General features: G+C 46.9%; 3 protein-coding genes across 7 annotated transcripts; 2 read left to right on the top strand and 1 right to left on the bottom strand.

Annotated features, from left to right (window-relative positions):
* Positions 1-5,503: 5,503 nt before the first annotated feature.
* Positions 5,504-57,788, top strand: LARP1 (La ribonucleoprotein 1, translational regulator). 3 transcript variants are annotated; one of them, XM_045902118.3, is made up of 19 exons: positions 5,505-6,376; positions 35,421-35,482; positions 35,730-35,795; positions 36,767-36,941; positions 37,887-38,015; positions 38,092-38,298; positions 38,398-38,560; positions 39,445-39,589; positions 42,682-42,856; positions 42,979-43,148; positions 44,981-45,373; positions 46,320-46,443; positions 46,569-46,774; positions 47,223-47,329; positions 48,175-48,326; positions 50,706-50,850; positions 52,130-52,239; positions 52,438-52,565; positions 54,136-57,788. In XM_045902118.3, the coding sequence occupies exons 1-19, from the start codon at positions 5,935-5,937 to the stop codon at positions 54,343-54,345; spliced, it is 3,309 nt and encodes a 1,102-aa protein (XP_045758074.1). In that variant the 5' UTR covers positions 5,505-5,934; the 3' UTR covers positions 54,346-57,788. The 3 variants fall into 3 exon arrangements, with proteins under 3 accessions (XP_045758081.1, XP_045758074.1, XP_045758085.1); XM_045902129.2 differs by lacking the exon at positions 5,505-6,376 and adding an exon at positions 7,524-7,544; XM_045902125.3 differs by lacking the exon at positions 38,092-38,298 and having other exon boundaries at positions 5,504-6,376.
* A 2,418-nt stretch (positions 57,789-60,206) lies between these two features.
* Positions 60,207-86,575, bottom strand: FAXDC2 (fatty acid hydroxylase domain containing 2). The gene is given in 11 exon segments (XM_054513894.1): positions 60,207-60,552; positions 61,332-61,498; positions 61,851-61,908; positions 61,910-61,954; positions 62,457-62,662; positions 66,654-66,775; positions 69,927-70,030; positions 70,162-70,217; positions 70,220-70,270; positions 72,668-72,715; positions 86,315-86,575. Coding segments are annotated over 11 exon segments (1,272 nt in total). The 3' UTR covers positions 60,207-60,398.
* Positions 86,447-112,582, top strand: CNOT8 (CCR4-NOT transcription complex subunit 8). 3 transcript variants are annotated; one of them, XM_045902147.3, is made up of 7 exons: positions 86,447-86,584; positions 101,297-101,478; positions 103,059-103,252; positions 107,366-107,527; positions 108,070-108,214; positions 109,142-109,252; positions 111,052-112,582. In XM_045902147.3, the coding sequence occupies exons 2-7, from the start codon at positions 101,362-101,364 to the stop codon at positions 111,199-111,201; spliced, it is 879 nt and encodes a 292-aa protein (XP_045758103.1). In that variant the 5' UTR covers positions 86,447-86,584; positions 101,297-101,361; the 3' UTR covers positions 111,202-112,582. The 3 variants fall into 3 exon arrangements, with proteins under 3 accessions (XP_045758103.1, XP_064452690.1, XP_045758098.1); XM_045902142.3 differs by lacking the exon at positions 86,447-86,584 and adding an exon at positions 93,464-93,622; XM_064596620.1 differs by lacking the exons at positions 86,447-86,584; positions 101,297-101,478 and adding an exon at positions 93,428-93,622.
* The last annotated feature ends 1,878 nt before the right edge of the window (positions 112,583-114,460 follow it).

The raw sequence follows: 114,460 nt of genomic DNA, 5'->3' as shown, positions 1-114,460 counted from the left end.
CTGTTTGTTAAAGTTAGCACATTGTATTTTCATATTTTATCATTTAAAAGTACATATATATTTATGTATAATTAATATATTTATTACATACAATATATATTAAGTATATATAAAATTTAGCACTTGGCCCTTGACAGTGTCACTCTAGGTACCAAACATTGATGTGATCAGGAGTGATCCTGTAGTCATTCATTCATTCATTCATTTCTTTTCCCAGAAAATACATTGAGGGCCTGCTGTGCATTAGGCACCACTGATGAGTGCAATAAGGGACACTAAGAAGAATGGGTTGCAATCCCTACCCTCAAGAAACCTTACAATCTCGACGGAGAATAAGGCATACTCATAAGTAACCATAATTAAGGGCAGAAAGAAAGTAAAAAATACCATATGCTTTAGGGAAATTGCCACTAGGAGTTAAGAGTGGGGAGAAATCTATTCTAGCTGTGGAAATTAAGTAAGATTTTGTGAAGAAGTTGGCATTTTGTGCTGAGCCTTGAAGGACAAGTAGAATTCTGGACAAGTGGAAATGGAATGACATTACTGGCAATAATACATGTAATGAAAGGTAATATTTACTTACCACATACTATGTGCAGCCACTGTGCTATTAAATTACACACATTAACTCCTTTAAAGATCACTGAAGCTCTACGAGATAAGTAGTTTATTATCATCTCCAATTTACAAATGGGTAAACTGAGGCTTAGAGAGAAGTTAAATATTTGCTCAAAGGCACCAGATGGTCCAGCTGGGATTCGTACTCAGGACCTCGCTCTGAACAGGAACCTCACAGTGAGAGGAATTCCATGAATTGAGGCATGAAAGCATGGGGCCCACAGGGTGAGACCCGGAGCTTCCCGAAGGCAGGAAACCTGTGTATCTTGCTCACTTGTCTAAGTCCAGGGCCTGGGCAGTACCTGGCACATCGTGGATGCTTAATATTTGTTGAAGGAAAGAAACAGCGAGTGATCCCCTGCTGCTGGAATATAGGGTGTGGTAGAAGTGGCAGGACAGGGTGGGGTGTGAGTAGGGAGATTTTAAGCAGAGGCAGGGCTCATCAAAGTCCAGGAAAGAGTCAGAGAACTGGCTCAGGCAGTGTGGTAGGCTGCACTGCAGCGGGGAGAAGTTAGTGGGCAAGCTCATCCTGTGAGACCATTTGAGAAGTGCAGGCATGCCAGGGAGGGGAGCAGGGCTGGGGGAAGAGGATAGTACCGAAGAGAAAGAGGCTGGGATGAGGCCCGTCTCTAACTCAAAATGGTGAATGTGTTAGAAGTTAAATTCTCTGTCTGACCACCTTCATTACAAACCCATTCTCCTCTTTTCCTAACCCCCTGGAGAGGCTGGGCTGCCTCTGAGCCTACTTCCTCATCTGTAAAATGGGGATAATCATACTTACACAAAAGTGTTGCTCTGGGGGTTAACCAGATCTTACGGGAACAATTAGTACTCCACCATCCTCACCCCACTGAACTATTACTGTTTGCACTGACTTCACAAGAAGAGGTCTAGGCTGAGCCTCCTCTCACGAACTGAAATAAATTGCTTGGCATGTGCCAAAGAACCCAAGAGTTTTCAGAGTTTGGAATAACACTCCCCGGCTGGCACAGTTCGTATTGGCCAAGGCCCCTCCCTTGCTGACCCCACCCACTCCCCCATGTCTGCCTAGAGGCCTCCTGCCCAGGAGCCCCTGATAACAGAAGATAAGTTATACAGCCCAAGTTCTTCCAGAAACACAAGTTCCTTTGGAAAATCAAACTGAAAGAGGAGTAAAACTGGACCCTTTACCTGTGCTCCCCACAAAAGAATGAAGTTTCATGGAAACTGTAGCTTTCACATCCATAAACCACATTGGCAGGTACTATGCTTCGCATTTTGTGGATAGACAAACGGAAGCCTGGGAAGGCAGAGAGGCTGCCCAAAGTCATTCGGCAAAGCCGGTGATGGGCTGCAGTTTATCAATCAGGTCTCCCTGCTCTCCGGGGTCCCTTGGTCCCTGGGGTGACTTTCTCTGTCTCTCTTCAGGAAGTTGTCAGCACTGGGGGCAAACAAAGCACGTAATTAAATACAAATTGGTATGTGGACCCACTTGACAATTTTTAAGTTTGATTTTCTCACTCTGTGTCTCTGTTTTTAAACACATGTGTGTTGAAGCCCTGGGCACCACGCAAGTTAGTTTGATCCCTGTCACTTTCTGCCCAAAGTAAATCTTGTCTTACCTCTTTTTTAGCCTGGGGTCACATACTGCTTAATTACTTTCCCTTCTCCCTGCTGTTGGAGTTTGCTTTTTAGGGAGACAAGATTCAACATTTTTAGCATCTTTCCCAGGCCCGTGTATTTGATGGTTTTTGTGTAATTACTTGTGGATTTAGCAATGGGAGGAAGAGAGGCAGGCCTTACAGTGTGGTGTGGGTAAGAACAAGGCCTAGGAAGTTACACTGCCCTTAAACAGGTCACTCTGATATTTAGCTGCTGCCTGTGACCCCAGGCACCCACCTTTCTTTTTTAAAGATTTATTTATTTATTTTAAAGAGAGAGCACGAGCGGGAGGGGGAGAAGGAGGAGAAGAGAGAATCTCAAGCAGACTCCGCGCTGGGTGGGAGCCTGACACAGGGCTCAATCTCACAACCCTGAGATCATGACCCTGAGATCACTACCTGAGCCAAAAGCAAGAGTCGGACGCTTAACCCACTGAGCCACCCAGGCACCCCAACCCACCTTACTTTCTTTTCTGAATTTCAGTGACCTTTTGTGATTGAAGAGTACAGCCACAGGGCCTCGCCATGCCAGGCACACAGTAGGGACTCAGTAGATATTTGTGGCAAGAATTAATACCTATCTCTTTGGGTTATTGTGCGAATTAAATGAGATAATGTCAAATATTTCTCATAGAACCTAGCATATAGTAGCTACTCAATAAAAGCAGCTACTCTTAACTGGTTTTGATCATTATTAATATTTAGAACTGAATATAGAATGCCACAGTGGGTCAGGAATTTTAAAGACCTGAACTCAAATCCCGATTCCATCATTTTATGTAGAAAAATCTACTGGATTTAGGATCAAGAAATTCAGGGGTGAGACCTGGCTCTGCCCTGAACTAGCTGTGTGACCTTGGTTAAGTAACTTCACTTCTCTGAACCTCACTGTCCTCATCTGCAAAACAAGGAAATTGAGTAATTGTTAAGATTCCTTTTTCTAGCTCTAACAGCCTCAGTTTAAGATGTAGTCTTTTCTTTTACTGTCTCTGGCCCCAATTTGCCCATCTGTAAAATGGCACACTGGTGGTTAGGAGCCCCTTTCTGGGACAGAGCAGGCCCCGGGGAGATCCCAGTGTCCCTCCAGCCTCCAAACAGCAAGCTCAGAGGTGCTTGTTCAGCTCAGGCTGACTGCTGGGTAGTGTGAACAGGTTACTCATCCACAGAGTCCTGGTCCCCTCACAAGTTGCATGGGGGCACCTCTACCTTCTACCTCCAGTTACAGGAATATGGAACAGAATGACCAACAATGACCCTAATGGCCCTTATTAACAAAGTTTGGAGAGGGCTTAGTGTGAATTACCTCTTCAGGAAATACTCATCAGTAAGTACGATAAAAAATAGTGCATTTGAATGGCAAGGTGCAATGATTTACCTTCTGATTAAGGGCATATATAATGCAATTATGAAGAATCCTGCTTAAATTCATTGAGATTCCTGTAATCATTACCTTTCTTGGTACCTCTTTTGAGGCACTGGCCTCCATCTCTCTAATTTACACAGCACTTTGACTAACACTGTCTCACTTGACTCCTTACAAAAGCTGAGAGGGTAGAAGCAAGTCAGGCATAATTTACTCCCATTTCACCACCAGGAAAGGGTACCCAGGGAAGAGGGGAATGCTGACCAAGGTGCAGAGGCTGAGTTGCAAGTTAGGGAAGAGCTGGGACTAGACATCAGATAGCCCGGATGTCCCCAACAGTGCCTCTCCCCAGTAGTCATGGTTACAACCACTCTACAACCAACCTTGTCCCCTGGGGCAGTTCCAAGAGGCTATTCAATAAGCCTCCTCCCATATCCAGCCCATCGAGTGTTCTAATTCTTGCCTTGGAGATGGCCAACATCCCAGGCTCTTCGGTCTGGAGCAGGTGGGATCACAGCCCGTCAGAGAGGCCAGGAATTCTCCAAATGAAGTGTAGGACCGGCTAATCGGTTAAGCCCAAGGGGGCTTCTTAGACAGGCAGGTTTCTACGTCCCATCCCAGACATACTTAATTAATTCTAAAACATTTGGAATCTGCATTCAAAGTTTCCCTCATCATCCAAACTAAAGTAGCCGATCGAGTCTAACCTACCACTGTAGTAGTTATTGTCTTCATAGATACTAGACAAGCACTTGTTTACCACTTTGTCTTTCTCCACCTTAGAGTGTAAATTCCATGACGATAGAGACCTTGTTAGCCTGATTGATTGCCAAACCCCGTTTTCTAGACCCTGCAGGCCCCCACAGTACGAGGTTAATAAGAATTTATTGAATGTGCACCCAAGTTTGAAATCACTGTCCGACACAACAACTGGTTCATTTTACAATAGAGAAACTGAGGCCCACGGAGGAGACGACTGCTGCAGTTGGTAAGGAGCAGGGCCAGCGCCAGGATAAAATCTCAGATCGCCGAGTCCCAATCCTGCATCGGTTTCACTCCGCCCAAAGCAATTCTTTAGAAAAAACGAAATGCACTTGAAAGAAAAAACATTTCCTGCCTATGAACACTCGGTTTCGGGGGCTTGGCCGGGCGGAGGGCTGTTGGTAATTCGCCTCCCACTTTGAAGGCACCCTTGTCCCCAAGAGTTAACGGCCTGCCTTCGGGCGGGCCGGGGGTTCGAACCCAACTCCCGGCAGTGTCGCGGCCGAGGCCCGCGGGGAGGAGCCAAGCATGGCCCGCGGAGGTGAGGGCGGCTCGCCCAAGGTCACCAAGGCGGCGCTCAGAGGGGCCAGGCCCAGGGGGCGCCAGGGAGCCGGCAGCATCGGTACGTCCTCGAGGTGGATGGGCACCCCTATCCTTCACTCTGTAAATCAGGGGTGACATTAATGGCTCCTTCTCCCGAATTTGGCGTACCCAACCTAAAGAGCGCGAGCAGGCCCGGTCGGCCGCGTGGCCCGCTCCCATGTGCTCCACCTGCGGACGCTCTGACGCGCTGGCCCTTTAAGACACCTCCCCCTCTTCACCCACCCATCTCTCCTGCCCCCCTCATTGCCCTCCCTCCCGAATTGCATCAGGCACGTGCTCGCCCCCGTCCGGTCAGAGCACCCCTCACCCCCCAACCCGGGAGGTGCTCCGAGGAATCGGAGGCGAGGGGCGGGGCGGGGCGAGGCGAGGGGCGGGGCCGCGAGTCTGTGCGCGCGCGCTCCCGCCGCCTTCGCCCGCCCGCGCGTCGCCAAGGGCCGGCCTCGGCGGGCGCGTCCCCGCTGCGCCGTCCCCTCCCCTCGCTCGCCGCGTCGCGAGGCGCGCGCCCGCCCGCCGCCTGCCGCGGATCGCGTGGTCGCCTCGGCTCGCCGCGCCTCTCCCCCGTCCGTCCATATTGCTGCAGCCCCCGAGCCGGGAAGCCCGGGCCGCCCCGGCGGCGGGGGGGAGGGAGGGACGGGACGAGAAGCCTGCCAGGCTCGGGGTGGGGGCGCCTTGCGAGGAACGGGCGGGGGGGGACGCGCGCCGAGGAGGCCTGGACCGCAGAGTGGGGGGCCTTCCTACCCCCCCCCGCCCCGCCAGCGGGCCTCGGATCTACGGCGGCTGCATCCCACCGCGAGCGGGGCCGCGCCTAGCGTGAACCTCGACCCTTCTCCGCAGGGACTGGGGCCCAGCGCCCCGGAGGAAGGCGTCGCGGGTGCCCTGAAAGCCAAGTTCGAGGCGGGGGAGGCAGCCTCGGGCGCGCCCGGCTTCTCCGGGGGGGCGGGCGCGCAGATGGCCACTCAGGTGGAGCCGCTGCTGCCGGGGGGCGCCCCCCTCTTGCAGGCCGAAGAGCACGGGGGTCTAGTGAGGAAGAAGCCGCCGCCGCCGCCGCCCGAGGGCAAGGGCGAGCCCGGGGCGAACGACGTCGGAGGGGGGGAGCCGGACGGCGGCGCCCGGAGACCTCGGCCGCCCTGCGCCAAGCCACACAAGGAGGGCACCGGGCAGCTGGAGCGCGAGAGCCCGCGGCCGCCGCAGCCGCCGGGCGCCGAGGGCCTGGCGGTCAGCGACGGGGAGGAGGGCGGCGGCGGTGAGCCGGGCGCTGGCGGAGGATCGGCGGGAGCTGCGGGCGCCGGGCGCCGAGACTTCGTGGAGGCCCCTCCGCCCAAGGTGAACCCGTGGACTAAGAACGCGCTGCCGCCGGTCCTGGCCACGGTGAACGGACAGTCCCCTCCAGGTGGGTGTCCCTGCTTGCTCTCCTGGGTCCGGGGACCTCTTCCGGGGACTTGGGCGTCCCCTCCCCCAGCGGCCTTCAGGGCCCGGGGGTCCGCCACTGGTCGTGGTGACTCGGGATTTTTTTTTTTTTTTTTTTTTTACCTCCTGGCTAATTTGGGTCGCCGTTCCCTCTCTCTCACACTCGGGAAGCCGCCCCTGCCCGAGGGCCCAGCCCCCGGAGCCCATGGCCACCGCCTGGGCCTCAGCGGTTAGTGGGCAACGGCGTGGTCCGGGCCTACCTCGCCAAGAGAGGGTGGGCGCTGGTTTTGGTGAAAAGAGCCCACCCCCCCTCCCGCGTGTTGGTGTCGAAGACGGTTTCTAGCCTAACCCTTTCTCGGGAAGCCCCTCTTCCCACTCCGCCCCACGTTCCCCGTTTTGGTAGCGTTGCGATCGTCCCCATGTTGTAAATGTTTAATGAGCATATGTCATGGGCAGCGAAGCGCCGGGTGATGAGTTCATACCGACCACACGGATTCGGGCTTTAAAAGTTAACAAGTTTTGTTCTCTGGTAGATGATATTAGGTGGTAGAATCGCCATTGGCGACGGGTTGAGGGGTCGGTTACGGGGAGAATGATAAGAGGAAACCCAACGTGTAATTGAATTCGGTGGTTTCCCTTCCCGATCCCGGGGACCTTCCGCCTCGAGAGGGAGCCGGATGGCGAGTGTGCGGGGATCCAGTTAGGGGTTGGCGGAAAATGTGAGGCGAGGAAGGGGGCATGCGGCGACGCGAGGGGCGTGTGGCGGCGGGGGAGGGAGTGGCCGGGCTGGGCGGGCGTGTGACAGTTGGGCGCCATGCGCCGCGCCGCCGGCCCGCGGGCTGCTCGCGGCCGCTGGGCCTCTGCGTTCGGCGCCCGCCGCCGCGCTCGGGGTGGAAGGCGGGTGCGGGCCGGCGGCGCGGCGCGGCGCGGCGCGGCCCGGAGTGTGCGTGTGCGCGAATGTGAGTGCGCGGCCCCCCTTCCCGGCATTCCTCCGCAGCCGGGACAACGTGGTGCCTCCCCGCGCGGGGAGCGGCATGTGACCGCCGGCCGGCGCTCCTCGCGCCCTCCCTCTCCCTGCTCGGATTTTCGGTCCTGTGGACCCGGTCCCTTGGGAGATGCCAGCGGAGCCGTGTCAGCGTGGGGGAAAGGCGGTGAGGAATATGGAGGCTCGTCTCGGCCGCCCTTTGCCGAGACTAGATCGTCGGTTGGGTGGGGGGCGCGCCCTGCCGCCTTTCTTGGCCGGCGCGTAGAGGCACAGCGGCTCTGTTCTCGGTCTTTTCTAAGTGGACCAGTATCAAAACCCGCTTGTAGCTAGAATGTTGGGCCTGTGGCCGTAGCCCTAGTGCTTTAGCAAAACTCCCCTTCTGCAGTCGCTGGTTGAGGCTGACTGGTTTAAACCACCAAAATGGGGAAAGTTGAAGAGGGAGCTTAATGTCTTCCCATTCGAGGGATTAGGATCACTCGTAGTCCAAGGGAAACCAGAGCAGCCAATTCTGGAAATAGCATGTTGCAATTTTTATTTCTTTTAAGGTTGCTTCATTTGGAGGAGGGGACTTTTGGGGTTTACTAATAATACCTCAGACCGTGTTCTCTTCCTTCTGCCCTCTCCCCTTCCCCCCTTTCCCTTCCAGAACCCTCTTATGCAAAGGGCAGTGCGGAAACCTCCATTTTCTTGCATATCCCTCCTGATCCACCCACAGAGGGAGGGAAAGCAACTTTAAGACAAGACACTCTTTGGTCCTTCCCCCCTCTTTAAACTCAAAGGGGTATAATCATCCCCAAGAGAGAGCACTTCTCAGAAGTTTAAATGGGGCTACTCCTGCTGCTGCTTAGCTAATGGTGAACCTGCCTTGTGGGTTTTAAATCAGCCATGACATCAGGTGGTATTGGGTGCCTGAGCTGGCGTTTTGTGCAAGTGCAGGGGCCCTTGATAGGGTGCGTCACTGGGGTTATTGATCGTGGGAAGAAGACAGCTTGGCTGGCATCTCACCTTCCCTGGAATGGAGAAGCCAACTTGCTTTAAGTGCCCAAAGCAAAATTCCGAGTCTGGTAGTTTTGCTCTGTTCTTGTTTTTCTGGAATCTTAAGGCAAGAAAGTGTCTTGTCTACTCATTGGTTTTTGAACCTTTGGACTAGTTTTTGACAGACTAACTCTGAATTAATCCAGTAGTTTCTCTGTTTAAGTCTGTTGTTAGGGCTTGGATGCTTTTCGAGGGAGAATTCTGTGACTTGTCTGTCTGGTAAGGTTGAGATAGTGGCCCTTTTTTGGAGAGTCTACATGGACTGCTAAGGCCGTTTTTCAGCCCTGATTTTATTTGCAGCTTGGACAAGTTTAAATGTGACATCAATGGAGTGACAGTGTGGTCTTGGGAATTTTTGTGTTCTGTGATGCATATGTTTTTGGGAGTCTACAGAAATGAGTGCCTCATAAGCAAGCTAAAAGCTTTCCAGAGTTTGCTGCAAATGCCTATTTTTAGCCTTCCTTTTGGCTCTGATGCTAGTGGCTTAGTGCTTTAAGGGACACATGCAGTAACTAGTAATAAAAGGTATTTTTCTATATCCCCCCCATTTTTGTGGGGTTCTCTATTCTGGTTTAAGCTTCCACATCTTAACATTGGTAGTTTTTATTTTAAGTCAGGATTTGCATTTGGCTTTTTGTATATCTCTCCCCTAGAATATTTTGAAGACTTTTACATTTTTTTCCTTATTCTAGCCACAATTCTTGTGAGTATGAGAGAAGCAGGATGGGAAACGTTCTGGGGTTAAAACTGCATTGACTCAAATGCCAGCCCTACCACTTGCTAGTTGTGCCTCCTTGGGCAAGTTACTTACCCATTCTTTGTCTCAGCTTCTCCGTTTGTATAATAGGGATTAAATTATGATTTATCTGCTTATGGGGTTGTTGTGAGCATTCATTGTGGTGATAGCCCAGTGCCTGGCATGTGGTAGCTGTTCTCCCAGTCTGGGAGACTGTGGGACTTTCCAGGACTTTTTCTGGGTCTTCTTTTTCTCCACCTGTATGATGAGGGGGGTAGAGAATGCAGTACTTTCCTTTTCTGGTATTGTGTCAGTACTCCATGAAATATATGGGATCCATCTCCTTAAAAATGGAGTTTTGCTTATCCACAGACTGGAAGGGCATATTGTGTATAATCTTAAAGGTTGCTGACCCAAGGAATTGGCTATTTTTGCTTTGGAATGTGGTGTGATGAATGTTTTAAAAATAAATTTTAATTTGTTTATTTGCGTTTTATAAAAACTGCCTTTGGTAGAGTGCACATGTGCTCTCAGGGCTGTGGGGAAAGACCATAACTGAACTAAGTTTGCTGTGGCTAGTGCACGTGCAGTGGGTTGAGATCTGAGAATGTATCATCACCACAAGCTTCTGCCCACCCCAGCAGGGGGAATCAGTGGGTTGGTTGTGTGGGACTTCTAACTTCACGTAAGAAGAAAATAAAGCAATGGTGTAGTCTCCTTGACTTTATTTTTTTTAAAAGACTTTTTAAATTTATTTTTCGGGGGGAGGCACAAGCAGGGGGAACAGCAGGCAGAGGGAGGAGCAGGGAGCCTGACGTGGGGCTCCATCCCAGGATCCTGGGATCATGAACTGAGCCGAAGGCAGACGCTTAACCCACTGAGCCACCCAGGCGTCCTAGTGTTCTTGACTTTAAAGGGAAATCTGGCCAGGATCTCAGACTTGAGCATTTGTGTTCTGGGCATCACTTTTTTGTGTGTTCTTTTGAAGTGCAGCTAACTGATGGCACAAAATAAAGAAGAGGTAAAAATCTCAGCTAACCCAGGGCAATCCCAGGGATCCTCCACCCCACTGAACTGGCCCCAAATAAATCTCTACTCTCTTTCTCTATTTTCCTTCCTAGGTTTAGGCCCTTTCCCAGGCTCCTCCCAGTTGCACTAGGGTGGGACATCTGTATGGATCTGGGGTATCAGTTTTCAGTCTAGCATCAGAGCTACATCCGACTGTTGCCTTTTCCTTCCCCACCATAAGTGGACTGTGGAAGCAACAGCCTTGGAATCCTACAGTCTGCAGTTTTGAGTCCCAGCTTTACTGCTTTTGCTGCTACTGCTGCTTTTTTTTTTTTTTAATTGAGGTAAAATTGACTATTAGTTTGAGATCTGCAACGTGATGTTTCAATATTTGTATATATTGAGCTTTGCTTCTAACTTGCTGTTCAGTCTTGGGTGAATTACTCAGCCTCTCTGATCCACCATTTTTTCATCCTCAAAATGAGAATAATGATAGTTACTATTTTTTTTATTTTTATTTTATTTTTTTAAAAAGATTTTATTTATTTATTTGACAGAGACGCGAGAGAGGGAACACAAGCAGGGGGAGTGGGAGAGGGAGAAGCAGGCCTCCCGCAGAGCAGGGAGCCCGATGTGGGGCTCCATCTCAGGACCCTGGGATCATGACCTGAGCCGAAGGCAGACGCTTAACGACTGAGCCATCCAGGCGCCCTGATAGTTACTATTTCTAAAGGTTGTGAGAATTAAAGAAGATAACATTTATAAAGCCCTTAGCATAGTGCCAGGCACAGACCATCTAATAGGTGCTACCTATCCAGTATTTGCTATTTTAAAAATTTTGTAATAAATGATCACCATTATTAAGCATGTTCATTCCACTTCTGATTCTGTTGGTGAGCAGCTTTGTGAATACCAGCAACCCCCATTCTTCCTCTGCCTCTGTTTCTTCATCTGAAAATGAGGAATCCGATTAGGTCTAAATGTCTTCAAAGTGTTTTTAGTATCCAAAAAAAAAGTTTTTCAATAACCCCCCCCCACACACACACACAAAAGAAAGAAACCAAAATAGAGCTTTTTATATGTGTTTGTTTCTGTTTGCCATAGCGGTTAAGAACTCAGTTTTGTTTTGTTTTTTAAGATTTTAGTTTATTTATTTGTCAGAGAGAGAGAGAGTGAGCACAAGTGGGGGAAGCAGCAGAGGGAGAGGGAGAAGCAGGCTCCCCACTGAGCAGGGAGCCCGATGTGGGACTCGATCCCAGGACCCTGGGATCATGACCTGAGCCGAAGGCAGACGCTTAACGACTGAGCCGCCCAGGCGTCCCAAGAACTCAGTTTTGAATCCAAGTTCTGTAAGGGCTAGAGAGACTTCTGGCTTTAGGAACCTAGGCAGATTGCTTGGGGTGCATATCAGATACTGTGGAGCAAGCAGACATTATGTACCTTGCAGTGCTGAGATAGAAAGTACACAGCACTGCCTGTGAAAATCTCCCCCCGCCAAAGAATTGAACCCAAACCTAATAGAGCCCTAGATCTGTGGACATGGAGGAACAAGTTTTTGGACCTTGAGGTAGCAGTCCTCTAGTTTCTGAATGTGAGAAACTCTGCAGGACAAATTATCAATAAATGACATTTTTTAAAAAAGAATTGAGACATCAGTCAAATGCATTGTGTGGATCTTGATTCGAACCAATTTCAAGAAGACATTTTGGTGACAACTGAGGAAATCTGATTCCTTTAGATTTATTAAGGAATTACTTGTCAAGAGTGATGAGCTCCATACTGTTGATATAGTGCACCCTCAGCTAAGAACTGCTAGGTTAGCCTCCATAAATGAGGCTTTAAAGCTGTTTTCCTGCAGTTTAAATTACTTTTTTCCCCTTCTAAAGAAAGCACACAATTAGGACCCTCTGAAAGGGTGGTGGGGGGAGGCTGACTGCCCCCTCAACTTAAGTGTGGGGTGTCTGGGTTTTATACTTCCTGGGGAAGAGAGTGCCTGCTAGGAAGGGAGAGGTATGCCCATTCAGGCTGGGGGTAGGGGGTGGTCTCTGCAGTCTGAAACCCTGAACCTCCTGAGGGGTGGAGTCTCTTGGCTGACCCACCCCCTGTCTGCAGTGGGCCTAGGCTAGAGTACGCATTTTAAAGCTGTTACTCAGCACTCAGTTCCCTCCCAGAGGGAGGCGGGTAGAGAGAGGAGGAGGAGCGGGCCTGAAACCACAAAAACCTCTTTAAAATGGAGAGCTTGGCAGATGGGAGTGCCCCTGTTTGCACAATCCAAGACAAGCTCACAAAGGGGGTAATGAGGGTGCTGGGGCCTTGAGAGGGCTCACAGGTGCCTCAGTCTGGGCTCACAAACATCCCTGGCTGGTCCAGAGTTACCTGGTGGAGTGGTCAGGAGAGAGGATGGCCTTACCTTGCTGGAGGTTCATGAGAGGAAGTAAGTTTTGATACCTGGCTAATGAAAGCATAGGAGACAGCGGGATGAGGGAGCAGAGGGATACGTGGTGATAGGATTTAAATCAGAACATGGGTAGAGTACCTCTCTCTGCTCTCACTTGGTGACTTAGCTTGCCTAACCTCTGTTTTTCTTAGGCACAGAATGGGACTAATCCCTGTGCTGAGGTTGTTTTGAGGATCAAATTAATTTGAGTATGGGGTAGCCCCGTTCATTAGTTAAAAATGTCCCACACAGGTGTAAGTGGTTTATGTTCCAGAAGATGCATTCCAAAGCCAGATTATTCATGACTTTCCTAAGTGAGGATGGATAATCAGGAGTTAGCTTAATTTTCACGTAGCACTATTTGCAGAAGTTACCAGGGCCATTTGGCCAACTTACGTGGCAGATAGCCTAGGATGTCTCCCTGAGGGATTTTCTGAGAATCACAGGGACAGTCTTGACTTGGCATCTTTCTTTTGGCTGCACCTTTGGACTAGCAAAGCCATAGGTGTGGGATGTGAGGAGTGTAGGCCTTTATTGAAGAATTTTGTAAAGCCAGTCATATAAAGCCATACATACAGTCATGTGTAGTGAGGGGCTTCACCATCTCAGTATGAGGTACTATTAGTAAACCCAGCTGACCCCCCTCCATCAGAGGCCTTGTTTAGAGGGCACTTAGTTTTTTGGTTTGTTGTTTTAAGATTTTATTTATTTGAGAGAGAGCAAGAGTGAGAGTGAGAGAGTACAAGCGGTGGTGGGTGGGGGGGAACAGCGGAGGGAGAGGGAGAAACAAACAGGCTCCTCCTTGAGCAGGGAGCCCTATGCAGGGCCCCTCACCCTGGGATCATCACCTGAGCCAAAGGCAGACACCTGTAATAATAATCTTCCATACTTGTGATAACCACCTTACCCTCCAGACATGCATTCCAGTAACTCGAGGTAGCCTTTTCTCTGCTTTAAAATGAAGTTGCAAGCTTCTCAGAGGAGCTGAAGTCCCACTGTGGCCAGGAGCCATCTGGATAAATGGTCCACCTGGGCTCTGTATGACTTTCGCTCTCCTTTTCACATATACCAGCTTATTTAAGTTCCTGGTGATCCCAAGATATGTAATAGTGATACCATAGTTACCACTTATTGGATATTTGGTGTGTTCTAGCCCATGTAATCTGCTAAGCAGGTGGTCTTTTTACCCTGCTTCACAGATGGGAAAAGTGAGACTCAGAAATTAGTAAGCAACTATCCTAATTGCTTGGACAAGAGTCTTGGGTCATCCTTGTCACTTTACATATAATTTACTAGTACATAGTTTTGGCTCCTAAAAAGTCTGTCCGAAGTTAATCCACACACCTCCTCTTTTGTCAGCCTAATCCACACACCATTGCTTCTCACCTGGATTGCTGAAGCAACCTTCTACCTGGTTTCCTGTCACTCTTTCCTCAAGATCCTCTCATGGCTTCTCATTGTGGAATAAAATCCCAAATCCTTAGAGTATTCTCTAATCTACCCTTGATATGGCTCCCCACATCACCCATTCCCCCCAAGCTCTAACCTTCTCTATCACCACTTTTCCCATCCAACAGCATTGGTCTTTGCTTTTCCTAGAGTATGTTGTGTACTCTCTGTTTCAGGGGTTCGGTTTTTCCCCAGATGCTTTTTCCCCAGATAGCCACATGGCTCACACTGTCATTTTGTTCAGGTTCCTGTTCAGATAATTAGTAAATGAATGGATAAATCTCATACTTTGACAGCATCACACAGCACATTTTGAGTTCGGCATAGAAAATACCACAGTGAATAACAAAAATCTTTGTTGGGAAGGAGTACATGCACTCACAATCCAGTAGGGAAGGTGCTGTGTAAGAAATGGATGGGATTCTCTGGGAGTGTAGCAGGGGTACCCAACTCAAATCTAGGTCAGAGAATTCTTTCTGGAGAAAGCAACGGCTAACTCCCTTGAAATGGGAAGGATGGGTAGGAGTTATTTGAGAAAAAGCCTGGAAAGAGAGCTCATGCTTGGTGGAGCGAAGGCCCTAGGGTTCAGGGAATTGAGTAAATTCCCTGTGGCTGTTGTGTAGATGACTTAGATAAATTGTGATTTTAACTGGAAGGCATAGAGAAGCCATTAAAGATTTTAAATGAGAGAATGGCATGGTAAGATTTTTTTCTTTTTAAAGATTATTCTGGCCGCATGAGAACCTCTTAAGGGTAGATGGTTTGGGGTTTCCTGTCTGATCCTTTGGGGCAAGGTTCCCAGATTACAAAAGGGAGCAGATTTCCAAGTCATTCCTGAAGTGTTGGGCAATTATCAGCTGTCATCCTTTAGGCATAGGGAGCGGCTCCAGTTTATGAGATTTCTCTGACCTTTCAGAAGGCCACATTAGCTGGAATGTATCTCAGTTGCCGGAAGAAGCCAGTTTCTGATGGACTGGCCTGAGCTGAGCTCATGCTTGAGCTTAGAGCCACCAGCCTGCTTCACCCTAATGTGGCAGCACAGGCCTGAAAGAGGAAGCCCTGGAAGTAGCAGGGAACGGGGCTGGCGTGGCAACTCCCACCTCCACCAGGGGAGGCACCCCTGTGGCAGGACTTCATGGGCTCACGTAGGCTGCCTGCCATCAGCCCCTCCGCAGCTTGGCTTTGTTGGCTTTTCCGCAGATGGCCGCATGCACAAGGTTTCCTTCCATCAGAGCCACCTCCCCTCAGCTTAATTCAGCTCATTTTACACTTGTGCTGGGAGTAGTGGGGCTGCATTTGCCCATGGATAGAAAGCTATAGTAAGTCCCTGAGAATGTGGGGCTATAATCAGGCTCACCCAGCCCAGTGCCCAGTTGTCAACTCTGTCCCCACTGCTGTGCTCTCTTCCCTTCTTTTATTTATTTATTTTTAAAGATTTTATTTATTCACTTGACAGAGACAGAGAGAGGGAACACAAGCAGGGGGAGAGGGAGAGGGAGAAGCAGGCTTCCCGCCGAGCAGGGAGCCCGATGCGGGGCTTGATCCCAGGACCCTGGGATCATGACCTGAGCCGAAGGCAGACGCCCAACGACTGAGCCACCCAGGTGCCCCTCCTCCCTTTTTTTAAAGATTTATTTATTTATTTTAGAGAGAGGGCAGGGGAGGGGCGGAGAGAGAGTCTTAAGCACACTCCCCGATGAGTGCAGAGCTGCCATGGGGTTTGATCCCATGACCCCGAGATCAGGACCTGAGCTGAAACCAGAAGTGGACGCTCAACCAACTGCGCCACTGAGGCACGCCTCTCCCTTTTTGAGAGGATGGAGTATTTAGAGCTGGAAGGGACCCCAGAGGTCACTGAATCTAAACTCCTGTTAACAGTTTAGGTACTTCAGGCCTAGAAAGGGAATAGGGAGTTGCTCAGGATCACAGTTCAAAGAAAGGCTGAGACTTGAACCCAGTCCTCTTGGTTTCCACTCCAGTTCTATTTTCACTCCACCGCTGGAGGCAGAAGTAGAATGGGGTGGTTGAACAGGGACTTTGGAGTCAGTCGAGCATAGTTTGACTTAGCACTAGCCACTTAGCAACTGAGTGCCTTTGGACAGGTTGGTAACCTCTAGGCTCCAGTAAATGGAGTTTTATCTAGAGTACTCACGCATTGGAGTCCCTGTTGAAAATGAGGTAGATGAACATGAGAGCTCGGCCAGAGCCTGGCAAACAATAAGTGACAGTTCTGAGAGTGTTAAGGACTTAGTTTTGACCTGTGTCTTCATTTGCTAACAGAGGTCAGGTGCCAAAGCCAGCCTTTCTCTGTCTTCCTGGATCCTCTGCCCCTTGATCCCTTCTGTTTGGTTCTGAGCATAGATAGTAAGGCAGCCCATGGTGCTTCCTAGAGCTAGCTCTTCAGACCCTGTCTTGGGTGTCAGGCAACTGTAGAGTAGTGGGGGACTTAAGGAGTCATGGGGGCTGTAATCCTGCAACGAGAAGCCCACATTGTGGTGCTTAGGAGTGCACTAGTAGTAGAATATCAGTGAGAAATGGACTCAGGTGCTTTGAAGTGAAACCCTCTTACTCCATCTTTGATGTCTTTCTCTAGCTTTGGGTTTATTTGGGGGAGCGGAGGTCTCTGTTTTTCCTATTTTGTGTATATGTATTAACAGCAGCATGAGAAAGATGCCAATTATGTGCATAGAATAGCCTGGCTTAGGTTTTCCTCCAGGTGGAGCTGAATGTAGGAGTAGAGTTTGGACTGGTGAGAGCAAGGTTCTTGGGTGTGGGAAGCTGGATGCTGCCGCTAGGGAATGTGGGAGGGAGACAGGAAATCAGGAACATAGAGGAGGCAGCTTACTGGGTTGCTTGCACCTTGCTATGAGCAGGGAATGGTTGAAGGAACTAGGATTATTTTGCCCAAAGAATCAAAGCTTGGGGTGGGTGGAAGTGCTGGCTCTTCTGAAATACAGTGTTTGAATAGACCTGCTTCCTGTGTGCCTGTGGGTAAAGCTCTGATGGCAAATGGGAGGTAGAAGGTCAAGAAGTAACTTTTAACAGTGTCCCCAGATGGATTTAGCTGTTCACGAGGTGTACTGAGTTTCTTAATGTGGTGGTAATACTTAAACGGGTTGGGTGGTGATTTGCTCCAGAGGCCTGCAGCTACAGATTTGCAAAAGTACTTGCCCAGATTTGTTCATTCAGAAATTTTTGAGTACTTGTAGGTGCCAGTCCCTGAAAGCTGAATTTAGGTAGACGATTTTAGGGGCTGTCATGATGGGGTGTACATTCTGAAAGGCAGAAGTCACAAATTGGCATCCCTCATCTTACATCCTCAGGCCCATTCCAGCCAATTCGCAGGTTTTTTTTAAAAAAAAAAAATATTTTTTTTTATTTTTAAGATTTTATTTATTTATCTGTTTCAGAGAGAGCACACGTGAGAGTGGGGGGAAGAGCAGAGGGACCAGGGACAAGCTGACTCCACACTGAGCGCGAAGCCGGACATGGGGCCCAATCCCACTACCCCAACATCATGACCTGAGCTGAAATCAAGAGTCAGACGCCCAACCAACTGAGCCACCCAAGTGCGCCCCCCCCCCTTTAAAGATTTAACCTTTTGACAGGTTTTGATTGGCTCTGAATTTAAAAACAATTTAAAGTAATCACCTATGTTTTAAAAATCAAGAAAATTTATCTGGAAACCTAGAAATGTGCAGCTTTAAGAGAGCAGACTGAATATGCAAAAACAAGAACAAAAACAAAACCCGTTGAATTTTATACTTTGAATTGATGAATAACTTGGTATGTGAATGATAACAGTAAAGCTGTTACAGAAAAGAATGAGAAGAGCTGGCCACACTGGACCTCTGTTGCTTTATGAGTGCTGTCCAGTGGCAGTACCTAGCCCACTTTAGACTAGGACACCGGCATGCCAACTCAGTTGGGCCCCTGGGCCCAGACTTCGTATGTTTGATCATACAAAGCAGAGAGGATAGCGGTCTGTCCAGCTTGCAAGCTGAGGAGCATTCATATGGAAGGAGTTTGAGAGAGGAGGGGAGGGAAGACTTTAAGGCCTATGGCAGGAATAGGGAGTCCCTAGAGGGGACTCCTTAAGCCATGGGAGGAGACCATATACCACTGGGCATTGTGGCCTGAGGCCCCAGAACCGTGATAGAAAGCTGTCTGAGAGCTAAGGGATTGGAAAACGGGCTTATGTTAGGTCCCATTGAGCCTTTCCCCTCCCCTATCTGTGAAATGGGTATGGCATCTTTGATCTCAGTCTCTAAGGCCCCTTCCAGCTCAAACACTGTTGGTGTGAGAGTGGCTAAGGCAGGTGTTACTAGTTCTTTGATGAAAACGGAAAAGATCCTGACTAGGTCTTGTGTCATTGGAGCATTGAATTCTCTCTGGGAGAAGAGACACTGGAGAGAAGCTTCCCCAAGGCAGGCCTGCTCCTCACACCATTGTTGGTGTGAACCCTGTAGTAGGGGTAGGATGGGGAACTCTGGGCAGGAAACTGGAGACCAGCCTTCTAGTCCCAGCTGTTTGGCTCACTTGCTAAGACACTTTGGGCAACTTACTGAGCCTGTTTGGATTTCCTTTTCCTCTTCTGTAAATGAAAGTGGTTAAGCCAGATCTTTCAAGGTCTTTTCCTCCTAGGGTTAAATTTGATATATCAAATTGGAGATGAAGACTACACTGTTAAAGCTTTCGTCTAACGGAGATTGCTTTCCCCTACCTGATTGGACCAGCTTTAGTGTTATACCCAAGAGCTTGACCAAGGCTTTGGGATTTTTCTACCTAGGCGTGAGACATTCTGCCTTAGGCTTCTGGAAAATGCTGGGCTAAGATGAGCTGCTGCAGAAGGTTATGAGTACCCATTGCAGTGTATAAACAGTGGTGGCCCGTCTCTTGACAGAAATGTCATTGAGAAGATTCTGCCATCCTGTACCTGGTTACACTGGATTGTTGCTGAGACCACCCCCCTGCTTCTGGCTCTGAGATTTAGAACCTCTGTCTTGTGGAGGCCAGGGTCAAAGTATCCCTCAGTGGAAGGGAAGCTGGCCCACCCATCTGAAGAGACTTGAGTATTCAGATAAGTCCTCAGGCTAATCAAGAGAAGCACCAGGGCTTGAACCTAACCTTTGTGTGAAAGGAACTAACTTGGCTACCAGCAAAGTGAAAATCATTCATTTAACACATTTGAGTAACCTACTGAGTATTAGACCATGGAATAGTGATGGGAACAAGACAGAGGGGGGCTGCCCTCATAGTTTACATTCTGGTGGGGAGACATAGTAAACCAACAAGGTAGTTCTTGCTATTGCTGCCTAACCAATCACCCCAAACTTAGTAACATAAAAAAACAACCATTTGTTCACTGATTTGTATGTGGGTCAGGATTAGGACAGGGCTCAGCCAGGTGAGTCTTTTCTGTATGGCAGTGATAGAGGTATCTGATGTCCTGGTCTGGAGGACCCACCACACTTCACTCGCATTTTTGGTACCTTGGCAGGGATGGCTGGAAGGCTGAGGTCAGCTGGAACTCGAGTGCCCTCAGGTACCCTCTCCAGCCTGGGGGTTTCAGAGTAGTAGGACTTACTGTGCAGTGACTTAGTGCTCCCAGACTGAGCTTTTCAAGAGACAGGAAGTAGATGCTGTCAATATTACAAGGTCTGGGCCAGAGCACTAGCACATCACTTTTACCATAGTGTGATAGAGGTCACAGATCCTGCTGAGAATGAAGGGGAGGGGTCATGGGTCCTGCCTTTCAATGGGAGGAGTGTCCGTTTGCAGCCATCTTTAATACTACACGGCAGCTGCTGGTAGTGCTAAGCGCTGTGAGAGAAACAAAGCAAGGCAGTGTGCTAGAGAACTGGGGATGTGTGGCTGGGGACAGCTTCAAACACCTGTCAGGGAAGGCCTCTAAGGATGAGCCCAGATGAGATTGATAAGGAGCATGGTGGTGAGCATTCTTGCCTGGAGGAACAGCAAATGCTAGGTGGTGATGAGTTCAGAGATCTGCAAGGAACGGACCAAGAGGCCTTTGAATGAGAGGCGAGGGGCCCAAAAACTCAGAAGCAAGAGGCCTTGGGAGGCCAGTTTAGGGAGTTTGGATTCTGTTCTGAAAGCATTGAGAGAGGAGGTAGCGTGATAGGATTTCTGCTTGAGGGTTACTTTATCTTATGCAGAATGGACTGGTGTGGGGGGAGCAGGGAGACCCCTTGGAGACTTCTACAATAGTCTGGGGAAGAGATGGGAAGGAGTGGATGATGGCATGGTGACTGGGCCAGATTTTTTTGACCTTATGTTTTCTTTTGAGACTAGGCCACTTAAGAGGAAGTTTTCTGATTGCTGTTTCTTACTTCCTCCTGTTTGTCCAGAAGCCGAATTATTGTCATGTGATGCCCATTAATAAGAAGAGGATGGCCTGAGGCAGGCAGATGTTTTACCTGGGTTCTGGGTCTCTTGGCTCCAGGGCCAGGAGAGTATTGGTGTTTCCCTGCTAGGCAGCTTCCCTTGGCCTATCTCCCGCTCCCTGCCCCAGGGTGGAGGCAGAGTGAGAGTGTGGGTAAATAGCTTGGGGGCACTAGCAGGAGCTGGGGTTGGGATGGTGGGGCTGCGGGGATGGGGAATGAGCCCCATGTGGGCGCCTAGTGTCACAGTGTTCTGTTCTGACTTCTTGTCAGAAACTGCAGTGGCTTTTTAATTTCAAATCTTCAGGGTCGGGTCAGAGCAAACTGAAATCTGTGGATCCAAGTTCTGTTTTCAGCCCTGCTCTCTTGATTCTCCTGGCTGCACCTTCATTTCTCACAACCTGTAAGAAGGGATTGGGTATGAATGCATTGCTCATCTATCACTGAAGTGCCTTTATCATGTCCCTGGGCTTAGCCAGGTGTCCTAGAATCTGCCTCATGGGTAGCTTGTCTTAAGGACCGATGTCCCAGACCCTCCACTTCTGACATGATTATCAAAATTCTGAGCCACCATACCATCTCATTCATTATCTAGGTTCATTTTCACAAAAACCCTGTGGGATCTGGCTTCAGTTCTAATCCTCATTTTATGGATGAGAAAACAGAAGAGTTCAGAGAGGTTCAGTAATTTTGCTTAAGTGTATGCAGCATTTAGTAAGTAGCTGGGATTGCATCTCCTGGCACACTGACTCCAGAGACCCTGCAGTACTTACCATCTAGCTTTGCATTCTTCCAGACCACAGAAGTATACATACCCTACCTGGAAAACTTTCTGGGAGAGAGAGGATCCATATAGATCTTCAGGCAGCAGGAATCTGTACAGGACCCTGGTGCCCCAGCCTGGACTTCCCGGTTCTGCCTCTTGGCCACCTTTAGTGGGCGTGAGCCAGGCCCTGGAACTTCTGATCTTGCAGAGGAGCCCCGGCCCCTCTTCCCCCAGAAATGATCCTCCTCAGCTCTGTCAGGCAACGTGCTGCCCGCTGGTAAGAGCCGCGCTGACCATGTGGTTTCTCAGGCATGGCCTCCAGGCCAGGTGTGGCAGGATGGTGGCTCTCTGCAGGCTTTGGGAGGCTCTCTGGCTCTTCCTAGAGGGATAGGAAATACTGTTATGTGTTGGGCCTTTTAACTTCTTTCAAAGGGGGAAATCTTTTCAACTTACTTAAGCAACCAATTCATTGTAGAAAAATGTCCACCAACCACCATAAACACTACTAAGCAACCACATCCTTTTAGACTAGTGTTACCTAATAGAAATACAACACAAGCTGTGTGGATAATTTTGAATTTTTTAGTAGCCATAGTTTTAAAAAAGTAAAGATTGGTGAAATCAGTTTAAATGGTACAACCCAAGATAAGAGATTATCATTTCAACATATAATCAACATAAAAGTTATTAGTGAAATATCTTCTATTCTTTGTATTAAATGTTTGAAATTTGGTTTGTCTTTTACACTTAAAACATTTCTCGATTTGGACTGCCCACATTACAAGTGCTCAGCATCCACATGTGGCTAGTGACTATTGTATTGGACAGCACATTTCTATACTTTTTTTTTTGACTGTGAGTGTATACACATGCTTTTTAAAAAAAAAAATGGGATGATAATACGACCTGTATCCCCCTCCCCTCCCCCACACTTAGAAACCTAAGCTTTCAAGGGCACTTACCTGTTTGTAATCCTCAAAGCAGTCCTTGGTAACGAAGGTAGCATTTTCCTGACGAGAAGGTTAAGGAGCTGGCCAGTGTTCCAGCACCGCAGACACACGCACACACTTGCACCCTCCCCCCCCAGCTCTGCTGCCTCTGAAGCTGCCGCTCCTTCACTGCCCCCTGCAGGCACCTGGAGTTGCCCCAGCCCACTGAGCCCAGTCCAGAATTCACGTGCACCATGTGCACATGCCTGCACGTACCGGGCACTTTGCTGAGGAAAGCAGGCCCCCATAGGGGAGGCTACTGACCAAGGCTGCCCTACAGGGATGCAGGTTTTGAAACACAGGCATGCTGATGCCCAGGTTAGTGCTCTTTCCACCACACTTACCTGCCCTCCAAGAGCTTACTGCTTGGGTTTGCAACTCGCCAGAGTACAAAAAATCAGCGTGGGGGGTGGTGGCAGCAGAGGCTTTCACTTGGGTTTGTTCTGGGGTTCCCCCAAGCCCATGGTACATGCCCTGTGAAGAAGAGACGAGCTAGGTCAGAGTGGGTGCAGAAAGGGACATGGTTTGACCTGGAGGACGTTCAGACTTAGAAATCTCTAAAGAACTTTCTGTCAGGCAACCCTGCCCCCACTAGTGCTATTGCAGGGATGTGTGGGCTTCACACCAGGCCACCTCTATGGCAAGCACCTCATTCCGTAGCAGCTGTGAGATTTGTAGGAGCCTGGTTTCAGTCCTCCACTCCCCCGCTGCCCCCCCCCATACACTTGTGCTTCAGTTTTTCAGACTGTAGGATGGAGCTCCTTTCTAAGTGTATCCTGTGCTGCTGGCCAGCCCCTACCCTTTGGTAGGACAGCTGGGGATGAGCAGCAGGCCTTGGATTAGCCCTTCAGGTAAAAGGGACTGGAGTACTGATGATTGAGGTTTTGAAGACTGGGTAGATCCAGGGAAACTGGCCTTCTCCCCCATTATTATGGCACCGAGGAGCAGTGAGCCAAGTCTCCACAGGCTGGGAGTGGCCTGCTCCAGGCGATGAGGAGGTGACTTGGCTTGCACTCTTTTGGGAGTTCTATTGCCCTGAGATAGGATACTGTCCAGGGTGGCATCTGCCAAAGCTGAGGATTCTAAGCCATCATCCATTGGTTTATCTAGGGTCTGGTCTTATTCATCAAGTCTGTGGATTGTAAGGGTTGGTACTGCCTTTGGGATAGCCCTTAAGTTTTTTTGTTTTTGTTTTTTGTTTGACAGAGGGAGACACAGCGAGAGAGGGAACACAAGCAGGGGGAGTGCGAGAGGGAGAAGCAGGCTTCCCGTCGAGTAGGGAGCCTGATGTGGGGCTCCATCCCAGGACCCGGGGATCATGACCTGAGCCGAAGGCAGATGCTTAATGACTGAGCCACACAGGCGCCCCTTTCCCTTAAGATTTTAGAAGACTTCACAAAACATTTCTTTATTCATATCTCACAAGTGCCCTTGAGGTGGGTGGTAGTTGGCCCCCTCTTAAGGAGAAATTCCTTCTCCATAGGCTTATGGTGATTAAGGGACCTACCCAGGGTCAGAGTTAAAAACTGGTAAAGCCAGTCTATTCTTTTTCCCTTTAAATCACAACTAATAAAGAAAATATAAGCATCAGTCTTCCTATTAAGTAAGATACTGCAAGGGAGGCACTTAGCAAAGTGATGGTTCATACTAAGGGCTCAGTAGTAGCTCCAGAAACATTTTTTTAAAAGATACTTGACTCCATCCATCTTTCCAGGAGCCGTGAGCACAGCAGTTTGTCCTCTGAGCTGGAGGCCCTCTTTCTAGGTGTGGGGAAGGAGCACGAGGGCAGCAGCGGCCTAGAAATGCAGGACCTCTGGCTAGGAGTGGACAGGCTGCTCAAGCTCCCCATTAGCTGCTGCTGGGCTTGGAGTTGCTCTGGAATGTTCTCTCATTCTAGGCCTTCTCTGTCCCACCCCCTGATTTGCATCATCACTGCCACTGCCCCTCTGAAGTGGCAGCTCTTTGGAGATCCTCGAGGAAGGCCATGATCCAAAGGGGCTTTGGAAGCCATCTGGTTACTTCTCATTTTATAGAAAACTGAGGCCGTCTCTTGGCCAGTCTCCCACATGGCACTAAGGGAATCATGATACCTGTGCTGGGTCTCTCTTCATTCTGCTTTGTTCTTTCAAGGAAAGAAAAACGGGAGCCTCTTTGCATGGTCAGTGCTGCAGGAGTGTAGATTAGAGGACTAGGTCTGGCAGCACCAGCCCCCAAGGCTGATCTCATATGTGCTGTCATTCCTGGTCCTCCAGACAACAAGCCTTCAGCTCTCTTCTCTCCCCCACATGGGCCAGCTGTTGACACACCCTGAGCCCTCAGAAGGCCAGGAAAGCCTGCCCAAATGGAGCAGGTGTTGCCCAGAAATGCTCTACATTTCCTGAGAACAGGTCCACCCTTCTACTCTGCCTTGCTGATGAGCTCTTTAAGATAGAGCATAAAGCATGGTTCTGGGAAGACTGGGGGCACCGAACAAGCATCCAGGACTAAGTACCTAATAGGAGGCTCACCTCAGAAACTGAGCTTAGGGAGGGGTGGAAAAATTTGTCAGTGGCCTTTTTAAAGAAAATCAATTCTGCAGTGACTTTTATTGAATTCATAGGGGCATTCCTTTATGAAAAATAAAAAAAAACTATAGAGTTGTACAGGCATGCTTTGTAATTAGACAAACCAGTGATGAAGCCTGCTCAGATACAGAGTACCTCTAAAGTTCCAAAATAATAGCTAACAACTATTGAGTGCTAACTATGTGCTAGGCATTTTTCTAAGCACTTTACAAATAGCAACTCAGTCCTTATAGTCCCATTAGGTTAGAAACTATTCCCATTTACAGAAACCCGGAGTCACCAAAGTAGAAGAGCTGTTGGAGCCCAGGCTCTTAACCATTGTACCACCCTGATGCTGGGGGTGAGGTGGGCAGTTTTCCTGACTCCCTGCCTGGTGCTCTTTCCACAGAAGCACTGGTCCCATAATTCTCACTTGTGTTTCTGCATTTTGTTCTTCCTGGGACTTGCATTGATTCCTCCAGAAGAGCCCAGGCCTAAGGGTTTGCAGATCTTTTCTGAGGTAAGGACATAGCAGCTTTTGGAGGGAAAGAGCATTGACCCCACCACACCCGTGTCTGCTCTCAGCATCAGCTACTAGTTTTGTGGGCTGGACCCTTCCTTGGCAGTCTTACCTAATTTCTATATCCACAGTACACGGTGTGTGTTACATTGTTGTTGAGAAGAGTATTTTTCAGTCCTTGCAAAGGGGATTCCCACAGCAGATGTTGCTAATTGATCCTAGGCTTTTCTTGAGCCCATTTACTGCCTGAGGATCCTCAGTTTAACATCCCAGGCAGTTGAAATGAAGCAATCACATGTGGAGGAAGATTAAAGCCCTTGTATAAAGTGAGCCCTCAGAGGATAGGGACTGTTTTATTCACCACTGCTTCCCCAGTGCCTGGCACACGGACCCCTCAATAGCCCAGGTACCAATGGTCAAGTGTCACCGTAGCATGGTAGGAACTCAGGGCAGGATCTCGAAAAACAAGCTGAATACTTGTAACAAGTCAGGAAGCTCGCTGTGTCTCAGTTCTTGTTCTGTGATATGGGGAGAACCACGTCTGCCCTTCCTACCTCGGACTGTTTGAGACTTTGACACAGTGATGGGTGAGGAAGTATCTTACAAACTCGTTAGCCCTGGTCAGCAAGGGTAGGGAAAGATAGTTTACCTGGGTGGGTGGTGTATGCTTTGTTCAGCTTTCCTCTGTGCTCCAGAGCAGGGCCTGTACAAAGTCCCTGCTTTTTCCCACCTCCCTTTCCTTTGTCCTATAAAGTGTTCGCAGTTTACTCCATCCTTTTCTTTCTGATCTGCTGGAGGAGGCAAAATCATCCTGGGCTGGGTGCTGGCTAGCGCTCAGGCCTTTGGGTTGCAGGTGGCCCTTTCAATAAACAGTACTTTGATTCCTGACTGTGCTTTTGCCCTTCTTCCCTTATGCTGCGTGATGGCATCCCCACCTGGCAGGTAAGCAGGCTAATAGGCTCAGAGAAGTGGATTCTGGTGCTGGTGGCCTCAGTCACCTGTTGGGGCTACACGCTTGGTCTGGAGCCCTTTGGGAACCTGAAGAACCTACTGTTTGTCTCCTGCAGTGCCAGAAGAGGCCTAGGGTAGCCTGGGATTTCATATCCTTAGGGTCAGATACCTTCTCACTGAGACCTTTGGCTAGCCACTTAGTCTCTGAAACTGGGATAGAGTTCCACCACTGTGAGGATCAGAAGACATAATGCGAAAGCCTGTAGCAGGGAGCTTGAGGTGAATGCTTTGTAAGTGGTGGCCATTATCGTGTAGTGGACCCAGACCTCAGGGCCATTGGGTGAGCAAGGAACAGGCTTAGCCTAAGAGAGTGGAGACTGTTTGGCTGTAAAGGAGGAGGAAGGCAAACCTCCCTTCAAGAGACTTCATCTCCATAGTTTGGAGCTCGTTGTGAAACTGAACCCCAAGCCCAGCCCAGACTGATCTTTTGTGACCTCACATGTGTCAGGACTCTCAGCCCATGGCTTCTTGGCCTGATGAGTCTTGGTTCCTGATGCTAGAGATTGAACTGGTGGGTAAATGGAGGGGTTGTGCTCCTTGTGCACCCCTCTTGTGGCTGCTTTTTGTGTGTGCAATGAAGTCAGGCCTACCTCCTGCTCTGGTGAGCCAGTTAATTCCTGTCTGCAGACATGAGACCCTGGACCCAGGGTCGGAGACCAGGGTTCCTTCCCAGCACTTTCATTCTCTGGCAGCTCAGTTCTCAAACATTAACTGGCATCAGCATTGCATAGGAAACTTGTTAAAACTGCAGATGCCCAAGCTCTGTCTTCCTCACCAAACTGATTCCTGGAGCTCGAGGGAATCCAGGAATGTGCATTTAAACCAAGCCTTCCCTCCCTGCTGAGTGGTATTGCAAGCCTGCTAGCTCACTGGTCCCAGTTTCCACAGCTGTGAGGTGAGGGTTTTTCATACAGGCTTCTTCTCAGGAACTCCAGCTGAGCGGAAGGTAAAGGGGGAGGGGGCTTGGGTTACCCGTCCCATGAGAACAGCTCTGCTCGGGGCGCCTGGGTGGCTCAGTCGTTAAGCATCTGCTCAGGTCCTGATCCCAGGGTCCTGGGATCGAGCCCCACATTGGGCTCGCAGGAAGCCTGCTTCTCCCTCTCCCACTCCCCCTGCTTGTGTTCCCCTCTCGCTGTGTATCTCTCTATCAAATAAATAAAATATTAAAAAAAAAAAAGAACAGCTCTGCTGTCAGTAGAGCATGTGATTCTTGATCTCAGGGTTGTGAGTTCGAGCCCCACATTGAGTGTAGAAAGATTACTTAAAAGTATTTTTAGAAAAATTAAATATACTATGTAAAACTGAAAGTTTTCAATGTTTTAATTTTAATAATCTAATTATGTTAAATTTAATTATAAATATATAGATCTAATATTAATTTTAATCCATATAAAATAGGGACACCTGGGTGGCTCAGTTGGTTAAGCGTCTGCATTTGGCCTAGATCATGATCCCAGAGTTGTGGGATCGAGCCCCGCTTAGGGCTTTCTGCTCAGCAGGGAGTCTGCTTCTCCCTCTCCCTCTACCCCTACCCCTGCTTGTGCTCTCCCTCCCGCTCTCTCCAATAAATCTTTTAAAATAATAATAATATAAAATATTAAAACGAGACCCATGTACCCACTACCAGTTTAAGAAGTGCAGCCCTGATTTTAAAATGTTAAATGTGGTGGTGTAGTTCTGGGTAGCCTCTATGAAAATTAACAATTGAAATTCTTTGGGTTCAATAAAATAACTACTAAGTATGTCCAGAGAAAACCTGCCTTAGAATTACCTAGCAGAATAAATAAACAAAATCTTTAAAAAGGGAGGGGGCATCTGGGTGGCTCAGTTTGTTAAGCGTCTGCCTTGGGCTCAGGTCATGATCCCAGGGTCCTGGGATCGAGTCCTGCATTGGGCTCCCTGCTCAGCGGGGAGTTTGCTTCTCCCTCTGCCCCTCCCCCTACCCCCTGTTCGTGCCTCCCCAAAAATAAGTAAATAAAATCTTAAAAAAATAATAATAATAATAATTACCTAGCAGATTTCTTTGGCCCTACCATTACTGAGCAAAAAAATCTCCAGAGCATGGGACCCAGAAATCTACATTTTGATAAGCTTCTCAGAGGGTAGGTGATTCTTCTGCATATAAAAATCTTAGAGGACGCCTGGATGGCTCAGTCGGTTGAGTGTCTGCCTTTGGCTTGGATCATTCATGATCCTTGGGGTCCTGGGATCAAGCCCCACTCCAGGCTCCCTGCTCAACTGGGGACCTGCTTCTCCCTCCCCCTCTGCCTGCCACTCCCCCTGCTTGTGCTGTCTGTCTCTCTCAAATAAATAAATAAAATCTTTAAAAAAAATAAAATCTGAGAGCTGATGTCCTTTGTAGCAGTGGTTTTGATGGTAGCCTGTTTCCCTGGGAAGCTGGCTTCATCTAAAGTTGTAGTTAGGATGATCAGTGAATGTGGGGATAAAAATCAAAGGATGTTAGGCTTGGAAGGACTGCATATGACAGGATTCCCTCCACCCCAACCATAGGCCTCTGAATGGAGGGACTAAAGACACCCAGATTGGAATTCATGCCAAGTTCGCACAGCAAGGGCTCTAGCACCTGCACCAGTCTTCTGACATCCCGTCTACTGGCATCCCGTCTTCTGATTCCTATCCCAGGGCTTTGTTCTCCACCCCACTGTCCTGGGACATAGGGCAGTGGTCCTTCTTTCCCATGGTGGCCAGATTTAGCAAGTAAAAATATGGGACACCCAATTAAATTTGAATTTCAGATAAATGGTGCATAGTTTTTTAGTATAAGGTGTCCCAAATATTGCATAGGACATACTTATGCTGAAAAATTACTTGCTGATGATCTGAAATTCAAATTTAATTAGATATGTCCTGAGATTTTTTTTTTTTAATCTGGCAGCCATAATCCATCTCAGTCTTTTTTTTTTTAGGCCCCAGACAGATTGAAGAATTGCCTCAAAGAGATAAAAAAAAATAACTGTCTTGCATTCTGTGTTTAATGATGACCTCATTTAAGCTGTTACATCTGTGAGCTAGCACCTATCATGAACCTCAGAATGAGAGATTCAGTCTGACTCTGGGATCTCCCTTTTTGCCTCCATCATGAACCCGCTTGTTTGGCCTGTGTGGCCCAGTTAATAATGCCTGTCAAGTTACAGGCTGCATGAAAGGTTGGTCCGATTTGACCAGGTTTTCCTGCAGTGGGCCTTGGTTTTCCCCAGTGTATCGAATGATACCCCTGCATCCCTCCCAGAGTGCCTGCCCTGTTGGCCACAATGAGGAGGTAACTTGAACTCTCCTCCTAGTGGTTAAGAGCACAGGTTTTAGAGCCAGACTGCTTGGCTTCAAATTCTGTTTTACTTCTTGCTGGTTGTGATCTTTGGCAAATAATCTTTCCACCCTGTGCCTTGGTTTCCTCATTTATAAAATGAGACCAATTAGAGAAACTAGCTCAGTGTTACAACAATGCAGGGCATCTAGTAAGGGCTTACTCCATATCATATGCACTTGTTAATATTACGACCACAGCTTGTGGCTAGCATCTCTTTTGCTTAGATGAGCAATCTCTGTGGTTGAGGTCTTGCCTTCTCGCTTGTCATACCTCTAAACCTCATGTTACTACCTTTTGTTCAGTTGAGGAAAGTGAGGTTCAGGGAGGATGGGAGGTAGTGCCCCCCAAGGTTATACAAGTGCTAGGACCCAGCCCTGATTTCGGATAATTGGGTGCCTCAGAGTCAAGGCAGGGCTGGGCGTGGGGTTCCTCTGGAAGCCAGCAGTGCCTAGGTTACTTCTTTCTCTGCCTGGGGAGAGCTCTGACTAAAGGTGAGAGGGTTGAGGCTATAGCCTTGGGAATTAGCACTTGGAAAGCAAAGTCTCTTTTCTTTGGTGTGAAATCGTGGAAGGAGATGGGTTTGTGAACTCGCTGTTCATTCAGCAAATATCAGCTGTGTTGCCAGTCCCTGAGTTAGACACCGGGATTACTGCTATCAAAACAGCCTGGTTCCTGCCCTCAAGGAGCCACATAATCAGGGGGTGAGGTTACAGAGTTGAGAGAGCATGGAGCGGGGGCACTTGACTTGCAGTCTGAGAGGGCTCCCCAAGGAGATTGATCTAATGGCCAGATAAAGGTCCACAGGTGGGTGAGTGTGAACTCAAGTAATGCAGCCCCTATGTAGCCTAATAAATTCCCTTGTTCCCCAAAGTAGAAGTTCTTTCCAGTCAGGGTAAACTTAACCTTTCCAGATGCCAATCTCCAGGAAATGGTGCCAGCCCCCAAATAAACATCAGGCCTTCCCCATTCTGCTGGCACTGAGGCTGAAATCTCCGGCCACCCACTCAGTCCTACAGGCTTTCTCCCATCTGGCCCAGCCTGGTCTCACCCTTTACCCACGTTTGTCCCCCAATTTCATTTCCAGCTTCTCCCTCCTACCAGTTCTTTTTACCATGATCTGATGAGTGACTACATGTGCCTTCTCCCCCCTAAAACCCCCTAGTTTCTCACTGGTTGACCAAGTCTTTGCTCTTTAGATCTCCTAGATGAGGCCCCTCTAGGTTGCTTTTATTGCAAAGGATCAGTAGCATTAGGATCTTTCTAGAACAAGACAATATAGAAAATGTGTGTGTTTGTTTTATCTGGCTTTATACCAGGTGTTTATGGGTTTGGTCCCTTTGTAGACTGAGAGATACTCCTCGAGGCCAGGCTCTCTTCCTTCCACGCTGAGTAAAAAATTGAGGATGGCGGGGAGGGGACCCAGAAAGGGATGTGTAATTGAAGTCAGAACTCCAAGCCTTCCCTATGCTCTTCCTTCCTCTAGCATGGCAGGGGCTTATACCAAAGCCTCCCCAGGGACTTTTGGTGAATTTCCCCCTCTTTCTTTCCTCTTTCCTGGGGAAACCTGCCCTGGAGCCCAGCCTGTCTATAGAGGGTGGTGTCCGGAAGAAAGGCAGGCTGGAGTCCGGGGGGAGGGAGGTGGCATTTCAAATCTGAATCAGTGAATTGAGCCAATTGATGCCCAGGAGTTTTTCTCCACACATTCTGATTCTTTTCATGTTGAGAGATCATTTGATGGGTTGGTTTTTTTTCTTTTTTAATGATGAGGATGAGGATTACTTGGAAAAATAGTGAACTTTTTGTGTGAATCTGAATTGACATACTTCGCATTTGTTGTGTGCTGGGCACTCTTATGCTCTGTTCATGTGACTGGCACGGCGGTGCTATGAGAATATTAGGACTTCAGTCGTAGAGACTGAATTAGGAAATTAGGAAACCAGTTCAGAGGGGTTCTCCGGGGGCAGAGTATGTGCAGTAGATACCAAAGTCCATGTCGTTACGATGGGCTGTCTGCATTCCTAGACCATCTTTGAATGCAGGGGTGACAGTTGAGGCGGAGAGAGTGAATCTGAGAGGGTTAGACAGTGTGGTGTGGGCAGCCACTCCACTTTGCACGGGAGCTGCGCTCTGCCCTGCCCACCCTCAGCACCCACCTTTGGCCTTCCTCGTTTCCTGGTATCCTGCATTAGCCGTGGTGGGTTAGCTCCCCTGGTCCGCAGCACTCAATCTGAAGTGAAAATAGTGAGTTGGCCATGCAGATAGTCTCCTGATGTTCTACCTCTACGACCACAACCACACATAGAGAGGTTCTGGTGGGCTTCATTTAATACCCAAATGCACGTGTATATTTAGGAAGCCCCTTGACTCCCTGGAACTAGAATCACTACTGACTCCTGGCTGAAGATGGTCCTGTGGGACAGAAAGTGGCTTTTCTTCTTTTCCAGATACCGGTTAGCCCTGGACTTGCCTTAATCAAGGAGGCAGGTCTTCCTGGGGCCTCTCTCTGCCATCCTGCTCCCTTAGAATGGTGGGCCTCAAGTAGGGCCTGCCTCACCACACTTCTACCTCCCTCAGTACCTGAGAACCTCTCCCAGCCTTCCATAACTCTGTTTACCGGGATACACTGGGGAAGGGCCCTAAGATGGCACCAGGAAGGAGTATTGTCCCTACCAGTGGACACGTGGGATTTGTGGCAAGCCGAAAGAGTACTTGAACCAAGAGAGTTGGGACTTCCAGCGCTCACCCTGGCTCTTCCCTAGGGAGGCCCCTCTAGGGCCTCGGTTCCCTATCTGCAAGCAGAGGGGATTAGAACCATGGTCCTTTTTGCTGCTCTAACCTACTCTGTTTCCTTGGGCAGGTGCAGGGTGGTGAGTTTAGTGTTTGCTGAGCTGGGTGTGGGTCAGCTGGCACACGTGTCAGAATGGAGAGGCGGAGGAGGGGGCTTGTTCCCTGTTTTGGCTGGGATGATGCTGGATGTGGGGACTGGCACCTGCACAAAGGATTGGTTTTCATTGGGAGCCATTTCAGATGCCAAGCCCTGTATCTATTGTGGAGCTGGAGAGAGAGTGTGTGTTAGTTGGTTGCCTGGTGAAGGAGGATGGCGGGGGCGGAGGGACCCAGAAAGGGATGTGTAATTGAAGTCAGAAAGCCTAGTCTTTTTTCTAGTCTCCCGCAGGGCCTGACAGCAATGCACTTGAGCCTTCCCGGCTTCTCCTAGGCCCCACAGGATTTTAACAGTTCTAGGAATTCTACAGAAAGGCAGAAGTAGTTCTGTCTCCCTAGTGGACTCTTCTGTCTTTCTAGGAGACTTTGTTCTTCTTGGCGTAGGGGCAGCCTGAGGCTCTAGCTGCGAGCAGAGCAAGAGCAGGGCACTATGGGTCCTGGGGGCAGAGGGAGGCTAGCTAGACATGGGGCCTTTTCAACAAACTGCACACAGGACTACTTGAAGAATATTCCTGTGTATGCCCAGACTAGCCGTATTCTCTCGGTCATCTTGGGGTTGGTGAGGGAATAGGGAATCAGTATGGTCTTTTAGTGGCAGGATGGCTCTCACATTAATTGGAGACCCAACTTTCAGTACATTACATGTCCCTTTGTGATCTTGGTGAAATGAAATGTCAGGCAGGGTGATCACAGGATATGACTCTTCCCAATTTTAAGAGTTTTTATTATTTTTATTTTTATTAGAAGAAACAGACAATGACCTGAAAAATTTAGCCTCATCTTTTCAAGAAAAGTCTTCAGGAACACCTCACCTCTGAGCCTGATTCTCCTTTCCCACTTCTTGTTAATGAACTTGAAGTTGCAGGCCCTTGGCCTGCTCTTGTCCTGATAGCATGTGGGGAGTGTTGTTGGGGGCTGGAGCATGGGTCCGTGGAGAAGTGATTATTGCCATAACTCCGGTGTAGTCATCTGCAGCAGCTGCTTCCTCCAGGTCCTGGTTCTAAGCAGCAGCCTCGTCTGGGACCTGGGTGGTGGTAGACTTATCTGGGGCACCCAGGATTGGCAAGGAAGTAGGTCCATAGTAGTTTCCCGGTCCTATGAGCTTCATCCTCTTGGGACTGAGAGATTTTCTGGGTTTCCCCTGTCTGGCACTGAGGATGGAAGATCAAAGCTGGGTTCCACAGCTCCAGCTTTTAGAAGGCATGTGGGATATCTTGAGGGGGCAGTGGCTCTGGTAGGGTTTGAAAACCCAAGAATGCTGTGGCCTCACAGGAGTCAGGGACTCTCTCTGCTCATTAAGAGAACATGGGTCTGTTCAAGGAATAGGAAATTCCTTTTGAGGCCAGCTAGGCAGATATCTCTATTCAGGGACTGAGGGCAGCTCTTGTCTTGGCATCGTTGGCCAACAGTGGAGGCAAAGTGAGAGAGAAGTGGGTGAGCAGAGCCTCAGGATGTACCTTTTCCCCTGGGTCTCTGAGGGTGGCAGGGTTCAGAAACCCTTGTTCTTCAGAAGTGTGTTTGGAAAATAAGTGTAGGTGTGGAAGGGACCAGACCTATTAGAGTTATTCCTTAAAAAAAAAAAAAAAATTTTTTTTTTTTTTTTTTTTTTTTAAAGCCCATGTCTTTGTTGAAATGACTGGAAAATTCCAAGCAGAATTAAATCACTGTTAACATACTACTTTACTCCTGATAATACTTGGTTATATGGCCTTCCAGATATTCCTATTTGTGTATATGTGCATATACATGGGGCTTTTAAAAAATATTTATTTGAGAGAGCAGGGGGAGGGGCAGGGGGGAGAGGGATAGAGAATCTCAAGAAGGAGACTCCCCCCTTAGCATGTGAGGCTCACAACTCTGAGATCATGACCTGAGTTGAAACCAAGAATCAGATGTTCAACCTACTGAGCCACCCAGGCGCCCCTAAATATACATGTTTTTTATTTGCTTTATAAAAATAGGATTACGAGTCTTCTCATTTATTGTGTTTATCTTTTCATATCTTTTATCTCTGGTAGAGAGCATTATCTTTTTAATGACTAAAAATTGTTAAACTTTAATTTCTTTAGCCAGGTTTCTGCTGTTGGACATGAAGGTTTTCAATATTTTGAAGTTAGAAATAGCACTTCTGTTACGGACGACATCTTTTTACATAATTCTAAGCACTCATCTAATTTGTGTGATTAGGATAAATTCCTAAAGGTAGGACCATTGAGTCAAGTGGGTCTCACTTTTGCTTTGGGAACTTGGAGAGCAGAGAGTCTTTCCTGAGTGGCTAGCCCTTCTGTTGACTGCAGGTCGTTGAGGACAGAGCTGGCCCCACTGGGGAGATGGGAGGCTTAGAAGAGAGCCCTGGACTTGATTGCCAGCTCAGGGTTTTTATCTTGCCTTTCCCATGATCACTAGCCCAGGTCTGCTTATCCACAGACTTCCACAGTGTTAGAGCTAGAGAAGGCCTTTTAGATCCTTCCTTTATGGAATCTGCTGGGATTAGGGAGCCTTCATTAAAGAGCCAGCTCTGGCATGGCCCCAGTCTGCCACGGACTTACCCTCTCCAGGGCTCAGGGCCGTCTTTATAGGAGGGTACAGAGCTAGGAGGGTACAGAGCTGGGAGGGCCCTTCTGCCTCAGGGTCGAGTTCCTGGGGTGTTGGCTGCTGATTGTTTCCATGATCTCACTTTCCATGATTTCTCCCGAGAGAGGCTGGTACGGTTGTTACTGGTGGTTGAGCATGTGTCCTTCCCCTTTTCACCATGTCTTCCTCCTTTGGAAACCTGCAGGTTGCTTGATGGAGTAGGGGTGGTAATGAGGGCGAGGAGCTAGTGGTGGCCCCTCCATGGGTTTTGCATAACCGTTTCTCCCTTCTTGTTCCCACAGAACATTCTGCTCCAGCCAAGGTGGTGAGGGCAGCAGTTCCTAAACAGCGCAAAGGCAGCAAGGTAAGGAGTGGAGCGGGCAACCTAAGGGGACTTCTTGAAGAAGGAGGTGGTGTGGCCTCTTCTGAACTTCGAGGTAGTTCTGTATACTCTCAATAGCAGGGGAGCCCCGTCTGGGCCTCCAGTGTGGATGATCCTAGTGGACAGACTGATTGTGGCTTCTTATCTCTTGGGGGAATGGTATGTTGAATGAGGGGCTGAATTGCAGAGACAAGGCCACCCCAGGGCCCTCATAGAATGTGTCTTGCAGGTTGGTGACTTTGGAGATGCAATCAACTGGCCCACACCTGGAGAGATAGCCCACAAGAGCGTACAGGTGCGTCTCTGGGGAAGAATGGGCAGGTTTGAATGCTGTGGACGTATACACATTTGGCTTCTTTTAAGTTCTCAGAGCCTTGGATCTTACCTTTCCTGGTTTTTTCTGTTTTTTAAGAGGAGTGGTTGGTATAATATGGCAGCACTGAAATCGCTAAGAATCATCATCATTTGAGCCCTTGCTGTGTGCCAGGAACTGCCAAGTGCTACTTACTGTTTCACCTGTCCCTCACAGTGACTTAGAGATAGGTCCTTCAGTAATTCCCGTTTACAGATGAGGCCACTGAAGGTAATAACTCTGAGCCCTTGGGAGAGGCTCATAACCAGCCCTTGATGGTCAAGTGGGGATCGGAAGTCAAGTGTGTTACATTATTCCGGAGCTTGTGTTCTCCATCACTTGTACTTGGGTTGCCAGTGAGTGAAGCGGGAGAGTGGCCATTAGGCCAGGTACCCACCTCTAGACCATGTGTCTCAGGGAGGCTTGTGCAGCACTCGTCAGTGCCAGCACGGGGAGCTCCGGATCAGTCCTCGCTTTCGGGTGCTTTTGTTCTGGGCTCATGGCCTAGATCCCTCACTAGCTGTGGCTGCTGGCCTTCAGTTCACAGACGGGGTTGCTGTGGGCAAGCCAAGGGCTAGCATCTCTTCCATCCCACAGACTACTGGGACGGTATGGTCTTGTGGGGGGTAAATATATCTGGCCCCCGTGGGCCTCACCCCTGTGTCCTGAGGGTTCTTTCTGTTCCTTAGACTCAAGGAAGATGGAGCGTCCCACCTGCTGCGTGTTTGACCACACTTCCCAGTGGAAGCATCTTAGGCGTAAAAACGGGACCTTAGACTCCGTCTAGTCCCAACTCCTTGTTGCATGCTCCAGCGCCTCTGCCCTGTCCTTCTAGTGGCGGGGGTTCCCTCCTGTCCATCCCAGGAGGCTCTCAGATTCACCCCACCTCCCTGTTCCTCTGCTTCCCCCTGCAGCCACAGTCCCACAAGTCCCAGCCTGCCCGTAAGCTGCCACCCAAAAAGGACATGAAGGAACAGGAGAAAGGAGAGGGGAGCGATAGTAAAGAGAGCCCGAAAACCAAGTCGGATGAATCTGGGGAGGAGAAGAATGGGGATGAGGACTGCCAGCGAGGGGGTCAGAAGAAGAAAGGTGAGTGGCTTGCAGCAGGGCTCTGGGAGAAGCAGCAGGCAGAACTGTGAAGTGTCTGAACTCGGGGTTGCTGGACGAGTTTCCATAGCCCTGAGAAGTCCTTGGGAGGCTGACTGATGTAGGCCACTGGGCTAGCAGCCTTCTCTTCTGCCTTCCGTCTGTCCGTTCCTTCTGTTACTTACCAAGCATCCGGTAGGCCCTGTTCTCAGCAGTTGGGCTCTAGCAGTGCACAGAACGGAAGAGGTCCCTGACTCAGAATAATCAGTGTGTCTTGCTGTATTGCTGTCCCATGTAAGATTCTGTTTGAAGACAAGAGTTCATTGCCTTGGCTAAGGTGTTTAGGGTTACAGGTTGGCTGCTCTAACAGACATTCAAAGTAACAGTGTTTTAAACAATATAGAAGTTATTTCTCTCACCTGACAGCTGGGTCTAAGTAGGCCAGCCCTAGAATGGCAACCATTTCATTTCATTTTCCTTTCATCTTGTGGTGGTATGTTGGCTTTTCTCATCCAAGGTGGCTCACTCTTTCCTTCTCATTCCAGCTAGCAGGAATGGAAAAGGGGGAGAGTAGCTCCCTTTGAAGGACTCAACCTGGAATTGACTCCTGTCACGTAGCTCTCGTAGACAGAATTTTGGCACGTGTCTAAAGGGAGCCTGGAAGTGCAGTCTCGATTTTGGGCAGCCACGTGTCCGGCTCCAGAAAGGGGTTCTGTGACCATGGAGAAACTGATATTAGGAGTCAGCCAGGAGTGTCTGTCACCCTGAGGTCCATGGCTTCCTTATTTTAGAGGTAAAAATGAGGTCCAGTGTGGGAGAAGGAATTTGCCCAAGGTCATCAGATTGTGCATCAGACCTGTTGCTCCAGACAGAGGAGTAACAGGGGTAGGGATGGCTAGGAGGGACCTCTCCTTCAAGCCTTCCTCATGTCCCCATGCTGTCTTCCAGGGAACAAACACAAGTGGGTTCCATTGCAAATAGACATGAAGCCTGAAGTGCCCAGAGAAAAACTGGTTTCGCGCCCTGCTCGCCCACCAGAGCCACGACACACACCTGCCAACCGAGGGGAGATCAAAGGTATGCACCGCCCACTATGGAGTGCCTGGGCATGGGGGTCACCCTCAAGCGTGACCCAGTGCCCCTCTCCCCATAGGGTCTGAGCCTGCCACCTACGTGCCCGTGCCCATGGCCCCCCCCACCCCAGCCTGGCAACCAGAGACCAAACCGGAGCCTGCCTGGCACGACCAGGATGAGACATCGAGTGTGAAGAGTGATGGGGCTGGTGGGGCGCGGGCTTCCTTCCGTGGCCGTGGACGGGGGCGTGGTCGCGGCCGGGGACGTGGCCGGGGTGGCACTCGAAGTACGTGAGGCCCCTTTGGGCTCCGGGATGCCCGAGGGAGTGTGGCGGGGGCGGTGGGCAGGGATCTCCCCTCCCTTATGGCACCCATTTCCCCCGTAGCCCATTTTGACTACCAGTTTGGCTACCGAAAGTTTGATGGTGCAGAGGGGCCTCGCACCCCCAAGTACATGAACAACATCACCTACTACTTTGACAATGTCAGCAGCACTGAGCTTTACAGCGTGGACCAGGAGCTGCTCAAAGACTACATCAAGCGGCAGATGTGAGTGGACAGGAGCCTCCTTGGAGAGAGGCGTAGGGGGTGGGGACCTGTCAGAGGATGGCTGCTGGGCAGAGTAGGGATGGGCCGGTCCTTCTGGTGCTGTGCTAGCGGCAGCAGCTGCCCCTGGCTGGAGCTAAGATAACTGCTGCTCATCCTTTAAGAGCTGATTTTTCATAAAGGTAATAGTTATTGCAAAAGTAACACTATATTTGCCTTAAGAAAATTAGAAATGGCCACCAACAAAAAGGAGAGGGAATGTTCAGAGTCCACCTCCTTTGGCACTTCTCTTTGTAATGGCAGCATGGTAAGAATGCTGGCAAACACCTATGGAGTTCACCCTGTTGGCGAGGCTCAGTCTTAAGTGCTTACAGGCATTGTCTTATTTCGTCCTGTACTTATTCCTATGAGCTGGGTCTTACTTATCTCCATTTCGGAGATGAGCAGACAGACCCAGGAACTTGCCCGGAGTCTCACAGCTAGTAAACAACAAGGCACAGATTTGAGTCCATTTCTGTCTAATGGCAAAACCCTAGCTCCTAATCACTTTGATATATTGTCTCAGTCCACTGGGGGAGCCATACAAGGAAGTAGATTGTTTCAGGAGAGTGTCACAGTATTTTAGGAGAAGAGAAAGTGACGGTAACAGTGGAACTGCGTTTTAAAGGTGGATGAGGGGTTTGCCAGGCATAGAGAGAGGCTGAAGGGTGGGGGGAATGGGTCTGACCCGAGGTTAGGGAGCCCTGACAGGATAACATCTCTTTTCAGCCTTTAATACTGTACGTGTGATAGGGTCAGAGGCTATGTAAGGTGGCGGGGGTGTACAGGACGAGAAAGGCCAACTCCTAAGTGACGCAGCAATCCTCCGTCTTCTCCCCTCCACCTAGCGAGTACTACTTCAGCGTGGACAATTTAGAGCGAGACTTCTTCCTGCGACGGAAAATGGATGCTGACGGTTTCCTTCCCATCACCCTTATTGCTTCCTTCCACCGAGTGCAGGCCCTTACCACTGACATTTCACTCATCTTTGCGGTAGGTTTCCCTCCCTGGGGCTGGGGTGCAGGGGAAGGAAAGGTCCTTACTTACGGAGCTGGAGTGTGGGCCCTGGCAGAAAACCCTGGAGGAGTCCTCATCTGATGACTTCTGCTAAAGCTTCAAGGCTTGGCCAGCCTCTTTGCCTCCCTCCTTCTCTCCTCTCTCTCCCTCTTACTGTGGAAAATTGCAGACATTTACAGAAGTAGACAGAATGGTATGATGAACCCATCGCCCAGTCTCAGCAGTTACCAACTCATGGCCTGTCTTACTCCATCTATCCCCCATCTGTTTCCTCTTCCAAATTACTTTGCAGAAAACCTCAGGTAACCTGACATTTCATCCATGTTTCACTACTTACCTCTAAAAGATAAATAGCTGGTAAAAAACATAGTCACCATATCATTATCACATGTAAAAGATACTAACAATTCCTTAATATATCCAAACCATCCGTTGCAATTCACCCCACTTGTGAAAAAAAAATGTGCTTTATGAGATTCGGGATCCAAAAAAGACCCATGTGTTGTCTTGCTAAGTGTCCTCTTCCCCTCTCTTTGTCCTTGCAATTCATTATTTGAATAAACTGGGTTGTATATTTTACCTAATTTCTCATGGGAGAGAGACAGTGGTGTCATCTAATGTGTTCTTCTGTATTCCAAATTTTTTGTAAATTGGTGATCCAGAGGCCTGATCAGATTCAGGTTTGGGGGGTTTTCCTCCCTTCTTTGTCAAGGCTGCTTTATAGATAATGATATGTTCTCTCAGGTGGCACATAGCATTTCATTTGTTCTCTCTTGTGATGCAAGCTGCTGTTGATGATCACTGCCTGTTATTTCATTAGGGATTGTGAAATGGTGAAAATCTAATTCTGTGGATCTGTCTTCATTTGTTAGCTGGAATACCTCTTTAAGGAGGAACTTTGCCTCATCAGCTATTCAGTTACCAAGAGGTATGGTTTGTACAGAAAGGGTGGATAAATGCTTGATCTTTCCCTTTGTTAACCAGTTGTCAAAATTATGAGTTGATCCCCAATAGCTTTCAAGGGTTTGGGTTTGTTTGGTTGTTTTTTGTTTTGTTTTGTTTTTTGCTTTAATGTCTTTTAGTATATCACCAACCTGTGGATTCAGACATACTGCAGTTGTTTGAACCCGTTGCAGTTCATATGCTGAATCCAGTTGTCCCATCCGTGGTTAGTGGAACCCTGGTTGATCTGGTACATTTCCTGCCTCAGATCTGGAATAAGCCATTTTTTCAAGGAGTTCTAGGTCCTCTCTTCTGGGGAAATGGTATTGATGTACCACACAGTTTGAGTTATAGGGATGTTTGTTGCTGCTTTGATTGGTCATTGTTTTTAGAGCCTTTTTTTTTTTTTTTAAATGCATCAGGAGATTATACTGATATTTTCTATTAAAGTTTAGGACTACAGGGTCTTTACTTAACGCCAGTGATCTTTTATCTCTAATACTCCTTTTTCCTATACCCAAGTCCTAATTGCTGTTGACCTCAACATAATTATTCATTTCTTTTATTCAAGAGTTTATATATCTTAGTCTCGTAATAATACCTCTACTACTACTAAAAACATGTTTTTTTCTACTTATACACTCAAATGACTGTATTTTCAAGTACTTGGAATAATCTTTGTGTAGTTATGTCCCTAGTTTGATGTATATTAGTTTTGTTAGTTTCATTTTGCTCTCAAGTTTTAGGGATTGCTTTTTCCCCTCTAATTTCTAATTTGTTTTGCATTTAGGTAAAACATTTACATGGTTCTAAAGTCAACACGGTATATTCCTAGAAGTCCAACTTAAAATTCTCTCACGCCTTTCTCCTTTTATTCCCCTATAGGCAACTTGTTTTGAATCCTTCCATTAAAAAAAATAAGCAAATGCCTCTCAGTGTATTTGTGTCCTTCCCCTGTATTAGTTAGATGGCAACATGTAATGCATGCATTTCTTCACCTGTTCTTTTGTTTTCACTTAATACATCTGGGAGCTGACTGCATAATAGTACTTGTTCCTACTTAGAGTTGCATATATATCTTTCTGTATTTTTGCCAGTGTATCTTTGGTATAGATTTCTAGAAGTGAGAAGACTGCACTATGGGGCAAGTTGCAGACTGCTGGGTTCCCTTTCGTCAATGACTTCTGGCAGCAGTATAGCGGAGTGCCTCTTGCCCCGGCCTCACCGACAGAGCGTGTTGTCATGTGTTGTGCTGTTGAAGTGTTTCCCCTTTCCACTAAAAAGATTTTAAAGACAGCTCTCTTCCCTTCTCCACTCTTCATCCTTTTTCCTAGAGATAAACACCCGTAGCAGTTTACCTGTGAATCCTAGAAAAATATGTATGTAGTTTGTATGTTTTTATTTAAAAATTTGAACACTAGGGGCGCCTGGGTGGCTCAGTCGTTAAGCATCTGCCTTTAGCTCAGGTTATGTTCCCAGAGTCCTGGGATTGAGCCCCACGTCGGGCTCCCTGCTCAGCGGAGAGCCTGCTTCTCCCTCTCCCTCCCCTGCTTGTCTTCCTTCCCTCGCTATGTCTCTCTCTGTCAAATAAATAAATAAAATCTTAAAAAAAAAAAAATTCGAACACCAGTGGCGTCTTAGACACATTGACCTAGACCTGCTTTTTTTATGGCTCTTTCCACCTCAGCACATGTGAGGCTATTTTTTAATGTCTGAGTCATATACCACTGAATGGATGTGCCATCATTTATTTTAAATTGTCTATGTGGTGGCAAGTTGAGTAGTTTCCAATTTTCTCCATATTACAGTGTTTCTGTGAATGGCTTTTTGTTCAAATCTTACACATAATGTCATCTGTCTATGGCCCTATTTCTCTGGGGGCAAATTAGTGGTTGTAGAGTGGCAAGGTCATAGGGCAGGTGTGTTTTCCATGTTGGTCCCCTCCTACAAGTTTGAACATCTCGTTTGTCTGCCAGTTGTGGAAGATGGTGCCAGTTTTCTTATACCCCTGCCAGCACCAGACTCTTACCTGAGCTCAAGGGGCCCAGTCATCCATCTGCCAGCCTCCAAGACCTCATTCTGTCCAAGTCTTTTCTCTGCATCGTCTCCTTCCTTCTCCCCTGCAGGCCCTAAAGGACAGCAAGGTGGTGGAGATCGTTGATGAGAAAGTCCGCAGGAGAGAGGAGCCGGAGAAATGGCCTCTTCCTGGTCCCCCAATAGTGGATTATTCCCAGACCGATTTCTCCCAGCTTCTCAACTGCCCTGAGTTTGTGCCCCGTCAGCATTACCAGAAGGAGACAGGTAGGTCTTGCTAGCCTGAAGGTGCCTTCCTGTTGTCCTTGTCCTCCAGCCAGCAGGCCTCCTTAGAGCTGGCATCAGGAGGAGGACTGGAAGGTTGAGGACCTCACCTTTCCACCCTTCAGAGTCAGCACCTGGTTCTCCCCGTGCAGTCACCCCAGTGCCAACCAAAACAGAGGAGGTCAGCAACCTAAAGACGCTGCCCAAGGGCCTCTCTGCCAGCCTGCCTGACTTGGATTCTGAGAACTGGATTGAAGTGAAGAAGAGGCCGCGGCCGTCCCCAGCACGGCCCAAGGTAGGTGGGGCCCGGGACTCAGAGGGGCTCAGCCCACAGGCCGGCTGGCTCTGGGGTTGTGATGTGAGCCGAAGTCAGCAGGGACTGCGGGAAAGCTGGTGGGCGCATGTCCTTTTCCAGTGAGGATCACCTCTCAGGACAGCTCCTGCTGTGTGAATTCCTGAGTGGCAGTCTTCACAGGAGGAAATCCTGTGGCCCCTGGCAGCAGTGTCCCAGGTTTCTTGGTGTTTGGCTCTTTGTCTTGCCCCATCGAAATCGCTGGGGCTGCCGTGGTGCCTGAGTATGCCCTCGTTGTCCCCTATATAAGCCACTCAGGCCCTGTGGAGAGCGAAGGGAAAGGGAGCAGACACACGGCCTGGATGTAGAGTTAGTCTAGACGAGAACACAGGTCTCCTATCACTGATGGCTGTTGACCTTGGGAAGCTTGTTTAATATCTCAGGTCTTCAATGTTCCTATCTTCAGATGAAAGAAAGAAGGGCTTAGACTGTTCTAGAAATTGTAAAGCCATATGCCAGTAGTACACGTCGAGTCCACTCCTCAAGAAGTGTTTTCATTTCAGACTAAAACCGGTGCCCCTCTTCCAGGAGCAGATGTGTACTCCCATCTGCCCCATTCCCCATCTCCTCTTGGGAGATCTCTTTGGTCTGGGGCTTGTGAGGAGGCCTCACAGATGACCTTGGACTTTAGGTCTCTGAAAATCTCTGTCCCCTTTTCCATTGTGCCACTGTGACTGCCTCCCTCTTGTTCACACCCCAATTTCCCTATTTCTTCTGGCTGTGGTCCTTCATAAAGTGTCAGGGATCAGGCCAGAGTCATGACGAAAACAGTGGACAGGGACCTTATGAGGTCCAGGCCTACAGACTGTGAAGGTTTGGAAAGCAGACAGGCTTAGCCCCTATTCCAGAATTCGAGCCCTGCTCCCACCTGGGCTATCTTGAGCCTTAAAAGAGAGTAAGTTTGGAGTTTATATGAGAAGCTTTTTGCAAAGCAGGGAATTGACTTTTTGGATATAAATTGTGAGGTGGACAAATGCTTCTGCCCCAGAGTCTCAGATAAATTCATCCTAGCAACACTCTAAAATATTTTCTTTTTGCCAAAAGCACCCTGTTTTCTCTTGCCTCTGGAACATGCTGTTCTTTCTGCCTCGTACACTCTTTGTCCCTGCCTTCATCTGGCTTACTTATGCTCATCCTTCTTCAGTAATTACGTCTCCCAGGAAGCCTTCCCAGGCTGTTCCCACTCCCACCTCTACTCGGTAAAGTGCCTCTCCCTGTGTAGTCCACAAATTTTATTTATAATCTTTACCAACACCACATTGTATTTGGCTGGCTGGTTGTTTGACTTTTCTCCCACCAAACTGTGAGCTGCTTTAAGTTCAAGAATTGTGTCTTCTGTAGGGCATTGTATTAGTGGGTTCTTGCTCACTCATCAAACAGTCGAGCATCTGCTATTGCTAGGTCCCAGTCTAAGTACTAAGGATACGATGGGAAGCAAGGCAGCCGTGGCTCCTGCCTGATGAAGCTTCCATTTTCTTGGAGAGATTTTGGGTAGATGGAATGGATGGATTAACCTGTAGAACTTACGCTGTGTGCCCACCCCCAGGCTAGGTAAATGAGAGCACAGGTGGCTGTGGGGCCTTGTCACCTCATTGTGAATGACTGTGATGTGAGCTGGGAGAGAGGAAACCGAGAGTCCTGGGGGACTGGCTGTAGGGCTGGCAGCTCTGGCTCGCTGGCATGGCCAGGGCCTCCCTCTGGGCCGACAGCTACAGAGGCTAGTCCAAGGACCCCCTGGTGATCTCACCCCCCATCCTTGATCTTGCCCATTTTAGAAGTCAGAGGAGCCCAGGTTCCTCCACACGACCTCTCTGCCTCAGCAGCTGCCTTCTCAGCAGTTGATGTCCAAGGAGCAGGATGAGCAAGAGGAGCTAGATTTCCTGTTTGACGAGGAGATGGAGCAGATGGATGGGCGGAAGAACACCTTCACCGCCTGGTCTGATGAGGACTCTGACTATGAGATTGATGACCGGGATGTGAACAAGATCCTCATTGTCACCCAGACGCCACCTTATATGCGTCGGCACCCTGGGGGGGACCGCACAGGCAACCACACCTCGCGTGCCAAGATGAGTGCTGAGCTGGCCAAGGTCATTAACGATGGGCTCTTCTACTACGAGCAGGACCTGTGGACTGAGAAGTTTGAACCTGAGTATTCCCAGATCAAGGTGAGGCTCGGACACAGCAGTGTGGGGGTGGAGTGTGGAGGGTCTGTAACATATGGGAAAGAGGAAGGCTGATTCGCTATGTGCCCTTGGGCAGAGTCTCAGTATCCTCTTGTGTGAAAAGGGGGTAGTAATTGACACCCTGCTGGGGCATGAAGTGAGGAGAGATGTAGAGACACTTTGTAAGCTGTGTCACCATGAGAGGCGATCATTGTGCCGCCTGAACGTCCACGTTTAATGTCCTGACAGCCACACTAGTGGGGAAGAGAAGAGAGATTGGATTGTTACTTCTCTTCTTAAAAATTTAGGCCTGGGCCGCCTGGGTGGCTCAGTCGTTAAGTGTCTGCCTTCGGCTCAGGTCATGATCCCAGAGTCCTGGGATTGAGCCCCGCATCGGGCTCCCTGCTCCACAGGAAGCCTGCTTCTCCCTCTCCCACTTCCCCTGCTTGTGTTCGCTCTCTGTCAAAAAATAAATAAAATCTTTAAAAAAAATTTTTTTTTCAGGCCTATATATAAAAGTTTTCAGGAGCTTGTTTTGAGTATGGAAGATAGAGAAAAGACAGGTTTAAAAAAAAATCACCGCTGTCTGGAAACAGTCAAAACTTGTAGGGTTTTAGAGAGTAGCTCTGTGAGGTGAGCCTGTGTAGTAGTAAGCAGCAGGGCGTTTGGTGGAGGTGAGAGACAGAGTCAGGGGTCTGTAGGGAGCTCCTCATCTGTCTTGCTGCAAAGAGGGCTGGGCAGGCGCTCAGTCCTTCTGGGTTGGCACACTCGTGCCCAGGTAACTGGGGCTGGGGAATGGTGTGGGGGAGCTGAGAGCCTGGGGACCAGAATTCCACGTATGTGGAAGTGGGAGCTGCCCCCTGCAACTTCCTGCATGTCTTGATTCCTGAACAGGCTGGGGCAGTTTCTTACTAACATTGTCTCCCCACCCATCTTTTATCCTCTGCAGCAAGAAGTCGAGAACTTCAAGAAAGTCAATATGATCAGCCGGGAACAGTTTGACACACTAACCCCAGAGCCCCCGGTGGATCCCAACCAGGAGGTCCCTCCTGGGCCACCCCGCTTCCAACAAGGTGAGAGAGGGGTGACACCTGGGACCGCAGCCTGGGTGGGCAAATACAGCCCTCTGACGGGGGGCCTCCCAGGTACAGACAGTCACAGGCCTACCCCTGCTCACTGGCCTGCTCTCTCTCTGCAGTCCCCACTGATGCCCTGGCCAACAAATTGTTTGGTGCTCCTGAGCCCTCCACCATCGCCCGTTCTCTACCAACCACTGTCCCAGAGTCGCCAAACTACCGCAATACCAGGACCCCCCGCACTCCCCGGACACCGCAGCTCAAAGACTCAAGTCAGACATCACGGTTTTACCCAGTAGTGAAAGAAGGACGGACGCTAGATGCCAAGGTGAGGCGCTCCTGCTGGGGGGCTAAGACTCTTGGGCTCACTTTACCGCGTTCCAGTGCTTTGCTGCTTTCCCTTGCCTAAACCAAGAGACTGCCAAATCCCAGACCTGCTCTGTGTTCTTAGGCTGGTGGGCCCACCCGGGATCGAGTGGCCACATCTGGGAGAGGGACTGGGTGTGGAGGTGGTTGGCCCCATCTCATCATGATAAGGCCCTAGGAGGATTGACCAGGTGTGGATCCTTGGGCTCCCAAGCCTCGATTTCCTCACCTGTGAGATCAGCATACCATTTCCTGGCTCAGAGCTGTGAGCCTCGTGTGAGAGACTAGATATGAAAATGCTTTGTAAATTGTGAATAACTCACACACATGAGGGGATCTTAGTCCTACAAATGCTTGGTGTTCCTCAGAGTTCTGTGAGTTAATAGCAAATTCTGGACTGACCTTTGCAGATGCCTCGGAAAAGGAAGACAAGACACAGCTCAAACCCGCCCCTGGAGAGTCATGTGGGCTGGGTGATGGATTCCCGAGAGCACAGGCCCCGGACAGCTTCCATCAGGTGCCGGCGCGGTGTAGAGGAGAGATGAGGCTGACAGCAGGGTGGGCGGGAAAGCCAGGCAGTTGATGGGACCAAGAAGAAGGAAGCTCTTTGGTCTGTAAATTAAAGAAAGGGACCCTTAACCTAAATCCAAAAATCTGGAGAAGTCTAAGTCTAGAGAAGGTAATCCAGGGCCTGGGAAGGTTTTCCCAAAGAAGTGGTGTCACAGCCGCCTGGGACCAGATTCTCTCAGAGAATATCTGTGAATTGATTTCAGGGATGATATCTGCTGCCTGCCTCAGGATAGCCAGGTCATTAAATAAAAATACAGATTCCTGGGCCCCACCCTAGATCCACTGACTCAGCTTCTTGGGGGTAGGGTTCAGGCCCCCCCCCCCAAACTGCCCTGGTGTTCCCCTGTTCAAGAGCAACGTTTGGGAGCCCCTGTCCTGTGCACTCTCCTCCCTGCAGAGATGGCGCGGACGGAGAATAGCATGGTTAAAGGAAAACACAGATGGACTACCCCATAATAGCTCATCAAAGAAAGTTAAATGTGAACTTGGGATAAATAAATGCTTCTAAGCTCGGGTTTGGGCATTGTGCCGATCTGGGATGTAAAACAGTCCATGACCCAGGCCAAGTCTCCCGGTCTCTGAGCCTCAGTGGGTGCTTTGTAAAACCCACCAAAGGTCAACTTGAAGAGTGATTCGGGCTGAAGGATGTAAGTTGGCCTTCCACAGTACTTAGGGCTCTTTGTTGCCTTTTGAGAGGCTAGAGCTTGGCTGATGGACCAGAGGGGCCCCTCCTCACCTGATGGCCAGCCGCTCCAGGGAAGCTGGTGACACCATTTCTCTCCTGGCCTCTAGCTCCAGCCCCTCAGAAGGAACACCTGCAGTTGGCAGCTATGGCTGTACCCCTCAGTCCCTGCCCAAGTTCCAGCATCCTTCCCATGAGCTGCTCAAGGAAAATGGCTTCACACAACACGTCTACCACAAGTACCGTAGGCGCTGCCTTAATGGTAAGCACAGAGGCAGAGGGGCCTAGCCTCTGGGGCCACTGCTTAAGTCCAGAGTTTAAGGGCTGGTGGAGCAGGTGATTCTGCTCTCTCTGACCTTAGAGCAAGAAGGATTGGAGTTGTTAGACTCGGGCCGGGTAGTTTTGGGATACAGGAGGCTAAAAGAATCTGATACTGAGAACATTTCTGTTCTTTGATCTTCCTCTATTGATAATAAAAAATTTCAAAAGTTTATCTATTTCTGGCATGACTGCTAAGTCAGCTGTTGTCCACTGTGATCCACTGTTGATCATAAAAGGGTGTGCATGGGGCGGCATAGATTCTCTAGAGCAGGGGTGGCTTAACCATGGCCTGTGGACCAAATCCAGCTAGCTGCCTATTTTTGTACAGTCCCTGAGCTAAGAACAGTTTTTACATTTTTAAGGGGTTATGAAGGAAAAAGAGAGGAACTTATGATCGAGACCATATGAAGCCTATAAAGCCTAAAATATTTACTCTGGTCTTTGACAGAAAAAAGTTTGCTGACCCCTGCTCTTAGAAGACGGTGTAAGGAAAGAATCTCTGGATATTCCCATGTGTTTCCTTTTATCACAAAATGAGATGTCTCTTAACTGTAGGATTCTGTCAGGTTGGCTGTAAAGATGCTCAGAAGCGGTCTTAGTGCTCCCCTGTGTAGTTCTCGCTAACTGCCGCACCCCTTTTCAGTTAGCAGCACAGGGCTGCTAAATGCTTGCTCATCTGCCTTACTCCCCCGTGTGCTTGTGTATGGTGACCACATTATGGAGATAGAACTCACATACTGCACAGTCGGCCCATTTAAAGTGTATGGTGCAGTGGCTTTCGGGATATTCCAGAGTTGTAGGTCTGTCCCCGGAATCGATGTTAGAACATTTTCATCACCACCGGAAGAAACCTGTGCCCCTTACAGGTCACTTCCCATCTCCATCCCTGCAGCTCCTCCCAGGCCTGCACAACCTCCAGTCTGGGTGGACTTGCCCGTTCTGGACTTTTCCTGGTAATACAGTCATCTGATTAGCAGTCCTTTGTGACTGGCTTCTTCCCTGAGCATGCTGTTCTCACACTTCATCTCTGTTGTAGCGTGGCGCCAGTGCTTCTTTCTTTTCCTCGGCCCTGGTGGCACTCCAGCAGAGGGATACGTCACGTCATGTCTGTCTCTCCGTCACTGATGGACCTTTGCATTTCCACTTTCTGTTTATGATGAATAATGCCGCTATGAACATGTCCATTTTTGTGTGGACGTAGGTTTTCATTTGCAGGGTCATGTGATAACTCTTGTGTTTAACCTTTGGAGGAATTGTGAGACTGACAGAAAGTATGAGGTTTCTGATGGCTCTGCATCCTCCCAACACTTGCTGTCTATCTTTCTGATGATAGCTATCCTAATAGGTGTGAGGTGATAGGGATACCTCCTCGTGGTTTCCATTTGCATTTCCCCAATAGCTGTTCATGTTGAACTTTTTTTTTTCATATGCTTATTGGCCATTTGTGTATCTTTGGAGAAATGTCCATTCAGATCCTTTGCCTACTTTTTAACTAGATTATTTGTCTTTATTATTAAATTATAAGAGTTCTTTATATATTCTAGGTACAAGTCCCTTATCAGATTCATGATTTGAAAATACTTCTTCCCACTCTGGGTTGTTTTCTCACTTTGTTGATAGTGTCCTTTGAAGCACAGAGGTTTTCAGTTTTTTATTTTATTATTATTTTTTAAGATCTTACTTATTTGACAGAGATAGAGAACACAGTAGGCAGAGCGGCAGGCAGAGGGAGAAGCCGACTCCCTGATGAGCAGGGAGCCCGATGTGGGACTCGATCCCAGGACCCTGAGATCATGACCTGAACTGAAGGCAGACGCTTAACGACTGAGCCACCCAGGCGCCCCTAGGTTTTTTAATGATACTAAATATATCTCTTCTTTTGTTGTTTGTGCTTTGGTGTTGTGTATTTTTAATGTTACCATTTTGTAATTGTTAATATTCTAGGACTCTGAAAATAATGATTGGTAATGAGTGTAAGTTGTTGGATTGCCAAATTATTTGTTCATGCTTTTCCTTGTTCTAACTACGCTTGCGAGCAGGAGTATTTGAGGTGAACAGCTAGACCCCGGTGACCTGGTTTAGAAGCTGATGCCACCTGCTTGTGTTGAGGTCAGGTCCAGTGCCCAGCAGCAGGGCCTGACATAGGATAGTGCTCAGTAACTGTCTCTTCAAAGACCAAAAGGACAGGGGATGAGCAAAGGAATTGGGAGGGGAGGGAGTATAGGAGAAAGGGCCAAAGTCCTTGAGCCCAAGAACATTTGTCCCCTGAATCACAGGCAGTGTGACCCTGATCCGTCTTTCCTCCTACCTCCCCCATCAGAGCGGAAACGCTTGGGCATTGGCCAGTCTCAGGAGATGAACACTCTCTTCCGCTTCTGGTCCTTCTTCCTCCGAGATCACTTCAACAAGAAGATGTATGAGGAGTTTAAGCAGCTGGCTCTGGAGGATGCCAAAGAAGGCTACAGGTGAGTGGCATGTGGGGGTGCAGGCTGGGGGGTTGGGGTCTGGCTGGTGCTTGCAGGGGGTGAGGGGTCCCTGGTGGGTCTGCTTCCAGAAGTGTAACCAGAAATCTCTTGTGTGTATCCCAAATATACTTTATAAAAAGATGATGATTTTTGAATGAGTAATAATGTTCACATGGTTCAAAATGCAAAGAGGTCAAAGGTTATATCATGAGAAGTCTCCTCATCCCTGTCCACCTGCCTCCAGTTCCTTTCCCCACAGATAGTGAGCATGGTCAGAAACCTGAGGCCTTTCCTAAAAATACTTCACTTGTGTAAGCAAGGATATCCCTGTAGTCTCCCACCTGGCGCCTATTGTTTACACAGAGGATAGCCTCTATTAGATACTATTTTGCACCTTTTTTAATACTGTATTTTTTTTTTTTTAAGATTTTATTTATTTATTTATTTATCAATCAGAGAGAGAGCACAAGCAGGGGGGGAGCAGCAGGCAGAGGGAGAGAGAGAAGCAGGCTCCCCGCTGAGCAGGGAGCCCGGTGCGGGGCTCGATCCCAGGACCCTGGGATCATGACCTGAGCTGAAGGCAGATGCTTAACCGACTGAGCCACCCAGGTGCCCCAGAAATAAAATTTCTGAAGTCAGATAAGCAGACATACTAATTGACGCAGTCACATGACTTTGTAGAGAGCTCATCCCAAGGATTGGCAGACTTTCTGTGAAGGGACAGATGAGAAGTATTTTAGGCTTTGCAGGACATGGGGTGGGGGGTCTCTGTCACAACTACTCAGCTCTGCTCTTCTAGCACAAAGCAGCCAGTGACACTTCATGAGTGTGGGCAGGGAGCCCTTGTTCATTTGGCTGGAGTTTACTGACCCCTGGCAAATCATAAACTGCTGGACTACACTTAGACTAGCATTAAATGTTAGCCTTCTTAAAGATTAGTTACCATTTTCTTGATAATCCATGTGCTTAAACGGTTTCCTAGTTCATATATGATGCAGGTGCATTTCCTTGTTTTACAAATAAAGAAACTCAGGGCGCCTGGGTGGCTCAGTTGGTTAAGCGACTGCCTTCGGCTCAGGTCATGATCCTGGAGTCCCGGGATCGAGTCCCGCATCAGGCTCCCTGCTCTGCGGGGAGTCTGCTTCTCCCTCTGACCCTCCCCCCTCTCATGCTCTATCTCATTCTCTCTCTCAAATAAATAAATAAAATCTTTAAAAAAAAAAAAAAAAAAAACAAATAAAGAAACTGTGTCCCAATATCACTGGCTTGTGTTCTACAGATATGGTTTGGAGTGCCTTTTTCGATACTACAGTTACGGCCTGGAAAAGAAGTTCCGGCTGGACATCTTCAAGGATTTTCAGGAGGAAACAGTGAAGGACTATGAAGCTGGTGAGAGCCAGAGTTGGAGCTCTGCAAGGCCTGGTCATCCAGGTCTTCTTTCCCTTCTCCCTGCCCGGGTCAACCCGGGTCTGCCTGTGTATCAGTCACATCCCACCTCCTGCTCTCCTGAGCCTCTTTATTCTCAACTCCTCACCAGTCCGGCTTCTCTCTGACCTTCACTCTACCTTTGCCTCTTCTTTCCTGTAGGCCAGCTCTATGGACTGGAGAAGTTCTGGGCCTTCTTGAAATATTCCAAAGCCAAAAATTTGGACATTGACCCCAAACTTCAAGAATACCTCGGCAAATTCCGACGTCTCGAAGACTTCCGAGTGGATGTGAGTGAAAGTCTCTCATCTTTCTCACCCCTCTCCTGGACAGAAAACTGGACCAGAGATCAGGATACCTGGTTCTGGTCCCAGCTGTGCCACTAGCCTAGGGACCCTTTCCCCCTATCGGTCCTTAGTGTCTTCACCTGTACAATAGAGGATGAGAAGTGGACACTGACAGCTAATTGGAGGGGGTTGTATGGTTGCTCCTCCCTCCTTCCCATGGTCCTATAGCTAGCTGAATATCATAATGGTCTCTCCCTTTTGTCTCCTACCCCTCCTTGCTGGTGAGCCCTGGTCAGCCATTACTAGTTGACTGGGATGAGTACCCAGGGAAATTGGGTTTTTTCTCTCTTTCCTTGCTTTTTCTGGAAGAGACCAGTTCCAACCGTAGAAGTTTGTGAGTTATGTTTAACACCCCACCATCAGCGCCGCCAGCCCTATCTTCTTGGAGCAGTGACTCAATGGTGCCATCCAGTGGTGGGTCAGGATTATTGCTACTGGGCATATCCAGGGAAGCAGTAGAGTGATGGATGTCTGTTTTGAGTGCTTCAGGGACTCCAGAGATGAGTGAGACTTTTCTTTCTTTCAGAGCGTTTGTAACGTAGTAGAGCTGTGCTGGTCATCTTATTCCCTTGAAACCTTTTAGCAAAAAGACAAATATAAGTAGATAGCAGTAAGAGTCCTTATTATGTGTGTTAAGAAATTGCCATTGAGTGATTCCTGTATGCCAGGCACTGTGCTAGGCACTTTATATTGAGCTCCTTTAAGCTTTGTAATGTGGTGAGGAGGCAGGGTTTATTGTTGCTCTTGCTGTACCCGTGGGTAAATGGAAGCCCGCAGCCACCCAGTGAGATGGCGGCAGTGCCGCTCAGCCCTCCCAGGATAAAGATGAATCTGTTTTCTTCCATCCCTAAGTACCTCCTCGCTTGGGGGTCGGATGGGGGGCACATATGCAGAGAAGCCTTGTAGTAGGAAGACCTGTGGAGGGTGGGACAAGAAGGGCTGAGCTTTCTCCCCCAGAAATGGAAGGAAATGTCCTCGAGGTCACTGGACCTTTGGTAGCCGTGAGGCCAGACTGGATCATGGTCTGACTCTTAGGTCAGTGTCCTCTTTAGGGCTCAGAAGGAGATGAGGCAGTCTCCAGGAGCATCTGGGCCCTCCGAGTGGAGACGTCTCAGCATATTGCATGCCACATGCCACGCATCGTCCCTTCTCAGAAAGGGAGCAGAGACTTGTGTGGGTGAGGGCCTGGGCTTCAGAGGTAGATGGGTCGAGTCCACATTTTGTCGGCACCGGTTATAAGCTATGGGACCCTGGGCAAATTATTTCTTTGTGCTTTACTTTTGGGATGATCGTGTCTCCATCAAAGGGTGGTGCAGAGCCTCATGATTGAATGTGCAGAAAATAGCATGAGGCTGGGCATCTTGGCACGGAGATGTGCTTCATAAAACTGGTAATTAGTTTTTAAGGTTATACCTATTATCTGCATTTGGAGGTAGGAAGTCTCCAGAGAGCCCTGGCAAGGAAGGAGGTGTGGGTAGTGGCCCCTAATCACCTGTGACTCCCTCTGTTACAGCCCCCCATGGGTGAGGAGGGCAACCACAAGCGACACCCAGTGGCGGCAGGAGGTGGCGGCGGCGAGGGCAGGAAGCGGTGCCCCTCCCAGTCTTCCAGCAGGCCCACCACCATGATCAGCCAACCCCCCACACCACCCACTGGCCAGCCCGTCCGGGAAGATGCCAAATGGACAAGCCAGCACTCGGACACACAGACTTTGGGAAAGTGAAAAGCCTGTTAGCCCTGGGGTTTTGGTGGGGGGTAGTGAGGGGGTGGGCGAAAGTCCATGGGGGTGCCCAGTCCCAGGAGAGGGGACAGAGAAGGGACAGGCCTAGAGTCATTAGAATGGGCCTTCGTGCTGAGTAGCAACATGTACACCATTTGGGCTATCAGAGGTACCCCTGGGCAGGAGCCTCCACACACCCCCTTCCCCCTCCTCTCTCCATGACTCTTCTTCACATCCTAGCTTCTAAGGGGGGGAGGGAAAGGGGGGAGATTTTTTTTATATATATATATATATATATATATCAAGTTTTAAATTATTGATAGTTCGTCTGGATTACCAAAATCACTCTGTAGCCCTGCCCGCGGCTGGTAGGCCGCCACCCTGGTTCCCACCCACAGCCTCCTCCTGCTCCCCCTCAAGCCAACTATGCAGCCCACAAGAAGGCCCTGTGGGCCCCATTGCCCAGCACTGTCCCATGGAAGGCTCTGGCAGCGTCCCTGGGCCCCACGAGCACCAGCCCCCTGATCATCTGGGGCTTGCCATCACCATGTTCTCCCCCTGCTGTCCCCACCATGCCCTTCTGCCATCTTCTGGGAGAAGGAAACCAAAGGATCTAGAAGTGGGGGCGGGGGAAGGTTTCATCCTCTCCCCACCCCCCTCTCCCCATACCCCTTACTCCCCAGCCCAGAGAGACGCTGCTCATACCAGAAAAGACTATTGAAAGATGATTTATTTTATTTTTCTCTGACCTTTCCATCCTTGGGGGGAAAAAAAAAAAAAAGACAAAATCGACCATAAAAGACCAAAAAAATAAATCCAAAAACCCCCACCTAATCCACAGAAAGTGATGTCTTTCCCCTACCCTTGGATTTTGTTTTTTGTTTTGTTTTGTTCTTGGAAATAATATTTTTTTAAAAGTTGCCTTATTGTGGAGCGGGAATCTGAAATACCCAAATGCCTGTTTTCCTCGGCGGAGTCGCCTCGAAGAGCTCACACCTTCTCTGGACGTGCCTGGGCTGGCTTGGCTAGAATCTTTCTCTGGACTGAGTTGCATGTACAGTGCCTCCTGCCTGTAGGCAAGAGCGTTGGGGGCGGCTCCAGTGAGAGCCGTGCCCGGAATACCCCTGCTGTTGCATCGTTGGAAGCTGACGTCCTGTGTCTGTACTCTGCTGCCACTGTCGTGTCCTCGCTCTGCTTGCTGTTGCTTCGTGACAGGCCCCGTCCTGCCATGACACCCTTCATCCTACCCTTGGGACCCCAAGGCCAGGTTGGCTTCAGACTGTTGAAGAAGAGCATTGGCCTGGACCTGGGACACACTTGGCCTCAGCATGACCGTCTCCCCCCTCCAAGGGGAAGGGCGAACACCTGGCAGCTGAGGCTTGGAAATGTGTTGCCCTGAGAGATCTGAGACCTCAAGGAGGCTTTGTCTCCGAACAGGTGGAGAAGGATGCCCTTCTCCTCCCTCGGGTCTGGTGGGGTCTCCCCATCTTGCATCCCCCCTCTGCAAGCCACCTCTGCCCACCCTCCAATTGACCCTGCCTGGGAACGAGGGATGAGGAGGGTTTGGGGGCTGGGGGAATCCTGCCAGTTGGAGAAGCCCCGCGACAGGAAGGTATATGTGGACATAGAGTATACCTGACTCCTCTTCTCCAGCCACTGACTGCTTGGGTTGGGCTGTGAGTGATAATGGAATGGCTGGAGTTCTCCTGGCACCCGACGCCGGGGAGGGTGACGAAGGACTGACCCCACAGGTTGAGCTGTGTGCCGGCTATGGCCATGGCGGCGCGTTCACCACCGGCGGGGCCCGGGCGGCACAGAGAAGCTGATGGTGGGTTGCTGCACCGCTGACACGTGTCGGCCCAAAGACTGGGAGCAGGGGACAGTATCCCAGGCTGGCATGGTCTTGCCCTCTGCTTTTAGCCTGTGCCCTTCCCTACCTCTGCCCTCCCAGTGGTTCGGATGTGACCCGCTGGTCTCGAGAGTCAAGGATGAGTGTCTGGTCTCTGCTCTGAAAGTGGGATCTGGGCCTTTCCCTGCTGTCTGGTGCCTGCCCCACGTTGTACCAGACACCGGACTCCTGCACCCCCTCTTTCTTCCCTTTTTACCCCCTTTCTTTCCTTCGGATCGCTCAGCCCTGTACTGTATCCAGCACCATAGAACCTCAGTGTTTGTCCTCTGCTGGGTTTGGGGGCACAAGGAAGCCTTGGGGGTGTGCAGAAAGGCTTTTCTCACCTAGAGTTTTCTCCCAGGCCAGGGGGCTGCCATCCCCTCTCTGATCCTCCCACAGACACCCAAGAGAGAGGAAGCCCCTTCCGGGTGGGAGGTGAGGACTTCATCTCAACGCAGGCTGAGGATGGGGGGAGGGTTTTTTTTTTTTTCCCCTTTGTTTTTTTGTAACATGTTAGGAGTTAATGTTGCAAAGAGTAGTTTACATCTTCACTTTCTGAAGACACTTGAATTTAGGACCGACGTATCTGTGACAGGCATGCCAGGAGCGGCTAGAGCCATCGGGGCTTGCCGCTTCTCACCCACCACCCTCCCGTGGGGGTCCAAGACCTGAGACACAAAGCAGCAGCCTGCCCAAACCCTTCTGCTCATCCTGTACCCTTCCGTGACTGGTCCACGCCAATACGACCTCTGGGCATCAAACATCACAAGGTCTGTGTGCCTCAGCCCTGCTCGGGCAGGTTTCTCTCGCCCTCTTCTGACCCTGGGAGCAAACGCACTACCAGTAGAGAGTGGCTGCCTGGCCCTGCCCCAGCCTGGATCCCCGGGGCTCAGGTCCAGGTGCTGAGCCCCCATGTCAAAGGTGTTAATGTTTTTGTTTTGTTCCATTGTAGCTCTTCTTTTTTTTCCCCCCTTTCCTGATTGATTTTACAAAAGTAAGCTGCTCAGAAGGCCCTGGAAGTGGGGAGGAGGGGCAAGGAAGACGGCTAGAGGAGGGGCGAGGGCGGATGAGGGTGGGTTTTGGTTTTGGTTTTGGTTTTTGCCAAAAAGCCTGGGTACAGCGATCTGGATCATCTGGTGCCCTCGTGAGTGGGACCCGAAGTATGTCCTGTGTGGAAGGGTCCCTGGATTTGCCCCAGCCCCCACGCTCTCCTTCAGCCATGTTGATGGCAGAGGCAGAGAAGATCAGAACTTATAGCCCATTTCTCACTGGAGAGGAAAACTTGTCATCTGGCTTTGCGGAGAAGGTTCCACCTTATGCTCATAGTACATTATCTTTACCATGTGCTAGGATATCACATTTAAAAGGACAAAAAAAATGTAAAATACTTGAATGAGCTTGTATTATAACATTAATATTATTGAGAGTATCTGCTTTCCAGGCTGAAGTGATTCATTCATTATTCTAGTCCTGCTTTAGTCCTTTGTAATTTGTGGTAATTATGCTTTTCTTTTTAATACAAAAAAATGTATAAAAATAAAAACTTGAAAAGGCAAAATACTGGCTGGTCTCCCATTTGAGGTACAGCTCTTGAGGGATGGAGCCTGGTTAGGGTTCCCTCAGATCCAGGGGAACCTTGCCCTCGGAATGTGTACATGAAAGCTTTGCAGGGCTCTGCCATTGGGCTTGTGAGGAATCTGCCTAGGGAACAGACTCCCGAGGCAGCTAATGAATGCATCCAGGTGAATTCCTCAGTGCTTTTGAGAGCTTCTGCCAGCCTTGAATTCACATCCACCTTGTGTCCTAGGTGAGACACGGCGGCGATAGCCGGAGCCACAGAACGGAGAGCTGCCGGTCCAGCAGCTCTGGAGAGGTTCTGCCCACTTGCCTGGCTCCCGGAATTTCCATCCTCTGGCTGTGGCCTGGCATCTTGTAAGGAGACAGCCAGGAAGGTTGCCGTGATGCCTCATGAACGGCCAGCACAGCCGCTCACTGAACAGACTTCCCCGCTGGGGTGTAGAGGACTAACGGTTCAGCACTCTGTGGCCTTAGAGGAATCCAGGTCAGCCAGCGAGCCCTGAGGATTGAAGCTAGGAAAGGCTGGAATGGTGAATATACCCCACCCCACCCATGACTGGCCCCTGGGCTGTTGGTGGCTTTTCACTGACCCGTGAGGCCAGGCACTGACAGGAGTAACATTCGGAATGCTAGTCTGGCCTCGGTGCAGAATTACAAAACTACAGGTGAGGCATGGCCTTCCTTACTCAATCTGACAACTCATTCATGCCTGGCACTTGAACATCCCATCAGAAACGTTTTTCCAAAGAATTCCACCATTCTTCAGGTGGGCAGGTGCTTTAGGACCACCAATGGCCTCCGTAGGCTGAAGGAGAGTTTAGGAGGTGGTAACCAGGGCTTCTGCAGAGGGATTTGGGGACAGGAAGACAGACCCTACTTCCACAGCCTCGTAGGGATGCTCGTGAGAGTAGCCACTGATGATTAATTGCATTGCTATGGCTCCCAGAGATGCCACATGATCGGGAGCATCGGAACTAGTCAACATCATGGAGAGAAAACACGGAAGCACCTACTGGAATTAGAGAGACCAGTTAATTTTCCATGCCTTCCCCTTTCACCTTCATGAGGTCTGTCGGGAATTTGGTGACCTCAGCCTTTTCTTAAGCCTCACTTGTTCACTGGCCCCTCTGTCAGAGCCCAGCCACCTGGCTGCCAAAAGGGATGAGAGACTGACAGCCTCTTGACCCTCTACAGTACCTCAAAGTCTAAGACTCATGGGAAAAAAGGCATCCGTTCTTCCTCTTTCTCCACAGTCCTCATTCCCTACCCTTTTAAGTATACTGAAGATGGGCTATTTCCCAAGTGTTTACTTATAAGAACAGGTTGTGGGTGCGGGTTAGCAGCTGTGACAATTTAGACCACTGGTGCACCAGAAGCTGTACCTTAAGCTCAGGGCAGGCCCACCAAGGCCAGAGTGGGGCGGGTGGGGTTTGGAAGGCCAAGGAAGACATTGTCTGGTAAGCACCTAGTCGGTGTACTGGGCAGGTCTGGAGTTGTAGGGCTGATAGGACGGAAGGAGTCTTAGATCTGCTTGGAGACTTGATACTAAGGTATTTTATAAAACGATGGTTTTGACAGAGCTGAAAGTTCAGGAACAGATGCAAATATATAACAAGAATTTAGTAACTGATAATGGTGGTCTTCAAACTGTCCTTGGGAGCTGCAGGGCTCCTGACGATGGCTGGCTGCTGAGGGAAGGCCAGGCTGGGGACTGCTGCAACCCAAGCAGCTCTCCGGTTTTGTTTTAGATAATAAGGTTCCTGAGAAAGTTTCATTTGAAATAAATGGTGTTGAGAAAGCTGGTTAATCATTTGGGGGAAAATGAGGGTTTTGCCCTTCGGTCAGTCATGTTTTTCTTGCCTTCTCACTGGAGGAAGAGGGTTCTAGCCTCCTCAGTTGGGTGTCCCCAAAGGTCAGGAACTCTGACCCTTCCCTCTGTGGATAAAAGGGCCTCCAGCTTAGCAGGTTAACAGGGTTTGGCCTTTGGTTTCCATGTTTCCATGTATGGCTGAAGGTAGGTGTTGGGGTTTGGTGTGCACCTCTTTGATATCTCAGTTTTAATCCAGGGAGGAGCTGTGATTGGCATTTTTCTTTTCATAGAGGGATGATGTTTGTTTGCAGTGGGGCAGAATTGAAATGGGGCCTTTGTTAGCTGACCTGTTTTGGCAATGAGGGTGTCCTAGCCCTGGCCAGAGTAGGGTATGCGAAAAGCTTTTGAGGACAGGAAGGGGCAAAACAATACCTTCTGTTTCCCTCACCCCCTGGCACCCGGAACGCTCCCTGGAGTTGGCAGTAGCTTCCTATCTCGCTGCCACCTTTGCATTCTGTCTTGTCTAGGCCAGAAAAAGGTTGCCTGGGGTCATTTCTCCCCTTCTACAGCAAAGGACAAAGACCACTATTTTTTTTTTTTTTAAGATTTTATTTATTTGAGAGAGAAAGAATGAGAGAGAGCATGAGTGGGGGAGGGTCAGAGGGAGAAGCAGACTCCCCGCTGAGCAGCGAGCCCTATGCGGGGCTCGATCCCAGGACCCTGGGACCATGACCTGAGCCGAAGGCAGACACTTAACACTGAGCCACCCAGGCGCCCCTCTCACTCCATCTTCGGGGCATCCGGGATGCGCTCAGACAGTGGAGTGAAGCGCAGCAGGAGGATGTCTCTCTCATAGGCCTTGGTCTGCTTAAACACCGTGTCAGTCCCATGGAGGTGGTCCAGCACCCCCAGCAACCGATAGCACTGGCTGAACCTAGAGGAGAGAGGAAGGTGCGGGAGGCTGGTGTGCTGTTCTTTTCATTCGTGCCAGCCTCACATTTCTAAGCCTTCTTACGCCAAACCCATCCCCAACCATGCTGACCATCCCCATCAGAATATCCCAGGGAGTTGTACACATTCCTGGGGCCACTCCGGACTGAAAACCTACGCTCTCCCTTTGAAAAGCTATGTGAGTCCGATGCACACAAGTCAGAACTTGTGGCCGAGCTTGGCTTGTTCAGGTAGGTTCAGGGACCACCTCCATCAGAGTCCCCTAGAACAGTTACCAAAATGCAGTTTTTCAAGTCCTGCTGCCCCCCACACTTTGATTCCACATATCTGGAGTGGAACCCAAGAACCTGCATTTCATCAAGGTATCTCAGGTGATTATGGTGCTGGAGGTTTGTAGACCACACTTGCAAAAGCCTGGAGGCTTTCAGAGAGGACAACCCCTTGAATTGTGTGCAGTATTTTTATGTGTATATGCATTGTTCTGACAAGTGTCCATAGCTCACATTAGATACTCAAAGGGCCCTGGACCTGAGTAAAGGTTAAAAACCCGCAGCTGCAGGAAGACCCAGTGTCAGGAAGAAGGAAAAGAGCAAGGTGATCTGGATCCAGCATGGTCATTATTCTCCCAACCTCCAGACCTCTCCCTCTCCTAGCACCAGCACATTGAAACTGAAGTGCTGGGGTCATGTCTGCTCCTGGAAGCTCCAGGAGGTAAGGTGAAGGCTATTGCCCAGGGACCCATAGTGGGGAAGGAGGTCTTACTCAAGATGGTGGTAGTCATGGAATTCAGTTGAAGGCAGGAAAGGTAGGTGGTAGCCAGAGTGGGAAATGGTGGTGATGATGAGGGCGAAGGAGAACCACATGGTGATAGAGGACAAGTGGGAGCCCATTACTATGGGACCCACCATCAGCAGCAGCATGTTGGAGGCCTGCAAGGGGAGGGCTGTTTGAAGGTGGGCCCTAGAGAGATGGAGGGGACCCAATGGGTGTCTACTTTGCCCCAGGGTGGTACCAGGAAGACTTCCTTGACTCAGATCTGGAGAAGCTGAAAGAGTTGCAGGACCTTGATTCGCTGGAGTCATTCAACTTTATAACTTTGGGACAAGTTACTGTTTGAGATAACTTACATTGGGCATCTCACATAGACTAGGTCAACAATAAATGGTAGCTGCTGAATGGGAAGAAGGAAGAAGGGGCCACTGTGGTCTAATTCTTTGCGGGAGACCTTAGGGAAGGTGATTGGGGCCCTCTGCCCTTTGCCTGGAGGAGAGTTTTACTGACCACATGATCAATAGGGTGGCTGTAGAAAGAGACCAGGCCAATGGGAGCTGTCCACTCGGTGTTTCTTGTGGATTTTCTTGTAGAATGTTGGGTGGTGAAGGAGCCTGGAAAAATAGTTAGTAGTTAATAATCTGCCAATCTCCCTTTTCCCTTTCCCACCAGGCCGTGAGAAACCAAAGGTAGGACTATGGAGCAAAGTTACAAACGCACTGGATTGGCACTTGGACAGACCTGCCTTCGAGTTCTAACCCCACCTCTTACGCTGCATAATCTGGGGGTGGGTTACTTCACGCTGCTCTACCTCAGTTGTACTAGCTGTGGGGATGGTACGGATGGTGCCCACAAAGGATTCAATAAGGCAACAAATGGGAAACTGCCCCACTGCACACATGAATGCGGAAGGTTCTTTCTTTCCTGGACATTTCTCAGTTGCCTCAAGTTGTCAGTCGTGGAACCAACAGTTGTGTCCATGTTAACTAAAAAGAGGCTTTTGAGGCCAGGTGGTGTTGGTCTTGCACCTACAATTCTGAGGTCTCAGTTTCCTCCCTTAAAAGTGAGCCCTAGGAGAGTGAGGAGCCAGCTGTGCTTGGGCCGGGACCCGCTCACCGGTGTGTGTAGTAGAACAGGACTTCCTCAATCAGAGTGAAGATAACCAGCTCCAGGAGGAACCAGTGGAAGGTGGGTAGCTCTCGGTGGCAGGGGTCTCCCCACAGCTTGAGGATGGGATAGAGGAAGACCAGCATGGGCAAAGAGATCACGACCTGGTTGAAGAGAACTGTGCGGATAGACTGGCGTAGTTTCTCGGTGTCCACCTGCACGAGGTAAGGAAGGAGGGAGATGGACAGGAGTGTGAGAAGTAGGTCTTTCTAGAAACGGCTTCATGGTGACCCGCTCACAGGAGGCCCTCACTCTGGAGTGGGTGCTAGGTGTGACGTTTGGCCATAGCCAGCAGCCCCTCACTGCTGCCCAAGCCCTGGGGTGGAACCATCTGGCGATAACCCTGCTTTTGGAAACTCCCTTCTCAGTAGCCTTCAGTCAGCCTGAGTCTGCCTTCTCCTTCCTGCAACTGTCACCACTGTTCTCCCCATTTCTCTGGCCAGGCCCAGACGTACTTCCTGACAGGTACCATAGGGTGCCTCCAGGGTGCTTAGAGAAGGCTGTCAACTCTCAGGTTGATATCCTTATTCAGCCTCTGAGCCCCTCCTCATCCACAGAGGCTTGACCATGATCAGGTGCAGAGCAAAGTCACCTGCCTCCTCATGTGGCCCAGCCTCGCTGGACTAGGCCCAGAGTGATGAGAAGGTGAGCCAGAGAACTGCCTATCCAGGTCTTAACTGAACTTCCTGTGACTTGGTCTTCCTGGTTTTCATGGTGGGGCTGTCAGGATGGGGACCTGCCTGAGCATTCTGTCCAGGTTTTCTTTGGAGAGCTGGCCCCAAATCTCCTACCCCGCTGAGCCTCAATACTATAGCCAGCATTTGCCCAAGAATTAGTACCTGACCCTTCCCTTCCTCAGGGCACTGGGGCTCCCTGGAATAGCCCCATGACCACAGGTTACTTCCTGGGTCCCGATGAACTGGTTTGGGACTGGTCAGAAGGGAATTCTCCCTGAGTGGCCTCTGTGAGCTGCAGGGGTTCTGGCTGCAAGGTAAGGCTGAGTTCTAAGAGGTCCTTAGGCTTCAGGCCCTGCTCTTCCTCTAGCTTTTTCAGGTACTGCATGTACTAACTGACTCGAATCCACTCTCTAAGCTTTCAGTTCTATCCCATGGTGAAGCCAGGTCTGGCTAGCCTGGTTCGAGAGCACCTGTAGATGAAGCCATACACCTCTTCTGGAAATCTTGGCCGAGAGGAGGGCATCACATGTTTACTCCTTCATTTATTCAGCTGATATTTCTTGAGCACCCTCTACATTGCAGGCAGTGTCCTGTGTGCTGGGAAGCAAGCAATGAGCAAAACAAAGATTCCTTCCCTCATTGAATTTCTATTCCTGGCACCAACAATCTTAAATAGAATGGTCAGGGTGAGCTTTGTTGAACAAAGAGATGGGGATGGTGAGGGAAAAGATACCTGGGGGGAGAGAGTCTTCAGGTGAAGGGCACAGCTGGTGAAAAGGCTCTTGGCCCATTGCAGGCATCCTTGACTGGAGAGGAGTGCGAGAAGTAGGAGGTGAGGCCAAAATGGTGGGGAGGAGCGAGAACATAGAGGGCTTGTAGATCATTGGGAAGACTGGCTTTTACTCCAAGGGAAATGGGGGGTCATGGTGAGCAGAGAAGTGACAAACTCTTACAGGATTACTCTGGCCACTCTGTTGACCACAGACTGTGGAGGAGGCAAGAATAAACACAGAATTGTGGCCCTATAGACAGAAGAGAATGACAGCTCAGACCAGTGGAGGTAGTGAAGGGCGGCCCTGCCATGAACTCAGACTGGGGAGGTTGTGGGTAACAGTCTTTGAGGGGATGAACAGAAATTCTTTTGGGGACATGTTGGATGGGGGTCGGCAAAGAGGCCTTTGGCAATCTGAGCCTGGAATTCAGAAGAGAGTTCTGGGCTAGAAACAGGAATCTGTGAGCCGTCGGCATAGAGATTATATTGCAAGTCATGACCCTGGAAAAGAGAAGTGCGGGAGTGAAGACAAAGGTGGGGAGCAAGGCCTGAACCCTGGGAAGCTTAGCATTAAGAGGCGGTGGAGAAGAGGAGAGACCAGAAGGAAGATTGTGAAGGAGCGGCCACTGAGATAGGAGGAGAAGTGGAGAAGCCAGGTAGGAGAATATATAGCGAGAATGTGGAGACATGCAGCTGTGAAGACGTGCCTGCTAGGGCTAACGAGAGGAGCCTTCGAGAGCAGTGGGGGTGGAGCAGTGGGGGTGAAGGCCTGACCGGAGGAGGTTCACAGAAGAGGTGAGATGATGGGTTTGTGGTTATTGGGGATATACCGGCTGAGGGATTGAGGGTGAGGTTTGTAATGTTTGGAACTTACTTTCAAATGGGTAAGCTAAAAATTATAGATGCATACGTATTTGTATTTTTACATCTAGATAATGCAAATACTGTAAAATGTTTAAAAGTGAATCTAGGCGGTGCATGAATGAGTGATCATATACTCCTTTTTTTCAACTTCTGTATCTATGTTTACAATTTTTCATAATTACAAAATGTTGGGAGAAAAGCGTGGACAGAGAGGAGTTGGAAACTGTACAGACAACTCTTTCCTAGAGCCTGGTTGCAAGTACTTCTCGCAGGCTGATGTAGAGAGAGTCTGTGAGATCTCTCTTCTGCTTGCCCATTTCCTTAGTGAAGGAGGAAGCGAGACTTCCTGCAGGTCAGGGAAGGAGGTGTTGGGGATGTGAGGAAGGAGGAGAAGGTGCAAATTGGCTATCCAGGAGAGCGGGAGAGCAAACAGGGCAGGGGGCTGGGGGCCTGCAGGGGCCCATGCTGTAGGAGCACTGGACCTGGAGTCCGACGAGAGGAGCCCTGGCTCTGCTTCCTAGTGACACTCGGACTTTGAGCTAGTCACTGCTCCTTTCGGAACCTCAGCTTCTACAACATGCAACCAGACCTTCCCTGTGTGGCTCTCCAACCACTGTAGGCTGTCACAGTGAATGTTGTCATGGTAGGTGATACTCTTGAGAGCTGATGTGGCCTGCTGATGAGAGCATGAGCCCCGGGGTCAGAGAGCTGGAGCATGAATCATCTACCCATGTCACACCTCAGAGCCTGTTTCCTCATCTGAACCATGAAGGTTATGACAGTACCTGGCCTTGAGCATTTACTCCATGGGGTCTGATAAGGAGACCGCCATGGTCTGACAGATGAAGGGCTCTCAACAGTCAAGTGTTGGCTTTGACACGTCAGCCCCAGTCCATGCCTGCCAAGCTGGACCTGGAGGAAGCCCCCCTGGCTGGCTGGCAGTTACTGTCTCAGGTGAGTGGGGCCTTGAGCCTGGCCAGCAGCCCTGGTTCAAGAAGGGGCTATTCCGAAAGCCTGGGTCAAGGGCATTATTTTTCACCCATTCTGCTTTCTGCAGTGCTGGGCTGGGGCAGAATGCCCTGATGCTGAGATGAGCTACCTAGGCACCCGGACCGATAATTAAAGATGATTGTCTTCTCTGGGAAAGAAGCCAGAATGTGGTTTGAGTGGAGCTGGGGAAAGAATCTGGGGTTAAGAATGAACTTCTTGCATAAGAAAAGGCTCTTGGAGGTTGTCAGAGCACCAAGCAGATGACTGGGCTCAGAGCACAGTGCGGCTCCCTTCCAGCGCTGTGTAAGTCGAAGACGTGTGTACTGGCCTTCTCTCCCCTACTGGGCTAGGAGTCCCTTGTAAGCAGGGTGCAGGCCTTGTTTCGTGGGGCTAAGCTACGCACCGGCAGTTGAAGTGAATGACTTGGAAGGAGGACCTGCTTAAAAAGCAGCCACCGCCCACACAGTCAGACCCCTGTATCCACAGTGGGCCAGCCACCATGTCATCGTGCTTTCGGCATCCAGCCATTGCCGTCCCTACCCTGGTGGCTGAGCCCATCATTTCGGTTCCCCAAAAGCTGACCGCAGTGCTGTGGGGTGGCACAGACAGACACAGGGCCAGGGCTGGGAATCAGGAGACCAGAACATTTGTCCTGCCTGGCTGGCTCTCAGATCTGGGGCAGATTATTTCCTCTCTCCAACCTTCTCAGCCAGGGGAGCCTTGTACCCAGTAACTTGGCTCCCGGCGGCCACGCTCTCTCCTGGGCCTGCGGTGAGCATTGTGAGTGTGGCTTCCGCCCTTGCCTTCTGTGCTTTGCCCAGGAGAAGCCACCGCAACACTCACTGGTTCATTCTTGCCAACCTGAATTCGGTAGCGGGAGATGAAGTTAGGTTTTCCGGTTGTGTCAACCACCAGGAGGAGCCCATTGAAGCTCCAGAAGACCAGGCTCGGTACTTGGGTGACACCTGAGGTTGGGGAGCAGAAGGAAACAATCAGGGGACTCGAGGTTCTCGCAGCACATGTATTAACTGAATGCAGCTTGATGGTGACTAAGGCTGCGTGGTAGACAGTCCCTTGCCAGGGAGGTCTTGGTGCTCCAGGCCAGAGGGCCTTAGTTGTAAAATGGAGACCACAACCTTCTAGGTGGTTGAAGACAAAAAAATTTAAAAAAATTTTTTTAATTGTTAAATAGAAATAAAACTTGGGGCGCCTGGGTGGCTCAGTCGTTAAGCGTCTGCCTTCGGCTCAGGTCATGATCCCAGAGTCCTGGGATCGAGTCCCACATCGGGCTCCCTGCTCGGCAGGAAGCCTGCTTCTCCCTCTCCCACTCCCCCTGCTTGTGTTCCTGCTCTCGCTATCTCTCTCTCTCTGTCAAATAAATAAATAAATCTTAAAAAAAAAAAGTATAAAAAAATAGAAATAAAATTTATAATAAATATATAATCCATAAATACAATAATGAATAAATAAACTACAAATAAATTTAGGTTGACATCTGGGAGTCAGTGCCCATTGAACACTTTATGAATTCCCAAGGAAGGGAGAAGCAGAGGAAGTGCTTGGTAGGATAGGGTTCCCAGTGAGCACTGGACTAGGAGTCAGTCAGGAATCTAATCCCTATGACCCTATTAACTGTGCAGTGGGATTAACTTCAGGCATCTAGCCAGCCATTCCCAAAGTGGAAAACTCATCTCTCAAGGCGCTCCTTGGTTAAACAGTGTTCATACCCTGCTTTCTTGGAGAGCCATGGTCCAGACTAGCCTGCTAATGGCTCTAAGAATTCCTGCAGCAGGGAAACCCATTTGACTTTGTTAAGCCCAGCCTTTCCCAGTCTTTTTTTACCCAGGAACTCTATTTTGTCAGAACACCTAAGAATAGGATGGCTATGCCCGGGACAGTTTCAATTTACATCAGGCAGTCTAGCCTAATTATTAACTAACACTTCATTTACTCTCACAAATGTCCCTCTTTGGATGATAAATTGTACAGCCACCCCACCCATTCACATCTCACAACACTGTTCTGCAGGATACTTTAGAAACTGCTGATCCACACTTAAAAAATTGAGATACGGCTTTTTTTGCTTTGTATCCCACCTTCCTGTAAAGTCATTCCGAGAATCTCTGATCTCTGTGAACAAGCACTTTGTCCACGCTTATTGGCAGTTATTCAAATGAAAATACAATGTTACCTAACTCTTACACTATTAACTTTGTCCATGTCTTGCCTCCTCCTAAATATCCCAAGGGGCAAGGGCATTTTACTTTGTGTCTCTGTACTGTTCCTCCCATACCCTTCTTGCCCCTACCAGAAGCCCCAGGGCCTATGGCAGTTGGGGCCTGAAAAATACTTGGCCAGCACAGTGGGGAAATATGATTAACACAATATCTTAGGGAGCAATTTGGCAGTATCCAAAGAAGAAAAAAAGAGAGTGACAGAAACAGGTGGAAAAAAAAAAAAAAAAAAGAAAGAAAAAGGCCACACATGTCCATACACATATACATCCATTACTGCGTTAAAAAAAATCACAATAGAACACTTAAGGAGACTGAAAAAAATAGTTGGTATCTTAAAGTTCACTCATATATCCAATATAGATTCTTCTATATTTATACTAATTTATATAATATTTATACAATTTATACTAATATAGTAACTGGTTATTTCTTGGATATGAGAGTGGGTGATTTTCACTTTCTTTAGGCTTATGTGAATTGTCTGATGTTTATTTTTAACAATGAACATGTATTTACTTTTATTCTCAGAAATCACATGCTTTCTTATTTTGGAAAAAAAAAGAAAATGTTAGCTTGGTGGTTGCTAGTAGGCCATCCATCAAGGTAGCGCCTCCTTATATATCCAAAGGCTCCTTGAGGAATACAGAATAAAAGCCCCAACAAGAGAAGATCTTGCACTTTTTTCCAGCTGTAACACTTAAAATTGCAAACATTTATCTCCTTTGTATTTGCTTTTCATTGGGCTGAAAGGCAGTTTTCCCATCATTGTAACAGGAATATATCAGATGTTTTCCCACCACTTTCCCCATATATGTTTGTAATCTGCATTGTTCTTTTCAGTGACTCTTCAATGACAGCTTGCATTGAACCTGTCCTATCTAATGTTTAGCCTGTTTTCAGAGTTCTTCCAGCTGAAAACAATTGTCAGGGACATTTTATTTGTACTTTTGCTCTGTGACAACTGGCACTTTTTTTTTTTTAATCTCCCCTTCTAGACTGTGACATAGTTTTTTTATTATTATTTTTTAAAATATTTATTTATTTATTTTGAGACAGTGTGTACACGTGGGAGGCAGGGGAAGGGGGGGAGAGGAGCAGAGGGAGGGGAGGCAGAGAATCCCAAGCAGACTCCCCACTGAGTGCCGAGCCTGCTTCAGGGCTCCATCCCAGGACCCTGAGATCATGATCTGAGCCGAAATCAAGAGTCAGACGCTTAACCGACTGAGCCGCCCAGGTGCCCCTGTGACATAGTTTTTGTAAATGAGGTAAACACTTTATCTTAAATATCTCTACATCCTCTGTAAAAATTTGGCACAGAGTAACATTAATAAATATTCTTTGAGTGAGTGAACCTGTGATTGAGGACATTCACCATTCTAGGTAATGCTGTTATAAATATCTATGCCTTTTTTCTTCCACATTTTCTTTGGCTTGTTGTGAGTCATTCACAATGTCAGTAAATATTTATTAGGTGACCACTCGCTGTCAAGCCCCAAGAGCTAGATTATACCAGGGATGAGGACACAGTCTCATGGGAGATAGAGCAGCCCTGTGTGCTTGTGGACCTGATATCCAGACGCAGGATTATTACTCTAAACATGCATTCATTTTCACACACACGGGTTTTTTTGTTTTTTTTTTTAATTTTTCTATTTTGGGGGGGAGGGAGTCTCAGGTTCTTTTCTTAGATATCCTTAGGCATCCATTTCAGACTGCCTATGATTAGCACTCTTTGGGATTACCACTGTCTTAAACTTTTCAGTCTTCATTCCTTGGAATAAGGAGCTGAGAAATCAAAGTAGAGAAGTAAACCACAGACAAAGAATTAAACTATGATCATGTACCCAAATCCTAAGCACTCGTGGTCTGGGAACCTCACCTGTAATGTAGAGGGTCCACTCCTTCCCTTCGAATCTTGACAGCAGCCTCTCCCACTGGACTTGCCAAAAATAGCCAGAAGTGCCCCCAAATCTCTGAAGATGCCTTGGAAGAAAAACCATTCGGGTTTCTGGGTGAAGACTGGTGGGTGGATAGCTGCTTACCCCATGCTCCGCCTCCGGACCCCCAGCACATTGCCCGCAGGTCCTGAATGCAAGCTGGCTGCACAGACTTACCATGTGACTGTGTTCCAGAAGGCCACAAGCAAGAGAAGGCCACAAGCAAGAGAAGGCCAGAGGCCAGGATGAAAGCTGTCCTCCTCATGGAGCCCCAGATGTGTCCCTCCTAGAGGAGGACGAGGAAGTGTCAGGCCCCATCAAGCCTCCTGCTGTCGCAGGCAGCTCACACCGAGTCCTGGCAGGGAAGATGTGGGATCGGGATCTCAACCATGTCAGCCTTGCACATCTACTGGCCTTTTCCCAGCCTCTATGGGAGGCTTTTTTTTTTTTTTTTTTAAGATTTTATTTATTTATTTGAGAGAGAGAGAGAATGAGAGAGAGCACATGAGAAGGGGGAGGGTCAGAGGGAGAAGCAGACTCCCCGCCGAGCAGGGAGCCTGATGCAGGACTCGATCCAGGGACTCCAGGATCATGACCTGAGCCGAAGGCAGCCGCCCAACCAGCTGAGCCACCCAGGCGCCCTGGGAGGCTCTTCCTTATCAAGAGCTAGTGGGCTGTACATGGGTATGTTTATGAAAATAGGAGTTCAAGGTTGGGGGAGGGAAGAGAATAAACCTGACTCCAGAGAAACTAGCAGGCAGGCAGTTCTGTCACCCTGAGAAGGACAGGTGAGCCTTCCCCAGCAGTGAGGCTTTATCACCGGTCCTCTTGTGCAACAGAGATGCTCATTCTCTGTGCTTTGGAATCACCTGGGAGCTTTTAAAAAAAATCTCGATGCCTGGGTTCCTCCCCCACCTGATTACTTAAGATCTCCAGGGTGGGACCTGGGTCTCTATGTTTTTTTTTTTTAAAGCTCCCCAACTAATTCCAGTGGGCAGGCAAGGCTGAGAGAGCCATCACAGAAAGATCTGCAGGAGCTGTTCATGGGCCAGGCTTCTTTCCCCATCGCCATCCCCCTCTTGTTTGTGAAGAAAAGAATGAATGAACACACGCTCTGACTTTTAATAATTCCTCCGCTTCTGGTGAGAGGAGCCTGGTTTGCCAGCTCTGCAGGCTAATGAGCAGTTCTAGGGCAATGAACAGAGACCTGGCAATGACCGGGAGGTCCCTGACCTAGTCTCCTCCAAGAGTCTGAAGTAGAGATCATTGCAAGCTCGATGGTCAAACGAGGTGCCCGATTTGGAGAAGGAAAATGCTACCGGCTATGTCACCAACTTCCATTGTACTGTGGGCAGAAATTACAAATGTCCCTTCCCTCTGCTATTTCTAAGCCCAGGTGGAGTCTGCGTATATCCTTTCCTGGGAGAGAACTGGATGTGGCAGTCCCTCTAGGTGTGTGCCTGAAGTTCCTCGGCAGGTCGTGAATCGGACCGCGGGCACGGGCTCAGGGGGATGTTGGGGGAAGGGAAGCTGCTCTAATAGGATGCTGTGTTTTAATCCAGACTTCGGAGCTCTGAAGGAGCACGCTGGTTGGACTGACCCATTCAGAGCACCCTGAATCTGCCCCGGATTGTTTACTTTCAGCTTACCCCCTCCCACTTCTGATCAAAAGACCCAAGAGAACGAAATTGTTTTCCGTGGCCAGTGAAAAGTTTTTGAAGCGCTAGTGCTCCTCAGGTCCTGAGTTCTGAAAATGAACTTTTCCCTCTCTCCTTAGGGCTGGATGGGTAGGACCAATCAGAGGAACTTACTCAAGCAGGCCACTGAAAGGTCACCCTCAAGCTTGCCAGACATTTAACTTGGGCTTTGCAGTTATTCCTTTTTTAGTATTCAGAGGACCCTTTTCATGAATTTTTCCAGACTCGCTAAGAATTTTTCATTTGAGTGTAATCAGATCAAGTTAAATCAAATTAAAAACCTCAATTTCGCATATACGATTAGCTATTTTTTTTTCAGGGATTGTGTTTTCTCTCTTTCTGGCAGCCCAAGTGAAAGGACTATAAACAGGCCAAAGGTCTCTGTGAAGTACAAGAGCACAGGGCAGATGTCAGCTGGGGTCAAGAGCTGGTTCCCCAGGGGCGCCTGGGTGGCTCAGTCCGTTAAGTGTCTGCCTTTGGCTCAGGTCATGATCCCAGGGTCCTGGGATCAAGCCCCACATCGCGCTCCCTGCTCAACAGGAGGCCTGCTTCTCCCTCTCCCACTCCCCCTGCTTGTGTCCCCTCTCTCGCTGTGTCTCTCTGTGAAATAAATAAATAAGATCTTTAAAAAAAAAAAAGAGCTGGTTCCCCAGCCCCCAGTGGGCTTCTCCCATCTCTGGAGCAGCTATAGAAAGGGGTGGTCTCAAAGGCCTGAGGGATGGGACATTCTTAGGGGCCAAGAGACAGCGGAGGACAGCTATCAGGCTTTTCAGCTACTCCTCCCCAGTGATGCTCCGTCACGCGGGCAAAGGGGCTTGAGTTACATGGCAGCCGGGAGTCCAGGCTTTGCTTAGCTACTGAAATGAACACACCACCAATGTGTCAGCTACCCCTAAACCTTGGCGGGGGGACCTCAGATACGCAGCACGTGCCGCTATGGAAGGAGTCAGTGGCTGCCTTCTCACTAGTACGGTGTTGGTATTTACCTGCTTTGCCTTCTCATTCCGTTGCATTCTTCTAGCTTCTCCCTTCATCTGGAATAAGAAAGCACCAGTGAGTCATGATGTCGTGTTCGGAGGCAGCTAAGGAAGTAGAGACCGAAGAAAGTCAAGGTGAATGGCTTGCTGTGGTTTTTAATGCTGACTACTCATTAAAATCATCTGGGAGGTTTCAGAACCTCTGTCCGGGCTCCACCTCTGGAGATCGGTAATTCGAATCAGAGTTGGCAATGGGGGACTCCATCTGCATGGAAATGGCTCTCTACAGATGAGCTGTGACAAATACTTCTTTGGAGTAGCTTCACTCCCTGCCTCAGCACAGCCCTGTCTCATTCAGAAGCAATCTTTCCTCTGCATCTCCACTGTGCCCTAACTGCTGATGGCCTATAGCCCCAAGATAGCAGGACTGAAGCCAGGGCCTGGCCCCTGATTTGCGTGGACAGCTTGTGTAAGCTCTGTGAACTCAGGTTACCACACACAGGGGCTGTATTTGCAATGCTAACTGAAATGGAAGCATTTTGTAAACTGTTCAACAGGATTCAAATGCTGGGTGTATTTATATGGAGGAATCATTATGACAGTGAGTCTGGAAATCTGACACCTTTCCTCAAAGTTCTATCATAATTGTGTCTATCACTTACTGGTTTTATGACCTTGGTCAAAATGTCCTCTCTGAGCCTCAGTTTCCTTCACTGTAAAATGAGAATAACAACAAGGTCTCCTACTTGCGTGATCTCTGCTGGAAGGCTGTAAGGGCCATGAGGACGGGCTCTCTGGTGTGTCTTTCCTTGGGCCTTCACAAAGGAGGTGCGTAGCACATGTATAGTGAGTGGATGAATCAAGCAGAGGCTCTGGTTCGTTGGGCCAGTGTTTGCCCAGATGTACCTCGGGAACCCCTACATCAGAGTCACCCCGGGGGTTGGCCGAAACCCAGATTTCCAGGCTATGCTCAAAATCAGTCTCCTAGGGTAGAGCCTAGGAAACTGCATTTTAGACTTGTTCCTGATGTGGTTCTGGGGACTTCACTGTCAACCCCGGCTAGGTAAGCTATGGGCTGTGGGCTGGTAAAGGGAATGGCCATCACCTGAGGTGTATGGGGCTCAGGCTGGCTCTGCCAAATGTCTTCTCACCCAGTCCCAACTCCCACCCCTTCTTCTTGGCAGAAAACAGAAGCTACAAGTTTGCATTGCTACAGAACAGTACTTCTCTAAGTCTACCCACTGAGGGAGATAACACCAACATCATGAAATCTAACCCATGTAATTTAATCAACCAAGCACAATACATTGGGACCTACTCTGTACCAGGCCCTGTGGCCTTGGATGGATACTGCAGGGCACACAGGGAAATCCATGGCAAGGACACTGCCTTCAAGTGGCTCATAGTCCAGCTGGAACCAAGCCTAGCAATATAGGATGAAGTCCAGCAACTGGGAAGAGAATGGCAAGAAAGGCCTCAGGATGGGGACAGAGAGGAACCGGGCTTGGAGCTGGGGCTAGAATTCAAGATAGCACAGGCCTATTAAGGTCCGGAACAAGAGAATTATGTTCATCATCACCACTACTTTTAACATTCAGTGGGGCATTCCTCAACACAACTAGACAAGAGAAGATAAGCAAAGGTAAAGAATTGGGAAGGAAAAGGTAAAATCCTCACTATTTTTGGAGGCAGTAATCCCCTCCTAATTGTGGGGGATACATTCCAAGACCCCCGGTGGGTATCTGAAACTGCAGGTAGCACTGAACCCTTTATATACTATGCTTTTTCCTATACATCTATACCTATGGTAAAGTTTAATTTATAAGTTAGGCATGATAAGAGATTATAACAATAAAATAGAAGTTATAACAAAATACTGTAATAAAAGTTACGTGAATGTGAGTGATCTCTCTCTCTCTCTCATCCTTCCTCAAAATATCTACGATATTTATCCTTCAGGACAGAAATCTTTTGTCCAAGTTCGTACTCTTCAGTGTGGCACCCATAGATAGGATGACACCAGCCACAGATTTGCCTTTGCTCATTGTCACTGCAGTTTGGTCCCAGGTTGCCATGGCATCAACCTTAGCCCATATTCTCAAGGAATAAATTGCTTGTTGTTATTTTTTTTTAATTGCTTGGTTTTTCTTTCTTTTTTATTGTTATGTTAATCCCCATACATTACATCATCAGTTTTTGATGTAGTGTTCCATGATTCATTGTTTGCGTATAACACCCAGTGCTCCATGCAGAACGTGCCCTCTTTAATACCCATCACCAGGCTAACCCATCCCCCCACTCCCTCCCCTCTAGAACCCTCAGTTTGTTTCTCAGAGTCCATAGTCTCTAATGGTTCATCTCCCCCTCCGATTTCCCCCCTTCATTCTTCCTCTCCTGTTATCTTCTTCTTCTTCTTTTTAAACATATAATGTATTATTTGTTTCAGAGGTACAGATCTGTGATTCAACAGAATTGCTTGGTTCTTCTGATGGTTTGTGTCATTGTATGTGTTCTTGCAACTTCTATGTGCCCTTCTGGATGCCCTTTTTAATCTTGGCCTTTTACAGTAGCTTCCTGGCATTGCTATTGTTTTTGCAACAAACTTAAAGCATTTCTCCATATTTGAAACAATGCCATGATTTTCCTGGGAAAGTGGCAGACTGGGACAGTGGCTGGATTTGGTAGTTGGGTAGTTGGGGATGGCACTTGCCCTGAGTTGCCAGCCAGCTTGACTTTGTTCAGTATCCCACTACTTGTCTTACCTTAAAGCTCTAATAATTACAAGTGCAGTGCTAGCACATGAATAGGCAGACATATATAACAGATGAGAAAGCCCAGAAACAGACACATATAAGAATTTTTTTTTAAGATTTTATTTATTTGACAGAGAGAGACATAGTGAGAGAGGGAACACAAACAAGGGGAGTGGGAGAGGGAGAAGCAGGCTTCCCGCTGAGCAGGGAGCTCGATGCGGGGCTCGATCCCAGGACCCTGGGATCATGACCTGAGCCAAAGGCAGATGCTTAACGACTAAGCCACCCAGGTGCCCCCACATATAAGAATTTAATATATGATAAAAGGAAATCAATATAAATGGACTTTGAACTGAACAGATGCTGAACCTCCCCTATGATAAGAGAAATGTGATTTAAAAGTACAATGAGAGGGGGCACCTAGGTGGCCCAGTCAGTTGAGCTGCCAGTTCTTGGTTTTGGCTCAGTTCATGATCTCAGGGGTCATGGGATTGAGCCCAGCATCAGGCTCCTCACTCAGTGCAGTCTGCTTCCCCTCTCCTTCCCCCTCTGCTCCTCTCCTCATTCTCTCTCTCTCTCTCTCTCAAATAAAATATTAAAAAAAAAATAAAACTACAGTGAGAGATTACTTCTCACCCATTAGCATGGCAACAATCCAAAAGTTTGATCACATGCTATGCTGGTAAGGCTGAGGGGACTTTAAAATTGTATTTGTTCTCATTTTTTTCTTAAGATTTTATTTATTTATTTGACAGAGAGCACAAGCAGGGGAGCAGCAGAGGGAGACAAGCAGGCTCCCCGCTGAGCAGGGAGCCCGATGTAGGGCTCGATCCCAGAACCCTGGGATCATGACCCCAGCAGAAGGCAGATGCTTAACTGACTGAGGCACCCAGGCCTCCCTCAATAAAGACATTTTTTTTTAAGATTTTATTTATTTATTTGACACAGAGAGAGATAATGAGAGCAGGAACATAAGCAAGGGGAGTGGGAGAGGGTGAAGCAGGCATTTTTAAAGAAAGAGAACATGGGTCAGTTAAAATCTTAAAAAAAAATGTCTTGGAGAGCCTGGGTGGCTCAGATGGTTAAGCGTCTGCCTTCGGCTCAGGTCATGATCTCGAGGTCCTGGGATCGAGCCCCATGTAGGGCTCCCAGCTCAGCGGGGAGTCTGATTCTTCCTCTCCCTCTGCCTCTCCCCCTGCTTGTGCTCTCTGTCTATCAAATGAATAAATAAAATCTTAAAGTCTTTATTGATACACAATTTACATACCATATGACTTACCCATTGAAAGTGTACATTCATTCAGCTTTGAGTATGTTCATGGAGTAGTGTACTCATCACCAGGATTTATGTTAGAACATTTTTATTACCCCAAAGGGAAACCCTGTACCCTTTACTCATCAATTTCCAATCCCTTTCTCCTTCCACCCCCCACTCTAGCCCCAGGCATCCAGCAATCCACTTTCTGTCTCTCAGGATTTGCCTATTCTGGACATTTCAGATCAATGGAATCGTACGCTATGTGGCTCTTTGTGAGCAGCTTCTTTCACTGAGCATGTTTTCAAGGTTCATCCATGTTGTAGCATGGATCAGTACTTCATTTTTTATTGCCAAGTGATGCATTACATTTCATTTATCCATTCATCTGTCTACGGACATTTGGGCTGTTGCCACTCTGTAGCTCTCATGATAATGCTGCAGTAAACATTCATGCACAAGCTTTTGCGTGGACACGTTTTTATTTCTCCTGGATATGTGCCTAGGGGCAGAAGTGCTGGGTCCTACAGTCATGACATTGAACCTTTTCGGGAATGTAAAGTGGTTGCACCATTTTACATTTCCAACAGCAGTGTATGAGGGTTCTAATCTTAGATCCTCACCAACACTATTTATCATCCCTATGGAAGAGTGTCATAAACTGGCTAAAGAGGACCATTACAGATCATGTGGTCCTGCCCTGTGATGAGGATGAAGGAACCTAGATAAAGGAGGGCAGGCAACCTCCCAAAGTTTGTAGATGGCACAGCCAGGATCAGAGGCTGGCTTCCAATATTTCTAAGGATATTTTATTCTTTTGTGTTTGATTGTACTCGGTTGTATGATTCTAGGTGCATGTTTACCAGCTATGACCTTCGGAAATACCGCTTCTCTCTCTCTTTTTTTTTTTTAGATTTTATTTATTTATTTGACAGAGAGAGAGACAGCGAGAGAGGGAACACAAGCAAGGGGAGTGTGAGAGGGAGAAGCAGGCCTCCTGCGGAGCAGGTAGCCCGATGCGGGGCTCGATCCCAGGACCCCGGGATCATGACCCAAGCTGAAGGCAGATGCTTAACGACTGAGCCACCCAGGCGCCCCCAATACCGTTTCTCTTTGACCCACATTTCTTGTAGATTACTTCGGCTGGAGAAAGACAACAGTGACTTATGAAGTGCCTTCCAGAGTTTGAGAGTGAGGACAGCAGGAAGGGGTGATAGGCAAGCTGCTCACCATCTCCACTGGGATGACATTATGCAGGAGGAATGCGGTCAGTTCAGAGGAAAAGCTGTCAGGGAGGAATACTGGGACATTTGATACCCAGTCAGGGAGACAGCACCTGATTTAAGGAGAGGCACCAGAGGGCTTAGTGTGCTGTCAGTCCAATCCCCACTTGGAGGCAGGAGAAAGAATTTCAGCCACTCTTTGGACTCCACCCTACCTCCCCACTTGAGGCCAGCTTCCTTGTCACCCCTGCTTCTTCTTCCAGCTCCCTCTGTTCCAGATGAACCTGTTAGCAGGCCTGTAGGTGTGGAGTTCTGCCTCACTGTGAGTTCTCATGAAAAGCAAAGAGAAACAATGGATTGGAGCAAAGCCACCAGCATTCACTCTTGTCTGACCCGGGATGGCAGCCAGGAGTTCTTTGCTTGCTTGGGTGCTACTGGGTGCTCCGTAGTCATATTCCTTACCACCCGAGGCTTCCAGAAGGATAGTTGAGCAGGCACTGCAGGACAGCAAGTCTCAGCCCCAACCTGCGGCAAACACCCTTGCACCCCATCTCGGACAGCACATGTTACTTAATAATCTGGGTTTAAAAGGATTTCCAAAAACTCTCCCTTAAATAACAATTTTCTCCATCTCCACTGTCTTGAGCCGTTCCTGTTGGCCCCATTCCAAGTTTGCTCCACATCCTCCATGTGGATGGGGCCCGTTCCGAGAAGTCACCCTTTACACAGGGATAGGATTCTTGGACAAGCCAAGGTCATTTTCAATCTGGCAGTTTGCTGCCTGGAGTTCTGAAAAGCACAGAGCTTTCAGCATGAGGAAGGTAGTGGTACATTGCGGCCAAGCCTGTCAAGTGTCTTAATGATAAGGAACCAAGTGTCAAAGGAAGCACCGTAAGCTGAGAAAGACTTGGGGATCTCAATGCCTGCAAATCATTTGCACACAGGTAGAACTTTTCTATCACCTTGGATTTCCCTCCTTAGTTCCTGCTGGGACGTGGGAAAGACTCCGTTTACCCTGTTGAGATAACCATCTCTTCTGGGGAAGGAAACAGAAGGATTTGGGGTTTATTTGTTAAGCTTCCAGAACTGCTCTACTGTGGGAACTTCACTTACAAGCCAGAGTCTCATCCTAGCTTTTTCCCCATTAGCATCACCATTATCTTTGCCAAGAGCTTGCGAAGCTAATGCGACATGGTTTCTTATCTTTAGAAGCTCATCCATTCCTTCCAGGAACATTTACAAAGAACTTACTTTGTGCAAGGAACCCTGGAGATACAAGGATAAATGAGAAACTATCAGTTTAGATACATAAACCCATCATCCCAAAATCTGTATGGAAAGTACTTGGCTAGAGGTCCGGGCCAGAGCTAAGAAAATACTGAGTAGGGCAGGAGATCCAGCATACCCAAGAAATCTTTAGAGGAGGACAATGCCCAGGTTTTCTCTGCACTCTTAGACACACGATCTCCAACCTCAAAACTTAACCTTTTCCTCCTGGATTTCATCTTAGCTTATCCAAGGAATGTTGTGTTTTAGTTAGATTATACTTTTTAAATCTTTTTTTTTTTTTTTAAGATTTTATTTATTTGAGAGAGAGCACAAGCCAGGGGGGAGAGGCAGAGGAAGAGGGAGAAGCAGACTCCCTAGTGAGCAGGGAGCTCAATGCAGGTCTCAATCCCAGAACCCCGGGATCATGACCTGAGCTGAAGGCAGACGCTCAACTGACTGAGCCACCCAGGAGCCCCTACATCATACTTAAAAAAAAAAAAAAAGGCAAGATAGATGTCACAAAAACAGACACATAGATCAATGGAACAAAACAGAAAACCCAGAAATGAACCCACAATTATATGGTCAATTAATCTTCAACAAAGCAAAAAAGAATACCCAATGGGAGAAAGACTGTCTCGTCAACAATGTTGGGAAAACTGGACAGTGACATGCAGAAGAATGAAACTGGATCACTCTCTTACACCATACACAAAAATAAACTCAAAATGGATTACAGACCTAAGTTTGAGACATGAAACCATAAAAGCCCTTGAAGAAAGCACAGGCAGTAATTACTCAGACATCGGCTATACAACTTTTTCTAGATAGGTCTCCCGAGGCCAGGGAAACAAAAGCAAAAATAAACTACTGGGGCTACATCAAAATAAAAAGGTTCTGCCACAGCCAAGGAAACAATCAACAAAACTAAAAGGCAACCTACGGAATGGGAGAAGATATTTGCAAATGACATATCCAATAAAGGGTTAGTATCCAAAATACATAAAGAAATTATCAAACTCAATGCCTGCAAAATGAATAATCCAATTAAAAATGGGCAGAAGAGCACTGGGTGTTATATGCAAACAATGAATCATTGAACACTACATCAAAAACTAATGATGTAATGTATGGTGATTAATATAACAATAATAAATAAATAAATTAATTAATTAATTAATTTTAAAAAAATGGGCAGAAGACATGAATAGACACTTCTCCAAAAAAGACATCCAGATGGCCAACAGACACATGAAAAGATGTTCAACATCACTGATCATCAGGGAAATGCAATCAAAACTACAATGAGAGATCATCTCACACCTGTCAAAATGGCTAAAATCAACAACACAGGAGAACAACAGGTGTTGGCAGGGATGTGGAGAAGGCGGAACCCTCTTGCACTATTGGTGGGAACACAAACTGGTGCAGCCACTCTGGAAAACAGTATGGAGGTTCCTCAAAAGTTAAAAATAGGGGCGCCTGGGTGGTTCAGTTAAGTGTCTGCCTTAGGCTCAGGTCATGATCTCAGGGTCCTGGAATCGAGTCCCACATCGCGTTCCTTGCTCAGCAGGGAGTCTGCTTCTCCCTCTCCCTCCCCCTGCTCATGCTCTCTCTCGCTCACTCTCTCTTTCAAATAAATAAAATCTTAAAAAAAAAAAACTTAAAAAAATCAAAATAGATGTATCAATCTACCACATGACTATCAAAACTGCCAGTGAAGATATTCCCTACTCCATTACTTTATGCTCCAAAAGAAGTAATGTACTTTGTATGAAGATACAGATGCTAAATTCTATAAAGAAATTGGTGTACAGTTTTCCTCTTTGGAAGAAGTGGTATGCTTTTTTGTAAAATGCAGAAAAAATTTGAGTCAATCCATTTTGGTCCCTCCACCTCTGCCTTTTTGCTTTGGCTGCCAGGAAGCTCAGAGTTAAGTTTAATGCTCAATTACACATTGGGGAGGTTTTTTTTTCTATTATACAGTCCTATATAAAAAATGATGTATGTATAAAGATGTTCAATATGACAGGTTTGAATGGCTAAAGATTAGAAACAAGTTAAATATCCATTAATAGCAATTGGTTAAATAAATTATAGTACATCCAGTGGTGAACATTTTTCAGCCAGTAAAGGAATAAGGCAACTTTGTGTGTACTCTCCAGAAGTATTAAGTGGGGAAAAAAAAATGGGTGGAACGTGTGTGTGTGTGTGTGTCCTGTTTATGTATGCATAGGATAATACATAGAATATTTGACTATAGCTGGAAGAATATCTAAGAAACTGTTTACAACGGTGGTTTCTGGTAAGGTGAACTAGTTCACTGCGGGACAGGGTAGAAGGAAGGCTTTTTACTATATGCCGTTTCCTGCCTTTTGAATTTTGTACCATGAGTATATTTTACCTATTCAGAAAATTACAGAATTGTTAAAAAAAATTTTTTTTTTTAAGATTATTTATTTATTTATTTGACACAGAGAGAGAGACAGCGAGAGAGGGAACACAAGCAGGGGGAGTGGAAGAGGGAGAAGCAGGCTTCCCGCCGAGCAGGGAGCCGGATGCAGGGCTCAATCCCAGGACTCTGGGATCATGACCTGAGCCGAAGGCAGACGCTTAACGACTGAACCACCCAGGCGCCCCAGAACTGTTAAAAAATTTTTAAATAAATTCAATGCCCATTCATAGGAAACATTTTATTGAAGATCTTTAGAGTAATTAGCTCTCTAATTAGCTTTCCATTTCTCTAAATCAGATTAATTTCAATTCCTTTGAGAAGTCTTTGTTTCCCCTGAAATTGTAGGCCATTTTTTTCCATGTTTATTTTTCAGGATAGAAAGGTCCATAGCTTTCATTAGATTATTAAAGGTAACTCTGATTGAGTCAAGCAGAGAAAGACAATTATCATATGGTTTCACTTACATGTGAAACATAAGGAATAGCATGGAGGACATTAGGAGAAGGAAGGGAAAAATGAAAGGGGAAAATCAGAGGGGGAGAAAACCCAGGAGAGACTGTGGACTCCGGGAAACAAACTGAGGGTTTTAGAGGGGAGGGGGGTGGGGGGATTGGTTAGCCTGGTGATGGGTATTAAGGAGGGCACGTACTACATGGAGCACTGGGTGTTATGCACAAACAATGAATCAGGGAACACTACATCAAAAACTAATGATGAACTGTATGGTGACTAACATAACATAAAAAACAAAACAAAACAGTGCCTTGTTTCTTCTCCCTTTTTTGCGGGGAGGAGTGTGAGGGGGGGAGGGAGGTTAACAACTTTACATGGTCCTGAAGAAGAGCAATGGCAGTAAAGCATCTGGTTCTTCTCTCTATAGATCACAATTCAAAACAGTATGAAAGGTATTTATTGAGTGTCGGATGGTTTCTGATCAGTTTTTACCTGTTTGCAGCTGTTCTATTGTATATATCCTTTACTGGAAGCTATTTCAAACTCTTTGGAGATGGAGACTGGGTATAAAGTATAAATAAACAGAACCAGATATTAAAATTAAAAACAAGAACTAAGAGAGAGTAGGATGACTATCTGTACCATGAGACATTGACCCTGGAAGGAGGCAGCTCTGCTTGATTCCAAAGGCAGAGTTCTGGGGCGCCTGGGTGGCTCAGTCGATTAAGCATCTGCCTTCAGTTCAGGTCATGATCTCAGGGTCCTGGGATCGAGTCCCACATTGGGCTCCCTGCTCAGCGGGGAGTCTGCTTCTCCCTCTCCCTCTGCCCCTCTCTCCACTCATGTGTGCATGCTTTCTCTCTCTCAAATAAATAAATATAATCTTAAAACAAAACAAACAAACAAAAAAAACAAAGGCAGAGTGCTGATGCCCATGATGTCCATGTGATGGAAACTAAGTGCCGCTGGACTGAGTGATTAGAGGCTGATATCTAAGTTAGACCTGGGAACCTTCGGCTACCAGGTAAACCTTCTGGCCAAAGGAAAGGTGACCATTTATCTTCTGGTGGTGGGAAGGCCTCTTTGGCTGCAGGAGTCACAACATTTTTCTGCCCACCTCTGATTTCAGTGGAGGTGAGGAAGCATTTCCTAACATTTGTTCTTTGGTTAAGCTAATACGCCCACATACTATCTCCCAAGATATTTACCTTGGTGTTTGACTCCTCTAAGCTACACTACCATATATCCTGCTGAATATTTTATGCCAAAGCAGCTTGTTTTCTGTGCCTCTCTACCTGCCGGCAGACATGTTTTCAGTTTTAAGTGGACAGAGTCTGTCAGAAAGGTTCTAGGAAAGTCCCCAAACATGGTAGGCTGATGTGTCTTAAGAACAGAAGTTCTTAACATCATTTGCCAATGGGAGTGCTCAAGTTAGAAGTTTTGGCAAACAAAATCAACAGCAATTATTAATATTTAATATGTTAAGGTGCTATAATCATTACACTTTTATTGTGCTTTCCCTCTCTGACCTTTTCCTTCACCTTTTAAAGTCTCCCATCTAACAACTAGACGTGATCTCAGAGCCCTTCAATTCAGATGCTACAGTTTTCCATCGGAAGACATGGGGGCATAGAAAGGCTCAGTGCTCAGCTTCAAACTACGCAGCCATTTAGTGGCAGAACTTGATTTCAGTGCTTATTATACCAACTGAGTCTGCAAAAAGTGTAGAATGTGCTGATGTTGATGCCTGCAGGGTGGGCATCAGGATTGTGAAGGAACACAAAGGAATGAGATCAGCCTCTATTGGCCATGAATAATGGATTAGATACTGCGTGTGTGTGTGTGTGTGTGTGCGCGCGCACGCGAGCGCAAGTGTTTTAATACCAGAGGGAAAACAGAACATGTTTTCTCTAAAATATTAGTCATTTTTTCAAGAAACGTTTACTGTATGCAAGATACAATGGTAGCCATAGGGGATACAAAGATGATAGGACATGCTTCTTGCCCTACTTAATAAAGTAATACCATGTAGCTTTGATTTTTCAAGTGAGAAAGTATGTAGGAGGAGAATATGAAATTGCATTTACGATGGGAATGCATTTAGGGAAGAGAAAGAAAGAAAGGCACTAAAGGTAAATATTCTAATACTCTGTAACAATGAATTGATTCCCCTTTAAAGGGAATTTGATATATATTGTGAGATTATCCAAATTAGATACTTTAAGTATGGTTCTTTTGAAAGCAGATGATTCCGACTATGCAAGCTTTTTATTGCAGAATCCCCAGTCTAGGAAAATGATACGGTGAGGCTACAGCTGATGTTCATGACCTCGAGAATCTGAATACAGAACAGAGGAATGGGGTGAGGGTGGGAGGAGTAGAGACTGTTTAAGTTTTGTCTGCAGCCTGAGACTTTCAGATTTTCTTTTTTTAAAAAGATTTTATTTATTTATTTGTCAGAGAGAGAGAGAGAGCGCACACACAAGCAGGGGGGAGTGGCAGGCAGAAGGAGAAGCAGGCTCCCCACTGAGCAGGGAGCCCAAACTGGGACTCAATCCTAGGACCCTGGGATCATGACCTGAGCCAAAGGCAGACGCTTAATGGACTGAGCCACCCAGGTGTCCTTTCAGATTTTCTTTCAGATTCTAGGTCCCTGAATATTCTGCATAGTTGATGAGTGTTCCCATTTTATAGGTATAAGATATATCATCTTTATATGACTGTGTACTGTTTCTTTGTAAACATCTTGTGAAATTATTAGAATATTTACTTTCGGAGGAGGAAAAAAAAAGACCAAAAAAAAGACAAAGAAAGACATATAAGACCTCATTGATCATCTAATCTACCCCTTCTGTTTTATAAGCAAAGAAGATTGGCCTCAATTAGCAGAACTGACTTATTCCAAACTCCATAGAATTTCTAGGAAAGTCCAGGCTTCCTGAGACGTCACTGGGCGCTACATGTGTGTTTGGAGGAGCACAAATTCTCTTTCATAAGTGGGAAATGACATCGGGAGAGGGCTACCGGCAGGAGGACGAGAACTCCCATTACTTCAGCCTCTGCTCTCAGGCTGTTCATGGTCTTGGAAAAAGCTGAGCAGGCCATCTCCAGGGCTGAGGACACTGACCTGAAACGACTTTCCTCTGGTGAGGAAGATTCTGAGGAGCTGCTGTGACCAAGGTCTGCACACAAGTGAGACTTTTATAGGTGACAAGATTCTCATTCAAGAAGACAAAATGCCTGAAAAAAGGTGAAACTCTGAGCCAAAAGACTCAGGATTGTTCTACCAATGTTCCCTTCCCTGCCTTTGCTGCAGGGTCTGTGTACCCTTTAAGAACTGCCTGTCCCCAGCGCCTGGGTGGCTCAGTCGTTAAGCGTCTGCCTTCGGCTCAGGTCATGATCCCAGGGTCCTGGGATCGAGCCCCGCATCGGGCTCCCTGCTCGGCTCCCTGCTCGGTGGGAAACCTGCTTCTCCCTCTCTCACTCCCCCTGCTTGTGTTCCCTCTCTCGCTGTGTCTCTCTGTCCAATAAATAAATAAAATTAAAAAAAAGAAAAAGAAAAAGAACTGCTTGTCCCTCCTGTTGGCTTGCTGTTGGCTTGCTGGTGAAGAGGAGCCTGCCTGTTTACAGCACCAAAAAGAACTGCTTGTCCCTCCTGTTTACTGGGAAAGCCACAGCACCAGACGCATGCCTGCCACGGAGCAGATACTCAGGAAGTATCTGTTGAATACATGAAAGAAGGGGGACTGAATAAAAAGCATTGTTTTTTGCCCTCAGAAGGTGTCCAACATTTGCTTTGAATATATCAGCACCTTTCCCTGGTACTAAGGCCTTTCCTTTCTAAGGCCAGAGGCTGATGCTCAGAGCATGTCTGTTATCAAATTGAATTCAGAATCGTGATATCTCAACCCGAGAAATGTAGTCGGAATTGCACATGAAACAGAAGCAAACCACAGTCTGTATCCTGTCTTGCTTGCCTGAAGCCCCAAAGGGCCTGGGGGAGCCCCTAGAACTACCAGCCTTGACGTTCATCCCCATCGACCCTCGTTCATCCCCATTGACCTCGCTGACTGCATCCTCTCACCCAGTAAGCTTTGTGGGAATCCTTCCCGGGAACCACCAAGCTTCTAGTAATTCTAAAACCACTGCTAAATCTTACTATGTTGCAACAAGACAGCCTTCACACAGTTGTCCATTTCTAGCTCACACCTTGATCTTGTTTTAAGACAGTTAAAATTGGCTACCTGCCTTCAGGTGATCCTGGCAGGTCAGAGAAGCAGTTTGTTGCTTCCCGACAGACTTGCAGTTGGGATTTTCCTCTTTCGATTCTGACTTGAGAGTTTCTCCTTTATTCACAGGGTTGTGAAGCCAAACCCCGTCCATCTGACACGACTGACGGTCAGTTGCTAGAAGAACAAGGCTACAGAGGACGGCACAAAGGCAGGCTCTGCGGACATCAGCGAGGGCCATGAAGGGGACGCTGGGCAGCGAGAAGACGTCCCAGGACATTGTTCCGAGGTAAATCTCACCTGTTCTGTCCGCGGGGGAGGGCAGAGAGGGGGCAGAGGGGAGAAGAACGGACTCTGCCTTTCTTGAAGGGAACTCGGAAGCGCCCAGACGGTGGCGGACAGCTCCCTCCCCCGCAGCTCCCCGCTCACCTCTGCGGTGGCCGTGGTCCCAGCTCCTCCGAGGTCTCGGCCGCAGCCCAGGCTGGACTCCGCTTCTCCCTCGGGCCCTACCTCGGCGGCTGCTGTCACTGCGCCGCTGCCCGACCGCGCGGTTCCCTGGTGGCCTGCGGAGGCCGGTCGCGGTGATCGAGTTACCCTGCAGCCCACTGGCTCGGGCCAGGCACGTGACCAGAGAAAAAGTTTGGGTCTGCGTGGACTGGAGACAAAAAACGCCCTTCTTCCCGAAGGACATCTCCTTAAAGCCAAGAGCAAATGCGCACTTCAAGTAGGAGCTTGAAAGAGCGCATCTGGCCAAACTCGGGGCTTTTTCCCCCTTCTTTTTAAAAACTTCCTTCATCTTCCTCAGCTTAAGATGCTGCTGTCCCAGGGAGGCAGGTGCATTAAAGGATGTGGCTATCAAAAATAAATAAGTAAATTAAAAAAAAAATGGGGCACCTGGCTGGCTCAGTGGATGGAGCCTGCAACTCTTGATCTCTGGGTCCTGAGTTCAAATCCCACCTTGGGCAAAGAGATTAATTTAAAAGAAAGAAAGAGGGCGCCTGGGTGGCTCAGATGGTTAAGCGTCTGCCTTCGGCTCAGGTCATGATCCCAGGGTCCTGGGATCGAGTCCCGCATCGGGCTCTCTGCTCCTTGGGAGCCTGCTTCTCCCTCTACCTCTCTCTCTCTGTCTCTCATGAATAAATAAATAAAAACCTTTAAAAAAAAATAAAAGAAAGAAAGAAAGAAAGAGGGCAAAAAGATTAATTTAAAATAAATAAATAAATAAATAAATAAATAAATAAATAAATAAATGATGTGGGTATCAGATACTGTGGTGGGCAGTCCAAGTGGATAAAAAGGTTACATGGACCAGAGGATCTCATTTGCTCATTTTTTTTATTCCTTCTGTTGCTGCTGAGGGCAGGCAAGGGAGGAAAGATGCATCAACTATTACTAGTGAGTCTAGGTGCAGGAAAGGTACACCTGTGGAGGTTAAGTGTACTTGTTGACTGAAACAGGTAACATGAGGATACAGGATCCATAACGTGAAATGGTGAGCACCTTTGAAAAAGAACTGAGTTTTGTTTGTAAACTTCTAAAAATTATTTTTGGAGAGGCAATATGTGCAACTGATATAAAATACAAAAATATCGAAGAGTGTATAGTAAAATGCCTTTTTATACTCTTCTCCAGTCCCCTAATTCTCCAAAGAGACACCCCTGTGACCAATGTTTGTATACCCATCCAGAGCTTGTCTATGTAAATACAAACATGCATGTCTCCCCCTCTTCCTTAGAAACAGCACACTATATATGCTTCTTCTGCTCCTTGCTATTTTCACTCAGCACACAAACATGGAAATTGTTCCATATAGTTCCTTTAAGAGTTACCACATTCTTTTTAATGGCTCCTGCTGACCCATTACCTACATGTGTCATTATTTGGCAAAAAAAAAAAAAAAAAAAAAAAGACCAAGGACCATGTGTTAGTTATCCTTCCTTGCTTAATTCCTGGCACAATGCAAGGGCTCAGGAAACATGCAATGCTTGCTTGCTCACAAATTAATTACATTTTGTACAACTTGCTCATGTTTTCCCTCCTCTCTCCTTTTGGAGGTAGCAATATTTTTTTGGAGGTAACAATATTTTTTCAATATTCCAGATATTTATATAATGTATATATTCCCCCACAACCAAGTCTGTCTCGTGCACTGCTCAACCTTGCTACCTGATCCAATGCCCATCTTAATCTAGCTCCTCTTATATAACATTATTCCCCACTACTTCCAATTTTCTAATGCTCTGAGTACCACTGTCATGCGTAAATGTTTATCGATCACTTACTATGTGCAAAAATTTTTTTTTCTACTTTCTGTTATCCCGACCTCTATGTCATTGCTCATAGACTTTCCCATCCAGATTTTCCTTCCTGATCCTGCCCATTATTCTACCTCTGGTTCTTTTCTTTCCGAATTTTTTTAGCTTATGTGGTCAGTGCTTCCCTAGAGTAGCAGGCAATTTTTTTTCTATAATCATTTCAAGTAAGAGCTTTATGTATTGCTACGGCATAACTCTGGCACACACTAGGTCCTCAGCAGAACCTGCATAAATGAGAAGCTCTCTCTGGTCCTCCTGGGTTTTCTCTCCATCCTGCCTTTGAGGAATTGCTCTTGGCTTTCTTGTTATCTCAAGGTCACCTCAGCCATCCCCCTCCCGGCTGCTCTCCTTTAAAGGAAGTGCTCTTGAGGAGAGGTCCAGAGATCCTGGAAGAAAGTGGGTCTGGGTTCAAACTGCCATCCACCAACTTTATGACTTTGGCTTCTCTGAGTCTGTTTCCTCATCAGTCCTTCTTTGACCCCTAAGTAATTTCCCCTATCTTCCCTCAATCCAATTATTCTCTGTCACTTTACCTCATTAGTTTCTTTCATCACAGCTATCACCAGTTCTCATTGGTGGGGTTTTGGGATATAGGTGAGGTTCAGGGGGGTGGAGTCCGGAGCCGACAACTAAGAAGGAATTCTTGAGACGTCTTTGGTGCAAAATGGTGGTATATTAAAGTACAGGGACAGGACCTGTGGGTAGAAAGAGCTGCTGCCCTGGGGTTTTGAGGGGTGGCTGATTATATACTTGGGAGTTGGGGGAGGTAAGGAAAAGGGAGGTTTCAAAAGGATTTTTGTATGTTAAAGAAGACTCACAGGATACCAGAGGTCTTGCCATTGTCAAGTTAAGGTTGTTTTTCCTTCCAGGAAGGCATTAACAGTAAGATAGTTGGGAGCTTCCTGGAGAAACATTACACTTTGCCCCCTTCAAGTATCTGTCAATGGGCTGTAGGTTATAAGGGCATTTAATTGTATCTACATTCCCTTCTGGAAGCTAGACCATTGATAGAAAGGCTTTGTCCTCGTAAAGTTGCTAAGACTTTTGTAAACTGAGGGAGACTCCTGTCCTGCAAGACTGTGATCTCTATCAGTTAACCATTTGTTTTTCCTTTAGGGCAGCCAGGAGTGCCTGCGCGATGTCACCCATACCACATGTGGGGGGGGTGGGGTGGAGGCTGCCAGCTTCGGGCTGGTCCTCAGCAAGCCTTCTGCTCCTGCACCATCATCATCATCCTTTTATTTCCTACGTGAATGCTTGTTTACCTGTTTTACTGTCAGTCCCTGCCACCAAATGTTAAGCTCCATAAGGCTAGGAACCTCATCTGCTTCCAGTGCATCCTCCAGGGTCAACAAAGGACACAGCATGTAGCAAATGGACCATAAATATAGCCCGCTGGATGAACACCTAATCTCCTCCTGGACTGCGAATCAAAAGACTCAAATCCTGGTCCTATCTCTGGGAGCTGGGTGACTTTACTTAGTTCCTCTCTGTTAAATTGGGGGAATGTATTAGAACATCTTTATGGACCCTCACAGATTTGGAAATTTAAAGGTCTATGATTATTATGGGTAGATTTAAAAATTTTGTTATGTTAGTAGACTCTGAGGGAGAAGGAAAATCAAATGAGATATGAATAAAATAGATTTGATGTCTATTTCTAGATGAAAGAACTCTGATCTCTGATTTCATCAAAGAACAGAGGTGTTTTTTTTTTCAGGTTGAAATCAAAATATCGAAACAATACTCAAATGCTTAGTTATGAAACATGACATTTGCTTTGTATTTAGGGGAAGTCTGATGATCTTGATAATTTCCAAGGGTCCAAAGACAGGTTTTCTATTCTGTACCAAGGAAAAAAGCCAGCTGGGGGCATTCTTCATTTGAATTTAAAGGTAAATTTATAAGCTGATAAAAGACATTATACAAAGTGTCAGACCTTGGCTAAGCTTGGTGTGTGTTGGTGGCCTTTAACGATGGAATCACTTGACAGGCATCTAGGTATATCAGCACTCGAATGGGTAAAAACGTTTTTGAGACGAGCTCAGAGGGTGGTTATAGTGGAACAAACCGGGAGGCATTTACCTTCTTTTCCATTTTCAAAATATTTCAAACCCCAAAACAGTTGACCTTGAATTGTGTGGGTCTACTTAATTAATAGCCCACTCTTAACCAGAAGCCTTACTGATAACATAAACAACTAACACATATCTTATACGTTATATGTATTATATACTGTATTCTTACAATAAAGTAAGCTAGAAAAAAATGTTAAAACCATAAGGAAGAGAAAATGAATTTGTAGTACTGTGCCATATGGAAAAAAATCCACATGTAAGTTTTGGAGGAGTCAAAAGTTATACCCTAACCCCTGCACTGTTCAAGGGTCAACTGTATATATTTAAAATTTTAGGGGCTCCTGGGTGGCTGGCTCAGTTGGTTAAGTGGCTGCCTTCGGCTCAGGTCATGATCCCAGGGTCCTGGGATCCTTGCTCACAAGAGAGCCTTCTTCTCCCTCTCCCTCTGCCTGCCTGCTGCTCCCCCTGCTTGTGCTCTCTCTCTCTCTCTCTCTGTGTCAAATAAATAAAATCTTTAAAAAAAAATAAAATAAAATTTTATCTTCCTACACATACTTTAAGAAATGCATCCCATTAGATTTAATATTTAGACTTAAGAATAACAGAAAGGCTTGGCTGGCCAAGGATCTTCTTGGGAGACCCATTTTACAACCAGTGTTTCAATTTATTTAGCCTATAATCTCCTAGCTGAGATTTGTTCATGCCTTACTTTTTATAGTTTGTAGTCCAAAAACGATAGCTATTTTTTTTTCCCCAAATAGTAAATTATATTATTGAATATATTCTTCTCCAACTACCCTCTCATTTGTTTGGGACCCCCCTCCCTTTGAGGATTAGTGATTTACACAATTATTCTAATTTTGCAGTAGCATAAATACAGTGTGAACTTCCTTGTTTCCAGCAAACACTCCGATGCCTCCTGAAGTACAAGCCATCTGTGTTTTTCATTTCTCTTCAATAACCTGAGAAATGAACACCCAGTTCTGGGTGGAGGGCAGGGGGGTTGGGGAAATGGAGATGGTGTGTTTCCTGTTTGATTGTTTCAGTGCACACCAGGCCCAGTGGTGCAGGAAAAAACAAAAATCCAAGAAAGGACTGCAGAGGACGTTCTTCATGTGACTAGCTCCTCCTAGGGCTGTCCTCTCCAGAATCTAATTACAAGCGGGTGAAAGACTATAAACCCACCAGATGGGTGGGGTGTGGGAGTGTTGTGCCTGCTATCTCCATGCCAGTATTGCTCAATGGACTGACTGTTAAGCCTTCACCGGAGCTAACACAATGAGTATCTCTGGGTTAGCAACAGAGACAGGCCAGAAACAATTGTTTATTGAATAGACTTACATATCTTCCTCAGTGCGGGGTGTTTTTTCCATTTATTAATACAGCAACAACCTTAATGAGATAGTTACATCCCTATGCAACAGATAAGCAGACACACTCATCTGGAGGGGACAAGAGGAGTGCGGTTCGGAAATGCATTTGATGCTCTAATCTGGGGACTGGGGGTGGGAGTTCACCTCCCCGGAGAATAACTTTTGGGAATCCAGTTTGAAATTGCCACTGAAGGCCTGCTCTGCCTCCGGCCTCGGAAATGGAAGCAGGATTTTGTAGAACCCCCTTAGGAGGAAAGGTCTAAAAGCAAGAAGGCCCAGTATCTTGGGAGTAAATTTGCTATCCACTTACCAACAGCCCCCTTCAAGGGAAGGCACCTAGCGCTATGGCTAGAGCCCTGCTTTGGGCCCTCCGCACCTGCCTCAGAGACAGGGTGGATCTCTAGCTGAGAGGCCAGCAGGGAGGCTCGGAATTGACAGCTGTGTGCAGGAAGCCACGGCCGGACAACGCGAGGCCGCGCTGCAGCCGAGCCCGCTCCGACAGACGCTGGCAGGCCGCCCTCTTTCCAAGCAGGGTTCAGAGGATCAGGGGCGGGCGGAGGCTCTAGGGGCTCCTAAGCCAGGCCCAAGCCCAGTGCCCTCGCAAGGAAAAGGTGCAGAGCCCGCCTAGCGCCCGCCGTCTCCGAGCTCCTCTTCCCCCGCGGAGGCCGTGTCTTCTTTGTAACTCGAGCAGGCCCTGGCGGGCCGGTTACTGTGGTAACGCTGCCCGCCAACTCTGTGAGGCGGGGAGGAGGGAGGCGGGTCTCGCCGGACGTCACCCAGACTCGGTTTGGGGGTGCTGCTCCACCCACAACTAATTGTTTGCCAGAAAGGAAGCCGAGATAGATGTTTTGTCAGTGAGGGGTCCAGGGGGCTGCATTAGTACAAGGAAGGGGGTGAGGATCCGCTCCTGCCGACGATTTTAACGGTCCATCAAAGCAGGCCGGAGAGGGCGTTGCAATCTGGGGGATTTGGTCAGAAGATCCACGCCCCTTCCTCGGCCTTTGGCGTCTGGGCCAGGCCCACCCGAGCGGGGGCTAGTTCTAGACCACGCCCCTCCTTTGGGCGCGCGGAAGGAGAACCGAAACAGCGTGATGTTGCTAATTGAATTGAGCCAGTGCAACTAACGCGCCGAGGCCCAGCGCAGGTCCTGTTCCGCAAGCGTCCTGCGAGGCCGCCCCGCCCCGCTGTTTGCGGGTCGCCCTCTTCGTTTTGCGCCTGCGCGTTGCTCCCGCGAGCTAGGGTTGGACGAACACGCACAGTCTCCGGGGCGCGCAGAAGGGGTGGAGCAGGCAGGATCAGGCGCGCGCGCGCGCGTCTGGAGTGACGCTAAAGGAGCAGGCGAGTCGGGAGGATCCAGTGGGTAGAGTGGTTCAGCCAGGTTTTTAGGTGGGCGGTACGTAAGGCTGCTCTGGGCACGAGGGCGCCCATCTCACTGGCCCGCTCGGTTCCCGGAGCGGATCCGGGGCAGGCGGAGAGCGCCGGGTCAGGGGCCGCCGCCGCCGCCGCTGCTCCCGGGGGCCTCTGCCCGCCAGTCCGCGCTTCGCGGGCCCAGCAGCTCAGGGTAAGCGGGCTGGCGCTGACCAGAGAGGAGCGTGAGATGAGAGAGTGTGGGAGGCCATCGGGACCTGTGGGAAGAAGGGGAATGGGGGCGTGAGTGAGGGGCAGGGGGTGTGAAAAGAGAAAGAGGCCCATCGAATAGTGGTAGAAATACCAACCACTACCACACAATAATAATATTCTAGTGTTATGTGCCAGGACTTTATAAAGCACCTTATATGCTTCATTCTGTTAACCTCTACTACAGTCCTCCGAGGTGTATATTATTGAACCCATTTTACAACATAGGAAAACTGAGGCACCAGAGAGGTTAAATAACTTACGCAAAGCCACACGGCTAGTTGGTAGCCTGGGTTCGAACGTAGGTCTTTCTGGCCTGAAAGCCTGTAATTTTAATATCTTTGTTTTTGGGGGGGAAAAAAGGTGGATATAAGGGAAGGGGCGGGATGAGTGTTGTTTGGAGAGGGAGGGTGATCCAGAACAGGAAGAAAATGGTGATGGGAGACTGTAAGGGAGAGGACCTGAGTTTGGAACCTCGCGGGCCTCTCGCTTCTTGGTTCTTTTGGCCCCACAACTTTTCCTTGCGGTTCTGTGTTTATGAACCATAGCTATTGCCTGGACCACATGGTTGGTTTTAAGAACTGGTTGAACTGCGGTTCAGTCCAGGGTAGTTGTCCTCGGACACTGTTTTGGGGGCAGGAGTGATGGAGGACGGCGAGGGCCACCGCGGCCGTGTATAGAGAGGACCCTCTTCCGAGCTGCTGCCATTTCTTCTCACTTGCTCCTACTTCCTTTTCCATCTTATCCTTGCGCGGCAAAGTCTTTGTTCAGTTCTCTAGAATAGGGAAGTGATGTTTATTGTCTCCTTGCAAGCTTAAGCTTAAAACAAAACCGGAAAAACCAAACATTCTTTTCCTAAGCAAGACCTGGTACTCTGGATTGCTTGCAGAGAAAGCTTTTGGTTGGCTTTATTCGTAGTTGCTCTTTAGAGCTTTCCTGGGTAAATAGGCGCTTTGTTTTGGAGAAGTTTACGCTACAGGTCAGCAAGAGCGGTCTGCACAGATTTTACTGCAGATCAGCACAAGGCAGGGACCTCAGTAATGTGTGTGTGACCTTTCCTTCTTGAGCAGTCTAGTATTGGGAAACAGCAGGTATCAGAGCTTGTGTTTTGCTTTTTCATATAGAGTGGAGTAGCTCATGTGGTAGTCACCTTTTCATAGAGTGGAGTAGCTCAAGTAGGAGTCAAGGTTTAATGTCAGCCTGTGAGGGGAACTTTGCCTGTGATCATAGTTATTCTTAAAAATTCCTTAGGAAGGTGTAAAGTTACAGATGGACATTGTGTTTTTCAGTAAATCTAGCATAGTTTTTCCTTCAGCTTTCAAACTTGTTACTGTTTCTCTGGTTGCAACTCAGAAAAAGGAGCTTACCTTCAGGGGCTATATTGCACAAATAAACATATTTGAATGGTGGGATAGAGTCCTTCCATATTGTGAGGTGTACTGTGCCCTGCTGGCACTGAGAGGCTTAAAAGGAGGAAGACTAACCAAGGAGAACAGTATGTTTGTGATTCCCATCTTGGGATCCTTGTGGAGCATGCGCTCACTGAGTGGAAAGTGGCAGGCAAAACTGACATCATTTATTATTATTTCTCTTTGTCTAGCATATCCAGTAATTTATGCTAAGCTAAATGTGCATACTGTGATTCCTTTTCAATTTTTGAGTGGCACTACATTTTGGGATTTGCAAGCAATTTCCCCACAATTTTCCTAGATAAGGGTTTGGTGTGAGGACGTCTTACATATTTTTGCCAGTGGTATGCACTTGTGTTCCATATTTATCAGATATGTGTAACAAGGGTTAGCTTTTTGAAACTAGCTTAGCTTTTTTTAAGGTTTTATTTATTTATTTGAGAGTGAGAGAGCACGAGCCACGAGGAGGGGCAGAGGGAGAAGGAGAAGCAGGGAGCCTGACAATGTGGGGCTCCATCCCAGGACTCATGATCTGAGCCACCATCTAAGCCCTGTGGCTTAGCTTTTTAAAAAAATTTTCTTGGAAGTGGAAGTCATGATAGTGCCTTTCAAAATTAATGTCTCTGAATTTCAGTTTTCTTTTTTTTTTTTAAGATTTATTTTTTTGAGAGAGAGAAAGCCAGAGAGAGTCTGAGCTGGGGGGAGGGGCAGAGGGAGAGGGACAAGCAGACTCTCTGCTGAGCAGGGACCCCGACACTGGGCATGATCCCAGCACCCCGGGATCATGACCTGAGCTGAAGGCAGACACTTAACCAACTGAGCCACCCAGGCATCCCTAGTTTTCTTATCTGTAAAATGTAGAGGAAGATACCACTGTACAAAGTTGTTGTGAGATTTCTCCACTGTTCATTTTGAAGCAGAACCCCACATTTCGTATCATATCACCTATATCTGTTTTGCATTATCTCTAAAAGATAAGGACTCTTTTTAAAAAAACCATGACAGTGTAACACCAAAAAAAGTAAAAAACCCCCAAACAAAAACCCAAAACCAGCAATTGTTCAGACTTTTGTCTTGAAAATGTCACTTTTTAAAAAAATTTCTAACAGTTTGTTTAAAGATCTAATTAGGGTCTATAGATTTTGATTGGTTGATAAGTGTCTTGAGAGTCTTTTACTTTTATTTCTTGCAATTTGTTGAGCTGGGTTATCTGTAGTTTCCCACAGTAGTTTCTGGATTTTGCTGATTGCCTTTCTGTGGTGTCATTTAACCTGTTCCTCTGTCCTCTTTATTTCCTGTAAATTGGTCTAGAGGTTTGGTCAGATTCAAGTTAGATTTTTTTTCTTAAAGATTTTATTTATTTATTTGACAGAGACATAGCGAGAGAGGGAACACAAGCCGGAGGACTGGTAAAGGAAGAAGCAGGCTTCCCGCTGAGCAGGGAGCCCGATATGGGGCTTAATCCCAGGACCCCGGGATCATGACCTGAGCTGAAGGCAAACACTTAACAACTGAGCCACCCAGATGCCCCTCAAGTTAGATTTTTTTTTTTAAGATTTTATTTATTTTAGAGAGAGAGAGAGAGCACGAGTGACCATGCTGGCCTCCCCCCCCCCCCCCCCCAGGCATGAGTCAGGGAGGGAGTGGGGACAGAGGGAGAGGCAGAGAATCCCAAGCAGACTCCCCACTGAGCACGGAGCCTGCTGCAGGGTTTTATCCCAGGACTCTGAGATCATGACCTGAGCGAAATCAAGAGTGGGACACTTAACCAACTGAGCCATCCAGCTGCCCCTCAAGTTCGATTTTTTTTGGCAAGTGTAATTTCATAGTGGTGATGTGTTCTGTCAGGAGGCACATAATACCTGGTTGTCTCTTTGTGTGGTTATTGCAGCCATTATGATACTTTTAACAACTTTATTGAAGTATAATTTACATACTATAAAACTAGAGTTCAGCGATTTTTAGTAAATTTACGGAGTTGTGCAGTCATCAGGTAGTTGAGTTTGGTAGCCTTTCCATCACCTCAGCAAAATACCTCATGCCATTTACAGTTAATGCCCGTTCCCATTCCATTGCTGTAGTTTACTTTCTGCCTTTATAGATTTACCTTTTCTGAATATTCCATATAGATGCCATTATGATTATTGCCCAGATCTATGAATTCTTTAGGAGCTACAAAACAGTGATATTCTATCATTCTGTATTTGTTAGCTTTATAACTTCTTTTTTTTTTTTTTTAAGATTTTATTTATTTGACAGAGAGAGACACAGCGGAAGAGGGAACACAAGCAGAGGGAGTGGGAGAGAGAGAAGCAGGCTTCCCGCCGAGCAGGGAGCCTGATGTGGGGCTTGATCCCAGAACCCTGGGATCGTGACCTGAGCCGAAGGCAGATGCTTAACGACTGAGCCACCCAGGCGCCCCAGCTTTATAACTTCTATTAAAAGAAACTTTCCCTCAACTCTTTAGTTACTTAGTACAATTTATATAGGAAAGACAAGATACATATTTTAAAAAAATAAATTAACTAGCATTCTCCATTGGTGACCAATAAAATTTATTTTCTTAGGTTTAAATCTATGAGTTCAGGGGTGCCTGGGTGGCTCAGTTGGTTAAGCATCTGCCTTGGGCTCAGGTCATGATCCCGGGGCCCTGGGATTGAGGCACCCCCCCCACCCCTGCTGCTCTCCCTGCTTGTGCTCTCTCATTCTCTCTCAAATAAATAGTCTTAAAAAAAAAATAAATCCATGAGTTCATAGTGAACTGTCTTAGAAGTTTGAAGACATTGTAGTGACTATTCATAATGGTGTTTCTATTATCTTTTATATATATATATAAAATATTTTTATATTTTACTCAGATTATTTCCCGAGTTCTTTTGACACAACCTTAAGAGCTTCTTAGCTGGGGAGCCCGGTTCTAAGGGTTTAGTGTAAATACCTAATTGTCTTCTTCTTCTTTTTTTTTTTTTTAAAGATTTTATTTATTTATTTGACAGAGAGAGAGCGAGAGCAGGAACACAGCAGGGGGAGTGGGAGAGGGAGAAGCAGGCCTCCTGCAGAGCAGGGAGCCCGATGCAGGGCTCGATCCCAGGACCCTGGGATCATGACCTGAGCCGAAGGCAGACGCTTAACGACTGAGCCACCCAGGCGCCCCCCTAATTGTCTTCTTTATAAGCCTGCTTTTTTCTGCTTCGAGACCAAAGGCATTTTTTTGCTTGGGTCCCTTTTGCTGTTTTGCTTTTATGGAAATGTCTTCATCGTCATACCTACTTCCCCTAAAGTAGTTTATGGTTGTGCTTGAAATGACACCAAAAAGGAAGTGCATTGTTTAAGTTAGGAAAATAAGGAAGTGAAGTGGTACTGATTTAACATTAATGGGCATAGAAATGGCTTTCTGCCCTACTGCCGGGGAAAACCTTAAACCTTAAACACAGTTTAGAATCTAATCAGTCCTAACATTTTCTTTTTTTTTCTTTTAAAGATTCTTTATTCATTTATTTGAGAGAGAGAGAATGAGAGACAGAGAGCATGAGAGGGAGGAGGGTCAGAGGGAGAAGCAGACTCCCCGCCGAGAAGGGAGCCCGATGCGGGACTCGATCCCGGGACTCCAGGATCATGACCTGAGCCGAAGGCAGTCGCTTAACCAACTGAGCCACCCAGGTGCCCAGACCTAACATTTTCTTAATTATGGTCATATCATGGAATTTACTCCACCCTCAGTTTGAACTTCTGCCCTTTACGGATGTTCTTTATTTGTTCATTTGCAAGCCTTTATTTGTGCCCATCGTGTACAGGACTGAAACGAGAAGAAATGGTTTCTGCCTTCAAGAAGTGTCCACCCAGGGTGCCTGGGTGGCTCAGTTGGTTAAGCGACTGCCTTCGGCTCAGGTCATGATCCTGGAGTCCCGGGATCGAGTCCCGCATCTGGCTCCCTGCTCAGCAGGGAGTCTGCTTCTCCCTCAGACCCTTCCCCTTCTCATGCTCTCTCTCCCTCTCTCAAAGAAATAAACAAAATTTAAAAAAAAAATTGCTGGAATTAAAAAAAAAAAAGTGTCCACCCATATTTGTTAGGAAGTTACCACAGTCTACTTAAGTTTCAGAGTAATTATAGTCAGTCTATTATAATTTCAGAAAAACATCCGTTGAAGTGTTGTGTACCTTAAATAAATGGAATCTTTCAGGGTTGCTGACAAACCAAAAGATCAGTTTCTCAGAATTTTCTCAGAGAAATGATGACATTTGAGAATGACAATTTTGTTTTGATCTAGATTCTTATTGTTGCATTTGCCTGTCTTGAAAGTAGGAAGTAAAGATTAATTTTACTGTTTCTAGGAATTTTCCTCTGAATATATATCTATATACTGTAGCCCACTCTTATGTTGAGGGTCCATGTGGTGGGGTTGCCTTTTTAAATAAAGGCCATTACAATAAGCTTCTTTGGTCTTTTTGTAACTAAGCATCTCATTATTATAATAACAGCATTACTCTGAAGCTGAATCATGTTGAGTTTTATCTTGCAGAATACTGTTCCACTCCATAGTTTACTCCCAGAATATGAACTATAACTTATTATGCTTTCTGGCTGAATTATTTATATTTGCCGTCTTCTCTATTCCTGTTGTTGAATTGCTTAGTTTCTTTATATTATTATGTGTTTAAAAGTAGACATTAGGGGCGCCTGGGTGGCTCAGATGGTTAAGCGTCTGCCTTCGGCTCAGGTCATGATCCCGGGGTCCTGGGATCGAGTCCCGCATCAGGCTTCCCGCTCCTTGGGAGCCTGCTTCTCCCTCTGTTTCTCTCTGTCTCTCATGAATAAATAAATAAAATCTTAAAAAAAAAAAAAGTAGACATTAATAATTCCAATTCTTGGGCGCCTGGGTGGCTCAGTCGTTAGGCGTCTGCCTTCAGCTCGGGTCATGATCCCAGGGTCCTGGGATCAAGCCCCACATCGGGCTCTCTGCTCCATGGGAAGCCTGCTTCTCCCTCTCCCCTCCCTCTGCTTGTGTTCCCTCTCTCGCTGTGTCTCTCTCTGTCAAATAAAATCTTTAAAAAAAAAAAATTCCAATTCTTATTTTCATTGTGGTGGTTAAAGGTTCAAATTAGGAGATGGCGTTGGTTTTTACCACTTAAGTCCCTAACTTCATGATCTATTTGCACAAGTCTAAAGAGGCACTATATTAAGTTAGTTAATTGCCTCTAGTTATATTTGACTTTTGGATTGTGGAGAAAAAGAATTTCCCCTTTTATAGGGGGCAGAGGGAGGAGTCCCATGACCATATTCACTATGTATTTGTTAAGACTTACGTATGAGATTTTAGGTCTACATTCTTTCAGGCTTTCAGAGATCCCAGTACATACATTTATTTATTTATTTATTTTGTTTGTTTGTTTATTTTTTAAAGATTTTATTTATTTATTTGACAGAGACACAGCGAGAGAGGGAACACAAGTGGGGAAGAGGAAGAAGCAGGCTTCCCGCTGAGCAGGGAGCCTGATGTGGGGCTCGATCCCAGGACCCTGAGATCATGACCTGAGCAGAAGGCAGATGCCTAACGGCTGAGCCACCCAGGCCCCCGCCCCCCACCAGTACATTTAAACTGGCTAAAGTGATTCCTTAAAAATGTTTCCATGATTTGGTCTCTGTGCAAAGTGTTGTGAAAGTCATAGATAAGGGAATATTTGTGGTCACTGGGACCTATTTTAGTCTTTAGATAGTCTGAAAAGGGCTCAAATACTGGTTTACGGTAGTGGTTTCACTTCTGTGCTAAAGGGCAGCTTGGGCAAAAGTTTCTTCCCCTCCCTCCCTCCCTCCCTCCCTCCCTTCCTTCCTTCCTTCCTTCCTATTTTATTTTTAAGTAATCTCTGCACCCAACATGGGTCTCAAACTTACAACCCTGAGATCAGGAGTTGCATGTTCTACCAACTGAACCAGCCCAGCACCCCAGTTTCTTCAGATTTCTGAAGTAATTTTAGTTTCTTTGGGCCAAAGAACTGTGTGTGTATGTGGTGTGTGTGTGTGTGTGTGTGTGTGTGTCTTTGTCTTGACAAAGGCAAGTTTCCCCACCGTATAAAATGGAGAATGAAGATAAATATAATAGTCTTAATGTTTTGGCTTAAACTGATGAAGTGATTTTTTTTAATCTTTGTTTTGTTGACATTATGCCAGTGTGTAAATTTATGTGATTTTAAAATAATGTTTTTGAATCTAGATCAGATCAAGCATCGGTTTACTCTCTAACAGTCAGCTGAAAGCGACTTCGCAAGTTTCTTCAAGATGCCTGCAGCACTTGTGGAGAACAGTCAGGTTATCTGTGAAGTCTGGGCCAGCAATCTAGAAGAAGAGATGAGGAAGATCCGAGAAATTGTGCTCAGTTACAGTTATATTGCCATGGTAAAGAGCTAAACTCTGTTTGACTCACTTTCTACTATGGACTTAGGGGATATTCAGTGTGAGATTTTGAAAGCAAGGGTTACACTAAAGCCATGGTAAATTAAACTTGGTGGAAGGTTGTGATGCTTTTATGAAATGTCAAGGTAGTCATTGTGTCTGAGAAGGATGTAACCTCTAGTAGCTTAGATTTTCTGTAATGTTACTTTGTGTTTAATAGTGTTTAAGGCAGAAGTTATGTCAGCCCATAGGGCATATCTGTCCCGCAGATATGGTGAATTTGACAGTGTTTAAAAATGGTTTTTAAAAATTAGCTATCAGCATGTAAAAATTAAGAGATCTCTTTTCAAGTCCAGATATCTGGCATCTCTGGAAAAAAATGGGAAGATCTGGCATTACAGGATTCACAGTCCTGCCTGATACTGAGTGGTGGGAGAGGCAGATGTGTGTCATGGTGATATTAAGGCCTCTCCTAGAGGAGCCGTGCACGGTCTAGTTTGCTTTAGTCCCTGTTACTCATAAGCAGTAAGTCTTTAGCCTTGTATTTAAAACTGTCTGTGATCTTGTTCCAGGCTTTTTACTCATGGTAAATGTAGCTATTGTTTTTTTCTTGAATGGCTGTTTCATTTCCTTCTTTTTTTTTTTTTTTTTTTTTAAGATTTTATTTATTTATTTGACAGAGAGAGAGATAGCTAGAGCAGGAACACAAGCAGGGGGAGTGGGAGAGGGAGAGGCAGGCTTCCTGCTGAGCAGGGAGCCCGATGTGGGACTCGATCCCAGGACCCCAGGATCATGACCTGAGCCGAAGGCAGACGCTTAACGACTGAGCCACCCAGGTGCCCTGTTTCATTTCCTTCTATTTGTATTTTTATTCATACATTGTTCTCAACCTAAGCTTTTTTTTTTTTTTTTAAGATTTCATTTATTTGAGAGAGAGAGGGGGAGAGCACAGAGGAAGCATGAGAGAGAGAAGCAGGCTCCCCGCTGAGCAGAGAGCCTGACAACCCGATGTGGGGCTTGATTCCAGGACCCTGAGATCATGACCTGAGCCAAAGGCAGCGGCTTAACCCACTGAGCCACCCAGGCGCCCCTCAACCTAAACTTTTTTTAATTCACTATATATGAATGTAAAATGTTCTTAATTGATCTGTAGTTAGTCACCTACTCTAACTCACATCCTGCTTAGGATTTGAAGTTGCTGCGCAAAACTCCATGATTCTAGTACTACTTGTGTAGATATCAATGAGATCAGTATTTTTTTTTTTTCTGTAAAGATTTTATTTATTTGAGAGAGAGAATGAGAGAGAGAGAGCACATGAGAAGGGGGAGGGTCAGAGGGAGAAACAGGGAGTCCGATGCGGGACTCGATCCTGGGACTCCAGGATCATGACCTGAGCCAAAGGCAGTCGCTTAACCAACTGAGCCACCCAGGCGCCCGAGATCAGTATTTTAATATAGGTATTTGTGCCCAAGCTTGGGTCTTGTCACATAACTTTTATAAATTAAGATAATATTTAAGAATGGTCAATTCAGCATCTACTGTTTTGTGAAACCTTATGATGAGAGACCTTTTCCTTTTCTAGGACACAGAATTTCCAGGTGTTGTCGTACGACCGATTGGTGAATTTCGTAGTTCCATAGATTACCAGTATCAGCTTTTACGGTGCAATGTTGACCTTTTAAAAATTATCCAGCTGGGCCTTACATTCACAAACGAAAAGGGAGAATATCCTTCTGGAATCAACACTTGGCAGTTCAACTTCAAATTTAACCTTACGTAAGTGTCTGAAACATTTCTCAGTGTTATTCTTAGATCTGCTACATTTGTGCAGACTGTGATTTCTAGCTGATTTTATTAATATGAAGTTTTGTTTCCATTGAAACCAGGTAAGGGTTGGGCACAGCATTCAAATAGAGGATGGAATAAGGAATCTCAGAAAGTAAAGTCCCCCTTAAAGAACTCTTGCAGGTCAGCAATAAAAAGACAACCCAATTAAAAATGGGTATCAGATCTGAATAGACAGTTCTCCAAAGACGATATAGATATGGCTAATAATAACCCATGAAAAGATGGTCACCATAATTAGTCATGAGGGAAATGCAAATCAAAATGACAGTGAGAGACCACTTTATACCCACCCAGGGGGCTGTAATAAAAAAGACACAACAAATGTTGGCAAGGGTGTAGAGAAATTAGAACCCTCATATATTGGCTATTGGGAAAGTAAAATGGTGTAGCCTCTTTGGAAAACAGGTAGTTTCTCAAAAGGTTAAATGTGGAGTTAGGCCCCAAGTGGAAACAATCCAAATGTCTGTGAGCTGATGGATAAAACAAATATGGTATATCCATGCCATGGAATGTTATTGGACAGTAAAAGGAAAGTAGTAGTAATATATGTTGTATATTGATGTGCTTTGAAAACATGCTAAGGGAAAGAAGCCAGACACAAAAGACCACATATTGTAGGATTCTGTTTATATGAAATGTTCAAAATAGGTAAATTGATAGAGTCAGAATAGGTTAGTGGTTGTCTATGATGTAGGGGGGTGGTGAGATTATAGGGTAGTGGGGAGTGATTGCATAATGGGTATGGGTTTTCTTTTTGAGGTAATAAAATGGTTTAGAATTGACTATGATGGGTGGTTGCACAACTCTGAAAATAACTAAAAGTGATTGAATTGTATACCTTATTTAAAAAATTTTTTTTTTAAAGATTTTATGTATTTATATGCCAGACAGAGAGAGTGCACAAGCAGGGGGCGTGGCAGGCAGAGGGAGAAGCAGGCTCCCCGCTGAGCAGGGAGCCTGATGCAGGGCTCGATCCTAGGACTCTGGGATCATGATCTGAGCCAAAGGCAGATGCTTAACCGACTGAGCCACCCAGGCGTCTTTTTTTTTTTAATTTTTAAAAAAAGATTTATTTGAGAGAGAGAGTGTGTGTGTGGGGGTGGGGGTTGGAGGGGTAGAGGAAGAGGGAGAGAGAGTCTTAAGCAGACTCCATGCAGAGGGTAGAGCCTGATGCATGTTATGACCCTGAGATCATGACCTGAGCCGAAACCAAGAGTCAGTCACTTAACTGACTGTGCTACCCAGGCACCCTGAAGTGTGTACTTTATTTTTTAAAAAGATTTTATTTATTTATCCGAGAGAGAGAGAGAGAGAGAAAGGGAGGGAGGAAGAGAGAGGGAGAGATCACAAACGGGGGAGGGGTAGAGGGAGAAGCAGGCTCCCTGATGAGCAGGGAGCCCGATGCGGGACTTGATCCCAGAACCCTGGGATCATGACCTGAGCCGAAAGCAGACATTTAACCGACTGAGCCACCCAGGTGCCCAGAAGTGTATATTTTAAATGAGTAAATATTTAATGTGTGAATTATAGCTTAATAAGGCTATTTACAGCGAAAAAGTAAAGTTAATTCTCCAGTTAGGAGGTGAATTGTAGTTCTGCCATTTTTCATCTGGGTGATTTGGGGTTAGTAATTTTACCTTCTGTAATTCAGTTTCCTTAACTGTAAAACAGGATTATTATTATTTTTCATAATAGAAGAAATAAGGGAATGAGTAGATGTTAATTAAGGGTAGTTGAAACTGAAGCCTATCTGATAGTGGGTGAATTTTGATGTTTTTAAAATACGGTAAACACATAACATAAAATTTACCATCTCAGCCATTTTTAAGTCTGCAGTTCAATAGTATTAAGTATGTTTGTGTTGTTGTGAAGCAGACCCCCAGAACTTTCTCATCTTGTAAATCTGACACTCTACCCATTGAACAACTCTCCCTTTTTCTTCTCCAGATCTTGGTGAACCACAATTACTACTTTCTGTTTCTATGAATTTGTTTTCGTTACCTCATATAAGTGGAATCATACAGTATTTGTCATTTTGTGACTGGCATATTTCACTTAGCATGATATCCTTAAGGTTCATCCATGTTGTGGCATATTGCAGAATTTCCTTCCTTTTTAAGACTGAATAATATTCCATTGTATATTTAGACCCCATTTTGTTTATCTGTTCATTCATTGATGGACATTTAGGTTGTTTCCACCTCTTGATTGTTGGGAGTAGTGCTGCTATGAAGATGGATGTGCAAACATTTTCACAATTGTGCTTTTCATTCTTTAGGATAGATACACAGAAGTGGGATTGCTGGATCATTTGGTAGTTTGTTTTTAATTTTTTGAGGATGATGTAATTTTTTTTTCTTTCTTTTTTGAGAGAGAGAGCACGCACGAGAGCGTGCATGTGCATGCGGGGGAGGGTTGGGGAGGGGCAGAGGGAGTCTGCAGTCAGTGCAGAGCCTGGTGCAGGGCTCGATCTCAGACCCTGAGATCATGACAAGAGTCGAATGCTTAACTGACAGCCACCTATATGCCCCAGGATGATGTAATTTTTTAAGGGGAAAATTTAGGTGAGACTATCATTTTGCTGATTGTATGAGGTAGTTTTAGTGTATTTCTGATTGGGCCACAGTACTCAATTAGTGCTTTATTTAACAGCACTAGGAGCATTATAACTCAGGAATAATTTTTTGATTGTTCATATACTTTGGAGATTTCTTTGAGGTTCAGAAATAATTTGGGATGACGATCTGGATCTTTAACTGCATTTTTTTTTTAGTCCATTGCCAAAGCCTATTATTTATGCTTTAATGGTAATTAATACACAAAGGAAAATAAGGGTTGTTTGTTATTGTAGAATTTATGTATGTGTTTAAAACAATGCTTGTTTTAGGTGAAACAAAACAATGTGATTCAACACTGGTTTTAATTTAGTAGAAAAAAAATTTTTTTTTTTTTTTTTAAGATTTTATTTATTTATTTGACAGAGAGAGAGACAGCGAGAGCAGGAACACAAGCAGGGGGAGTGGGAGAGGGAGAAACAGGCTTCCTGCTGAGCAGGGAGCCTGATGCGGGACTCGATCCCGGGACCCCGGGATCATGACCTGAGCCAAAGGCAGACGCTTAACGACTGAGCCACCCAGGTGCCCTAGTAGGAAAAATTTAAGATTATGTTTGTTTTTTCTTTTTCCAAGTTGTCCTAAGTTTATCTGAAAAACAAATGTAAAAACAGTGAAATCTAGTGGAAAAGGAGTTACATAATTTATTTCCCTACTTTTGTAATACGTGGTATTGTAAATATTCCTCTGTTTAAACTGATGGATGTATCTTTGCTGTGGGATATTATGCCAGAGTTGCAAAGGATGTGGTATATCTATGAGCATTGGTCTGGAAAGATGGTCTGTGCTGTGTAGATATAGGGATGGAGGTGTGTATGTGTAGGTAGAGCAAATAGCCTTCAAGGATATATAAACTGAGTTATTAACAGTCATTTCTATGATGTAACATTATAAGAACATTTTAAAAAATTTTCTGGTAATCTAAATATTTTTGTATTGGTTGATTCTGTTTTTCTGTAAACAATGGGGAAATGTTGAGGTGTCTGGATGGCTCAGTTGGTTAAGCATATGCCTTTGGCTCAGGTGATGATTCCAGGGTCCTGGGATCGAGCCCTGCATCAGGCTCCCTGCTCAGTGGGGAGACTGCTTCTCCCTCTCCTGCTTCCCCTCCTTGTGCTCTCTCTCTATCTCTGAAATAAATAAAAATCTTCAAAAACAAATAGAAACAAACAATGCAGAAATGTGGATCTTTCATAATTAAGAAATTCATTTTGTGGGGGCAAGTCTCACTTTTCCATCAGCCACAGAGATAAGATTATCTACTTTGCATGCTTTGCTGGAGTACTGGAAAGAATGAATTGATCTATTCTTAAATTATGAAAGCATTTCGAGAATACTTGTTCTGTAATTATAAGATCATGTTGATATTGCTGCCCACTACTTCTCTTAGATTATCCACCAGCTAAGAAGTGAATACCTTCTTTTTTAGAGAGGACATGTACTCCCAGGATTCCATAGATCTCCTTGCTAACTCTGGACTGCAATTTCAGAAGCATGAAGAGGAAGGGATTGACACGTTGCACTTTGCAGAACTGCTTATGACATCAGGGGTGGTTCTCTGTGACAACGTCAAATGGCTTTCATTTCATAGGTCAGTCCCAGATAATGTGTATTTCTCTTGCTTTGGGAGCAGGGAATTGAATGCTTATATTATTTCTGCAACCCTACTGGCTATCTTCTTTTGGTCACTTATGAAGCAGTTACGGAGTTCAAATGGTAATTTGCCCATGTTTCAGTTTTTCAAAAAATACTTTGGAGCTCATACTGGTTTGTTTCATGCAGTACTGGGCTCCGTCACATGGCTATCAGTGGGTATGTTCCAAGTGGAATGATGGAGGGTGGGGAGGATCGAAGCACTTGATCATCTTTTTCTTGTCCTTTAAATGGCTGGCCTGAAGTTTATGATGAATAAAACCCACATTTATAACTCCTTGGGTTCTCTTGTATGTCTCTCATATTAGTCTGGTTTGTTGTTATTTAAGGGAAAGTTCAGATTACAGTAGGATAAAGTAGTTTGGAAGACTGAAAGTTACTCACAAGGTAGCACCATTAAGTTTTGAGAAATGAAGCAGTTGAACTCTGGGGTCTGGTAATTGCTGCTTTTTCACCTCATTGCCTCATTCTCTCTTGTAGTGGCTATGATTTTGGCTACATGGTAAAGTTACTTACGGATTCTCGTTTGCCAGAAGAGGAACATGAATTCTTCCATATTCTGAACCTTTTTTTCCCATCCATTTATGATGTGAAATACCTAATGAAGAGTTGCAAAAACCTTAAGGTATATTATTATTATTTTTTTAAGATTTTATTTATTTATTTGACAGAGAGAGACACAGTGAGAGAGGGAACACAAGCAGGGGGAGTGGGAGAGGGAGAAGCAGGCTTCCCACTGAACAGGGAGCCTGATGTGGGGCTCTGTCCCAGGACCCTGGGATCATGACCTGAGCCGAAGGCAGATGCTTAACGACTGAGCCACCCAGGTGCCCCTACACAATATTTTTCTTAACAATAAAAAAAAAAAAAAGACAAAACAGGCTTGTCATTTTGCTTTATCACTATTTTTAGAAATTACTAGTATTTATTTATTATTTATTGCTACGTATGTATTCTTCAGTGCCTGCTAGGTGCCAACATTATGCTGGAGTGGGTGTATATAGAGCTGATTGGCACAGGGATTTGTGTGGTGAATGTCTTTAATCCAGGCATAAAGGGAGGCTTCTGCTTCTCTTATTCTGAGGGAGGCGTTCTTCACTTAGGCCCACAAACCTAGTGAAACAGTTGGCAGTGTGAAGCGTATATGTAGTTTGTTATGCATGGGGTCTGTAGTGTACCAGATTCTCAGAGGGGTTCCTAACCCTAGATAGTTCAAGAACTCAGCACCCTAATAAATTGTTGACATAAGAGATTTTCTGTCTAGAATTGGATTGGTATTTATTTCCTCAATCTTGTTTTATACCTGTTAGGACTTACGGGGCAGAGGTCTGACATAATTAATGATATATAAAAGAAAGGAGTGAAAAGTGAAATATAACACAGTGTATTGTTTGGAGGGCTAGAAAGGGAATATTGCTGGGGTAAGGCCTTAGTAAATGGCCTGTTCCCACTTGTCATCACCAAAAGAATTAAACTAAAAAGTGGACTTAGTTGACTCCAGTAGAGGAGTGGTGGGTCTGAAATATTATCTTTGTTTTCTTTACATCTGCAGGGCGGTCTTCAGGAAGTTGCTGATCAGTTGGATTTGCAGAGAATTGGAAGGCAACACCAGGCAGGCTCAGACTCGCTGCTAACAGGAATGGCGTTCTTCAGGATGAAAGAGGTAAGGAGGTGGGTTATCTTTGTGGGCTGAGATTTGTTGAAAATTTGTAGTTCTGACAGAAGTTGATGACAAGTTTGAAAGCAGTTGTTTGTTTGTTATGATGTTCAGTATATTAAAATGTAGTTTGGGAAGCAAAGACATCCTAAAATGGAGGCGCCTCAGCATATTCAAGTCTAGACATGTACTTGGTGTTCTTAGCAGCTCTCATTCTTGCAGTGATTTGCTTTTCTTCTGATTTCTCTAATATGAACACATTTGTCTGAACACTCACTTATTTTACGCTTAATTTCTGTGAATTCTCAAATGTCTGGCAGCTAACATACTCCATGACAGGCTGCAAGTTTACCTCTAAGATCAGGAACAACACAAGCATGCCCACTCTCGCCACTTTTATTCAACATAGTATTGGAAGTCGTAGCCAGAGTAATTAGGCGAGAAAAAGAAATACAAGGGATCCAAATTGGAATGGAGGAAGTAAAACTGTCACTATTTTCAGAGGGCATGATATACATAGAAAACTCTAAGGAGTCGACCAAAGAGCTCTTAGAACTAATTAACGAATTCAGTAAAATTTCAGGATACAAAGTCAGTTACAAATATCTTGTGTTTCTATATATTAATAATGAACTATCAGAAAGAAATTAAGAAACAATCCCATTTACAACTGCATCAAAAACAATAAAGTACCTAGGAATAAGTTTAACCAAGGAGATAAAAGACCTGTACTCTGACAACTATAAGGCAGTGATGAAAGAAATTGAAGAAGTCACAAATAAATGGAAAGATATTTGGTGCTCATGGATTGGAAGAATTAATATTCATTTTTTAAAAAGATTTTATTCATTTGAGGCAGAGAGAGGGGCAGAGGGAGAGGGAGAAGCAAACTCCCCACTGAGCAGGGAGCCCGACCGTGGGATCATGACCTGAGCCGGAGGCAGATGCTTAACCAACTGAGCCACCCAGGCACCTGTGGAGGAATTAATATTCTTAAAATGTCCATACTGTCCAAAGCAGTCTACAGATTCATTGCAATCTCTATCAAAATTACAGTGGCATTTTTCACAGAAATAGAACAAATGATCTTAAAATTTGTGTGGAACCACAAAAGACCCCAAATAGCCGAAGCATTCTTGAGAAAGAACAACAAAGCTGGTGGCATCATGCTCCCGCTAGGTTCCTTTGGCAATGTTTGGAGACATTTTTGGTTGTCACAATCTGGAGCAGCAGAGGAGAGGCCCACTACTGGCCAGGGATACCACTAAACATTCTACAGTACTACGGTACACTGGACAGCTCCCCTCCATGCCCCCCAACAAGGAATTACCTTGCCCATTAGGGCCAGGGTTGAGATACCCTGTTGAAGTGTGTAATATCCAGTATCTCACTTGTAACAGCCTACTGTTACCCTGTTTTATAGATAGGGAACCATGGCTCAAGGGGAGTTGAAGGTCACACGGTGAGTGTAGAGCCCAAGCTCTTAAGCACTGCACTGCTTGTTAAAGAGAAGGGAGGAAATGGAGGTGGCTATACTAAACAGCGGCAGCAGCCCCTGGATCCTGGCAGTAAAAGAACTCATGGAGAATAGAAGTCTGTACAGAAAGGAGAGCCTGTATATTAAAAAAGGAGTATGAAAAGACTATGTAGAAGAGAGGTTTGAAGCCTTTCTTTATGAAGTTACTTTCTAGTTGGGTAGATTTGCAGAGCTTTGAGACAGCTGGGAGGTGCTGATGTGGTAGTGTTGAGACTTGGCATGACTCTTAGCGGGATTCTCACCATGGGTTCTCTGTCCTGTCCTGCAGTTGTTTTTTGAGGACAGTATTGATGATGCCAAGTACTGTGGGCGGCTCTATGGCCTAGGCACAGGAGTGGCCCAGAAGCAGAATGAGGATGTGGACTCTGCCCAGGAGAAGATGAGCATCCTGGCTATCATCAACAACATGCAGCAGTGATGGCGGCGAGGCTCTGTAGGGCGGGCCTGATCCCAGAGTGGTGCTTATATGCTGACTGTGTGTACTGACCTTCCTCCCCAAGAGAAAACGCTTCTTTTGAGCAAACTGTACCTACCATCTGCGGTGACAGAAAGACTTCTGTTGTGTTGAAGACAAAACAAACAAACGACGTCTTTATTTTAGATCCAGAAGAGGGGAGTTTACTCTGAATTTGTAAACAAGTCTTCCCTATTCCTCATCCCCAAGCCTCTCTCCAGTTGCTTCCTGCCACCAGCATCCATGGCTCATTTGACACCTTTTTAAATATCCAGGACAAGTCAGAAACAGACTAGTAAAATATATATAACTCTTTATCTGTTGTCATTCTTTTTCTTTTAAATCTTGCTACTCTCTGAGGATGAAGACTTTTTGATGTGATTCTCAGCTGAGCTGAGGGCTTCCAGGGAAAGTGGAATAAAATGGTGTTTTTGTAAAGTGGGTTATAGATGTCTTTTCCTCCCTTCCTTTTTTTTTTGAACTTTCTCTAGGACATTTGCTTTCCTCACATTTTGTTAGTCTCTAATTATGTGCTATTATGTGGAAATGAATTAGTGCTGAAATTTTGAAGACCAGATAATGAAAATTTTTATTAAAAACAAAATTCTTCTGAATCTGTCTACCCTTTATTCATGAGGAACTCCAGAATGGGTATTAAGTTAACCACTTTACGTGTCTTTAAGTCTGTGTTCCATTGTGCCACCGAGATTTGCTGTCACATGTCTATCATTTGAAATCATTTTAAGTTTTAATATAATAAAGTATCTTGGATTTGTTCCTGAATGAAATAAGATCAGAATTTTGGACCGTAAGTTTATATTTTCAGTAATGTGATTTCAGATGGTCATCTGTGTTTTTCCATATCTCTTTGTTCTCCCTGCGTTTCCTTTCAGCAAACCTGAGGAGAAGTTAGGGAGACTGGTTACGTGAGTACCAGGAATGTGATGAGTCTTTAAGAAGAGTCTTTAAGAAGTTAATAGTGGTACATGTAAACAGGGCAGTAAGGAATTTGGTTAGAGTTCTCTTGGAGTAATATCCCACAAGTGGGGTAGGAAGCTCAGGACTTTTTTTTTTTTTAACTGGTCATTTAAAAAGTACATTGTATTGTTTTTTGAATGACTACAGTATGGACAATTTAGAAAAACCAAAAACCCCTTTGAAATGGTGGAAATGAAACTGGTAACTCACTGAAGTGGATGGATAGTCTTGCATTTTAAAAGCTTATGGAAAACTCAATTTCAAATGATTCGAAAATGTCAAGTATTATAAGCTGGTATTTAAGATGCTTGTAAATATTATTTATGTTTTTAATTTTGTAAAATAAAGATTTCTTTTTAACCACTGGCATGAAGGTTCGGTCTTTCATAGTTGTTAATTGCTGACTGTAGAAGATAGTCGTTTGCAATCAGTGACTAGAAGCATCTCACCTGCCCCCAAACTCTTGTCTCCATATCCCCCAAGTTGGCTTGATATAAAATGTCTCACTTTGTAGAAGTTTTTTGTTTTTTTTTTTAAGATTTTATTTATTTGAGAGAGAGTGTGAGCGAGAGGAGACCATAAGCAGGGGCAGCGGGAGAGGGAGAAGCAGATTCCCAACGCAGGGCTCGATCCCAAGACCCTGGGATCATGACCTGAGCCAAAGGCAGACACTTAAGCGACTGAGCCACCCAGGCATCCCTGTAGGAAGTTTTTAATGACCAACTGTGTAAATGGAATTGTCTCTTCACTTCATAATCCCTGAGTGTTCACCCCTACTAGGAAAACTAGTTTTAATTCTGTCCTGGGACCACTCCATTTGGTGGATTAGCTTGTTAATTAGTGGACTTTTAAGACAAATGGAACTTGTGGTATTGTAGCATTGGCTCCATACTATTTCCAACCCTTCCAATTGGCACAAAACAGTTTCAAGAAGTCTGGTATAGGAGCAAATCTAGGCTTTTCACTGGGATGTTCACATATAGGAAGAGAGGTATTTATCACTGATTTGTGGTAAAAGCCACTTAGGTGAGGGTCAGTGGTTCTCAGCCAAGTTCTTTGGCATGCTGGTGACTGTGGGGCCTGCATAGATGTCCTAAATTTATCTTTTTATTTTTTAAATAAATTTAGATTTATTAATTTTGTTTTATTTATTAATTAGATTTTATTTATTTATTTATTTGACAGAGACACAGCAGGAGAGGGAACACAAGCAGGGGGAGTGGGAGAGGGAGAAGCAGGCTTCCTGCTGAGCAGGGAGCCCGATGCGGGGCTCGATCCCAGGACCCTGGGATCATGACCTGAGCCGAAGGCAGACACTTAACGACTGAGCCACCCAGGCGCCCCTATTTATTTTTTTAAAAGATTTTATTTATGGGCGCCTGGGTGGCTCCGTTGGTTAAGCGACTGCCTTCGGCTCAGGTGATGACCCTGGAGTCCTGGGATCGAGTCCCACATCAGGCTCCCTGCTCAGCAGGGAGTCTGCTTCTCCCTCTGACCCTCCTCCCTCTCATGCTCTCTGTCTCTCATTGTCTCTCTCGCAAATAAATAAAATCTTAAAAAAAAAAAAATTTATAAAAAAAAATAAAGATGCCCCGTTTAAAAAAAAAAAAAAGATTTTATTTATTTGAGAGAGAGAGTGCAAGAGTGGGGGTGGGGGCAGAGGGAGAAACAAACTACTCCCTGAGCAGGTAGGGCTTGATCCCAGGACCCTGGGACCATGACCTGAGCTGAAGGCAGACACAACCAGCTGAGCCACCAAGGTGCCCCCAGATGTCCTAAATTTGGATTCAAATAGGGAATTTATCTTTGCCACAGTTGAGGAGACTTATGTCAGGAGAGATGTTGAGGTGAAGGGTTGAGGAACTTATTGTTGAGTGGGAGGGGTAAGAGACAGTTTATAAAGTGTTACTAAAGAAAGGGCACAAGTTTAGTAGAACTGGCAAGAACTTTGCTTTGTATACGTATATATGAACACATGTAGGGCTTTGTGAGTGGTTATGCTCAGAAAGGGATGGTCCTGTAGAGAGTAACCAGAGAATGCTAATTATGGGTGAATTCAAGCCCCTCCACATAAATTGCCAAATGTTCTTAAATTTCTGTTCTAATCTAGTAAGGCTGATTACCAAGTACAAGCCTAATTGTCAGCTAGTGCTGGTATGAATGAGTTGTTTGAGTCTTTTAAGTCTAAGCTATTAATGAATATTCTTTCAGTTTCCTAATTTATTCAGTTCATAAGTTTCCATTA

The sequence above is a fragment of the Mirounga angustirostris genome, unplaced genomic scaffold (assembly GCF_029215605.1).
Source record: "Mirounga angustirostris isolate CCGP_5_RB_7025 unplaced genomic scaffold, mMirAng1.0.hap1 SCAF_7, whole genome shotgun sequence".
Taxonomy (NCBI): domain Eukaryota; kingdom Metazoa; phylum Chordata; class Mammalia; order Carnivora; family Phocidae; genus Mirounga; species Mirounga angustirostris.
This window is presented reverse-complemented; position numbering and strand designations above follow the sequence as displayed.

What these genes read in the sequence shown, in the direction of transcription:
- LARP1 (XM_045902118.3), top strand. Translation starts at nt 5,935, where the DNA reads ATGGCCACTCAGGTGGAGCCGCTGCTGCCGGGGGGCGCCCCCCTCTTG. An exon ending in CCCCGGACAGCTTCCATCAG is followed by an intron (nt 47,330 to 48,174) that starts GTGCCGGCGCGG and finishes CCTGGCCTCTAG; the next exon opens with CTCCAGCCCCTCAGAAGGAA. An exon ending in CCGTAGGCGCTGCCTTAATG is followed by an intron (nt 48,327 to 50,705) that starts GTAAGCACAGAG and finishes CTCCCCCATCAG; the next exon opens with AGCGGAAACGCTTGGGCATT.
- CNOT8 (XM_045902147.3), top strand. Translation starts at nt 101,362, where the DNA reads ATGCCTGCAGCACTTGTGGAGAACAGTCAGGTTATCTGTGAAGTCTGG. An exon ending in AAATGGCTTTCATTTCATAG is followed by an intron (nt 107,528 to 108,069) that starts GTCAGTCCCAGA and finishes TCTCTCTTGTAG; the next exon opens with TGGCTATGATTTTGGCTACA. An exon ending in AGAGTTGCAAAAACCTTAAG is followed by an intron (nt 108,215 to 109,141) that starts GTATATTATTAT and finishes TTACATCTGCAG; the next exon opens with GGCGGTCTTCAGGAAGTTGC.